General features: G+C 42.9%; 2 protein-coding genes across 3 annotated transcripts; both read left to right on the top strand.

Moving 5' to 3' along the window:
- The first annotated feature begins 11,986 nt into the window (after positions 1-11,986).
- Positions 11,987-27,543, top strand: API5 (apoptosis inhibitor 5). Its single transcript, XM_065636951.1, has 14 exons — positions 11,987-12,154; positions 15,691-15,852; positions 16,813-16,906; positions 17,936-18,001; positions 18,366-18,517; positions 19,399-19,605; positions 20,126-20,230; positions 20,837-20,926; positions 21,489-21,670; positions 21,884-21,977; positions 22,494-22,550; positions 23,709-23,785; positions 24,138-24,274; positions 25,371-27,543. The coding sequence occupies exons 1-14, from the start codon at positions 12,086-12,088 to the stop codon at positions 25,448-25,450; spliced, it is 1,572 nt and encodes a 523-aa protein (XP_065493023.1). The 5' UTR covers positions 11,987-12,085; the 3' UTR covers positions 25,451-27,543.
- Positions 27,544-28,774: 1,231 nt separating this feature from the next.
- TTC17 (tetratricopeptide repeat domain 17) lies at positions 28,775-89,418 on the top strand. Of its 2 annotated transcripts, none has more exons than XM_065636950.1 (25): positions 28,775-29,017; positions 42,242-42,331; positions 44,169-44,338; positions 45,348-45,459; positions 46,584-46,715; positions 47,389-47,498; positions 48,135-48,279; positions 48,652-48,791; positions 49,021-49,181; positions 49,493-49,605; positions 52,212-52,352; positions 52,797-52,912; positions 54,052-54,226; positions 54,806-54,883; positions 57,098-57,322; positions 59,415-59,601; positions 76,026-76,193; positions 77,244-77,494; positions 78,131-78,296; positions 80,734-80,854; positions 81,186-81,345; positions 81,839-81,922; positions 83,608-83,727; positions 85,931-86,074; positions 88,394-89,418. In XM_065636950.1, exons 1-25 carry the CDS (start codon positions 28,802-28,804, stop codon positions 88,523-88,525), a joined length of 3,657 nt encoding a protein of 1,218 aa, XP_065493022.1. In that variant the 5' UTR covers positions 28,775-28,801; the 3' UTR covers positions 88,526-89,418. The 2 variants fall into 2 exon arrangements, with proteins under 2 accessions (XP_065493022.1, XP_065493021.1); XM_065636949.1 differs by having other exon boundaries at positions 28,855-29,017; positions 48,703-48,791.
- Positions 89,419-144,179: the final 54,761 nt, after the last annotated feature.

The following is a 144,179-nucleotide window of genomic DNA, read 5'->3' as shown; positions in this document are numbered from 1 at the left end:
AAATAATCAAGACATTTGAACCCATACCAGAAGAAGACGACTGTTTCCTAAGCTAACAAGGGCTGCTCTATGCTTGTTCCATACAAGATGTGATTCTCAGTGCCACATCGAACAACCAGGGAAGAGATCCACAGCTGCAGAGGATATTCTCATTAAGCTTGTTTAGTCTGGACTAAGAAATGGCTGTTTTGGTCAGCAGGAGGTAAAAGCTCATAAGATGTTTCAGTGGCTCCCTTTTGTCACAAACTCAGAGTGGAAAGAGGAGTGAGCTGTTCAGGGGAAAAGTTTAGCCAGTCCACAAACATTGCCACAAACTTTGCTCACCCTCATATATCTTCACTAGTCACTGGTTCACACCTTTTAAAAGAGACAAAGTGGGAATTGAGGCCAAGCCACTGTGCCTCTCCCAAACTGTTGTGAGATAACACAATGTGTGTACCATTGCTCTGAAGTGAATATTGCACTTTTACTGTGTATTATACTCAGTTTTCCATAGTATGTGTAAGATTGTATCATAACTGCAGATTTCCTTTATGAAAGGACATGATTATACTAGAAAATCGGTTACTTGGGATTTTCTAAAGGATGCTGAGACAAAAGAGGCAGTACATTAAGGAGCTGGTGCTTATTTGGAATACGTTACAGATGAAATGTTGGGGGAGAGAGGAAAATGGCCAGTTTATGGAGCTGAGGTACCATTCTGTCAGAGATGTTAAAGATAACAAGAAGGTCTACATAATGAGCTCCTCTGGCCTCTGAGCTTTGGAAAAGAGATGAGAGAAATGAAGAAGGCATGTGAGAAGTAAATTAAGAGATAAAGCATTTGGGGGAAATGGTAAGTGAACAACTTCTAGCCTGGTTTCAGCAGCTTCAACAAGGCAGATATGCCAGGAAAATGATGGAACTGAAAATCTAGAGGAATAAAAGAAATAAGAACAGTGAAGTTTAATGATAAATTTATCTGGAATGGTCCAGTAACAGCCTGACTTACCAGGAAATTCCTCTTATACTTACTTCGCTCAAAATACAATGCTGATATTTCTGTATGTGTACGGCAACAATTTCTCAGTATTTATGCTCAAGTAGACTAACCTTTCTGCAACATTCCTGTCTACTTATGAAAGTTACATTTTAGTGTATTTTCTCATAGGAAGGAATTGGACAGATGGGTAACAGTTCCCCTTGCATGTTTCCATGGCCCACACAAACTTGACCCAAACCAGTCATGCAGAGAGAGCATATGCTTTTAAGGGAGGTCAAGAAATTTAGAGGTGAAAAGCACACAGGGAAGTATTTCTAAAGCAAAATAGCCTGTTTTTTGTCAAACTGGCTGCAGAAAGAATACCTGAGTGCAAATGCACACGGCAAACTTAGGAAAGGCTTTGTCAGCAGGCAAGCCTATTAAATACTCACATTTCTTTAAGAAATCCTTAAAACGTATCTTTCTGTCCTTCTTAAAAAGTTTTTAAAAGTTTTAGAAAGTACTTTCTTAAAAACTTTTCATTGTAATCTCACTTCCACTATTAAAAATTAAGGCATCCGCTTTTCTTCACCAAACTGTATTCATCACATATCCCACAAAAGTCCTTTCACTTCTTGATAAACATTATATGTATATGCCCTGCATTTCCCTGTCATTTGCTTAGGTCCATATTTTAATTAGTTTTTTCCCTTTGGAAAAGCAGGGAAACTCAACTATGTACAGTGTTTATAACAGTGTCACAAAATCTTCACACTTTCACCATAGTGGGTGTAACTAGTGAGTGGCCTATAACTTCCATGTCTTGACAGAAAAACCTTGGAAATACCAGATGCTAGCTGGCCTTCACTTGAATAAAGGAATTTTTAGATTGCTTATTCCAATAAGTGCTGTGATGATTCTCCTAATCATTACAGATGCCATCAATGTCTCACTCTCTGATGCCAGAACAGAAGATTAAGGTGAAGAAATAAGTGCTATGGACCTGAGGTAGCTGCCTCATCCCAGGGGCAGGCTGTGGTAAGGTAAGCAGGGACTGAGCGGCTGGCCAGGGGAGTTCCTGTGGTCCCAGGGATACACAGGCAGATGTGAAAGGGCATCTCAAGCATAGTGCCTTGAAATGCAACAGAGAGGGCAGACAATTTACACAGCATGTACAAATGGACACAGGGATGGGCTGCTCCATATCATGGCACAGCCCTGCCAAAAGGTGGCAAGGCTGGTATTTCCTGAAATTAAAGGCAGGGAAGGGATAATTTCTAACAAGAGCGACAACAACTAGCAAAACAAAAAAGGCGAGAAGGGAAAGAGAAAATGAAATAAGGCAAGGAGGTCTTCTAAAGGAGGTCCAAGCTAAAGTAACATAAGTAAGAAAACCAAAGGAGGGAGAGAAAGACCCTTAATCATAAAACCAGGAAAAACACTCAATGCTGCCATATCTCGGAGAGCAGAAAGAATAAGGGGTAAAAGAAACAGTAGCTAATTATATATACTTCATGTCACTCCTAGTACTTATAGCTGCAGCAGCGACTAACTTGCTCCTCTTCCTCTGTTAGGAGAAAGGAATACTGACCAAATGCACTCAGGTAGTGAAGGATCCCCAGTGCATTTCCTGCAGACTAGCACTGTCTGCGCATGGGAAAAACCACGTCCCACATCAGTTATACCAAAGATACACTCTGCTGTTCTGGAGAAAACGTCACTTGGGTCTCTGACCATTCAGTCATCAGCTTCCCTGTTCAGTGCTCTCATAAAGGCACTAGTTGATATTAACGGGGAAGGGCTGAGAAGAGAAATTACTTCTTTCTTTCCCAGCCTTCAGCCTGTGCAGCAATGCTCACCTGTGTACATGACACATAAATGTAGTCTGCTGATGGTTGTCTCAAGTCTACTTCCTGCTAGGCAGTTCATTTCTGCCTGAAGTACAAGGGCAAAGCATATTGCAACTGTGGAAATGTCACCAAATTACAGCAAGGTGAGCATTTGCAAGGGAAAAAAGGCATGCTAGCCAGCAAGCATTTTCAAAGCATGTTAACAAATCCAGCTTATCTCACATGCCAGCTCTCCCCCTCCCCATTCCCATTTCCACTGAATAGACACTAATTGAAAATTATGTTTTCAATGTGAAGCCTTTTTCTAATTTGGTCTTGTTTAGAAGCACTTACGGATCCTATGGTTTGTTGTATTTCAAAGTGATTTGCGTGAACTCCCTGGGGAAGCCAACAAAGGGCACTGTCAACATTTTGCTGGCAGACAGCAAGGGTTTCTACTCAGCACAGAATATTCATGTGCTCCAAGGCACACAGATTCTTGGGGTAGATGAGACAGCTGCAGAGCTCCAGTGCAAAACAACTAGGAAAATGCTGTAATATCTGTTCCTCTCCAGGGCTTTTTGCAGTCTTTTACCAATCCTAACTTTCCTGGTAGGCGCAGAAGAAGCCTGTTGTGTATTTAAATAATTAAAAAATATTTTTAATGAGAAAGGTAGAATTGCTAGTGCAATATAGTTAGATGTGCTCACAAAGATGCTTTCTTGGCTCTAAGTTGCGTGTAAGCATCACATCAAATACTCTAAAATATTTTCGTGGATTTCTATACACTTCTGCACATTTGTGACAAATGAGTATACAAAGTACAAAACATTTTGTATTTACCTGACAAAATACGTAATCGTGCACTCAGGCATGCACTAAACACATGCCTATATATTCGGCACACACAAGATGCCAGACATTTTGTATATGCACGTATGGCTGCATTACGTTATACCTGAGTGTCTTTACAAATCATACAAGGCACAAGAACAACCTGCACCTTACAACACGCACCTGCAGGATTTGCAAACAGTCAGCTCTGCCAATAAAGTTCAGATTGCTTATACCTGCATGCATTAACCAAACCCATGTGGTTTACTACATCTTCCAATCTGTACGTATGGGATACAAGCCTCTACATTAATTTACCTAATACAGTATGGTACGGAAGAGAAAAGCATTAAGGAGTACAATGGGGTCTTCAGAAGGCAAATGATTAAACAGAAAGCCCAGTTCCTATTTTTATGAGTTTTCAGATTAGTAAGATCTGGTCTACATGGAAAAGTTTAGCTGACACCGCTAGGTTAAGAACGTAACAAACTGCTCCATTAATTGACATCCCCATGGCAACAAAAGTCTTAGAGCTATGCTAGAAAAAAAATGCTTTGGCAGTCTAATTTCTCTAGTTCAAGAAATTGGAGAAAGGAAAATAGTATTTTGCTTCTTTTTTAGGATAATTGGAGATAGAAATTACCATCAAACTTTTTCCAACTTAATAAAGACCTGAATCTACTTTGGATTATTTTTCTCCTTAGAGTGGCTCAGAGGGGTACTATTCAATTTAAATCTAGTCAAGTTCCAAGCAGAAAGGGATCAGCTACTCAGACATCCCATTTCGAACTATGATTTGGAGTACAGTGAGTGCTGCAGACCATGGTTTCCATAGCCATGTTTACGCAGGCTGCTACAGCCCCAGTCCCAGCTGGCAGGGACCTTTTATTGTTAAGTGCTACTTTGAACATATATTCCAAGCATTCCAGGTATTCCACCCCCATTGCTAGGATTTTTCTGACATACCTCTGGAGAACAGTGCCAATAACAGCCGAAATAAACCTCAGAACTCCATGATTCCTCTCTCTTTTGTCACTGTCTAGCTCCTTCTGCCTAGCCAGTGTCATTTTCGCACTCATCAGCCAGCATAGATGAAAACAGTGCTCCATGCCATTGCAAATGCCACTGCAAATACACAAAAGCTGTGGAGTTTTCACAGCTTGCTGCCATGTGGCTTTAGCACTGCCAATCTGCCACTGTGCTGCAGAGCAGCTCTCACATGGTTTTGGAAGCGGTGGCAACAGCTGTCTCACCAGCAGCAGCCTCAGGATCCCTGGAAGGCACAGGATGTCAGGCTGCTCAGCATGGGAGCTGGGTCAGCAGCTGTAGCTGAAATGATGGTTCTGAATTTATCAACCAAGAGGCAAGTGGTGGGGACAGTCCTGGGACAACCATCAGCATCTACTGAGTTTTCGGGTAAGACAGACAAAAGCTTTGGATGTCTGTGCAGAGTTCAGCTCAGAGTCACTGCCGCCTGCCCAAGCACCAGAGCTCCTGCGGGTACGTGTGTCATCCTTGTTTGCTCCAGCTCCGTGTGGTGCAGACAGATGGGACTTCTGTGCTGGAGGTGGGCAGTGGCATTAAAAGGGTAGTATCAGCAGACATTACGAGGTTGGCCAATATTCAGAGCTTGTTGAGGGCTTTGTACACATATGGTTGGGAGTCTGGAAAAAGAAATGTTGGATGTCTATTCCCTCTTTCTCCTGCACAAGGTGTCACAGGATGTTAGTGGAAACGGGTGCCATTGCCCAGGGCTGCGATACCTGGATGAGCACAATGGCAGACTTGCTAATATGAGTGCAGATGGTCTAGGAGCAGTCCTGACTCTGATAATGCCAGGGACTCTCAAACTCATATTCAACAAAACTACTGATTTGTTCCTATCAACATAACAGACATTAATGTTCTTGGTACTCTCCCTGTAATTCTGGAAAGACTGCTTATCCTTTATGTGTGATTAAATCTTGTACTTGATAACATGCATGCTAGAAAGAAGTTGTTTCATTATTTGTAGCTAAAGAATAATATTAGAAAGCATACGAGTGTCGAAAGGGGATATGTTGCTGCCTTGTAGTAAGTGGAAATGCTGTGGCACTACCTACTGTTGTTCGAAGCACCAAGTTTTGTCCAATGCTTCTGAGAACAAGGTGGAGGTTCTCTGTAAGTGCCGGGAGGTAGCAGTGCACAATTCCTTCTCCAAAGTGACAGTTGCTTGGGACGTGTACTGAAGGATGCCTTATGTTCCTGCTTTTGGTGATTTTATACTTACATTTGATTAAACATGTGGCTGTGATGCTTTCTTTGTGAAACATTCTATGAATATTGCTAAAAATTTCAAGACTTTAACAAGGCGTTCAGAGTGCATACTTCATGGATAGTAGCACAAATATTTTATGTAGTTATCTGAAATATTTCACAAAATATTAGACAATTATTTTATATGGTCTGGTTTGTGTGATTCCAGAGTTATTTCTTATTCAAGTTGTGGAAATACTTCATCAGTATGGCAGGGAATATTTCATGAAATATGCCACAAATATTCATATGAAATCACATTAGAAGTTTCATGTCTAGCCACATTCCAATGTTTGGAAAGTATGTTTCATGGAACTTTGCTTTTGAAAGTTTCCTAAAAACACTACTACCACTTTTCAATTATATTCATGTTTAATTCAAAACATTTTTGAAAACAGTAACTTTATATTTTAATGATTGTGTAGAAGTGAAAGGGGTTTTCAACAACTATGAAAAGCAAACCCAGCCATACCTTTAGTGACATACAAGCTAGAATGGCATGACATAAAAACCCATAGTGAATCACAGTAGTTAAAGGCACTGATTTATAATCACATGAATGGCAACATTTAAAAGAAAGACACGTACAGAATGGGGTTTCCTCCCTGGCACTCATAAGGGAGCACTTCAGCATTGCAAGCAAACTCCCACTTACATCTCTAGCTCTTGTGCCTGGATGACCAAGACCTCTTCCTTGTCAGCGTGACTGTAGGTCCTAGAGCTGCTGGTGTTTCACTGGCCTTCCAGGGGGTTTCCTATAAACTGTTTCAGTTTCCATATCCTTACTCTTCAACCTCGCCTTGCCCATTTCATTGCACCTTTCCAAACATCCTTCTCCCTCTGTCTTCCCAAGGGCTTCTGAAGCTCCTCCTTGCCACAAGTCTAGAAACTGGCCAAAAGTAAACAGCAGGCACAGCTGGGCTCCTGCTGTCCTGCTCCAGTACACTGACCCTGAACTGGCAGCATGGAAATGCAAATGCTTGGAGTCAGAATTCAGAGGTGAAACCTGCCCTGAGTGAGCCCCGAGAAGCAGCTGGCTGGTGTTTCAGTGTCCCAGGAGGTAGAAGGGATCATGGCATTGCAAGTCGATGATGACCATGCTAGCAGCATCTGAACTTCAGCCTGAAGAAAATTAACATCTCAATCATTTTGTATCTTTTCAAGAGGAGGATGGAGTACTCATTAGCTGTCCCATTAATTTGCATTGTAAACTTGTGGAACTTTTCCGCAAAAGCAGAATAAACTCAGTAAAAACCAATCATCTGTCCCCCTTCCCTAGATGCTCTTTTAGCTGAACAATTTGTAGACGCTACTCCCATTTTAAGTCTTCTTGCCAAACATTATATTTCACAGTCAAATTTTTCTACCCTTCGAGATGTTTCTTCTCTATAATTGCTGTGTGAAAGTTCCACACATACAAGAGAATCAAATTGACTCTGGCAAGGGCTGAGTTTTCAGTCTTTACACAACTTTGCCTGTGTGGAAAGGCACATAGCATTCTGGGCTCCAAATAATAGTGCAAATTAACTATCGTTAACATGCAAGGCGCAAATGCTTTGTCAGGGCTGTGCTAGCCTTCTGAGCTGTAGAACAGAGCGAGAATTACTCACAGGTTCAAAAATCATTTAAAAGGATACTCTAAAATTCCTACGCATCGCAGCAGGGTAAACAGTAAGATGGGTACAATCAGACTGCTATTACATGTTCCAAGGCAGCAACCTAACAAAATTTTTAAAAATACATAAAAATAAAAACCAGCTTTATTTCTCTAATCTAATTTCTAATTTTCCGGCTGAATTTGGAGCTGTCATGTGGAACAGCCCAGGTGTAACGTTCTTCCCGACAGCGGCGCAGCGCGGTTCTCGGGACTGCACGGGAACCGTTTGGTAACGGCCGGGCACCGTTCCGTTTACCGGAACAGAGGCCGCTGCGCCAGACACCGGCTCCTTCTGCGGGCGCAGAGCGCCGCCTGCTGGCGCGGCGGGGCCGGGGCTGCGGCGCCGGGGGTGCGGGGCTCGGGGAAAAAGCAGCAGCCAGCCTTGCCGGGGAGACATTGTGCGAGTCAGACCACACCAGAAGGAGTCTGGGGGAAACCTGTGCGTGGCTGAAGGCTTATAACCGTGCAAGATACCTCTAATGTCTGCCAATAAAAGGCTTTACATCTCTCAAGGTTTTCATGCTTTCGCTGGATTCCTCCGTGGTATCTGGACGTCTGTCTTTGAAAAACACCAAGAAATTTTCAAGATGGTGGGGGGGTAATTGCTATATCCCTTCAGTTGTAAAACTGAGCTCTATTAGTGACTCAAGCCCAGTTCTAGAGAGTAAGAAACAGAAAATTAGAATAATTCAGGTTCAATTGCTCATCTGGCATAAACCAACAAATGGACTTAATTTCAGATGCTTTATTATCCACTGGGTATCTGGCCTACAGAAACCTCCCAGGTTTGGTACCTGAGGATTCATGTGATTAAATCACTGTTGCACTGTGAAATTTTCATTAAGCATGTCTTCTTCTGTCATGGTCGCAATAGAAGCCCATTATCGCCCTTGTCTGTGGCTTTGTCTGAAGTCTGTCCTCCACAAAAGAACAGAGCAGTTGTGGGACAAGAATAATGACATTTTTCCTTCGAGAAAAAAAAAAAAAAAGGCAAATTTCATTGATCTCACGAGTATTTTTCCTCTGGAGAACCTGCTGAAAACTGCAGAGATCTGCATTGATTCCAGTGTACAAGGATTAGTGGGCAGAGTGCAGGAATGGAAATCTAATGAGTCTGTAACTTACCACAGGGTTATGAGTAATTTACCATAGGGTTATCTCCACATGCATTGGTGTGAGGAGCTTGAGAAGAAAGAAGAGATGAAAATCCTGACTAGATTAATCATATTTCATGAAACCAGGAGGCTTGCACTTCAGAGTCTGAAAAAGCTATGTGTCATTCTCAAATGTGTATTTCAAGCTTTTGAGTTTCTAAAGATACATTTCCAAAAATATCTCAACTTAAACCAAGAGATCCCTAACTTTGAAAAATAATTTCAAATGATGTTTCCTAAACTCCTAACTCCATCAGCTCTTCATTCATGTTCTTTCTGTATTAATGCTAAAGACTAATGGGGATTAATTTTAAACAGGTTCATTATAAAAAATATTTCATATCCTTTCATATATATTTCATATATAAGTGAAAACTAGAGACTGGAAAATGGAAATTGCAGTAACGAGAGAAAACATGAAGCGAAGAATGATTTAAAGCAACAAGGAAGTAGGTGAAAGGAAAAAAAAAGTCGACACATGGAAGATCAAAGGATGGAAATAGAAGAACTTCAGAGAAAACATTTCCTCAATGTGGCTCTGGATACCCCTTTTCCTTTTGCATGTTCTCTGTTAGAAAGGTGATGAGCACAGCTGAATGTATCGTTGCCAGAGAAGGTAAAAAAGTATGACTCCAGGGCACATAATGTATGTTATGATACAACGTATATAAATGTGATTAATACACATATACTTAGGTATAACAAAAGATATAATCTTATAGTATTTAGGAATTGCTTACCATCCCGCCCCACCCATTGATCTCCCTACAGTGCAGCCAAAGTCCAACAGCTGAGTTCCCCTCCCCTTCCCAGCACTCTCCAGTATCTCAAGCGCCTGTCCTGCTCCAGCACGGAGCAACCCCTCTCACACCCTTTTTCCTTCGTGCCTATTTCTTCTCTCTTTTTCTCCACAGCTCTCATACATAGAGTAATGTCTAAATGACACGTATTTATCGGATTATCAATGTTTGCTATAGAATGTAATCACACTTTAATAGTGTGCTGTTGAGGAAACATGCAAGAAAAGGAGATAATGGGGTCCTCCATCTATGTAAACATTTCAAGGGGGCCAAAAAGTAATTAAATGGGAGGTACATCTTTCCTCCTTTCTGACAAGTTGTAGAAGCTTGCCATGGCAGTGCTGATAAAGATGATTACAGAGAGTTTTAAAATCTGCATTCAGATGCAATGCTGCCTGGAAGATGCTGGAGGGTAAGAGATTGACATCTCTTAATATCCGCCAGGCTGCCAGAGGAAGCTTACCCTTCCTGGAAAATGAAAGGTTCAGGTAAGCTAGTCATGCATATAGATCTTTTGATGCCTTAAAAATATTTTTTCTCTTGTGTTACGTTTTATTTCCTAGTACTGACATTAACCAATATATTCTTTTAAGAAGATTACTTTAGGTAAATGCAATGGTCACTGATACAAGGAATTAACTAGTTAACACTTGACTTATCAATACTTAAAGAACTAACACTTAAGGAGCTAACGCTTAGAGAGCAAACCCTTAACCCACAATGCTTAGAACCCTTAACCCACATTACAATTGCCTAGCTTTGCTTAGCCTTGTGTAAGAGAAACAAAAGTTTATTGACGACTTTACAGGCCTTGCAGGGAGACAAAATCTTGGATGCATCCTTGGTGCATCCTTGGGTGGATTAGATAACCAAAATTTGGATACAGGGCAGGAGGTATGCCAACTCAGCAGTCTGAGTCCCAGCCAACTCATCACACCAGGCCGGAGGTGAACGTGTACAGAGAAGATGACCCCGGTCCACGAGCACTGCGCAGGCACAACCAGGAGGGGCCAAAGCTGGAGACTATGGAAATGATTTCCCGGAACCCATTGTAATAAGAACCGCCTTCTCGGGGACAGGTTATGAATATGTATAGGCGTTCCTAGAACTTTCATGAATATGTAACACTTTACAGTATTTAACTAAGCTCACAGCTACTGGAAATTTGCGCACGTCTTTGGTGAAAATTATTTCCCCGTGTGTCCAGCGCTGAAATAAACATACCTGCTTTACAATCTTACAGGTTGTAAGGTCACTTTCCGCGCGTCGGTCACAAGCACACCAAGGGTCAGGCCATGGTTAGTGCTCTCATGGATCTGAGAGCAGCCACAAGCTCTTGCACCGTCAGACCCTGTCAAGTGTGCAGGATCCACATAATTCCATCTGCAGACAGGTAAAGGCATTGGGCCTCGGTTCAAACAGGGGGCAAAAGGTGACTGATGTGGTCACTGTGGCCACTTGCTGAAACACTGACAGCAGAGGAACAATGAAAGGAAGGTAAATGACTGATGCCCCTGTACGTCCCTGCTGTGTGCGTTCTGTCTGTGCCGACTCTGGAGAGACCAAGGCTTCGAATGCCTCCGAAATCACCCTTCGTCCTGCTGGAAAGGATATGGAGAAAAGGTCAAGTGTTTTGCTTAGCTTGTCCTCAGGCTGACGTGAGGGGAATCCTCTTTCACTTTAAGTGCCTGTGAAATCAGCAGGATGCTAAAGCATCTTGAGATTAGGGGAAGACACTGCTGCAGCCTTTTAGCTTTTGCCATAATTTAGGTCATTTGAGCCTACTGCATTAGTTGCAGATATTTCAGTTTCTATATGCTGGAATTAAAGGGTATTTTCCTCTGCAGGAAAAGATGAGAGTCATCAAATCACATGAAACCAGTCACTTTCTTGCACCAGGAGCTCAGTGTACGACAGGCATTTCTGGTGCATTTTTCACAGTATTTGTACATGAGAGACAAAATGGCATACAGAGACGAGCAGCTGGGGTAAGAGAGCAATCAGGAAAACGAGGAGTGCGAAGGAAAGCCCAGGAGAAAGAAAAAAAAAAAAAAAAAAAAGGCTGCAAAAGATGAAGAGCATGGCGCATCCCTGAGCAATCGCGTCCCGCTGCCCCGGCAGCAGGAGGCGCCGCCGCCGAGTGCCAGGTGCACAAATCCGGGCTCATGGTGAAACCCTTGTAACAGCAGCACTTGTGAGAGTGCCTTGTGCTTTGTGCTCCGATGACGAAAACCCAGACACGAGGCGCCACGCAGAAGCCGGGGCACTCCCGTTTACACCGAATACCCGTTTAATATCACTTCAGCGCCGCTGGTGTACAACGCTTACAGCACAATGGGGGAGCTCCTCCCGGCCCCGCCCCTTCAACCCGTTCCCCCAGCTCCACCGCCAGCCGCCTGGGGGCGCTGCGCAGGGGCCAGCAAACAGCTCCTCTGGCACTTCCGCCTCGTTGGTGCTGACGGCGGCGGCCTGAGCGGCGGCGGCGGCCTGAGCGGCGGCGGCGTCAGTGGCGGCCTCGGTTCCAGCGGCGGTTTCTGCCCCTTCCCCGCCGCACCATGCCCACCGTGGAGGAGCTCTACCGGAACTACGGGATCCTGGCGGACGCCACCGAGACGGCGGGCCAGGTGCGGCGTGGCTGCGGCCTGCAAGGCCTCGCGAGGCCTCGGGCTTGAGTAGCGCAGTGGCGTCGCCGCCGCGGGGAGTTCCGGCCTGGGCCGGCTGAGACGGGGCGAGCGGGAGGGGGTGCCGCCGGAGGGGCTGCTCGCTCTGACGGACAAGCAGCTAGCCCCCGGGGCTGTTCTCGGTGTAGGTTTCTTCACGACCCGGGCAGGGGGAGGAGAGAGGCGGGTAGAGATGAGTTCGCGGCCGCGGTTCTGCAAGGACGGAAGTAGCTCTGGCCGCTTTTGCAGCATCCTCCTCTTCCCGTCCTGTCGGCGGCTCTCCTTTAAAATGTGGCGTCGTAGGTATTAACTAGTTATTAGCTAGAGTCAGACTGTTTTTTGCATTGGACGCCGGGAGTTTCACCTGGCGAATTCAGGCCTTAAAGATTACACTAGTCATCCAGATCCGATCCACCGTGCTGCAGTTGTGGAGAGCTTATGGCAGGCTTTCTTGCTAAAAGGCTTGTTGGAGGAAGGTGAAGTCTATTATGGTTCGATAACTGCCTGTAGCCCTTTTTTTTTTCTTTTTTTTACTTAGGGCAAAAATGGAAATTCGATTCTCATGGCTAAAGGAGATTTTTACCCGTAGAATCCTGGCAAGATCTGCCATTTGTTTATACCATTACTGATTATTCAAAAAAGAGGATGATGTAGTATATTACCAGTATAAAATATTATGGTTAATTAAAACTAGTTTTTGAGTTGCATTAGGCTCTCATTTTACTGAATGGCTACCTGAAAAAGCAACAGATTTTTTTTTTTTTGGTCATAACACACATGAGTAGGAAAGTAGCTTTGCATATACCTAGCAGTGGATTTTAAACTAGGTACTACTATACAAGGTCATTTGGAAAGTTCTTTAAGAGAACAAATAATATGGTGGGTGGTGTTTTTAAATTTTTCTTTTTATTTCAAGTCCATTCACTTTGCTCATGTAATTATACTCTAGTGAAACAAAGCATCCCTGCTGACAGTTCAACAAAAACATCATCTTGGAGCCAAGCAAAAAATGCAACTAAAATCTTGGGAACTATATGGAGAGATACAGAATAAACCAGACTCTGTTACTGTGTCGTTGTGCAAATAAGGGGTCCATCATAATTTTTTACTATTGTTGGTAGCTTTTGTAAAACAGGAATGATCATCTTTGGTAGAACAGAAGACTCCAGCATAGTTCAGAAATACAGCCTGGGACAGGAATCAATAGCAGATGTCTAAGAACCTCCAAGGGTAACTACAGAATGATGATTCCTGATCCACTTTTCCAGCTTTGCCTCTCTACAGCTTGTGGACTTCCAGAGCCAGAGATAGTGTCTTCGTAATTAGTTTATCTCACTAGATTGTTCTTCAGTGTACTTTCGTGATACTTTTTTTAACTGATTTTATTTCTGGCATACAAACGTTTTGTGACAAAATGTTCCATTACTTCATTAACCTTTGTGAAGGAGTGATCTCTTCTGAACTTGGCATTTAATAATCTTATTTGATGTCTCCAATTTTTGCGTTCTGAGAAGCTATCAGTAATTGTTCCTTATTCATCAGTTTTATCCCACTTATTACTTTATTATCTCTTACCAACCTTATGAATGTGACCTCTCACAAAAAGTCACCCTGTCTCAAAAAAAGAAACTTTGAACATGAGGAGACGCGTAAGGGAACAACCAGAAGTATGACAGGAAGAGGGGTAATTTAAAAGACTGGAAGTATTGAACTTGTAAAAGAGTGTTTCAGTTGAGAAGGAGGCTCAGATGTGATGAGTCTACCTTGTGAGTGGATTGAAGGTGAGAACTTGAAAAAAGCTATTAAGAAGTAGGCTTAAAGAGGAAGACAAAATTTTCTTGATAACACATTGCAAAACTTGTCATAGGACATTATAGAGTATGAACTGGTTCAAGAACTGATCTAGATAAATCAATGAATGATTGGCCACTAAACAGTTATTAAAAATAACTGTTTGGACAGTGCCTCTGGCTTAGGACATTCCTGTGTTACAGACTGGGAGGAAATGTGCAAAACTGGAGGCTCACACTGCTTCTGCAGTTGCCTGGTTTTTTCTTGAGGTTTCGGTCATGCCAGGTACAGGGTAAAACAAACTCCTGCCTGAACTGTATTTTGCCTAAATGATAGGAGTAGTTAGTATGCAGTAATACACATTCATGGAACACGAACTACTCTCTTTCATTGCTGTATGAATGCTTTTTAATATGTATTAAGTTTAAGTAATTTGTTCCACCAAAAAAGTTGTTCTTAATGTGCAGTCTGAAAACCTGTGACTATGATAGTGTTTGTTTCATTATTAGTTTTTGCTGGCTCCCTCCTGCCTTTGCTGTTGAGTGTGCTGTGTTGGCACAGCTGCAGACCAAACCAGATGGGGATGTGGATTGGCTGAAGAACAACCATTTTTTTTCCTTGGTTATTCTTCTTCCAGACCAGTGTCCCCATCCAGTTCAGAATCTGGCAGCATGGAGTTATCAACAAGGTGTAGGGAGTGTTTAAGGAGCATTGGTAGTGAATGTTAAAATACAGCTTACATTAGAGGAAATTAATGCAGTGTACTGCTTTGTGAATTAGTATCTCTGTTTGCTATAGGTGAACTTCTGTGTGGAGTTGGGGTGATGATAACATGTGACTCTGGGAAATTTAATGTAAATAAAGCGAAGTGTCCTGTGCTGTTGGTGTTGCTGTTCAAAGTAGGATAAGTTTTCTAAAGCATTCTTTTCACAACCATGAGAAAAATTAATTATGTACGGTTCTGATTTCTGCTAGCATCCTAACAATGCTGACTTTTACTTTGCAAACATGTAGGTAACCACAACAAAGACTTCCATTTATTCTAAAGTTTCACTCCTGCAGGCACACAGTCAGAAACACCTGTGTGATTCTAGTTGGAGCAGCTAGAGAATATTCAGCAACTCTGTTCCTGAACTGTTTATTTCTATATTTCACCTGGAGATGTCTTTTTTTAGATCTAGTTTCTGTTAACAGATCTTTGAAGAACTATGTTTTATCTCAGATTAACTGCTTGAATAGATGCCAAAGGTGCTTTACCACAATATACATTAAAAATAATTTATGATCCATTCCAGTGGCACAGTTGTTGGGACAGGTAACCTCTACTTGAGAGACAATAAACAAGCAGACAGATGGCAGAAACATCTTGAAAAACTGCCCAAGTTCGGTAAAGGAGATCATATAATTCCTTGAGTCTGCACTAATCTAATCTCAAGTGGTATGCAAGAGCTCTTAGCCTTCAGGCTGGCAGTTTGAACTGTAAGCGCTTGAACAGACAGAGGAACCAGAGTAACAGTAAAAACCAGTCAATAGGGGCAAATTTTACTGAACTGGGGTGGTTATATTGGTCTACAAGCTAAATTTATTTTTTTGTATGAAGCTTGTATATAGTTAAGTAGCTGAAGTGAGTGGGACAGAAAAAAATCCTTTCTTGTCTTGAGAATACCCCAAGATTTTTCTATTTATGTATTCTGGTTTTCCTCTTTCAGCATAAGGATGCATACCAGGCAATCTTGGATGGTGTGAAAGGAGGTGCGAAGGAGAAGAGACTTGCAGCCCAGTTTATTCCTAAGTTCTTCAAGCATTTTCCTGAGCTAGCTGACTCGGCTATCAATGCCCAGTTGGACCTCTGTGAGGATGAAGACGTTTCTGTAAGAATGAGAATAAGAATGTTGTACGAAGTTGATATGTTAACTTTAAAAAAAATTTTTTTTTTCTTTTTTAATGGGCTGTGTCTTTTGGGAGGGGAGGGTTGGTCTTTGGAAAACTTAAGAATACTTAGATGTATTCCTGCAATAGAAGAATCTGTTGTGTGACAGTATGGGAAGATATATCAGTTCACATTTGTCTTCTTTACTCCCATCATTGATGAAAGGAATACCTCTGTGTAAAGAAACATACATATGGTTTATTTTAATATCTATTACATTTTCTTTTCCTTTCAAAAAGTACAATGTGGTATTTGATTCTAATGAAGCCTTCTGGGAGGCAAGAAAATTTTGTTTGCACCTGAGAACCATGAGAATGTGATTCAGAATGTAGTATTCTTGCAGAAGTCTTGAAATGCTTCGTGCTGCTTCTGTGGTATTGATAGAAGCTGTGCCTTTGAAGCATCTTTGATTATCAGATCTTAAAGGATTTCGACAGATCGTTCAAGGACTTTTGTGAGTGCTGGGAACAAAACCTAGAGTTTATCTCTGCAATATGTCCAACTGTAAAATTATCCTTCCTGTTAGGAAACAGGACTCCATAATAACACATATTCCAGCCCTTTATTTTGTTGATCAAATTAATGGTTTTGTGAACAGAGGTGCTGTTTGAATTTGGGTTTTCTTCAGTGCTGCTTAGATCTAAGAAAAATATATTATTTTCTTCATAGGTAATTCATAATAGTTTCATAGTAAATATGAAGTTTGGACTGCCATTAAAGTTTGAAACTTGAACATCGCTTTCTGAATACAATACTCACGTTAAAAGGATATGTGGTCACTTTCTCAAATTTGGCTGATATTTCTACCAAACTTTCATAGTTTAATTGCCTGATTTTTTTTTTTTTAATTTCTTTAATTCTTGAAATTTTTTTGTTTCCGAAATACCGACAATTTTGGCAGATCCGGCGACAAGCAATCAAGGAATTGCCTCAGTTTGCCACTGGAGATAATCTTCCTCGGGTAGCAGACATCCTAACTCAGCTTCTGCAGTCAGGTAGGAGACATTGGTAATTTCCTGGCTGTTTTCCTGTGGCACACTTAAAAATGTAGTATAGTTTTGTTCTGTAAAATGTTTTCTGCTGATCCATAATTAGTTACAAAGCAATCTGTCCCAATGCCATTCGTGTCCTGTTTCTGCTCTTCCCCCCCATCCCCTTTATATTTGCTGTACAGTTATGTTGCTACTTCTCAGGAAAGGTTGCTAATTGCCCTAATCTAAACTGAAAATCTGTCTTTTGAATATAACATTTATTTCAAGTTCTCTGAAAACATCCGTAGAAAAAAGGGCGGGGGAGGTGGAACAAAAAAAACCCCACCCTCCAGTTATGTACTGCAGCAAATTGCCTTCTGAAAAGGAGTTATTGGATTTCTAATACAAGTACTTAGGAACTCTAAAAATCCTGAAGGCATTTTCTTCCATACAGTGCATTTTTGGTACAAAATATTTGATTCATAATTTAATATACAGTATGTATTTTTTAATTTCAGTAAGTTATATAGTGCTAAATATTAGATGTTCAAATTTGTATTAAAAGTGCATGATTAAGTCTCTAGACTTCTCAGAAGATGCTTTTTTTTTGAGACTTACACATTTCTCCATTTCATTCAAGAGGAAAATTGTTTCTCTTTCCTAGAAATACCATAGATTACTTAAGAGCTTAAGAAGAAATAACTTTATTTTATCTTAATTTAGTAAATGTCAGCTTGTTTATTCAACTGTTCCTTAAAATTACTAAATATATTGATTGATAAATTCCCTTGAAGTTTTCAGTCTTATCGAGTTTATAATGTTATATTTTGGCAGGGAGGCTGAAGTGGCAAATAGCTTTTTTGTTTCCAGCTTTCATTATCATGGCTTTCTACTTCCTCAGTCTAGTAGTCATCAAAAATATAAATTATGTTGTTTATAATTAAATGCTGAGGATGGTATACTTCTAGTGTGGTGTGAGAAATCTTTCTTTGTTTTTCTGCTTTTATGTTTGCATTTCAAGGATATGCATATCAGGTTTTTTTCTCTCTTCAGATGATTCTGCAGAATTCAATTTGGTGAACAATGCTTTGCTCAGTATATTTAAGATGGATGCTAAAGGTAAAGGACACATTTTTCTATAAATGTCTTTTATTAATATTTTCCAGTCTCTAGTAAGATGAGAACAGGACTCAATTTTGTATCTTCCTGTTACAATGCAAAAGTTAGAGGCACACTCTTTTTGGTTTTACAAACAATACTGAACTTTTCGATAATTGTGTGTCTGAATTATACAGACCAATAAAAGAAAGTGGATTCTTATGTCAAGCTATGTGAAAAAAGTGTGTTTTCTTAAAAGTTAGCATAGCAGTTATTTTAGAATGTGTCACGGATTCCTACAGGAGGAAACGTCTTTCTTCTGCATAGACGGTTCAGCTCTTAACTTCTAAAATAATCTGCATTACGTGATTTATTGTCCTTTCAGGGACTTTGGGAGGCTTATTCAGTCAAATTCTTCAGGGAGAGGATATTGTGAGAGAGAGAGCCATCAAGTTCCTCTCTACAAAACTGAAAACCCTGCCTGAGGAGGTGATGACAAAGGACGTAGAAGAGTTCATATTGACTGAATCAAAGAAGGTGAGCGTCTTATTTCAGTACAAACTTATTATTAAACCATCCCTTATCACTGGCATTGCTTTGGAGGTCTGTTTAAACCACACGTGTAGTTAAACATTGTACAAATGTGATCTTCTAGTTACACTGCTCTGCTATAATCCAAACTTTGCAGCACTTTTTTTGTGGGAATGTTAAAATAATGCTAGGCTGTTCTTATCTTGTAAGAGTGAATTTTACTAGAATCATAGAATCATTCACATTGGAAAAGGACTTTGGGAGATCGATCACCTTAGTGAATCATGGTCAGCTGAATTCAGATCAGGTTTTTTGGTGCTAGGAATGCTGGGGACACTTACGTTTAGCCTCCTGTTCCGCAGAACCCTCAGAGTCTTTGCGGCAGAGCAGTTCCCCAGCTGGTCAGTCCCCGATGTGTGTTGATGCAGGGAGGTTAAGTTAGTTCATCCCAGGAGCAGGACTTTCCATTTGTCTTTGTTGAATTTTATGGGATTCCTGTGCATTCCCCAAGCTGAGAAGGGTATAAAAAGTATTAATCAATTATGAGTTGCTTTCCATTTAATATTTATTCTGCTTCTCAATGAGTAGATATTGATTTAATATTTATTCTGCCTGAAGCATACCATTTTGTTAGATAAGAAATTTGTTCTTAAGGTTATTCAATAAAAATAAAGTTTCCTATGCGCAGATTGATGGCAGCTACTTTAAATTGGAGGTGCACACAATGCATGTTTTCATGTGTTCCTTTAAACTGGTGTTTTTAAATGACTAGTGGCTAAATTTACATGCCAAATATTTGCATATTTTACCTTTTCAAATCAGGTAGGTTTGACTTGGAGGTTTGCAAATTACCGCCATAGAAATATGTTTTCTGGTGTTCTATTAAGGTGCTGGAAGATGTGACAGGCGAGGAATTTGTTCTGTTCATGAAAATATTGTCAGGATTAAAAAGCTTACAGACTGTAAGTGGGAGGCAACAACTAGTGGAACTGGTAGCCGAACAAGCCGACCTGGAACAAACGTTCAATCCATCTGATCCAGACTGTGTGGACAGACTTCTACAGTGTACTCGACAGGCAGTGCCACTCTTCTCAGTATGTATTTATTTGCTTTGCATGAGGAATATTGTGACAAGTTAGTGGCTGTAGCTTCTCTTTGGTGTTCTCAGTGGTTAAGTTAGAATGACAGCATATGAGTACTTCCTCACCTTGAGCTTCTAATGTATTAGAATGTTGGAAAACATCCTGAAAGCCTCTGAATACAAAGAGCATTTGTGTTATTCTGTGCTTTTCAACATATTGTTTCAAATTGAAGATGTCACAGTGAATTATGACAAAATTCTCACATTAGGTTCATACGTGTATGAGTTTGATTATTTCAAGTCTAGTGCCAGGCAATAGCAGTGCTTGCTTTTCAGCCTCTGTTGCAGACAACCTCTGAGTTTAAGTTACCTGAAAGAGTGTCTGTATTTACGAGTTAGAGGGAGGTTTAATAAAGCTTTAAGGTATAGCTGTATGGTACACATTTATAAGGGTGTCAGAGTGATGAGGGGAAAACATTTATCTCCTTCAAACTCAAAAGAGTAGCCTGAATTATTTGTGGTGCTTTTTGCAGAAAAATGTTCATTCGACAAAATTTGTTACCTACTTCTGTGAGCATGTGCTGCCAAACCTCAGTTCTTTGACTACCCCAGTGGAGGGTCTTGATATCCAGTTAGAGGTAAGCCCAAGCTAAAACGTTTTTCAAATTGTAAAAAGTCAGCATCTTAGATGAAGACAGCTCTTTTTAAAATAACGAACTTTCCTAAGTGGTTTTCTTGTTTTGGCTTGTAGAAAAACTAACTACACTAGGAAAAAAAAAGTTTGCTGTGTTGACGCATGACTGAGTTTGCTGTGTTGACGCATGACTGAGCATTGCTTTTTAGAGTATGTGTCATTTGTCCTGAGTTTTCAAGGCAAGGCAAGAATAAGTAGATCAGTTTAATCATTTTTATATTACTGTCAATTTTTTTTAAGCACATAGCATTTAGTGAAATGATTGCTGCATGGCTTGTGCTAATTTAGCCTCGTAAGGGAGTGGCTTAATGTCTATAATTGTGCTTATGTTAATCAGCGCTGCAGCTTCAGTTAGATCTCTGTGAATCTCACTTTGAAGGTGAGCTGTGCTGCAGACATCCTCCATATATTCTTTGCTGATGTTTGGGAGGGGTTTTATTCTAATAGCTGACCTCTAGTGTGCCAGCCATAGTGATATAATTGCTTCTAGGTTAAAAGTTAAGCCTTTGTACTTTTCAGTTAACACACAAAAACCTGGATATCCTTGTAGGTTTTGAAACTTCTTGCTGAAATGAGTTCATTTTGTGGCGATATGGAAAAACTTGAATCAAATTTGAAGAAGCTGTTTGATAAATTACTGGTAAGACTAATTCAGTTTTTACTCATGTAAAATTCTTAATTTGTTTTGATGATTTTTTTTTTAATTTTTATCTATTTATCCTTTTTGTGAAGTGGCTATTTCAAAGATAGCTTTGTCCATTATATAAGGTCAAACATCATTTTGCAGTTCAAAGGCTTCGTAGATATAGAAAGCTGTTAACCTGCACAATGTTTTTAATCCAGTAAACTCATGTGCTTTTGTTCTTTTTAAATTTTATAGTCATGGGAGGCTTATGTTGATCTCATGAAAGGCTATTTCTGCACTGATAATTTTAGGCAAATTCAGCACTGTTTCAGAAGCATTGGTGCTTGCGGTGGTAGCAGTGCTACTGTATTATTTCCTCAGAGGTGATACGTCACGTAAGTCTAGGCAAACCATCTGTACCAGGACTTCATACAGCAGTTCATCACGTTCATATGGGAATGGGGGGATATTTCTTAAATTGTCAGCATAAATAAACCTTCCAGTTCAAACACTGCAAAAGAATGGTCATTCTCTGTAAATGTGTCTCACGCATTGGTTTTACCTTTCTGTTCATTAGGAATATATGCCCCTTCCTCCAGAGGAAGCAGAGAATGGAGAAAATGCTGGCAACGAAGAGCCTAAGTTGCAGTTCAGTTATGTGGAGTGTTTATTGTATAGCTTCCATCAGCTGGGCCGTAAACTTCCAGACTTCCTGACAGCCAAGCTGAATGCAGAGAAATTGAAAGACTTTAAAATCAGGTAATCATTTAGAGGCAGGTGTTCGAGTTCTGTTAGAAAATGCGAATTATTATTCTCTGGATGCTAAAGAAGCACAAATCAGATTGACAGAAGACTTACTTCGAGTATTTTTCCTAGAGGGGAAAAAATTGAGATTACCGCTTGCCTTTGCTTATGCTTTTATTTTATGGGACTATGTAAAATTTATTAACAGATTGCTTTTAAATTTTTTAGGTTACAGTATTTTGCTCGAGGGTTGCAGGTGTATATTCGACAGCTTCGTCTAGCACTTCAAGGAAAAACAGGAGATGCCTTGAAAACAGAGGAGGTGAGTATTGTTCAGGAATTCTGATTTTTTTTCTAATTGAGCCTACCGAAATAACCATTGGCACATACTGGTAGGCTGCAGTCGGTTGTAAGTGTGCAGATAGATTAAGAGAATAATACTGCTAACATCTGTTGTAACTGCATCTTACTCGATGCTTCATTTTGCAAGCTAAGATGATCTTTTAGTTCTGCTGTTAGCTACTCCCTGCATCCATGTGTATTTGGCTTAACTGTGCTCTGCGTTTTTGTTTTGAAGGGGAAATTTTCACATATTGGGGGGAAAATTTCAGTGGGAAGTACACTGGAACATTAAAAGCAGCTAGTTAGTGTAAAACTGCAAAAAGCCTAAAAATAGTTATAACAAAAACTCCGAAGTGTACACACCTTTCACTATTACTATGGCTATAGCAATTCACTAGGAAGAGCAGTGATTTTAATGTTCATGACTTCATCAAATGCAGTTGGCATAATTTAAAGCTAGTAGAATAGGTGTTCAGTGGTGTTTCTTTTTTTACAGAACAAGATTAAAGTGGTTGCCTTGAAAATAACCAATAACATTAATGTTTTAATCAAGGTAAGTCCTGACATTATGAAGGAGTAAATTCATACAGTAGAGTAACCTATGCAGAAAAAAGAAGTAGATCTGAACTAAGTTATATTGTTATTACGTTGGTGTTAGCCAGCTCGGGTTGCTGTCCCCGTTACCGTTTCTGAAGAGACATGGATCTGCCCCTTGTGCAAGCTGCTTAGCCTTTGCTGCTGCTGCTGTTGGGGTAAAGGCCCTTTTTGGCAGGCCCTAGTTGCCTGCAGGAGCAGAAGACCTTGCTTTAGGGGTCTCTGGATTCTGTCCAAGCCTCTGTCCCTATCATCTCCCTTTCTTGCAGTAGCAGGGAAGAGTAAGGAGTTGTTTGAAGAGGTGGAAGGAGATGGAAAGGAGGGAGGAGGCAAAGCAAGCTGCTGTACATAATCTTTTTATCCAAAGAGTCTAGGAGAGATGGGCTGCAGAAAAACACTGCCATCCAGAGCCCTTGAAACCATTCTGATTCCTTCTAACCACCTTTTCCTCTCTTCTCTTGCTTCCAGTCTCTCCCCTTCAATCACCATTATAAACCAAAAACTTTGGCCACAGTATTGAGAAGCCTGTCTTACCACCGTAGCAGGGATGTCGGATGTCTCCCTGCAGGAGCCATTGTAGTCCATTATAAGATGTTTGATGTACATAGGGAGAGAAAGAAAGAAAGAAAGCACGTCATGTCAGTATAGGACACTGTTTTGTTAATACAAATCTCATTTAGAATCATAGAATAGAATTGTAGAACAGTTTGGGTTGGAGGAGACCTTCAAAGGTCACCTAATCCAACCCCCCTGCAATGAGCAGGGACACCTTCAACTAGATCAGGTTGTTCAGAGTCTCATCCAGCCTGGACTTGAATGTCTCTAGGGATGGGGCTTCTATTACCTCTCTGGGCAACCTTTTCCAGTGTTTTACCACCATCATTGTAAAAAGTTATTCGAATTCCTTATTCGAATTTCCTTGTAAAGTGTATGAGCTAAGGCAGCCAGATAAGACAGTTAGCTACTGACACCTTCTCCCTCTGCCATGTGACTTCAAAAATTATTTTAAATTGTTGGAAAGTAACTTATTCTGGAGTCTGAGTAGGTAGCTAAAATTCTGAAGTGCCATCGACATGAATTTGACTGTCGCGTAAACTGTCTAATTTTGTCTCCATAGGATCTCTTCCACATTCCTCCTTCTTATAAAAGTACAGTTACACTGTCCTGGAAACCTGTACAGAAGGCAGATGCAAGGTAAGAGTTTTTCATTAAAAAGAAAACAGTGTTAGTTTTTGCTGTTTACAAAATAAAGATCTCAAACTGTGTATGTATTATATACACAGCACGTGAGCTAAAAGCTTCATAATAAAAAATAATGCCCATCCTGGAAGAAATTAAGGCTGTGGAGTGATAATGTTAGTCTTGTTTTAGGGATACAGTAGACCAAAGCAACTGGAGACTAGCTTATTTCCTCTTCTGAAGTGTTTTTCAAGGCATCTTCATCAGTTGCTGCTGGCTTCCAGCGATTGATCTTTGAGGCTGAACTGCTGTTCCTGTACTTGTCACTACAGGGGTGTAATAATCTGGTTTTGTTTTCTTCTGTCAGTCAAAAAAGAGCAAGTGAAGACACAACCTCAAGTTCACCCCCAAAGAAAGCTTCGGCAGGACCAAAAAGGGATGCCAGGCAAATATATAATCCTCCCAGTGGAAAATACAGCAGTAACCTGGGTAGTTTTTCTTACGGTAAGTTAGGCAGCTTGGAAGAACTTTGTCTAGTGACAGTTGTGCCTTAGGGTGGGGGGAACAAACAAATCAAGCAAATTTACTATCACATTCTCTGAAGATCAAATTGTACTGTCACCAACTTTTGTTTGTAATGGTCTCTTCCTAGCTGTTGATCTGTTACAGTGTTTGAGCGTTACCAGCCTATAACTATATGTCATTTGCAAGGTAGTTTTAGTAGTGTTTTAATACATACACACACTTTAATTATTGTGTTCTCTATTATGACATACAGACTCGCACCCCAAATTTCCCATTGGACAGACCAGTTTTTGCAAGTGGCAGAGCTGGGCCACCACCTGTCACACAACTGGACCTGTGCTGAATTGCTATTACAGCCACTGCTGATGTTGCAGATCTGATCCAGAACAACTGGGAATTGCCAGGTTCACTGTGCATACACAGTTAATGTCTCCATATTCCAGTCAAAGTGATTCTGTCTCTCTGCAAGTTGCATTTCTGGGCAGAATATGAGAGCAGTTGCAGACTGGATGTATAGGCCTAACAATGGCAGCAACCCATCTAAGATCCGTCTAAGATTTTTAATTTGGTATAGTTAAGATACCAACCCAGCAAAAAAAAACCCTTAAGTTGCAGGTGATAACGCTAAGGATAGAAAAGGACAGACAGACTGACAAAGTTGTGGTTTTCCATCAATTTGTAAAATCACTAGGAGCAGTCAGACAAACACCTCAATATTGACACAGTGTTACTGGACAGAAGGATGAGCTGGGTAGCCTAATAAGGTTCTTTACAAACCAGTTTTCAATTCCGTGGTAATGGTTTGGCCCAAATATAGTTCTAAAATAATGGAACAGTTATGTATCATATTCTTAGTATGCAGGAAGACTACATTAAGTCTAGAGAGGCTAGTTCTCCTGACCTTCTTTTACAATTAGTGGGATCTGTTGTCCATCAAAGCATAACTTGGAGTTCTCAAGGTATGTAAGCAGGATTAACCTCAGAGACTTAAGTTAGCCTTCAATCTCTACAGTTACTGCTGTTTAATCTGTGTACAGCATAAAGCCCTTATGAAAAGTTTTGACTTTTATTTCAGAGCAAAGAGGTGGTTTCCGAGGTGGACGAGGAAGAGGCTGGGGAGGACGTGGCAATCGTAGCCGAGGAAGAATCTACTGAGTAGGCCATCATTTCCATGGCCCTGAAGGGCTAAAGTGAAAGTGCTACTCAGCAAGTTTGGAGTATTGTTTCCTTCAAGGACTGCCTTCCACTAAGACTGACTTAAATGTTCTTTATACCTTTGTATGTATGATCTACTTTTCTAACGGACTACAACTTGTCCATAGTGAAACTACGGCTGTATTTTTGGATGCTTACAGTCAGCAGGTTTGGGTTTTTATTTTTGAAGTGTCTTCAGGATTTATTCAAGATTGGAAAAGAGCATAAATGTTTTATCAAAAGCTACATCTTGACAGTTTGTATATTAACCTAAAAATCAGCTACTGCATAACTGAAACTATATAGTTGAGTTTATGTATTAAGTATTGGACAGGAAAGGCATGATGACAGATACATGTCAGATAAGCTTAGCAGCTGAAGTAATCCTTTCCTCATCTGTAACCGTATTTTGCAATATGTGGAGAAGAGTACCATTGTTAAATTAGCTTTGATTTACTTTTTTAGTGGAATTGAATGAGACACATGCCATTTTTTTTAAGTTTGCAACATGGAAATTTATTTTGCTTGTAGCATGAAGCAGTCTTTTTACTTAGAGATGTGGAGAATGTGATGTTTTTTGGTTTGCACATCTTACTCTTCTCCGTGCATTGTAATGCAAAAGTGCTGTTTTGCAAATGAATTTTTAGTGTTTAATATGAATATGTGCATATAGTTATGCCATGAAATTTCAGTAAATGAACAGGAAAAACAAACCAATAAATGACTAGAATTATTCCAGGAATGGGTAAAGACTGATTCAGTGATTAAGCTTCATAGGCTCGAGCTGGACCATAGTAGCGCCTGGCTCTTTTCTATGTTTTGCAGATTTCTGGATTAGTTAGCACTTGAAGGTTGGTTATTTTTTGGTTTGTGGTTTTTCGGGGGCTTGAGGGTGGGTGGTCGGTTTTGGGTTTTTTTACCAGTACAGTTGCATTTAAAAATATATAAATAAGATTGTATTTTGGGTACCATTGAGAAATTCCAGCTACATACTTCAATCCAGGTGGAAAATTAATAATTCCATGCTATTTTTTTCCGTAGCAACTTGGGATTCTTATTTACTGGTGTACACCCAGAAAAGACAGTGTGGGAGCATAATTTTTTTTTTGTTTTTTTTATTCTCACCACTCAAAATGTTTACTTCTCAGGTCATTCAACATTGTAAAGGAAATAGCAGCTAGTAGAAAGAAGTTGGGAAAGAGGAAAAGAATTTAATGCGTGTTCAAGAGCATGTTGATGTAAGATAGCTTAGCCTTTAGAAGAATGAAGACTATTTCTTATCCTCCCTTTTTTTTGTCCAGCCATTTGATATCCACAGACAAAATGCCTGACAGTGTTGTTTCCCCACCTAGTTCCATTTGTATTTGCTTGTGAATCTGACTCGGGTGTCTCCATTAACACTCTTTGATATTTATCACTACAATCAGAAGGCTGGAATACTGAATCTATGTCAAATTTAGAGACTTTGTCGATGCTAAATTAGAAGTCTGGTTTTGCTTAACTCTGGAGCAGTAGGCAGCAAACTTTGGGCATTCCAGGACATGTGAGCTGACTTTGCATTTCTGATTACATGCCAGCTGCTAAACTCAGATTTGTCACTAAAACCAACAAACATGGCAAAGAGCTTCCAAGGACAAATTTGTGAGATGAAAATGTCACTCTGAAAGTAGGCACTAGATGGGTAATAAGCTTCCACTGGGGGAAAAAAAAAATAGACATTTTGCACTTCTGGCTATAATTTGTGTTTTGAGGGGATTTAAAAATGTGATCTCAAAGCCTAAACAGAGTTTCTATTTAGACTAATAACTAGGTACTAGCAGCTTATTTTCTCACTGAATTTTGAGTGAGTTTTCTTTACAAGAGTCCTGATTTTCAGAGGTGATGTGCAAAGTTCTTGTGACCTCAGAAGTAGTTAAGATTTCCACCACCACCCCCACCCCCAGTTTCATATTTAATTTTAATGCAGGGAGTTCTTGTGGAGACAGCTGTTTGCCATCTTGTTGAATTGTAAATGTTCCCTTACACTTTTGGAATAAATTCATTTTGTAATTTTGTTTGGCTCAATGTTTCACAGTTACTCCGCAACATTTTGTGTTGACTTAGTAAAAAGGTACTGTGGTATTTTTTGTTTTAGTGACTTACTCCTTAGATTGCTATAGATGTATTGAGCTGTTTGCCAATAAGGAGTAGATTTTAGCAAGACTGCACTAGCTGTTTTGACTTGTAATTCAATTTTTAAATGCAAAATTTTGGATAGGAATTTAAATTTTCAGCAAAAGCTGCATGTCATACATCTTCTTTGGGAATTATCATATGAAAAGGAATCATTCATTGTCTTATTCCACCTCCCAGATGTTGAAAGCACAATAAAATTTTAGTATCTTATGATAGAGTGGCTTGGACTAGCAGCCTCTTTTTTTTTTATGAAGTCTGTAACATGGCTGATGTGAAAGCTCTGGCAGCAGTAAGGAACTATCATACTTGAGGGAATATGTTCTCTCTCCTGCAAGAAACTGAATCCCTGGCACAGTCACCACTGACAACATTTTAAACTTTTTGTCTTGTTGCTTACTGTCTACTTACTGGGTTTGAGTTACAGGCAAATTTTAGTGTTTAACAGGCTCTGTGAAGTCTGGTGTCCCACAAGACCTGTCTGCAGCTTGCTCACAAATTTAGGTCAAAAAGACCAAAGTTTGGCTTTGGCAGCTTTTGGATTTGAGGACTGGGGACAGAAGCTGCGGAGTTGGAATTTACCCTTAACTGGGAAAGGACAAGTTTAGGTTTTCCCGTGTAACTGCAAAGCATTAGAAGGAAAAAGGAGTTACTTGTTTTTCAGAGCTACTTTCGAGCAGCTCTTCGGTGAACTTTGCGAACGTTTCAGGCTGCACTACAGAGATTTTTTTTTTTTTTTCTTTTTTTACTGAAAGCGCTCAGCTCCGCGCCGCATGCCGCTTGTTGCATTGGAGGCCAGCCCTGAGCTCCGAACAGCGGCTCTGCGTCTTCCGTTAACCGGCCTCCGCCTCCTCAGCTGGGTCGGTGCAGCAACACGGCCGCGCCTCGCCTCCTGGGGCGGGCGCTGCCGCCGCGACCCTTCGCCTTCGGGCCGCCCTGGCTGCTGCCGCAGGGCGGGGCGAGCGCGCAGCCCCGGCCGGCAGACTCCCGGCGCTGAGGTAGCGAGCCGGGGCCACCCGGTTTGCCGGCGAGAAACGCTGGGCTGCCCCAGGGCCTGCCCCTGTTTCTGCCCCCGTCCCTCGGGCAGGCCGCACCGCCCCGCAGCGGAAGCCACCGCCCGCTCGGTCCTCCCCTCCCAAAATGGCGGCGGTGGCGATTCCGCTTCCGGGTTGCGCGGGCAGGCCGGGATTGGGGAAGATGGCGGCGGCAGGAGCGTCCGGGCGGGGCGGGCTGTGTCGGGCGTGGGTCTTGTCTGGCTGGGCCCTGGGCCTGTGCTCGCTGCTGGCCTCGGGGACGCGGCCCGCCTCTGCCACCACCCACTGGGTGGTCACCGAGGATGGGAAGATCCAGCAGCAGGTGAGGGGCCCGCCGAGCGCCGGGAGCTGCCCACCGCCGCCTGCCCCGGCGGGCGCGGCCCGCTGCGGCGGCAGGGAGAGCCCGCCTCGCCGTTCGCCCGCAGCCCCTGCCCGCCCCGAGCTGTGCGGCGCAGGGCCGGTTGGCCCGGTGCGGAGCCCTGCCCGGCCGAAAGCCGCCGCAGCCGGCCCCGGCACCAGAGTCTCCCGTGGCGAGCTGGCGTCGCTCGCGAAACGGGGCTCGAAGTCGCCGGAGCCCGGGGGTGAGGCGGGGAGGAGCGGTCTGTGGGTGTTAGCGAGCCGAACATCATTTTAACTGGAGCCGCGTTCCGAGCAGCGGCGGCTCGAGCTCACCTGCAGCCTCCCCGAAAGCTGCTGAGTCAGCGCGGGCCGGGGTCCTGCAGCGGCAGCCTGAGCAGCGGGACCGCCGCCCTGGCGCTCTGACCTGCTCGCCGGGGCCGGAGCCCGCCCAGCGCCGGCGGTGCCTGCGCGGCCTCCGCCGTGCGGCCGGGCCGGCCGGAGCGCCCCGCGGCTGGCGCAGCCGGAGGGCGCGGGAGTTTGCGCTACTGCCCGGCCCCGCTGCCCCCGCCCCGGCTGCTTTTCGTTCCTTCTGGAAGTAAGAAGGAAACGGTGGCGTGTGCTCTTGCTGCAGAAGTGTACGCGCACCCTGCTCCGCAGGAATTTTGTGGGTTTAGTCAGAGCGTCGCGTTTCGATACCAGGCTGCGCTTCATGTTCAGTGAGCGGCTGGAAGAGTCGATAACGTATTTCATGCTTGGGCTTTTTCTTACTTGCTTTGCTCCCTCTTTGTTGGAAGGAGAGCAGCACCATAAATCCACTTTCGTGTCAGATCTGCTTCGCTCTTAAGCAGAACTGCCAGATCAGTTTCCCTCTGGAGTGGAAGAGTTAATCACTGTAGCAAGCAGTAGGGCCTTATAGACGTAAAAAAAAGTGTGGAGAGACGTGTGTCTGTTATTATCGCCTTTCTTTTGCGAGAATTTTCAGTCAGGTCTCCTGTCAGAAAGCACTGGGGTCCTCAGACAGGTGGAACTGGCTTTCTCAACAGGAAGCCCGTGCTTGCTTTATGTTTCCCAGGCACTTCAGCTGTCAGCATGGATCCAGGCACTCTCTCACCCTAGTTAATCATAAATTAATGAATGACAACACTTCAGTGCTAGCTCACCTCCTTTTCCCACTTTATGTTGCGAGGAAGTGGTGCAAGTATATGATAATGGTCTGGTAGCATCTGTGTGTGTATATTAATTGTATATTATCAAATTTGATTCAAGTGTTGATTTTGATTATTGCATGAAAAGCAGCTGTGGCTTGAAAGAATGTAATTAGCTAAAATGACTTGAAAATCTGATTAGCTGAATTCAACACTGATTTTAAGAAATGGCTTTTTGTGGTGTCAGTTAACTGATGGTATAGGTGGAAGCTTCCATTGTACTGTTGCTATGCAATAAGCTATTCTATTACAGTTACCAATGCTTTCTAAGCAGGGGCATTCCCATGTTCCATTTATAAAGTTCTTAAGGTCTATAGATGGGAAGACAAAATAACATTTTACCTGCACAGTCAAAATCAATCCATCCATTTCCAGCAAGGAAACTGAAATTATAAATACAGTATTACTTGCAATATGAGGAGCTGGATTCTTCTGTAGCTGGGATGTAGTGCTGCTAATTATCAAGTGAGTTTTTTGTAATAATATGTAATTCAGCATCTGTTACTGTCATCTCCCTGGCTCTTGTGAAAATGATACTTAAATTTGTGGTTATTGCCATCCGTGCAGAGCAGCTCTGAATTTCTTTTTTTCCACTTATTTATAATTTGGGAAATGAGAAGAGTGGGCATTTTCTAGAGTGAACTTGAATGTTTTAAATGCCAAAATGTAATCGTGGTTCAATAGTTGGTGGGAAAACCAGCAGATCATCTCCCTTATTCAGCAATAAGAAGGAATTGTCATTTTCCCACTCTGCACTACACTGGTGTGTCAGGTACTGTGTGCAGTTTTGGGTGTCCCAGTATAAGAAGGACACCAAACTGTCGGAGTGTGTCCAGAGGAGGGTGACCAACATGGTGAAAGGTCTTGAGGGCAAGACTTAGGAGGAGCAGAGGTCACTTGGTTTGTTCAGCTTGGAGAAGAGAAGGCTGAGGGGTGACCTCATTGCAGTCTAACACTTTCTCAAGGGGGGCAGTGGAGAGGGAGGTGCTGATCTCTGGTGACCAGTGGCAGGACATAAGGAAATGGTATGAAGCTGTGTCAGGGGAAGTTCACATTAAACATTAGGAAAAAGTTCTTCACTGAGAGCGTGGTCAGTCACTGGAACAGGCTCCCCAGGGTAGCACCAAGTCTGTCAGAGTTCAAGGAGCATCTGGACAATGTCCTTAGTAATAGGATTTAGTTTTAGGTAGTCCTGCAAGGAGCAGGGAGTTGCACTCGTTGATCCTTATAGGTCCCTTCTAACTTGAGATATTCTGAGATTCATTTACAATGGGGTGCTTCGTAACTGATTTATCAATTCATTGGTAGAACCACAATGTTCCAAAATATTTGAGCTATACTCCTAATACCAAGACCTTACTTACAATACTTATTAACAGGACATAAGCCTAAAATTTCCCTGAAGAGCATCCCTTTGCTGTTTCTTGAATATCCTTCGTTAAGTTGATATTTATCCTGAGAACTTGTATTTTACCAGTACGTTTAGCCATTCAGTCCTTCTCTCCAGCTGTTTTTACTTTGGACATTTTCAGTGGGGCTTTTGTTCACATTCGTCTCAGACTCTTAGGTTGTGCAGCTTCTTGTGTTTCTCTGCAGTGTGGTGTTTCAGCTTCTCAGTGTATGAGTGCGCTGTGGATGAGCTGAAAGCAGAAGTTACAGATCATGGTCCATATACAAAATATAATAGCTGGAATCTGTTTGAGGGAAGAAGGGTGAGAATATTTTATATTATTGCCCTAAAATCTCTACTAGCTATTTCTCATTATAGTGCAGCAAGAGTGTAGGCTTTTAATATGAGACTGCATTCAAGTGAGATTCATTTTCCTGTGGCATAAGACAGCTAGCAGTACCCTGACTGAGTCTTGAGCTGGAGTTCTTAGTGATATAGCAACCTGGCAGGGGTGACAAAATTAAGGCATACTGAACAATTTTCTGTATATCAGCAAGATTTCATCCAGTAAATGGGAGTGCTTGCTGAGTAGGCCCTGCTGTTCCAGTTTCTAGTGAGTATTTTTGAATGATGAAACAAATTAATTCCCAGCAGTGCATGTAACATTTTGTTGTCTCAGTAAGCCATCAAGAGAAAAGCCATGAGGCTGTATCTGTTGCTCTAGTAGCCTGTTTTCAGGTCAAATACATCATTCTTTAGATCAGTTCATGTTCTTCTTTTGATGTGAGTCCACCTTCAGATGTCTGTTCCTGCAAAGCCAGGGGCTGAGTAATTGTCTCTCTTTTAATGAGATTATATCCGCTCAGTGCACATGTTTATAAGCCTTCTCATTTCACAACTCGCAGTATAAAGTTCAGGCTAACATATATAACTGATTTTAGACAGTCTTGTGTGCCACTAGGGAAGCTAGCCACTCTACAGAAATACTAGTGTACTTCAAGAGAAGATAGAAACTTGGCCTAAAGAGAGTTCAAACAAGTGACAGATTAAATGCAATGCAGGAAGCAGTTTCAGTAGTCATGTGTGGCTTTACTGGTGGGGCAACCAGTTGCTGTCATCTCAGAGACCTGACATATCAGAGCTGAGGTAGAGTCTTTCTAAAGATCCCTTGATGGAGGCAATTAAATCTGAGCAAGCTGGTAGGGGCTCAACACTGAAAAAGTTAGTTCTGAGTAACTAAACTAAAAGAAGCAACAAAAACCTCCCAGGCAGATGGTCCAGAGCAGGACTGGGAAGGTGTTTCCAGGAGCAGAGAACTTCTGGCAAGGAATCCAAGTTGGCAAAAAGTTGTTTTGTTTTTGATGTGCTGTTGTGTGTTTTGAAGTTTGTTAGAGGTGACCTGGAGAAGAGACTGCACAGGCAACGCCAGTTAGCCTGTTTGGGGCTAAGAAGACTAGCTGCTCAATAAACGTGACATCTGAATTTCATGCAGTGCAGGACTCTACTTAATCCTGGCTTAGTACAAGTAAAGAGGGGAGACTTTACCCTAACAGTGTTCATTTGGTTGCAGATTTGAATGCAAGTGTGCCTCAAGTTGCAGCAAGGCAAAATGATTCATGGATGGTGTTAGAGTTAATGTGTTACTGATGTCTGCCATCTGACTGCACGCGATGCCAGCAGGTTGAGATGAGAACAGTGGTCCATAGACTCAAGACTAGAGGAAACGCAGCCATCCAAAACCAAGGAAAGCTGACAATCTATTGCAGCCAAATAAAAAGCTACTTGCTGCCTACCAAAGCATCTTCTGTGATATATTAAGCAGTCACTCAGTCCTATCTGGGAAATGACAGCTAGATATTTGCTTTGCTCTTTCTCTAAAGGTTAGTTTGCTTGGCTGTATGACCTCTTTCTTGAGTGAATTTCTTATCCTTCCAAGTCTGTTGTATGCTTAAAAAAATAAAAAAAGAAGTTCGTGGTGTGTGTAATGTAGCGTACCTTCCCCAAAACAGTTGCCAGTAAGTGTGCCTTTTATGAGTGTGTGCAAAGAGACCTAGGTTGGAAGTTGGTGTGAGTCTACCACAGTTCATTAGACGTCCTAGATGTCCTCCAACCCCAGGGTGACAAGCTGAAGCGTGATGATTTTGAAGCATATCAGCTTATCCTCCAGAAAAGGGAAACTTGCTCTAAAACTTCCTTCCTCATCACCAAAAGACTCTGGGATTTAGGCCTTCCTCTAGTGTGAAAAATAATAATTAAAAAAAACCCTTTATCTGAAATTTTCTGCCTTTTCATAAGTATATTTGAGAAGTTTGAACCTGAACGCTTCTGTGTAGTGAACGGCTAAGATGCTTAATGTCCTTGTCACCGATGGGGTGCTGCTGACCTAGAACCACACTTTCCCAGCGCTGCTTGCTCGCAGAGGACTGCAGCGTTGTCTTTCCGCATCACTGTGAGGGTCACAGCTAGATCCAAATTTGATAAAAATAGGCCTTGTGGTAGCCTGTGTGTGGAGTGCAGTCAGAAATGCAAATTTTTTGTTCTTTAGGGCAGTGGTAGAGAAGTGGCTTTAGCTATTCTCAGCTCAGCAGTTAAAGATTTGCATCTGAAGTGGAGGAGCTGAGAGGTAGGTCCAAAGCGCTGTCGGTGCCCAAGCCCCTCGTGCCTCCTGCAGTCTAGCAGGTAACCTTTTGCCAGGTTTTGACTGCTGACAGTAAAGCTTTAATACAAAAATGCCTGTATTTAGCCCAGCATGGTAATATAGGCCAAGGTGGTTCAGTTTGTAAGTCCAGAAGGGCCCAGCGATGGCTCTGACCGTGTGTAGGTAGCATGTCCTGCTTGTTCCTCCACTCCCAGTGTTTCTGTATAGCCTTTGTCATCTGGGCACAGGGCAGCTCCCAGGTCCCAGTTCTCTCAGCATCCTCACACTTGGATTTCCTGGCCTCTCATCCTGTTTTCTGTCACTTTTAAAATAAGGGTAGGACAAACCGGCAAGATGATATGAAACAACTATTCGAAACTGACTATTCTGTGGTGAAAGCTGTACTTGTTGCCTGCCATGCCTTCCCCATATCATGAGCTTCCCATCAAAAGGATAGCCTGGAAGTGGCTCAAGCGCGTGTTTGCATGAGGGCCCCAACAAAGCCCAAACAAGCAAAGTCGTCAAGACTCTGAAGTCTACTGTAATTTCATGTAGCTGAACTCTTTTTTTTTTTTTGCATTTAAAACTGAATTCCTACCTGTTAGTAACCAGTTAGAAAAGAAGAACCGTGGTATAAAGTGCCACCCTAAAAATACATCTCCAGACAAAGTAATTTCCCTTCAAGTTTAACCAGAAAAAAACTAATGGCTTATCTGCTGTTCATTTGCTGAAGAAATTACTGCTCAGTGTTAACCTTTCTTAGGTATCTTGTGAGCCTAATTAGTATTTTTCCTTTTTTGTAGTTTCAGTATTACAACATGTAACATTTTTAGGAGTTGGCAGTGAGCAGGCAGCAGGAACCAGTCTGCTTTAATGAAAACAAATACTTGCTCATTGCAGATGTATGAGTGATCTCTTCATCTCTTGTTTTGATTCAAATGAGTGTATGGCTGGCATCTGTTTTGCTACTGTAGAAAATAAACCTTAGCTAGAATACACACATTGGAAATCTGGGGTTTTTTACCATGTATGACTAACAACGCATTGCAGACAAGTGGTATTACAGATAGTTTTGTTTTTATTTGTGTTTAGATCTGTTATCTAAAATATTCATAGCTGGTATGCTCTCTGGAAGTAATCTTAGTTGAGCAAACCTATTTAGTAATACCGAAACTTCGTTAGGTCTTATGTCTGAAGTGCTACCAATGTTTATAATTTCTGTTTTCTCTATAGCACAACTAATCTTAATAATATCCAAACACCTGATGCTGTTTGTTAACAGATTCTACAGCTGTAAGCTTTTAAGTGCCTCAATACTTGTTATAAAAACTCAATTTAGTGTCATTTTTCTGTATGAATTCTTCAGTGACGTTCCTTGGAACAACTATCTTCTGACACTCCCTGCTGATCATTTGGATAAGACAAAGCATATATTTTCCAGTTTTGTAGCTTGTCCTGCACTGAAACCTATACAGAATTTTTGTGGCTTTTTCAGAAATGCCATGGTAGCATCATGTTGGAGTATCTCAAGACAGCAAGAATATACCAAAAGATGAGCATCAGTTTTGAGATGCTTCACTCCCACTTGAGACTGCAAGGAGTTCTGACCTATTTGAGTGGGAATTGCGTTCATTTTGCAAGTACAGTGACTAAAGATCCACTATCTATAGAACAATTCTATAAGACATGTACAAGGAGCCCATTTTGCTGTATGCTGTCCTTTGATGGAGTATCATTTCCAGCTTCTTTCTGTCATAATCTGCCTTCCACATGTAGTAGAAAGCTTTCAGAACATGCAGAGGCACTAACAGCTGTTCTGATTTTGGTGTTCCTGTGCCCCAGTTAACACTGTTAGTGGGATTTCCACATTACTTTAAAAGAAGCCTTACCTAAAAATAGTTGACTGAGGCATTTGTTGACCCTCATCTTAAAAATCTATTTCCTGGTGCACTGTAAGTGGATTGTGGGGAAAAAATATACCAGAAGGTTTGGCGAAACTTACACATCTCATTATTCAGAGACTTTGATATATGCAGGAGACTCACTTTAACTTCAGGGTTTGATTTAACTCTGATGGTGCTTTTGTTGTTGTTACACAAATTCTGTGTGTTTCTTGCTCAATCAGGTTCTTGGCATACTTTCTGATAGTGAATAAATTTGAACTGTGCTTTATAAAGAAACTTTCACCTTTGGGCAAAGTTGAACAGAGAACACTTATTCTAAAAGTGGTTTACTGGCAGACTTTCTGCAGTGTAGCTAGAGTAGCCACCGGAGTTTCAAGGAAAGCTTTTCAGTACTATTTTTTTCTTATTTACTGTGTTTGAATTGAAGTCAGATTCTTGCATTTCAAGCACTTAATCTTGAGTGTCAGAGTTTCAGCATTTTGGGGGAAAAGTAAATGAATGTGGTGCTCTGCTATCAGCCTAATGCTTTGAGTTTAAAATTAGTAAGTTGCAACAAGCATCTGTTCTATGCAGGAGTCTCCACTCTCCTCACCAGGAGGCTGTAGGTGCTCTGCACATTAGTGTCTGTTCTGTTTCATCCTGACAGAGTTGCTTCCATTTTGCAAAAGATGAACTAAATCACAATATCCAGCTGTTTTTCACTCTTCTGATTCACCTAATCAGATGATGAGGCACAACAGGCTTTGCATGCAAGGGTGAAGGATCTGTAGTGTAGCATCCCACTGTCCTATGTTGCATAAAAGTGAAGCTACCATTTGTATTGCAATTCGAATTTATGGTAATATTCTCATCTCCTCTCTTAAATGTGACAAGAAGCATCACATCTGAAGTGGTTTTTAATGCTTGGTGGGGGGATATCGGCAACTTCCTGTGTGGTAGGGGAGAGAGTGTAACGCACTGAAGTGAGACCATGTCCTGCCTGGCAGTAGATTCAATCCTAAGGTGAAAAGAAGCATCTGAGAACACCTGGCTGTTTGATTGCAGCAGTTACAGTGTTGAAATAAAACATGACAGTTTCTGAAATAACACCTGCCCTCTGATAAGGTTTTAACTCTTGAAGTCAGACCTATGCTAGTTTGCAGAACAAAGTTTTGTTCTGTTTTCATTACTAGTTAATTGTTTAAAAACCTGACATTAAATACAAACACTGTACCACACACATCTTCAGTAGTGCTCAGAAAAAATACACAGTGGTCCCAGGGCTGTATCATCAGCAGGTCTGGTAAAGCTTAGTAAGATGGGGCCACTTACGCCCTCTGTTTCAGAGCAGGAGGCTTTCAATACACAATTATTTGCAAATATGTGACCTGTCATAAAAGAGGGGGCTATGGCTAGTAAATACATACCATATGCAGTTGTGTATATAATGTGCTCTTTCCTCAAAATGATCCAGTACCATTCATGTTGCCTATTCTTTTCTGTCTAAAGAAACATTTTCTCTGATGGATGCTATGAAGATGTAGTTCACCTGTGCAAAGGCAACAGACATACAGAAAAGAAAAATAAGTTGATATTTTATGCAGAACTTCTCTGTTGGAACTAGCCTCTTCTTGTTTAGTTTTAGATACTTTCTTGAAACTGGATGCATTTCCACAACCAGATCAGTTTCTGGGTGACTATTAAATAGATGTGGTGAGCGTCCGTAAGAGCACAAGCATGATGTGAGACTGAATGAAGCCAATATCTTCTAATACTTGAGAATATTTTTCTTGTGGCAAGAAAGGGGTTTAATCCAGAACAGTCTCCAGGTATCCATAAAATACATTTTATTTTAACTATTGTGTTCTGACTACAGAATTATTTGACAGGTGAGTGAAGCTCTGAGGGGTTTTCCAAATCTTTGAGGTGTGTTGTTCTCTTCGAATTTTTCTAAGCAGCAGCCCACAGGAAAGTCCTGGCATGTCTTATGTTTTTATTCAGGGTATAATTTCCTGGGCTTGGGGATGTGGCTGCACTGGAAAGCTGGAAGATGCTCAGTGGCAGTCAAGCATGGGAAGCACCTGCAGCAAGGATGGGGCAAAGCGTGAGCACCCGGATGGTGAGCCGTGCAGGACTCCAAGTGTGCATTCTCGATTTCAGCACGTGCTGCTGCTACTGTTACCTCTGCTGTGTAGATTATGCGGAATTTATATCTTTCTTTGCTACCTTCTCACTGTGCTAAATTCTTCATGATGTGGCATTACTGCCCTTGATGGCAAATGCAGTATTGGTGCTCTTCACAGCTGAGGAGGCCAGCTTTGTCTTTCTCCAGCTGTAGAAGCCTCTGGTACTGTAAAAGAAAATGTGTTTGATCTGGGGAGGGATGTTGTAAAAAGGTGGATAATGAACCAGAAGTCTTGACAGTATTGCTGGCTGGATCTGAGAGGAACAGGTTGCAGTTCAAGAGACATGTGGCTGTTGCTATGGAGAGGGGGAAGATGAAGTGCTCACCTGAGGCCAATTCAGACTAGCCCACTGATATGGCTGAAAACTAATTGTTTAATCTCTTGTGTTATTTTTCAGCTGAATTGGCTGGCCTGTTTCTCGGTGGAGCTATAAGATTACAGGTAGCGAGTAAATGAAGGATTCTGCTACTCGGCAGCAGGGTGATTTTTAGGATCAATGTAAGCAGATCAGGAAATTGCACTTCAAATTCTATGAAATTCTTACGTTTGAGCACCGTCATCCTCCAAACTGGTGCCTGTTGAATGCCAGGTTGGCATTATTTTCCTCATTTGCGAACATGATATCATACGATCTCCTGTGGTTTTCAATTAAGAGTCTGTTTTCCTTTGTGACAGATTTTTGTAGATCTGAATGCTTTTTATTTCCTCAGTTATTATTTTATAATGCCTTCATGCTGTAAATGTATAAACTGGAGAGTATAAGAACTGATACGGTATATTCAGCTCACTTTTACAAGCTGCCAGAAGTGCTCTGAACACATTGGATGTGCTGTTTCAAGTTTCCTCTGCAAACCTTGCATGATTGGCCAGTGTAGCTGCTTAATTTTTTCCATCCAAATTCTTTTTCAGAAATTAATGCACCTAAATTGGATTTTTATTTTTGAGAGCTAATAGTAGTTGTTACTCTCATAATTTCTTGTAACGGAAGTCTTGAACTTTCAGAGTCAGAAATTACCAAATGTAAATAAATGTAAGGTTGGATTTACTACTAAAGTTTTGGGTTTAGAGCTTTTTTTTTTAATGCGCTGCATTGGTCTTAAAGATATAGTGACTGCTAAGGTTATTTAGTAATACTCACTTCCTACTAGGTTGAAGGGTTTTGCTATTATTGAAAGGTTTTCATTTGCTGGTGACAAACTGAGGTCAGATCTGGAAGTGAAAATCTGAAGACTAAAGAAAAATATCGTGCATGCTACTTAACTTGAGATTATTTCCTAATGGATTGACATGACTTTATGAATTAATTCAGTGACATTACTTTTGGATTGTTGTTGTCATTTTGATTTCTGCTGCTGGATAATAGTTGTTAGGAATTTGGTGCTTGTTGCATTGCTTTTCTGTCAACCCATGCACTGCATTGGTAACATACCGCTCCAAATTCCCGAACACTAAATTCAGGCCTAACTTTCATGAGTCTTTTTTATCAAAAATTAAAACCAGAAGCTGTCCCTGAACATCATTCTGTTTCTGAATGAATGATAAGTCAAGATCTTTCATCTTTCAGAATAAGGCTTTCTAAATGGTGGTGCCTGCATAACTTTCTGCAAAAAATCGCTCCCCAGGTGCAGTTTGTCATTGAAAGTGGAGCCGATAGTTGACTTTGCCCTCAGTAACAGTGTAGTATCATGCAAGCAGCCTTTAGTTGTCAGAGGAACAGTGCTATTTTGGAATGGGCTTTAAACACAGTAAAACTTTCCCTTATTTTCTTTGCAAATAATTCTCTCATTCGCACATACCACAGTAGTTTCTTTAGCAAGTGAGGCATGAAACAAGTGCTACATTCACTACATAACTCATTTTGTGTGCAACTATAATAGTTCAAAGTGAGGTGGGGCCCATAGGAGGAAATAAGAAATATGACTCTAAGTAAAATGCTGTAGACTTTTAATACTTCAACTAACATCGTTAGGTTTTTTTGATACAGTATTTCCTGTGGTTTTCTGGATCATTGTGGATACTTGGTCACCCTTTATTGGCAACAGTTACATCCATCATCTCGAAATTCATAGTGTAAAAATTAACAGGTGTAAGCACCTATTTTCTATTCATCTGGTGATGTAAGAGAATTAATTTGGGAAGGCAGAAAATGAGTTATGCGTTAAGTATTTGGACTGTGTAGGTAGCCTTCTGCCAAAGTGGCTCCATACTAAAAGAAGCAGTTCAGCTTTTGACTTTGAAAAGAATACTTAGCCAAATTTAGCCCAAAACACCATTAGTTTGTTTTGGTTTGTGTTTTGTTTTGGGGTTTTTTTGAGGGGAGTATAAGGAACAAATGTTTTCGTCTTAGAGGATAGGATTCTTACTCAGTAAGGAGGCTTGCCAGGATTCTAGACTTCACAGTCAGTAGTCCAAAGAAAGTAGATTTGAGCTTCTTATCTAATTCACAGCCAGGAGAACATGGCCCATGGCTTAAACTGTTGACAGGACGCAAAATTGCTTTTGTCCTACTGGAGTTGCAGTTCTATGCAATAAGAGAGAGTTCCAGAAACATGTCCAGGTTGTTTGGCAAGTTGACTTAAAATGACGAGCTGGAGTTCAGGAGATTCTCCTGTGCTAGTATATATTGCAGACTTTTCCAGTAAATTATAAGGTCACCCAGTTTGGACAGATTTCATGGGGGTACACGGCCCATGTAGAAGTATCAGAGCTAACACACAGGTACTGCTTACATCCGTATGCAGTAGCTAGTTCCATACCCTGAAAGTTTCAATGCAAACTGAGCAGACCCAGAAATATCTTGGTGTAGATTGTCTACCATAACGGTCGTTACATTAAAAATGGGAGATCTTGCTGTCTTGGTCACTCCTCTTCCTCTTGTCCTGTTATCACATACTCCTGTCTATTTCTTTGCTTCTTTTCTCACACTCATTGAATCCTCCGTGAGCTAATTTAATTTACTAGTTCAGATAAAGCAACTGATAGGGGTTGATGTCCTGTTCAGGTATTGAGTTTGGGCCAGCTCACAAGAGAGCCTGGTGGGCACCAGAGCTGGCGTGCAGGACCAACTGGTATTGCACTGACAGAGTGGAGGCAATAGGGCTGGAATCCTGCAGGTGAGCCTTGGGGTCAGCTCAGCTGCTCGTATGCCACCTTCTCGACAGTAGTGACTTTTCCCCACCCAGTCAGGCAGCAGAATTGATTTGGCATGAGGACAAGGCTGGGGTATTTCAGCTGTGGAGTGAAGTGCCATAGTTTACTGGGCCCAGTTAGCAACCAGTAAAGGCCTGGTGTCTAACCACTCTTGTCTGTGACTTAGCCATAATGTCACTCTTCACTGAACTGCTAGCTCCTGTGCATAAGCTATGGAAGTTGTAGCACAGTCGTCTGTAACAGTTTTCAGTCTTTATCTGCTTACCTCTTGATTTCGTTCATTTACCTAATACAGAAAGCAATAGATCTTAACGCTAGGCTGTTGTGTTAAATTGATTGCATGGGCAAGTTGAGTTGAAGCTGAGGTACTTTATGCCTATTGAGGGACATGATGGGGGAATTTTAAAGCTATAAAAGAAAATAGGTTTTTGCAATTGCAATTTAAGGTATCTTGTATTTCAGCAGTAGGTACTCTTAGTAAATTTTTTGTGAGAAATTTACTTGCCTCTTGTGCTTAGAATTTGTGTGCCTGAATAAACTAAAATAGGTTTAAAATTAAAGCAAGGTTTGAATTGGATTCTCAAATCACAATGTTGTTTGAAGTAGGTTTAAAATATGGACATATTATGAATGCTAAGTGGACAGAAAACCTCTGAGCAGACAAACTGTAGTTGAATAAACGTAACTTCTTACCTGTTAAAATTGCTCTAAGTAGGAGAATGTCTTACTTTATGGACTGTTGAAATGTCTTGCAGGTGGATTCACCAATGAACTTGAGGAACCCACATGATTTGGTAATACTAATGAGACAAGAAACAACAGTTAACTACCTCAAAGAACTGGAGGTAAAGCATAGCATTATGTACTAACTAATTTCTGAAAACAAAGACTTTTTTTTTTCATAAGCTTTTTAGTGATAGATTTAGCTGGGGAAGAGAAGTCATTATTGTCATATTTATGCTTCAGTGAAAGGATGAAGGACCTCAAGAATTTTGTCCCCAGCTGCATTATTCCATTTTTATCTGTAAATCCTAACATTTTTGAGGAAAGTCATTTAGGCACTGGATTCTGTAGCTGACTACTACAGTGTGTTTCAAAAAGATGGACCCAACATCTTACAATTAGGCAAAAATTTACAAACTGTTTAATGAGTTATCAAGTTTTAGTAACCTCTGTATAAATGCTCTATGTTCCTTCCACCTGCTTTATGGATTGTAAGAGTTTTATTCATGGGCAATTCATGGTTGCAGAGATATAGTGATTTCAGATTGGGTCCATCTTTTTGAAACATCTTGTATATTCCAGAACACTTTGTAGAAGTGCTGTCTTAGATTTGTTATAGCTGCTATTTAGAGCACAGCCTGTAGGCAATGACTTTGCCCATGCTCCTCTCTGGGTTTGTCAGACCGTTTTTTCCATTGCTCTTTCTAGGACACATCAGGGAGCAGGTCACCTCTGTTTTTCTTCAGTCCCATTTATTATTGAATAAGGGTCTGAAAACACCCATATGAAAAGGGCTTTAGTGAATTTTGAATGGATAACTTAAGCTAAAATTTAAATATGGTATGGGCTGGTCAAGCTAACAGCTCACAGCCTTTCTTCTGGCCAGGCACTTCTTTCTCTTGTGCCAGCTTTGGTTTTGTCAGATCTGCATTAACTACTTAACTGGGAAGTTAGGTGAGCACCAGAGGTAGCTTTAAGTGAATGGGAGAATTGGAAGGGAGGAAAAAAAAGGAGGACAGCCACGTATGTGACTGTTTTCAGCCAGCCTTTCTAATCGAGATATACTCATTTTTGTGGTCATGGACATTTTAGCTATGGATGGAACAACAGTTGTAAGCTTTTCAGAACACAGGTTCTGGCTTTGAAAATGACTAATGTACAATTTGTGGCCTACAAATGGCTTGAAGCTGAAGTTACCTATTGTAAGATCTTGTACAAGTCGCTACTGCTGTATATATCTCTAGTATTGCTTAGTAGTGTGTTATCAAATGTGTATGGCTTTAATTAAAAATGCACATTTTCTTCTCAATTCACATATATAAATCTTTATGACATTTAATGGGTTTTCAATTGCAGATCTAGATGAAAATTAACTACAGTTTTCTTTGCTGGGACAGATCGTTAGTCCATTGACTGCTCACAGTAATCGATACCTATGAGCTTTATAGGGTGAAAGGTAGCCCCTAAAGCACATCGTAAGCTGATCTATAGAAATTAGTCTCGATTCTTGCATTAGCCTGCCACCTCAGTTGTACTTAGCACACTGTATGGATCAGAAGATCGTTTTGTTTGCAATCTCTGATATTATTTCTATGAGGTCTTAAAGTGGAGGAAAAGGGTCCAAATATAGAGAAGCTGACATACTGATCACAACTATTTTCTGAATGGGCTACCATGAATTTGAAATGCTATTAGCACTCTTCTTAGGTACAGCAGGAGAAACAAGGGCCTATTCAAGTCATGTTATCTCTAATGAAAGTATTTGTATTCCATGTAAGTCCAAAAATGTCCTACAAATGTTATATAGGGAAGTGTTCCCAAAATTTGAAGAAAGTGGTTTAGATTTTCTTGAAGTTGACTTTGTTTTAAAGAGAAAGTTGGACTGTTCAACTCTTAGCAACCATAGAGTTTGCTTTCATCAGTATACCTTCTTCTGTTTCCTTTTTTTTATTCCTACAGAAACAGTTAGTTGCTCAAAAGATTCATATAGAGGAAAATGAGGACAGAGACACAGGGCTGGAACAAAGGCATAATAAAGAGGATCCGGACTGCATTAAAGCAAAGGTGCCCTTGGGGGACCTAGATCTATACGATGGCACATACATCACCTTAGAGAGCAAAGATATCCGGTAATAAGATGCTTTATATTTTAAGATTTTTACAGAATGGAAAAAATCAATGAAACCTCTAAATGCAATTGAAAAGAAAAATACTATCGCTAACTGTTCTTTATATGACAGTTGTTTTATTTTGTGTTAGTGTGAAAGAAAATTGAAACAACCTCTTCCACTAATTACAAAAGGGTACAGCACAGAAATACCGCCTTCCCCAAACTGTCCATGTTAGCCCCACCCTGAAACTTCTCCATTCTGTTCCCAGCCTCCCAGTCAGTTCTACCATTGTCAGTCAGTTCTCATATGACCAGACATGAATTAAACTGAAGTGCATCATGTAGAGGGGGTTTGAATTTACTTGAGTGTGCTTTGGGTGTTTTGAGCTAGATACTCTTCTTGTAGTAGGAACTGTCTTAAATTTGAATGAAATTCTGTTGATTACCAAGCTGTTGAACCTTCTGGACATATGCATATTGCTGTGTTTAGCAAATAAAGGATGTAGGGACAGTCTGCTTGACATTCAGCTTCATTGGTAATTCATCTTCAGGGCTGACTGTTTTGTTTTTCCAGTTTTGTTTTTTTAACATAATCAGATGAGTGCTTGAAGTGGGAAAAAATTAATTTTATCCTCAGATACCTTCATTTGGTCTTCTCACTAATATTTGGGATTTGTTTGTTTCAGTTGAAGAAACTTCTAATCTGCATGGGTTACCATTTGCCTGGCAGATAGATCATTAATCATAGTAGAGATAAACTGGGTTGACAATGATACATTTTGGAGGCTATCCAAATATTAATGTTTTCTCTAAAGCAGACAGAAATTTGTTTACTTTACCCTACAGTGATGACATCCTTATACAACTGAAATCTGGGAAGGTGTCAGAAATGGTCTAATGTGCTCGAACACAGGATTTTTCTAACAGTCAAATTGGAATATTGTGTCTATTAACTACAATACTGTCTCTTATGAACTTTAGCAGTATTTTAATCTGGTATCTGCTGTATTATGTTGTTATATCCTCAGCCCTGAAGACTATATAGACACAAAGTCGCCAGTGCCTCCAGACCTGCAGCAGCCAGACTGTACAAAAGTTCTAGATCTTCCGTACAGCATTCATGCTTTTCAGCACTTACGGGTGAGTGAGCAAATGCATGTATGTTTTTTTCCCATCAGGAGGAGGAATAGAAAACTTTTACTGGCAGTTCTCAGTCAAGGATGAAAGGTATTTTAATCTTTCAAGACTGTTTCAGACTTATTTTTTTAAACCACAGTTGTGCCCTGATTAAAGTACCTGTTTATTGGAGGACAGTTCCATCAGTTACACAAATCCTGTTTCTCATTTATTATTGTTTGCCTTGTTTTAGGAAAATAGAGTGTGTTGTTTTCATAACATGCTTTTCATTAGTAAAATGGTAGCTTTCATTGGAAACGCTTATAATTTGTGAATTGTTTCCGTTGAAAATTGGAGAGTGCTGAACAGGTTCGTTAAACTGTGTGAAGATTCAGGTTCAGAAAATTGTTTGCAGGCTTGTCGGTAGCTCCTAACTGTCTCTTTGGTATCTGAATGCCAAGCCCTAACCCAGAGGATGAGATAACCATTCTTTACTAGTACAAAGTTCATCTGCTTCAGAAAGGTTACAGTGGAAGTGTGGTGTAAAAATTGGTTTTGCCAGCAGTATTATATGAGCAAATTTTCTAATGCTGATGCAACTTTAGTGCTTATATCTTGACATTTATTTTCTTACAAGTCTTTAAAATAACTTTTCATCTACAAATAAGGATTTTCTTGCAAACAAAACAAGAACTGAAGTTTTCTATCTTTGTTCCTGGGTCTGGATGTACTTTTGAAACTAGTAAGTTTGTTGTTGGGGAAGGAAGGCAGAAAAGAAGAGATGTAGGGATACTTTCATAGTGTGCATGTGGCCTGACAAACATGAGGTAAGTGCTTCAGTGGTCATTAGTGAAATCAATATCTGCCAGATATACAGCGCTACCAGAAACGAACATTTCTCCTGTAGCTTTCACAAGCAGAGGCAGCTTTGACTGCTTCTAGTGTTTGCCTGCCTGTAATGATATCTATATTACTCATGTGCCAAAGATGAAATTATCCTGTCAAGTCCCTAACATCTTGATACGAAAGGATGGTAGGAATGTAAAGTAACCAAGCTCTAAATTTTCCCGGGAGTCATGCTCTTGTGTATATTTCTCTGCTTTTAGTTAAAAGTGTCAGTAAATACCTATATTCACTTTTTATTTTAGGGTGTTCAAGAAAGAGTTAATCTTTCCGCACCCTTGTTACCTAAAGAAGATCCAATCTTCACATACTTATCACGGAGGCTGGGAAGAAGTATAGAGGAAATAGGTCATCGTATTTATGAAGGGCTAATGAAGGTATGAAACTGTAATCTTACTGTACGCAGAAAAAGAGTGCTAGAAAGGTCTCACAAAACTGGATATGCCTGCTACATGCAATCAGATCCAGTACTAGTTTTGCACATATAATTTGGTTTACATTTCATTTACAAAAGACAGACTAAAAACATTTTCTGATAGGCAAGCAGAGGTAGCAGAAAGCATCAGCAAAGCCAGTAAATAGATACTGTCATCTTTAATGACTCATATTTGTGTGGTCTGGCAAGCCACATTCATTGCTCTGTCAAGGTAATAAGAACTTTTAAACAAAAATGCAGGTACTTAGAGAACAAAGAAGAAACACTAATACTGAAATGTATACACTTTTGTTAAATGCCTTCCTGCAAAATATAGGAACTCTCATTGAACTCCAGCTATGCTGCTGATGCTTAAACTGCTATCATTTTTCATTTTGTCTCATTTTGAATTTTTACCTGTCTGAAAGGCAGAAGTTCTGTCTCTTTAATACATGTATATGCGAGTTCATTCTTCCTGAACATTCACAACTATTGCCAAATGGCAGCTTTCCAGAGAAAGAGGATAACTTAGAGCAGCTTTGGTGCTCAGCTTTCCATCCTATAGTAATTAAAATGTAATTAACCTTTTAGTACATGTCTTAGTAGTTAGTACCATTCATTTGTTTCTACTGCAGAACTCTTCTTCCTGGGTACTCTATAATATGGCTTCTTTTTACTGGCGAATAAAGAATGAGCCATACCAAGTAGTAGAATGTGCCATGCGTGCCCTTCATTTTTCTTCAAGGTAAGAATTGCTAATAAAGATTTCTTTACAGATTGCTTTTCTAGTTATCCTAATTAGTAAACAGGTTTTAGTTTTTAAGACTGTATCCTAAGGAATAATCCATGTTACTTGTTCTTAGTCTTTGTGCTCTACTAGGCATATATATCATTTAGACATTTTCCTATTAAATTGCATATTTAATATGTGACTGAAGAATGGATGTATGCTTATGTATGATTCTTATACAGTCTGACCTCCTTTTCACTCTCTACAACTACCTGAAAGGAGGTTGTAGCATGGAGGGTGTTGGCCTCTTCTCCCAAGTAGCAAGTGATAGGACAAGAGGAAACACCCTCAAGTTGTGTCTGGGAAGGTTCAGATTGGATATTAGGAAAAATTTCTTTACAGAAAGGGTTGTGAAACAGTGGAACAGGCTACCCAGGGAGGTGGTTGAGTCACCATCCCTGGAGGTGTTTAAAAGACTTATAGATGAGGTTCTTAGGAACGTGATCTTGTGCCAGAGTTAGGTTAATGGTTGGACTCGACGATCTTAAGGGTCTTTTCCAAAACGATTCTATGGTTCTAATGTCTGTTTTTTCTTTTTTTTCTTTTTTTCTTTTTTTTTTTTTTTGTTTTATTTTAATTTTTGTCTTTCAGACAAAATAAAGATATTGCACTGGTAAATTTGGCAAATATTCTGCACCGGGCGCACTTCTCTGCAGATGCAGCTATTGTAGTCCATGCAGCTCTGGATTACAGTGACTTCTTTACCAGCTATTACACTTTGGGAAATATATACGCAGTAAATACTGTCTTTATTTTTGAAGGCTTGTAAAAAAAAAATATTTAATCTTTCTAGCTTGACTTGTAATGCTTTTTTACAATGTATCTTGTGTTGCACGTGCATTTCACACTTAATGTTTAAGATTGTCAAGATACTTTCATCCAAAAGTCTGTCTTTCAGCAAGCATTTTTATCTGCGCTTGGAAATAAATCCTAGGGAAGTTCTCCTGCAGCCTCTCTTTAGCAGATATAGCATCTTTAGTTTCAGAAGCAACAGGCTGCTTGTTACCACTAATTAAAATCTGAGTTAATGACTTCTTTAAAAATAGTATAATTTTAATATTAAATATTACCAAATAGTGGCTAATTCTCTATCTCGGTCATTCTTCAGATGCTTGGAGAGTACAACCACTCAGTTCTGTGTTATGATCATGCTCTACAGGCCAAACCAGGGTTTGAGCAAGCTGTAAAAAGGAAGCATGCTGTCCTGTGTCAGCAAAAACTTGAGCAAAAATTGGAAGCCCAGCACAGGTAACTAAAGCAGCATCCTAGTGGCAATTCATACAATCTGACTTTTATTGTTCTGTTTCAGCAATTATTTACATTTCAAATAGAATAATGATGTTCAACTTTCTATACTTATTTGACTATGCAATAAAATTATTCATAAGAATGCTTTGAGAAACTCAAAGTTGAAAATGTGCAGCACTGTAGGAAAAGTTGATTTGAAGTCAATCTTTTCTACTGTTGGATTTTCAAGATCACTTCAGCGAACATTAAATGAATTGAAGGAATATCAGAAGCAGCATGACCATTACCTTAGGCAACAAGATGTTTTAGACAAGTACAAGCTCATCCAGGAGGAACAAATCTTGAGGAACATCATTCATGAGACACAGATGGCAAAAGAAGCTCAACTAGGTACAGCTTTTTAGAGTTCATATTCATTATAGCCATGAAGAATTGCACATATTCAGATTAAAGTCAGGACTTAACTTCTTTATATATTAAAATGGCCCTGAGTGGCTATTGTGTTTTGCTTATTAAAACAAGGGATTGCGATATGTTCTTGAACAGGGGTGGGTTTTTTGAGTCTTTCAAAGACAGAATTTCTCTGATCTGGTTAAATAAAGGATTGACCAAATTGGGGGTGGAGGGATTGAGTGTATGCTGTCATTGTTTCCCCAGAAACCTCACTTATATAGTAGAAAAAAATGGTTTGTGCTCTGCAGGGAACCATCAGATTTGTAGACTGGGCAACCAGCAGCATAGCTTGCACTGCCAGTGGGACCAGCCTGTTCGTTATCACCGTGGAGACATTTTTGAAAATGTGGAATATGTTCAGGTTTGTCTGTGAATTCGTATTACTGCTTTAAGTTGCATCCTATTTGCCTTATTAGCAAAACAGTTCAACTTTTTGAGTCTTGACAAAGGGGATATATTTAGGTATGATAGTTATAATGAGAAATCATTTGGTCTGTTTTCTAGAGTGTGAAGTAGAATCATAAAATCATAGAATATTTTGGGTTGGAAGGGACCCTTAAAGGTCATCTAGTCCAACCCCCAGCAATGAGCAGGGACATCTTCAGTCAGATCAGGTTGCTCAGAGCCCCGTCCAGCCTGGCCTTGAACATCCCCAGGGATGGGGCATCTACCACCTCTCTGGGCAACCTGTTCCAGTATTTTACCACCCTCATTGTAAAAAAATTTTTCCTCGCGTCTAGCCTGAATCTCCCTTCCTTTATTTTCAAACCATTGCCCCTTGTCCTGTTGTATGACACCCTTCTAAAAAGTCCGTCCCTATCCTTCTTATAGGCTCATTTTAAGTACTGAAAGGCTGCAATAAGGTCTCCCATGAGCTTTCTCTTCTCTAGGCTGAACAACCTCAACTTTCACAGCCTGTCATCATAGGAGAGGTGTTGCACCCCTCTGATCATTTCTGTGGCCTCCTCTGGCCCCTCTCCAACAGGTCCATGTCTTTTCTGTACTGAGGGTGCCAGAGCTGGACACAGAACTCCAGGTGGGCTCTCACCAGAGCGGAGCAGAGGGGCAGAATCACCTCCCTCGACCTGCTGGCCACACTCCTTTTGATGCAGCCCAAGATACAATTGGCCTTGTGGGCTGGAAGTGCACATTCCTGGCTCATGTCCAATCTTTCATCCACCAGTACCCCCAAGTCCTTCTCCACAGGGCTGCTCTCAATGCCTTCATCCCCCAGCCTGTATTGATTTCAGGGGTTGCCCTGACCCAGGTGCAGGGCCTTGCACTTGGCCTTGTTGAACCTCATGAGGTTCATATGGGTCCACTTCTCAAGCTTGTCGAGGTCTCTCTGGATGGCATCCCATCCCTCAGGTGTGTCAACTGCACCAGTCAGCTTGGTGTTATTCGCAAACTTGCTGAGAGTGCACTTGATCCCACTGTCTATGTAATTGATTAAGATATTAAAACAGTACTGGTCCCAGTAAAGACCCCTGAGGGATACCACTTGTTACTGGTGTCCATCCAGATGTTGTGCCATTGACTACTACTCTCTGTGTATTTAATGCTAGTTTCTTTTTATAGTAGTACAAGCTGTGATCAACTGTGGATTATAGGACTTTAGAGGGTTTGTTGGATAAGACTTCATTTAACTTGGCAAAGAGAACTATTAGAATTATTTGAATTGAAAAAAATTATATTATACTAAAGTCTTAGTTTCCTATGAGATACCAGCCACTTCTATATTGACTCCTTTGCTTTTTCAACCTGCATAGAACAGCCAAGCATTTATAGGAAGTAAAAGAATCCTCACTTGAGGAATTACAGTTTTCTCTTGCATAAATGTACTACATTTCAGGTGTGCTAACAGGAGCATAATATGTCTAATTTTCCAATTTAGTTTCCTTCAGAGAAGACAAGAAAAAGCATTAGGCAGCTAATGTTAATGAAGAGACAAAGGTTTTTCAAGGAGTTAGTTTTCTAATGTACATGTGGTATATGGAATAAGAATTATTCTTTAGTGGAAAGAATATTCTAATATAACAGCTTAAAAGTGCGTTTAAAATAATATTGTATCAATCATTTATCTCTACAGCCTTAAAGTCAATCGTAATTTCTCTTGTTTGTTACACTGTCATGTGATACAAGCTATGCAATTTTCGCGTGCTCCTTCCAATTTAATCTTTTTTTTTTCTTACCAGAAGAAGCACAAAACTCCTATAAGCAATTAAAAAATGGAAGCGCAGAGCTCGGTGGCGTTGAACCTAGAGAGTGCTTTTGCAGCCCAAAATAAGGTGTTAGCCTGGTTTTGTGGGTATTTGTGGATCGTATATCATGAGTTAGTGCACCAAGGAAATCTGATGCAGCAGTATTGAGAAGTTGTGGAAGCAGGGTGTATGCTAACACTGAAAATCCAGAACGAAAGCGCCCCAAGCAACACCACTGCTGTGTTAGAACTACGGATAAAGATTACAGTTTCATTTATTTTGCAATGTGGAATGTGTTCTGGACTATTCCTTTAACTAGCTCAAGAAACAGAAATAATTATTTTTAATTATACTGTGGTTTTTTTCTTGGATGTTCTTACTATTATAGTAATTATAAATTCAGGTTATCAAGATAATTTTGCAAGCCATGAGTCTTAGTGACTCTGACTTGAACTAGATTACAGAGTCTAGATGTGTAGGCTTTGTTTGTGGTCTATTAGAAATGTTTGCTTGGTATCTTTTAGCATTTTTTGGTGATTTGCACTTGCATTTTCACTGTTGACTTATTTACAACATGAATATTACTTTTCCATGGTGTGGGTGGATCAAGAGGCTTAAATTTCTTTTTTTTTTCTGCTACCCAAATTTCAGCTCATCAGTGAGGCTTAACTACATAAATGGTTGGGAAAAAAATAATGCACAGAAATTCAGCCAATAATATACCATCTCTTTTCCTTATTAAATATTGGTTTTCTTTTGGTCTTAGTTTGGTGAAGACTCTTCAACCTCTAGTATGACATCTGTGAATTTGAATCTTCATGCAAACCAAAGCGACTACAGCCAGTCTTTGCAGTCTTCCCCTGTTGCTCGTTCCATTGTTTCAGTGTGGAGTGTAGAATCCAACAGAGTGAGTGAAGAGGATAAGCTTTGTCCTTTCAAAGAGAAGTTGTGAAAGAGTGAATCTTGTTCTTGTTTATGGGAAACTTCTTAGCATTTGGGCTACAGTTTTGATGTGTGGCAGCACTGGAGAATGTAGCATTCTGAATTTCTTCCAACATATAAGCATCTCTGTCGTTTCTCTGATGTTTCCCATCATTTGAAACTCTACTACAGTGCAGAGGGGGGTTGTTCTTAGCTACTTTTGCAAACATCTGCTGCAAATAAAGCAGTACAGCTGAGTAAAAATAGAAAACTGAATTGCTGTTATTCCAAAAAATATGGGAAAATAATGGTTCTAAAGATCTCTGCTCTTTTTTCCTCCAGACTACTCCTTATGTTCTTATCAGCTTCTTAATTAGAATATTAAAAATGTTGAGAAAATAATAAAAAAAATATTTACTTTCCATCTTAGGACAAACAGCATATTCTTTGGCCTCAGCGATCAGAGTGCATGAAATCTTTCCCCAAAATTCCTGATCCAGAAGAACTGCCAACTTATTTCCTGCCTCCAGAAAATAGGGGATTCAGGCAAGTGATGATTTATAAAAATTATATTTGTAAATTTTCACACTAATGTATTAATGAGCATTTTCTTTCTGGAGAGGATGGATGCAATTAGTAATCAACAGCACAGATGTGTTGGGACGTCTTTTCTCTGGCAGCTCCACAGAAGGAGAGTGTTTTCCTTTAGTGTCATCTTTGCTGTAACTGTAACAGTCAGATCCAATTTAATGGTGATTCTTCCCTGACTGTTAGTACAAGGTGAACACATGAAATATCTACAGTATTACTAAGAGAATGAGAATTAAAGCACAAGTCTGAATGTCTTTAAAGTATCATTTAAAAAAAAAAAAAAGGACTGAGAACAAGCGAGAATGAGGTGAGTAGGTATTTAATAACTACAATTAACTGTTGTACATTGCATGCATCCCCTTAACTTTAGTTATGGTAACAGAAAATTGTGAAGAACAGAAAATACTAAAAAAAACCGATTAGGAGTGGAAAGCCTTGGCTCATTCCTTTGGGACAAAGGTAGAAAACCAGCTTAGTTGTGGAAGAGTCAGTAATATCTGTTCTTACGTAGCATAAAATAAATGTGTCTATGTTGCGATAGCTACCTTACATAGATCAATGCAATTCCATAATATCATACTCACTTAACATTATGATAGTGATGGTAAGAAGGCTTTCTTCTCCTAATCAGTATAATGCTAATACTGAGCATGTGTTAAAGCAAAGTTCCCATCCACCAATGTTCTGAAGCTTCCTTTGAAAAAAGGAGTTTTCAGTGTAGAATGTGCTTCTCAAATTGTTTTGCTACCTCTTGATGTTTTTGAAATGAAATTTTAGTTTAAAAAACTTCAGCATTTTCTTTTTCACTTATCCATTTAGTCCTGAACAATCCTTATTAGTATGAGAACCTTCTATGTCTTATCTCTGCTGCATTGTCTGTTATTAACAGATAGTCTATGCTTAAAAATGAAAAGTAAAGACCTTATTTATTAATGACTTTTCAAGGGAAGGGTGGTCCTTGGGTGCTCCTGGTTTGCAGCTCATGTCAGTCTACAGTATGAGACTTGTCAGTGGATATGTAGCTGATCTTATGTTTATATATGAGTGGCATGCAGCATATGCTATTAATTTGTCTTGGTTCTCCTTATTGCTAGAATACAGCCAATACTGAGTATCCCAAGAGATACTGTTGGGCATGGAGAAACCCAGGCACCAGACTGTTCTTCCATTACTGATGCTCGTAACAACGAATCTCTAAACGTACTGGTCAAGGAACTAGACAGTAATCTAGATTTGAAATTCAAGATACCAGATGATCAAGCAAGACAAGTAAGAGACATTTTCTCCTTGGTTCTCTTTTGCCTTAAAGTTTTACTCTTTATTACCTTAAAAATCTTACTCAGAACGTGAAAGGTTCTGATATTTAAAAGATTACTTAATATCACAAGCCAATCAGTATTTCTAAAGCAGGGAGCAATTGCTTTCTAATAGGGCTGGAGAAAGGTCGAACTTGTCATTCGGCATAAAACTTGTTTTCTGACTTCTTTCAAATGCTGACCAGAAGCACACAGAATAGGAAATTTAATTTACTATTTAAAATTACTGCTTTATTTTAAAGCAGTCACTTGACATGATTAATCTTCTTGGGATTTCCACTAACTACTGTATTCTACTAAGTTGGTAACTTCGGGCTGAGATTAGTTCTTCATGTTGCTTTCTGGGGATTGGCTGCTTTAATCGTTACATGTTCACATGATCCGTTTAGAACAATTTTTCTGGTTTTTTCTTTTTTTCTCTCTCTTTACTAAAGGGCAGATTTAGGGAAGTGAGGCTTGAATGATCCATATAGATATATACTGTAAATTTTTTTCAGTTGTTTAAAAAAAAAATTAAAATCTTTGTTGCCAGGTCTTGCATTCTCGTATCAACAATCAAACTATTACACAGGCGAAGATAGGAGAATTTCTAGATCATGCCATAAAAAAGGTATGTCAAAAACTGTAGCATGAGATAAATTCAGAATTCTTATTTGAGGCTTGTTTCTATAATGCTAAAGACATAAGTAAGCAATGTGCAAGAAATAAGCTTATTTACTGCCCATAAGTTGGATGAAACTAACTTAAAAATCCATGTTTACAAGTAAAGCACAAACACGTAGAGAAGTATTCATTTAATTTAGCTTAGTGGGGACCAAACAGCCCTGTAGGTCCCTGTTGTGACTGCAGGACCTGGAGCAATACATAGCTAATCCTGGCAGCCGTTTTCTTAGCTGAGAGAAGTAGCTTGGAACTGCTCCATCTTTAACCCCTGCCTATGTGCCAGCCTTTTGCTCTTCCTTCTCCTCCCCACTACCCCGCGTTCCCCTCCAAAGAAATCAACCCCCTCTCAATCTTCTCTCAGGACTATTAGCACTCTGGGGCAAAGAATGTACATTTGTATAATACCCTGTGGAATGCCACCTTCATCTTGCGTGGGGTCTTTGAGAGTCATCACGAGTCAAGTGGCAGAAAGCACTGAGGGGTTGACTCTTTTTGACATGTCAAGCTGATATTTCTGAAATTAACTCATGTACAAGTTTTGTCAAGGCAATATACGTCTGTATTGGTTTTAGTCTAAAATCACTGCATTTACTATTTGCATCTGTCTTACCCAGAAGAAAAAAGAATTAACAGCAGGAGTTGATTCCTGTTACGGTGGTGTTCAGAACAGTCCTATATATGTCTAATGTCTTACTGTTGCAGTGCATGGGTATTTTGTTTTTAACTGCAGTATTCTGTTGGGTTCATGCTAAAAGTCTGAACTTCTCGGTCGTTTAGATGCTGATGTAAGAACACTTTCATGTCATGCCTGTTCAGCTAATGATAAACTTTCTAGAGCAGGAGTGCCACAGTTGCTGTCTTTGTATTGGGAAAGACAAAGTGCTAGTAAGTTGCTGAGGATTTAGTTAGAGAAAGATGGTTGAGACCTGGGTATGGAGTTTAACTCAGTGAGGAGTTTGGCATGAATAACATGCAAGTAATGTTATGTATGTGCATTGCAAAATAGGGGTGATAAATACTCTCAACAATTACAGATTATGTAAGGTACTCCGAACCAAGAAGCAATATATCCTATTGATATCTTCCAGTTCATCTTGAACCATAGGTAGAACCCTCCTGTGTGAGGCTGTTTTTAAAATCTGGAAGAAAATCTATGTGCTGATTAACTTCTTCAACACAGTATTACTGTAATGCCAGTTGTATTGGGTTAATACAACACTACTGTAAAGATCCTTATCTGTTTTGTTTCTTTAATCCTAGCTGCATGTTTCCTACTCATGCATGCATTTGGACTTCAGACTTGTAGGTTGGATTTGGCATTAATTTCAGTTGTTGCTTTTATACTTTAAACTCTTTGTAGAATTGGGTAACATAGAATGCTGAAAATATTAAAAGCCAGAATTTAAGTGTTTCTAAACCATTTCAAACTGCTCCATCTGAAAGTGGATGTTGTACATAGCCCTGTCCACCTGTCAAAGTTTTGTTACTTCTTCTCTACGATGAGTGTTTGTTTTTTCTGTTATAGGTGAAAGAGAAGGAAGGAATGTTCAAAGTGTATTTGATGCTTCCTCCATTCTTCCACCTGCCCTCACTTGTTGCTTGCTGTTTTATAATCTTTAAACTGTATCTGATGCATGTCACTTGTCAACTTTTATAAGACACATAGATAACTAAATCTAAGGAAAAAATTCTGAAACCTCCAATTGGCAGGAAATCTTGATGTTGGATATAGGACCTGGAAGCACATCTAATTACAATTTAGAAGCTTCCTGACTTTCAAATTGTAACATTTCTACATAGATCTGTATTAATGTAATTTTAAGCCTCTGAAGTGGCTTGGAAGTGTTGCTTCCTGAAGCAAACTATCCCTTATCACTTATATATTTTAAGGGATTTCGTGGTCATGATATAACAGAGTTATATGAGTGTGAGCATCAGCTGCTACTAAATTACAGTTCAGACTGTTAAGTCACATCAGTTTGAGTGAGGTAGAGCAGACTGAATGATCTCCTAGTAGTCACAGCAAAGTGTAATTTGTATCTAGTTAACAAAGTGTAGTATGCAAGGGTGGGTTTTTTGTCTTACGAAAGAGCAGGTAATTCTGTCTTCCTGAGGGACCTCCTTGTGGGTGTTTTCATCCTTTTCCCTGACTCTCCCATAGCCAGAAGATCCTCTATGGCTCGTGCTTAATGAAGCTGGGTTGTACTGGCGTGCAGTTGGAAATAGCACCTTTGCTATCACCTGTTTACAAAAAGCATTTAATTTGGCTCCACATGAATATCAGGACATCCCTCTGGTCAATCTTGCTAACCTCCTGATTCATTATGGTCTTCATTTGGATGCCAGCAGGCTCCTGATGAAGGCTTTGGCCATCAATGACTCTGAGGTAAGATGTTTTTTCATTCTGTGGTGAATGTCGTTAATTATTCTCTAAATACGTATGACTGACTTGTCATTACTTACCTGTGCATGCAGTTTAACTTCCAGCTTGTGATTTGCAACAGATGTTAATTTCCATTTAAATTCTTGATGGCACTGGGGGTTGATGCTGGTTTTTGAGAATATAAACATTTAAAGCAGAAATTCTTCTAAAATAGGTGATAGACATTTTGCCTCCTGAAACCTGTTTTATCAGCAGTGGCTCCAAGGAATCTAATACTGGTGTTTTGGCAGTATTTTAACCTAAAATAGAGATCCATAATGCTGTCAGCATTGTATCTTGATTTTTAAAACCCTTAAAGTAGCACGTGTGTCACTAAGATCTTTGGCTGTATAGACATCTTTCTGTGCCACTTGACTTTTTATAGTGTTTTATTTGTCCCTAGATTTCATCTATATACCTAGAGGGAAAGCTGTGTTCAAGTTGTTTTGATGATTTCCATCATAGATTGAAAACAGTATCTTGTATTTCTGAATAGTAACAGCATAAATATTTTGTAGGTAGACACCTATGTAACGTAAAAAATTACTGTATAAGCTGTTTAAACTACTGGACTGGCCAGAACAATTTGAAAAGGAAGCAGGGAATGGGGGGATCAGTGCAGCAAGTAATTTTAAATTCTAGATGCTTCAATGAGAAGTTCAAGCGACTTTTTCCTGTGCTTCTACTTCTGTAGTTAGATAAACAGAGCGCTTAAGCCTGCTAGGCCACCAGTCATCTAGCACGTAAAAAAGCTAAAAACAGAATAAACTTTTTCAATATAGCATCTGGGAGCAATTTTGCAATTGTTGGAAAGGAATCTAGCCCATTTGGTTGGCAGGTGAAAGTGCAAAAAGGAACTATAGACAGAACTGTGATTGAATGATGTGCCTTAAGAAGAACAAATGAAGGCACAGCCTTGGAGTGGTGAGGAGCATAGGGGTCCTTAGGGCCATGCTGTGTGAGTACAGCTTTTCTTCAGAAACATTGGTGAGACCTGTCTTGTTACAATAATGCCTATTCCTATTTTTTCAGGCATTCTCAGTCCTGTAATACCTATTGTATGAAAAAATCTGGCAGGAGAATTTGTACTTGAATAGTATTTCCTGGAATTAAAATTAACCATAGCTACAGGGAGTGAAGGGTGTGCTATATTAGCAAAAGCTTTTAAAAAAATTCCTAATGCTCAGCTTGCACCTTTTTCTGAGTGGTGTTTAATAACACAAGCTAAGATGAGCTTGAAAACTCTTAAGCTACTGATCAGTCTCCACATTTTCAGATAATGAATGTAAAATTATTTCAGTGGAGAAATGACTGCTACGTTACAATATTATAGTCATTATCCTAGGGTTATACTGTTAATTGCAGCAAATTACTTGGCATAAGTGAAAGACTTTTCAGTCAACAAACAAAATGTAATGCTTTACAATGTGCCTGTGTTAAAGTGCTAATTAAATTTTGCCCAGTGAAAAAGGTGTTTATAATTTGTACTTTAAAAAAACCCCCACATATTTCAAGAATATTAGCTGAAAGCAGTGGACAAAAATATTAAATTTTATAAATAGTTGAAAGTAAACATAAATGTATACCCTTAAGCTAGTGTGACATTGGTGTTTTCAGTAACCTAGTTCTGCTCGAGTATTGACAAATGAAATGCATCTGTCCTGCTTTTTACGTTTTTGCTGACTTCTAATCATTCTATAATGCCTTCAAGCATTTCAATTTAGTTCTTTGCTACTCTGCAGTAAGCATTATGTTTATGATGTGTTATAAGTATTTAATGCTTCATTTCAGCTTGTGTGTATTTGACAGCTGTTTTTCATCATAGGAAGATGGAATCCTGAACACAACCTTACATCAAAATAGCTTTTGTTTAGCGCCAATGCATGAAGCTGTTAGTTCTCCATTCTAAGAATAGGCAGTCCCTATTAAAGAAGTTTTCTAAATTCTTTACAGCCAAATTTGGGAGGGTGTGGATTGACAGGGGTTTTTTACAGTTGGCTTCAGTTTTAAATACTGAACATACTTATGCTGGGGTATGTGGTTTTTCTCTTTGCAGCCCCTGACATTTTTGAGCCTCGGAAATGCATATCTGGCTCTGAACAATATCAGTGGAGCCCTGCAGGCCTTCAGACATGCACTGGATTTGACGACCAAGTGCTTGGAGTGTGAAAGCAGCCTGAAGATGATCCGCTGTTTGCAGTTTTATCCTTTTCTGTACAACATCACCTCTTCTGTGTGCAGTGGTAAGCAGCTGCTGAAAGATGGACCACAAGTGAAATAGTGTCTGTTTGCCTTGGGTGTTGCACCTGAAATTCGTGATTCCTTTTTTTCTGAGGATCCTCCCTTTTGCTTTGTAGTGCTTTCTCCCTATAAGGACCAAGGTTGAGGCACTGCTTTTAATGGAAAAGTTACAGTCCCTTAAGAAACACTTGAGGGTGACTTCTTAAATACCAAGAGGTCTGCCACTGAGTGCAAAATACTTCTTGAGTGTGTCAGTAATACCTTAACAACCTCACCAATATCTCTTACTGGTAAATGAGGAATGCTGGATTTAGTATTTATGGACATGCAAGCTACTACTGCTAGACAACAGTCAGTTTTTACATCCCTTCAAATTTTACAGTCAGATGGATATGTTTTCTTAAAGCTGAATAATTTGGTGAAGAGCAGTTTAGCTTTAATACGTATCTTTTCAGTGTGCTCAGTACTTTGGATGTCTTTTTCTCGTGTTCAGTCTTTACAGAACAGACTATATTGTGTTAACATCATTTTGTTTATGTGGATCTATGGTCACTGCTCTTAACCCTTCAAAAGTCTGTGAGGAGAATCACTTTTAACCCAATCTCTCCGCCAAAAAATAATTTAAACATTTGAGACAGGATGATTTGTTGGCCTTAGTGGCTACTTGTCTAAAAAACAGTAATAGCTTTTAGGGATGGATTATTTCATTTCAGTGGATCCCACTGGAATATTTCAGGTATTTGGTCTGTACTTGCATATGGCTAATACATTGCTCATGGAATATACTTTGTGATCCCTTCTCTTTCAAATTGTTACTAAGATATCTTTCCATCTAATATTTCCTTTGTTTTAAATGAAAACCTCATATGAGAGAAATGCTTTTGATGTTTAGTATTGCTAGGACTTCCTCTGAATTGTTTGGGGTTTTTTTAATTGCCTCTCCAGTGGAAAAACATGGAGAAACCTCCTCTGATTTAGCATCTAGAATTACCCTGTGTAGACATAGACTAGAGGCCACTATATCTTGTGTCACAATGTGAATGATGCAGTTGTAGGTGAAATTCCAGGACTGTGCCATTAGAATAATGCTGTCTTTTATGGCCATATGTGGTTTTGCTCTGAGTGACACAGCACATCAGTTGTGCAGAGAAATGAATGCTGTTTGGCTAAATGTGATGTGGTAAGTGGTATTTTGGCCCAACTCGTGGATCTCTTACTGACTTCCATGCCATCAAGTCTGGTACCTTTCATTGGATCTCTTAACCTCAGTTTGCCTTTCTCTTAAAAACCCCTACAGATACTGGAAGCAGTAGTGGGACTTGCACATTTCATCAAAACAGACACTTTCACTGTTCTGGAAAAAAAATTCAATGTTTGTTTTTTCATTTTTTAAGATCTTTAAAAATGGCTGTAACTAACAAGGTTAAAGTTGTTCCAGTCATACCTTAATGATAACCACTCAATTTTGAAGTTAAGCAGAAGGTAATTTAAAAGTATATTCACAGAACTGAGATGGTAAGGAGCAATGGCTGTATTTGAACCCCACAGTGACCTTTTACATATTTCTTTTTGTTTTCTTTTTCTTAAACTTGTCATAATACATAAAAATATACTCCTCTAGTTTGTCTAATTCTTTGCTGCTGTTTGCATTGATTCCTGATCTAGGCCGTTCATTTTGAGGTCAACTATTACTGCATATGCTGTTCAGGAAGTTCGTGTTTTTTCAATGTGAGGAGAAACCCATGCCGAAAGTGCTTATGAGAAGTGTGTTATTTTTTCCTTTTTTGCTAGCTTGGCCACAGGTTAACAAAGTGAGCATCAATATGTTCATCTGGTACATTTGGGTTGGTTTTGTTTGTTAAGGAGCCTGTGAAGCTGCTAAATTAAGAGAGAGCTGAATATGCCGTAGCACGTTAATTTGATCTTTAAATTTCAGTATTCCAGTATTTAACTCTATATTTACATTTTTGCCTTTTTCTGGGACTCTTCCTGTCTTAATATTTCTCTTTTTCATTTCTATTTATAATATCCTTTAGGTCGTCTTTTGTCTGAGTGCAAGAAACATGAAAGTATGAACCTGACAAATAGTGTAAATGTTCCTTGTACATTCTTGTGCAGAGTGTAAAATAAACATACTGGTTAATTCAACCTTGATAATGATTTGTGGTTTGAGTCAAAACTTAGAGTTCAAAAATGGGAAGATAGATTTGCCTAATTTATTTTCGTAAGGTTTGGGGAAGTATTTTTTTCCCACTGTAAACTTCAGCTGACTCAAGAGGAACCTTGACAGGCTGTATGAAAGTGACGTTAAGTTTCCAAAACCAGAATTATTTCAAGAATGCATGCCCAGAAATCACACTTCGAACTTACAAGTATCCTGAATTTTTGGGGGTCTTCTCTTCATCCTTCAGTCCAAAGAAAACAATTGAGATCGTAAGTTTGAATTTTGACCTTACATATGTAATGCAATAGGATATACAAATATTCAACCACTACGTAGAACCTAAAAAATCTAAACTGTATTTAGATGCTAATATTTAACATTACTTGTTGCACTTACAGCATTTGTTAAAACATTATTATCATGTAGACTTACAAGACTCATAGAGCAACATAATCTGCCCTTGTTTGGCTCCATGACAGCCTGGAAGGGACATTTTGATGACAAGATGCAAAGGGAACAATGCTTTCACACACCTTTCTGAATGAGACTTTAGGTACAGAGGTAATGCAGCACATTTGTAAATACATGGATCAAATGTATGCTTGACAATCTCAGTATCACTGTATTGTTACTTCAGGAGATTTTCACAGCCTTTCAAATCATGTGTTGCTGCTTAGGGACATCTGATACTATAATTTAGCTTGTCCTCTTGTTATTATTATGCACTTGTTGGCATGTCATAACTATTTATATCCATCTCCTTTGAGATGGATATGTTATGCTGAATAACTTTGCAAGAAATTGGGATGTCACATGTTGTCTCTGGTTTAATGTTTTGATAAGCATTCATTCAGTATTACTGAAATTAACAGCAGTAGGGCTGTCTGTGCTTTGGGTAGGATGCCCATGTGATAGCTGTGGTTTTGCTTCGCCTGTCAAAAGCTTCTATTCACGAAATCTGAACTACTGAGACACAGAGTTCCTTGCTCTGCTACTGTAAGCCATCGGCAGAATCCAACAAATGGCCAGTGAGAGTTATATGCTAACATGGGATGGAATATGGGATCAAAAATCTGAATTTGTAGTCTGATTTTTGATGACGGTGTGTTTCTGGTGTATATTTCAAGTAGGTAAAATGGGAATTTTCTCAAGCATGTTGGGACATTTGATGATAGCACAGGACTTCACAAGTGTGATACAATGATGCTGACTTGAATGCTTGTTTAAATGCTCCTGTCTGTACTGCTGCATGGTACTTTTTCTTTTCCTAACTTACCTCTGTTCTAGATAGAAATTTCTATTTCAAGCCCAAGTAGCTTCATGCATGTGAGAAGAGGAATTAAAAACCTCAGACCAACACTTTTCTATTTAACCTCTGCCTCCTATATTGTCGTTTGCATAAGCGTTTGTTTTTTTTATAAAAGGATTTCTGAATCTGCAAAGGTTTTGGTGGGGTTTTTGTTATGGAGTGGGGTGTATGAAGCGTCCAAAATATGGTACAACTATATCGTGTATGACATGTATTTTATGGAACTGCAGGTGTTCAGTCAGTTGCAACTAATACGGATACTATACAGCAACAGTGCTGCAGAGCGATATATGCCTTAATTACTTGGACCAACAGCTCACATACTGCCCTGTTCCCAAATAACTGAGAAAATTGCTGGAAGATTTCATTGTTGTGGGAGAATTTTGTAATTCTGTCATGGTCCTTCCAGGGGAGACTTGACAGTGTTAAGGGTGTTGCTACTGAATGACCAACTGTTCTGTTAGTGGCAGATTTGGTTCCTGAAGTGTATTAAGTAGCAGAAACTTTATGTTGCTTGACAGATACCTAAGCAGCCATATCCAGCACACAAATAATAACAGAACCAAGAGACTTGCATAACAAGTGTAAAAAAATCTTAATGCGGAAAACATGGTCAACTCTCAGAGCTGCAGAAATAAGATATTTAGGCTTTGTGCTCTCATTAAGCCAGTAGAGAAAGCCAGCATTATTTTTGTCTTGACATTGAAGTGGTGCATTGCCAAGATTTGTTTCACACACCTTTATGACTTAAAAAATTGCAAGTGGCTTTTATCATGTGATAAGGTCTGTAGGGGAATATCCAACTAACACCTAAGGGCTTGTTCGTGTGGCACTTTATTGGCTGATGTGAACATTCAGATGTTGTCAAGCCTTATTAAAAAGGTTACAATATACTAGAAGCATATTTGTAGTGTGATGATCAGGTGGCCATTGAAACATGCTAATTTGTTAATTGCTGTTGCATAGGACTTTTCCTCATGTGTATAAAACAGAGTTGCTGCTTGGACAAGCAGAAGTCATTTATACCCAAAATATTTTTATCTGACTGTAAGCGTTTTCTTCTGACTGACAGTTCCAATTCATTATGAGCTCATGCCCTTCACATTCTTTTCGACAACATCAAAATTCAAAATTTTTTAATGAACTGATGGTATTCAAAACATGAAGCTCAACTTGTTTCAAGCTTCGAGTTTCTTTAGTCTCACTGTCTTTTATTACTTGGTGGGATAGCACTTTTACAAAAAGCTTTGTGCTGCTCTGTTGGCAGTAGAGGCAGTATGAGTACATTACAAATGCTATCGACAGAATGCATTTATGTAGTGAGTATGCTTGTGAAAGCAACGCATACTTCCCTACTTTTTGACTTAGTTCTGCAAGGTATATAGCAATAGCTTAATGATCTGCTTTAAGTATGGCTTTAGTGCCCTCTAGTGGTACAAATACCGTGTAGCACGTGAAATAGAAAGTTTGTTTTATTTTATCTACTTCTTCTTAAAGTAAAACATGGGGAAAAGGTATTTGATCTTTTAAGTGTACAGATTTTTCCTTTGTCTCCCAACAGATAAGTTCTTACAAAGTTAATAAGCTTAGACCTTTAAGCAGATTGACCTGAAGAGGGGCGGTTGGCCTGAAAGGAGAAACTCTGCTTGAAACTCTGATAGTAAGCTTATGGACAGATTAAATAACTTGCTTAAAGGAACATCACCGTTCAAGCGTCTGACTCTAACTTCACAGCTGCAATCAGTTCAAGTTCCCTGTAGCAATTTCAGGTAGGGTTTTCAAACAAGCAGAATTCTATGAAGCACGTGAACAGCTTATCAGAGCAATCAAAACACATCATTGCAAACGTTTGCATTGTCATTTAATAGTAGCATAGAGAAAGTGGGTTCTGTCTTTAACAGCAGCTCTACAATCAATGTTATCACTTGAAGTGAAATACTCAGTTGCTTATTTCTAGCCCCTACATGCACATGCGTGCATCCGTGTGCCTACTGTTCACCCTGCAAGTTCCACCTGGGATCTGAAAATCAACCTCGATTCTTTTTCCCTCGAGCATCTCTGGCAACGGAGATCATACAGTGTCAGTCCAGCTGAAAGATCTGTTGGTGCTGCACAAGTGGAATCTAGGTCACCGTATTTGGGCTCTGCAGTGCTAAAGGAGTAAGAGAAGGTTAAATTGTACTTGTGTAGAATGAAAACATCTTCCTAAATGCAGGCAAGTGGGAGATAGGGAGAATGAGGACTGCTTTTTGTGCTGTTAGAGGCAGACATCCCGAAGGGGTGAGTGTGTCAGGAAATGTCAGACAGGCCTCTGACTGGGAGATACTGGAGAATCTTATGTGAGAATGTGATCTGTGGGAGTAATATGACCCAATTATTCTTTCAGTTTTGTGCTATTGTTTCTGCACCAATATTCCAGCAAGGGAAGAGGCAGTTCCTACCATGCACCTTTGCTGCAATAGTCATGGCATTCCTAGAATTTTAGTGCTATGATCTGGAAGATATTTGACCAGAATTGTAGGAAAGTTCAGTGAGAATTTACTGATGCAAAACTTAATATGAAGGAAAAGCAGTACAGTATTAAACTAAATATAATATGGCATTTTCCATTTTTGTCTGTGTTTATAGTGAAAATGATTCTTCCTGATACGTTATCTAGATCCTTCAGTTACTTCAGCTTAACTACATGCTTATGTAGGAGGAGGATTTTCAGGGGTTAGAGTGACAGGGAAAAGGTTCTCTCTCCAACTAAATTTTTCGAAATCTGATAGATACCTTCAGTTATCAGACATATTAACATTTATCTGCAATGTTTTTGGTCCTTTTTTGTGATAGGAATGTGGAGAAAATAAGACATACTGCTACTGTCTTCATCTCTTTTTAGGAGGCTGCTTTTGCCAGTGCTGGTTTCTTAAACATAGCTGCTAAAAGTTCTTACTGAACCTGAATAGTATGCACTGCTTAGAGCTGGACCTTTTTAAAAAGGTCCAGCAACTTCATATGTTCAACAGCCTTTTTAGGAGGAATCATGATTCCCCAGCTGCATCTCCAGAAAGATGTAGTTGCACAAACAACTTCGCAGTAAAGCTGTACAGACTGAATTAGTGACTTGGTTAAAGCATGTTTTGAAAAAGAAAGAACACGTGGTCCCCACGTATGGGGAGAACTGACAATGTGTAGTTTGGTGTCATTAACAACCTGCCAGGACCTTGAAGGCTGTATTCACTTGCCTTAGGTCTGGGAACTTGTGAGGTGGTGATATGTAGCCTCAGCCTGTAATGTGTCTTGTTGAGATTGTCTCAAAGCATCACACAATGCCATGTTCTCAGATTAAAATGAGCACTGCGTGCTGAGCCATGGAGCATCAGACACCTAACTACCCCTATCTGTCTACTTTATTGATTTGGTTTTTTCTTTCAAGGTTGGTTGCCTGGTTCATGTGACTTTGTGTTGTGTTCTGACTGTCCTCAAAGCTTTAAATCTGTCATCTGTTCTGGCTGCTAGTGACTGAAACTAGGACAATTCGAAGTTTCCCTAGAGGAAAAGTTAGATGCTTCTTGAATGCAGCAGTTCTGGGGAGAAGGGACATTCTTCCAAAAATTCCTAGTCTTTCTGCAGGCAGTGTTCTGTAGCTCTGTACTATGCTGGCAGCCTGAGGAGAGTATTTTCCTGTTGAATCCTAAACTAGGGTAGTTGGCCATATTCTTCTCAAGCTTAAGTTTCTGCAGGTATTCCTTACCTGGACTCAAGAAAAGGCTAATCAGATTCTTCTTCACTGTTCCCTCAAAACCAGGATTGATTTTTTTTTAATATATTTTTTTTTTTTTTTTTATTTTATTTAGAGCAGCAACTGTGCTGCTTCATGGAATTGTGTAAAATGTGGCCTGTCAGACAGACTGCTAGGCACTTAAAAACTCTTAGATTAATAAGGGGCATACTCCTACCTAACCAGTGAACACATTGTTTTGCTATTTGAGTGGGTCAGTGTCTCTGCTTTGATCTCCAGTTAGGAGGAAGATTGCGTGGATATCTGTCCCAAACAAAAACCTGTAAATTGTCATTAATCAAGTCTGACTATTAATCTGTTCTTGTTGAGTAGTATAACCCAGTGAAGAGATACACAGGTAAACATAAATACAGCCTATCAAAAATATTTTCTTGAAATAAAAAATGTGAAATCAAGTCCCTGTGGAATACTGTATGATTCCAACATATGGTGCAAACCTTACAGACAGAGTGATAGTCAAAAGATACACACATAAGGCCATTACTTGGCTTTATAGTGTCCACCCCATATGTTGAGAGAAGTGGAAAACTAATAGTAACTCATCATGGGGTTAGTTAGCTGTTACAGACTTTGACTACATTATGCTACTTCTCTTATACTTGAAGTCCCTTTTAAACTTGAGTTCATAAGCGCCATAGGATGTAACAAAATATCTAGTGTTTAGCACCAGAAGAGATATGTGGCTTATGATGAAGGAAAGATTGGAAAGAGAGCAAAACAAATGCAGGCCACTGTTACCTTTGCTTATGCTAGTGATCCTTAAACTAAGAATTTCCGTGGCTTAATTAGAAACAGATTTCAGAAGTGTGTTGTATGCAGTGAACTAAACATTAGTCACTCAATAGTCATAGCATGCATTATACTGTGATCTAATGTGGGTGAGTGTATATTGTTAAGGAATTAATAAGGACCTATTTTTGTATCTGAAAGTAAAAAAAAAAACAGTACACAGGAGAAGTCACTGAGGACAAGCCTTTGTCTTCTAAACTTATATGTGCTTGTTTTCCTTGCTTTCTTTAAAAAAAAAAAAAAAAAAAAAAGCTGTTCTTGAGGCACAGGCTGAAATTCAGACTGGAGTGCTGCTTGCCTTTCTACTCTGTATGTAGGACCAGGGTCCCCTGAAAGATACATTTTTCTAGCCTCTTATCACAGAATGTCCTGAGTTAGAAGGGACCCACAAGATCATTGAGTCCAACTCCTGTCCCTGCATATGACAACCCCACAGTTCACACCATGTATCTGAGGATGTTGCCCAGTCTCTTCTTGAACACTGTCAGGCTTGGGGCCGTGACACCTCCCTGGGGAGCCTGTTCCAGGGCTCCACCACCCTCTGGGTGAAGAACCTTTTCCTAATGTACAACCTAAACCTCCCCTGGCACATCTTCCTGCCATTCCCTCGGGTTCTGTCGTTGGTCACTGAAGAGAAGAGTTCGATGCCTGCCCCTGCTCCTGCCCTTGTGAGGAAGCTGCAGACCGCGATGGGGTCTCCCTTCAGTCTCCTCCAGGTTGAACAAACCAAGTGACTTTAGCCGCTCCCCATACGGCTTCTCCTCCAAACCCTTCACGAGCTCCGCAGCCCTCTTCTGGACACTCTCCAGTAGCTTTATATCTTTTTTATCCTGTGTCTCCCAGACCTGCACCCAGTGCTCCGGGTGAGGCCGCACCAGTGCAGAGCAGAGCGGGACCATCACCTCCCTCGCTCGGCTGGCGATGCTGTGCTGGATGTGCCCAGGACATACTTGGTCCTCTCGGCTGCATGGGGACACTGTTGGCCCATGTTCAGCTTGCCGTCAACCAGAACCCCCAGATCCCTCTCCGCAGATCTGCTCTTTTATCCACTGACAGGACTGAAGAGTTTAAATGTAGATGTTCAGGTGTTTCAATGTTTTGGGCCCTGTTCTCGGGTGTCATAAAGCAAGTTGTTGCTTCTAGATGTGTGTCATAAAAAAAAAACGAGTTCCTGTTGTAGCAGGTGGTGAGGAAGGAGGAGAGTGAAGGCTTTATGTAGTCAACCTTTTCGATTTTCCCCTCCCTGTTTTTAACTATGTAAGAAGTGTTTGGGAGTTGGGACAGAGGATTGGTGTTTTCTACTCTGATATAAAGTAGCCTACTGAGTTCTTCAAGATGTTTTGCATGCATGTACCTGTACCTTATTAAACTGCATCGTGTTCTAATTTAAACAGGTTTGTCTTCCTCTTTTTTTCCATGCTTTATCACTTCTTTATATTTCAAAAGGAGAATTTGTGTGTCTGTTCACCAGGGACTGGTCTGTTATGCAATGGTGAGGTATTTCCCTCGTTTGATATGAGCAAGAAATCTGATTGTGTTGTTGGCATTTATATGTTTTGGAAGGTTTAATCAGACCTGCTGTAATGAGACAAATAGATAATCTTTGAATCTATAGCTAAGCCAATTTAGAGGCATCTTTTGGCTACAAATCAGATTTTAAAACTATTTCCCTGTGACTGAGAACAGTTGTTTAACTATATAATCCTCTTAATCAAAACCCTGTTGTTGGAATAAATAATAAAAAAGAACTTTTGTATGCTTCATTTTTTGCACTTGAGTCTAAATTTTGACCACGTAAATCATCATCCTATTGTTTGCTATGCATCAAACCAAAGCTTGCTACATAGCACACTCTTCCTGGCTACTCGATTTTGAACACGCGTCTCATCATCTTTGAAGGGCCACTTGTCTAAAAGAGAAACTTATAAATTCCTATCTCATCTCTAAAAATTAACCTTTAACATACTTCATTTTGCTTTTCGTTATTTGTTCTCTCTACTTAGCTTTTATTTTTCAGTTAACAGTATGTCCTGTCCTTTGAAAATGTTTATTTTAGTCGTGTAACTTCAGTTTTGCAAAGGAGGGTTTCTATTCAAGGAAAAAGCTAAAAAGAAACAGTGTTTCTGTGTTGGGAGAGAACACATGGAAAGCTTTGTCTAGATTTTGGACACTACCATTCCTCATTCTCTGCCAGTACTCATATTGATACTTAACTTGAAATACTTGAGCAGAGAGAGAATTTATACAATCTGTTCTTGGTTAGTCCAAAATAATAGCTATGAGGATGTGTGGGGAGTAGATGCATTGTTTTTAGTGATTTCTGCAGTGTGTTACAGCTGTGACAGGTGCTGGAGGGAGGCTGGTGTTACTGTTATGCTGTCTGCCACTTTCCAGTTTGCAACAAGGATTCCCACAGTTTCATGCTCCTGGAGATGTAGGTTGCCTGTGTCTCTTTCTTGGGTCCCACAGTGTGCAGTGAATACATAGTAGGACTTGTGTATTTCTCTTCAGTTACATAAAGACCTATCAAATATTCACAGGTCAGTATGGCATAGCCAGGTAATTGTAATTAAGAACTTTCACTTTTCTTCTTCCTTTACTTCCCTGCTCCATTTGTCACTTTGATCATTTTTCATTAAAAATAAACTGAGAACCCTGTGGGTTTTGGTTTTGTTTTTTAATGCTTACGTGTGTAGAAAGCACCGAATTTTCCTTGGTATTTCTTGTGGAGCACAGTACTCTCTTGCAGTTATGTTTTGTGACCTTTTATGATGTTTTTAATGACAATCCTGTTTAGTCATAAGTGGTTTGCAGTTTTTGCTTTCAAAGCTCAATCATGGGATTTATTTTGAAGTGTAAATTTGTATTTTTTTCAGGAAAACAGTAAGAAAAGGAATGCATGAATTTTAGAGCAAAAACTTAATAGAACCATGTTAATTTAGAAGGTGAGCAATAGCTGCTAAAGATAGATAACGTCTCTAGTTCATGCTCATCCTATTGCTTTTAAAACTCAAAATAACTGGCATGGATTTTTTTTCCATTAACAAATGTTTTGCAGTCAAATATCTGTTCATATGCATTTGCAATAACATGGGTGCTGTTAATAGCTCACCGGATCTTTAGGGAATTATCATGTTCACCTTGAAACATAAAGGTAATTTGGGTATGCAGTGTGTTAATCATTGGTGAAAGTCAAAGCTCATGTTATGTGTTGTCTGAAGGACTGTCTCTCAAACAGAGCTTCCCCATAACACTGCCCTGGCTTGTTAATGTCATATTGCAGTGAAGTCATGGATTGTGATACAAAAAGACAGTTCTTCAGGTGCTAGTTTGTCCCAAATCTTGATGACTGAGATCCCAGTAGTTTTAGATGTGCTAAAGGGTTCTGGTAGGTGAGTTCATTCATCGCAGATTATTTTTGTAAACTCTGGTAAGTTATCTTGCCTGTGACATGAAGCACTGAACATGACTTGTTCTATTAAAGCAATGGGTGACAATAGTCTGGTTTTCAGTTTAACTTCTGTAATGGATATATTTCAGTCTAACATGCAGTGTCCTCCAAGCAGTGACCATCCCTAAAGTTTTCATATGACCTAAGAGCAGCATTAATTGTTACACACTGTCACATGTAAAGTGGTAATGTACCACCCCCTTTGACTCATGTCTCTCTGCATCTGTGTAAGCAGTGACTAGCAAAAGTAAAAAGGCTGTTTATTGATGCACTGCCCCTGAAATGTCTGTAGGTGAGACTATTCATCTGTGTACAGGGCTTAAAACCTTTTGCCACTAAGCTCAGTGAGGTCTCATTCCTGTTATAAAAAAAGAGAACTATGTTTATTAAATTTCAGTGTGAGGAATACTAGTTTTGAGCATGCATCAAAAAGCAAATATGGAGTTGTTGATTCCTGTTAGCAGCTTGGTTTCAGTTTGTTCTGTACTCAACAGCTCAGGTATTAGGCTGACTTATATTGTTATTAGGTTCAGTTCTCTCTTTGCACTGTTTAACCATGAAGGGGCACATCATTTAAGTGACACTTATCTCCAGATAACTTGCATTATGTGTAACCTAATGTAAGTCACTGACTACAGCAATAGTCACTTGACTCTTGTAATAGTTCAACAGCTAATCCAGCTCTGCTCGTTGCAAGGAAGCAGGGAAAAAATCAATACCTAAAATTTTAAATGACTTGACTTTTAGATTTGAAACATCATTCTGCCATCATATCTTCTAAATATGGACCAAAAATTTAAGGAAAAGAATTTATCATGTGAAGTTAGGACCCAATAATTTTTTAAACCTAGTCTGGAACATAGATGGTGGAGTTTAGGAACACCATATTTAGCAAACTCTGCACTGACAAACAAAAAATAAACAGTCAGTAAAAACTCTGTGTTGACCAAAGATGCCTGGAAATAATTTTACTTTTTATTTCCAGTGCTGTTGATGGCACCAAATAATCTGTCTTGAGTTGGTGTATAGAAATCAGATGGTGTAATTATTTAGTGAGACCCTCTTCTCTCTGCTGGATGTACCACAAGACACAAACAGCTACAGTGGCAATTAATGTAGATTTTTACAAGAATCAGTGTGCTCTTTAATGGCGAAGTTTGATTACTTTCAAGACCTTTCTCAAGGTACAACACTTCCTTGTGGTACACTGAGGGCATTGTTTGTTTTTCTTTCCTCTTTTCCCTACTTTCCACATTTCTTTCCTTGCTCTTTAGGCTCAGTGGCTTGCAGTCTGAGGGTCTGAAGCCACCTAAATTGACAGAAGTTTGCTTTTAAACAAAAAACCCCACGTAGTACCAGAAAGACTTATATGTAATAAGGGAAGTTCATAATTGTTTCCAAGTGTGACTTTTCTGAGAGATGTGGCGATATGAAGTATGGTTCAGAATAAGTATTTGCTATCCCTTTATAGGTGGGGCAAGTTTTCAATGTCAGTTACTGTGTCCCTTCTCCATCCTACTATTTCTCCTTCCTTGCTACAGATGTCAACACTCTGGGTGTTGGGTTTTTTTCCTTCTACTAATTGGTTTTCAACTAAAGAGTTTGGAATCATCCATTTCCTAACCAAGAACTTAAGTCTGACTTTTGGATTGGGTTTTTTTTAGCCCTGCTGACTGCAGTAGATACCACAGCTTCGGTGGGCATTCAAAAGGGATCCTGAAAATCAAAAAGGTGGTTAATATTCAATGAGATGGATGATCTAGCAAATCTTATCTGTATTTAAAATGTGTGGTGTTCTAGCTCTGTACAAGTGCATTCACATTAGCCCCAAAAATTTACTAACTAGAACTATATGGGAAAGAGACCTCTAAAATATAATACTGCATGCTGCTTTTAATCTCCAAGGTCTCCATGCTTCAGTTTAGAGGTTTTTTGCTTTTTCTAGCAAATTAAGTTGTTTTATCATTTAGGAACTATTCTCTTTTTATTTCCTCCCAATTTCTACATTAACCTGGCACAATCAGATTCTTTATTTGTATTATTTCCATCGATTAAATAAAGGCCCACTTATTTTGTGTCATCTCTATAGCATTTTTGTTTCACTGCTAGAACATAGTAGCCAGGTCTCATAATACGTAAGGTATGACGGACTCTGATCCAATTTCCTCTGTGCTTTCTGAGCTCTGAAGAATCAATAGGAAAAGTGGCAACAGCTGCTTTCAAAATAAACGAGCAAGAAAGTGATACTTTTCTAGTAAGTTCTCAGGATGGAGTAAGCTGAATTGATAAAGTACTACAAAGTAGTCTTAGACTTCCAAGTTTTGTAGCTGTGTCAGGACTTTACACCTAAAATTTACATGTGCATATTTAGACAACCAAGAATATATGTGAAATGTTAATAAATAATACATAGCTGAGCATTTGTAGGGTGGCAGTCACTCTTGTCCATCACACAGCAACGGCGTTGTATGTATTGCAGTGGTACAACTCACGTTCTCCATGTTCTGCTGTTCACTTGATGGGCTCACACTCTTCCCCGCTGGTCTTCAGGCATCCCACTGATATGAGCTCTAAGTTCTGACTTGCAGAGTTTCAGTACCATCAGCTTCATGTTACACTCATCCGAGATCTTGAACTTCAATTGGTTTTTCAACCAGCACTTTTTTTCTTCTGTGATGTCAGACAACTGAAAGCAGCAATTTGAAAAAATTTAGGCCATTCAGGTTTCTATATATAGCAGGTCTCAGATTGCAAGAAAACCAGTACTCTTAGCCAGTCTATTTTTAGTTGTCAGTGTTTGTAAATTAATATTAACAGAGTTGGTCTTAAGTAGAATTTTAAGAATTTCATGTTTTTCTTTCTGGTTGCTATTTCCAACTTTTTGTCTCTTTTTGGCATTTTTATTTCAATTTAAAACAGTCATCTGTTTTACAGCCACTTTGCATTTTCTCTTTATACTAATGATAAGTTGAACTTTAGGAAAGGGAATTGTGGTCATCACATTACTGAGAAGCACCTGACTTGCATCAAAATCAGGCTGGTTTGATGTTAAGCAGAGGGGACTAGTTTCAGCTTTAGGGTTCTGTGCACACCATTTCTCATCAATTAAACATGAGGATCCCTATATATTGAAGTGATTGTATTATTTCTGTTTTAATGAAGCCAATTATTTTTTTTATTGACAGCATGGGAGAGGTAAGGAGGGGGTTAGAGAAAGAGTCAATGACTGATAGAAGTAAGAAAGGCATAGTATAACTGTATGACATGTTAGAAGAGTTTATGAAGCTAACTGCTTTTGTTGTATATATTTACTCATAAAATAGCATTGTTTGACTTCTTTTATACACAGCAGAAAAGGTGGGGCAAGAAATAGTTTTCACAGGGAGTTTATGAATATAGTTTTATTTGATTTTGGTGATACCCCCCCACCCCCCAGAAAATACTGGTCTGTTTCTCCTCCAAAGATGCCGCCTGAATGTTCACAGATGCAGAAGTTGAGAGCATGCAGCAAAAAGCTACAGTTTCACTTTGCTGAGAAGTTGTGGTTACCCTTGTATGAGAGTTACAACTATCCTCTCATCCTGCGGGCCTGATAAACGAGTGAGACCTAAAAAAATTCCTTTGTAACACAGGATCATTGTGTGGAGAAGAAAGGAGTCACTGATTCACTTCAATCACATTCTTCATATTTTATCCTGCTGGTTGGAAAAAAAAGTAATGCTTTCTGTATGCATGGAGCAATACAATTTGCATTCATGAGGGTAGAATGGGGAACATACTTGCGAATCTTGCGTTTAATTTAAGCACAGGAAGGAGACGAGTTTGAGAGCAGCAGCTTGGTGCACAGAACGTGTTTTTCTCCCTTGTGACAGGCTTCCCCTGCGACGAGCAGCCACTGCCCCACTCCGTGTCTCAGCCCGGGGTGGGGCAGCGGGGTTCGGGGCAGCGGGGTTCGGGGCAGCTCCCAGCCTCTCGCGCGCATGCAGAACCCTGTCTCTACCTGTGCAGCTCAGGGGGTTCGGCCGAGGGAGCAACTCTTGTGAACACCTCTTGCCCTGGAAGACTGGCAAGTAATTATTGTTAGAAAATCCCACATCTTTAGTTAAAATGTATTTGAGCTCAAAAATATTGCCAGAAAGTTGCATGTGGCTGCCCTTTAAGCTTTCTGAAAGCTTAACAGTGTCTCACTGGCTGATCCCAAAGGCTAGCATTGCTAATTTTCACTTTTTTTTTTTTAATCTGCATATTGCTGGCTCTACATTTGGATTTTTTCAGAGTTATTCCTAGATCTTTGCATTTAGTGGAATGTGAACCCGTGAAGCTGACCACAGAATTATAGATGTTAAGTTTTCAACTGAATAAATTTCTGATTTTTAGCATGGATTAATACTCATAGCTTTTGTCTGTCTGTTTGACCTGGTCTAACCTACATACTGTCTGTTGCTGGCATGGAAGGTCAGAGCCTGGCAATCCTATGTCAGTCTGCCTTGACCCTTTTTGTCTTGCACATAAGTATGGTGAGCATTATGGTGTCTCAGTGAAGTTCATATGGCAGGCAACCCCCACATATGGTACATTGTCACTAAAAATATGTCTTGGGAATGCTGATTGGAGTGGCTACCAGCACACAGCCATTTCCTACGTACTGTGCAACCTTCCCTCAAAAGATAACTGAATTTTCTTTCATTAGTAGTTCCCAGTTTATACCTAATAACATAGTTTACTGTAACTATTTTAGGTGATCTGCTTTGTCAAGGGGCAGACCAGTTTTTTAATCACTGAGTGAAGTCTTCAATATCTTGTGGGATTATTCTGTTAATCTGTGTGTAGAAAAGTAGAAGACTGTAGCTTCCACACCACAGCTTCTGCGCTTGTGTCTAGGAGGAGCAGTCTTACATGGTGTATCAGTAAATTCCTCTCTTTCAGGCCACTGTCATGAGAAAAATCCAGATGGCAGTCATGACAAGGAGAAATACTTTGATGACCACCACGAGTCAGTTGCAGCCATGACAGAAGGACGTTCTGAGGGAAGTACAGAAGATCCAGAAGCCCTTACTCAGAGTTCAGCAAGGGATCCATCCTTGAGACTGGACAGTAAGTCAGCCTTACAAAACCAATGCTGGCAAATGAATTCCTTTTGAGATTTTTCAGAAGAACTGTTTTGCTTCCTCCCAGAAGCCGCGTTTTCCCCTGCTCTGTCTGTAAAGTGACAAGTAACCCTTAGAACCGGTTTCATTCGGTTCACTGTTCTTTTTCTCCAAGTGTAACATCAAAATGCTTTCAAAAAGAAAAAAAAAAAAGAGATCGAAGTTTAGATATTTTCCAAGCTGAGGAATGGAGTTTCTTGCAGGAGCCTACAGACATGTGTTGGTTGCCTGTAGAGGAGGAGCCTGAGTGGAGACCTCATCATGGTCTGCAGCTTCCTCACAAGGGCAGGAGCAGGGGCAGGCACCGAACACTTCTCTTTAGTGGCCAACAACAGAACCCAAGGGATTGGCAGGAAGATGTGCCAGGGGAGGTTCAGGTTGGACATTAGGAAAAGATTCTTCACCCAGAGGGTGGCAGAGCACTGGAACAGGCTCCCCAGAGAGGCAGCCGTGGCCCCAAGCCTGACAGTGTTCAGGAAGAGACTGGACAACATCCTCAGACACGTGGTGTGACCTGTGGGGTTGTCCTGTGCAGGGACAGGAGTTGGACTCAGTGATCCTTGTGTGTCCCTTCCAACTCAGGACATTCGATGATTCTATGATTCAGTAAATTCTGTATCAGCTGTCCCAGACAGAAGGGAAGAAAAACTGTCTATGGTTAAGGTACAGAGAGCTTTATTCCTGTTTATTGCACATATGTAGAAAAAAAGACACCACCTGTTTACTCTCTCAAGCAGGCAGAATTCTGTTTTGGAAAGGAAACTGATTAAAGTGATCTAGGATTGTTGATTTTTGAAGCAACAGTTGATGCTTATTTGCAGTGGGGAAGTCTACATTCTCTAGTCCCCCTCTCCATTTGCAGCACGCAGTGATTAGTCAGTGATACTTGGCTTATGCAAGCAGAAAAGTCAGGTCACAGAAAAAAAGATCCTTTTTATATGATTTGCGGAAGCACCAGGAAAAGCATTTTTGAAGTTTTTATGGTGTTCCATTTTAGATGCAGTCACTGCAGAAAGCAACGGTTCAGAGGGAATGGAGAGTTTAGAAGATGATCAGATGTCTGAAGAGATGCTGGCTTTGGTGGATGAGTTTGAAAACTCTTGGCCTCAGGAAGCTTTTGAAGGGGCACTGGAGGTAAAAGGTCGTCGGATGGACTTGCAGGGAATCCGGGTCCTGAAGAAGGGATCTCAGGATGGACTGGCTAGCTCCTGTTTTGGGGACTGTGGTGATGATGATGAAGCTGAGTGGGTAAGTTTGGATGAGTTTACTTAAGTCTTGTACCAACTTACTATGGTGGAGGAGGGAAGATGAGGACAGTTCAGAGGGTTTAACACTGGAATATAGCTAGGAACTTCCCTTATGGGCCTTAAAAGAGCTGGTTCGTGGCTTACATGAAATGAACAAGTAGTTCCAATCCATCTTCTAAAGGAAAGCCCTACATGTCACTAAAACTGATATCCTAAGTGTTGACTATCAGCAGCAAGAGCTTAGGTGTTGAATGATGCTGGGTGACTTCGAACTTCTTACTCACAGTTACAAAGGAGAAAAGTTTCTAACCAAAAGTTCTGGTTAGCATGAAAACAATGAAATATCTGTTGTCATCATGTTACAAACAAAATACATAATGAACAATGTCTTTCAGTTCTCCAGCAGTTGAATTAGTTTTCTCCTATGTTGGAGGTTGAAGTTGTGTACTTTGCATGGTGTGATACAGTGAAAGTGAGCGGGCCTAGAGAATGGGTTGAGATGGGCAGGGAGGGAGGGAGAGAAAGATCTCATCTGTAACATCTTTGAATCTTTGGGCTAAAACAAGTAGTGTATTGGAGCTGATGACATTCATGGTGTTTCTTACTGTTAACCTTGCTAATGCTGTTCTTTTGGTAGATCACTTTTCAGGTCAAGCGTTTAAAGAAACCGAAAGCTGAAAGCTTGGATCTCCAGGAGCCAGTTGGGAGAAATGGAGAAGAAGGGACTACAGGAGAACATGAAAACTTTTACCAAACAGCCCTAGAGATCAGTGGACCAAAGATACCTTCTCCTGGACCAACAGGTAACCTGCTGCTTCTAGAGAAAGCAAGTTGTTTGCAGCTTTTGTGTTACTACAGTTTATTTCCTTTGCAGCTTTTATATGACACTGGTTTATTACCATAAATACGTGTTACAGACTGCATAGTGAAATATGACTTCTAGATGAGTATGTGGAAAAATTAGAAATCTCTTCCATCTGCATCTCCTTCATGAAGTGCAGCATAACTTTATCTGCTGAATGAAAACTTTCTATTCAATTCCCAGAACTTCTGGGGATGAAGTGGTAAGAGTGGAGAATGGAAGAGGTGTAGATATCGTGAGTAGAAGTAGTAAAAGACAGAGGGGATTTTAGTGGTCTTTTTCTTAAAAACTGGATGGGCAGAGTAGTTTATCAGATGGGAGACACCGCTTCTGACACAAATGCAGGATGAGAGCTTGAACTGATTACTGACTAAACGTAAGACACACGACTTAAAAAGCAGACAGATTAGTCTACTAAAAATAAAATCAATAAAAATATTTAAGTGTTCTGCTTTAATTGGTTTGGTGATATTATAAGAGAAAACTTAGAGGCTATCTTGCAGAAGGCTGTAGCTATGGAAGAATAGAGTTTTGTACCAACATACATGAGGAGGCTTGGAGAGACAGGTGGAGTTTTTGCTAGTTGTGTAACAGGAACTGGAGAGTGGTCTCTTAATTTGGTGCAAGCTGGTTCCACTGGTGTGTCCAGGTGGACAGAAATCATCAGCACATGATTGCTTAGGATGTAAATTTAGAGCTGCTGGAACCTAATGATGCCAAAGAAGAGAACCAAAGTAGCTGGCCCCCATACTTTCTATCTTGCCTTGATTTCATTGGAGCTAAAAATATTAATGTCATAGGGCTGATGTGTAAGCAAAGATGTGTTCTCCAACACATTTTAGTCCTTGACAATAGGGTGACCTAGAAAGTGATTTCACATTTTGAAGGCTTTTACATTAAATCTTGAACAAGCTTCTTTTTTAGCATCTGACAAATGTAAGTTATTGAATGAAACATTTAAGTAGGGGGGAGGGATTACATGAAAACAGACTGTCTTTTGTGAGCGCACACCCCTCCTTTCCTTGATGTATCTTCTCTCCTCCTGAGCTACTTTTGTGGCTTTATTACATAGCGTCCCTCAATTGTGAAGTAGTTATCTTCCTAAGGCTCCTGTGAGGCAGGGTCCGCTGACATGTATTTTGCAAGAACTAAATCACCAAAAGTTTAAGTAACATATTGGAAGTCACTGGCGAGTTCCTGGTAGAACTGGGAAATGACACGAGCTGTCCTGTGTTTGACTAGATCTCTGCCTACTGAACAGTCTCCGTGTCGTGTTTCCATACCTCTCACTATTTTTGCCGTTTGTGGAAATAAGAACTCACAATTAGATCGCTCACGGTGATGATAAGAACTGTTCATTCCCCTTTGAAATTTCCCAGGTTTTCTCAAAGTTAATACTTTACAAAAGGCCTGATGTTGCAAACTTCATTGTTATTTTGCCAAATTATGGTGAAGCGTTTTACTAGAACTTGGATGGCAAATAGGATTTGCATCCAAATGGGCAAAATTTCAGGTAACTAGAAATAAATACTGAGATACTGCCTACATAGCTGGTGTGACAGACTGGCACGTTGTTAAACTTGGCTACGCATTGTGCAAATTTTCTTCCGCAATGAACTTTTCTTATGTTCCAAACAGTTCAGATGTTTCTGGTAGAAGAGGAAAATGTTTTCTGACAGTTAACGCAGGCTGGATTCCCACGGCTTAGTGCAGTATCCACCAAATGTAACGGAAAGATTTCAGTAGGCTTTGGTTCAAATGTGAAGATCAGGTTCTTGTTTCTCCCAGTGATCTATTTGTTAACATAAAGCAAGTTCCCTGCCTTGGTTAACCCCTCTGCAAAATGGGAGGACTAAAGTGTAAGTGCTTAATAGTTTCAGAAATGTTGCTGTCTTGAGTCTAAGAGTGCAGTAAAAGCTACTGTCTGTCTTAAACAATATTAATTGAATAGAAATGTCAGTATTTTGTACCTGGGATTGTCAGAAGATGGAGCAATCAACTTTTGTTAGTTTTCACTGTAGCTGTAGAACATAAATGATGACTCACTTATGAACTTTCTTTAAGGACATTTAAGCAGAGATGTTAACTGTAAACAAGAGTGGTGACTGTTCTGAATCTGTAGCTATTGAAAAGGTGTAATGAAACAGGTTTTAACACTCCACTTCCTAATCTGCCTTGCATAGGATCCAGTTGTGTCCCACAAGTTCCCTTCAGTCCATTTAGGCTCAGGAATGTTCTTAAAGAAATCTGCAGGACTGTGACTTTTATAATGTAGGGAATGTATCCACTGGTATAAAGTATGCTGTGAATCATTGTACCGAAGTAGAATGTCTTTCTGCTTCCAGACGGTTTCTTCTATTTTTTTTTCTTTTCTCAAGGAAAGAGGCGTGACTATCGTAGCCTTGGCTGGCCAAGTCCTGATGAATGTCTGAAACTCCGTAGGGTAGAGCTTACAACTGTAGCCAGCACATGGCTTGCTGTTTCTGCTAAAAACATTGAGTAAGTATCTTGTGTGTAAACCTGAAGTTACTCACACACACAAAGCAAGACAGTTACATGGCCTTCACTGTGCATAAACTGAAGATTTTAGCGTTCTTTGAAGTATGAAAGAACTGCCCAGGATTTCAAAGAAGTTTGAAAACGTGGTATTTCATCAATAGACTTACAAAGAAAAGTGCAAGTGTAGATGGAAGATCAGGTTTCTCTTGCTTCTTGAGCTACTGAAATGCAATTCCACCAGTTTCTGGGCAGCTTATACTCACTAGAGAACTTTGTAATGTCTTCCGTTTTCTTCTCCTGACTGATTCAACTTGTTTTATGACCTTTATAGCATTACAGAACACATTGATTTTGCCACACAGCTGCAAGAACCAGCCATGGAGCCTCTTTGTAACCCAAATTTACCAGCCAGCATGCACACTTTGGACCACCTGCAAGGTGTCTCTAGTCGGGCCAGCTTGCATTACAGCGGAGAAAGTCAACTGAAAGAGGTATGCCAGAGCTGAAGGCTGTCACAGGAAAACAGCTATACCATGGCAGATTCAAGGCACATCTAGCTCAGTGCCCTGCCTCCAGCAGTGACCTTCAGTGAGCAAATGCCTAGATGGAACTGTAAGAACAATGCAAGCTGAAAGCGATACTTTGTATCAGAGTGTTTTTCCAGCCATCTATGATCTGGTCTGAGGGAAATCCTAAAACACCATTAGTGTCTTTGTAATAAATACAAAGCTCTTGATGGATGAATTGGTGAAAGAAAAGTCCAACTAAGCATACATAAAATTCTAGCATTCTTACTATTCAGTGCCATGGAGTTACAAAACTGTATGATGATACAGATAGTATTACACTCAAGATAGACAGTGATGTTTAGGTTGGAACAGGTTACAGCGTTTGTAAAAGGCTGGGAAAAAAATTCAGCCAACAAGAGAGGGACATCTCTTACCAAGGTCCAGCATCTAAGCACTTGTTCTTCCTCTTCCACAGGTGCTACAGAATCTTGGCAAAGACCAGTACTCACCACAGTCATTAGAACAAGTTGGTACTCGAATAGCCAAAGCTTTGGAAAAGGTATGTGTAAATGAGAAAAATGAGAAGTCTGGGCTTGCCGTTCATGACTAACGTAGTGGTCAATCCAGTCTCGAAACATTTGTCTGAAATCCCAGTCAGGGAACAGATCACTACTTGGACTAGGGATTCGTATCTATTCAGCATCTGTAATGCCCTCACAGGTATTTTTTTGAGCTATATCCTGTGTTTACACTATCAAGTGTCTTGCATATCTCTCTACTGAAACAAGCTTGTCAAATTTCCCAATATTTCTAGCCCTGTAGTGAGCAGTATTGCTGGTTGTTGATATATATATTGAACTATTTCAGCAGTTCTCAGCCCTCTTCTTTGTTTTTGTGCTGCATTGACTTGGAGCTAACAGAAGGTTGAGTTAAGCCATGGCTCAACTCCCCAGTCACACTTTTGGCATGCGGCAGTCAGCTGACAGGCAGGGCCTTTCTTTCTTCCCTGCCTGCTTCCTTTTGCCTTTTGCAGTGTTGGGCTGGAGTGTCGGACGCGTTCAGGCAGAGGTGTGGCACCGTGTGCAAGGCTGCACTTCTGTTCTCCCCCAAGAAAACCAAGCTTCCTAGCTAGAGTAAGGCTGTGAAGGACCTCAGCTGAGGGCCTTAGGAAGAAATTATTAGGGACATAGTTTTCCCAGGATCTACAAAGTAGGTAAAGATGCAGGGATTGTTGTTATATGTTTACAGTTAGTGTGAAGGATATCCTAAACTACTACAGAAAAGAGGGCTCAGCCAAAACAATTTGGTGCCCGTAGTCCCTTCTACAGAAAGCCATCTGAGGAACTTACTTGCTTTGAAACTAAAACGAATATACTTTCATCATTCCCGGAAAGATGTTACCTTTTTGCTTATGTTACAAGACTTAGTTTCTTTTCACTTCAGATGTGTACATTTTTTTTCCTCTGAAACACTACAGTTCCCCCTGCAGATATAAGGCTTTATGCAAATAAGCTGAAAATTTAGTGGTGAGACCAGAAACAGAATTCTCAGTAAAGCTAGCTGTGCTGAAAATAAAATGTAGTTCTTCCGTGTACCAGTCTCATTCAGTATTCACAAGAGCTAATCAAACAAATCAAGATGGCTACTTATCTAATTGCTTATGTGAGTGTAAACATTCATTTACTTTATCTGAGTCCACAGAATTCAAGCGCATAGTATTTTCCTTTCTAACACATGACGTGGGAATCAGCCAGCTAGAGGCAACAAACTTAATCAGCTAGGCTTGTGAGGCTTCTGCTTGGAGCTGCATCCCAGACCATCCTTTTTCTTTCCAGTGACTTCAGAGAGCCTATGAGTCCAATCAGCTAACACAGCTAAATTGTTTGCTATATGTTGGGTAATGTGTATACACATGTAGATACTCAGCATCAGACAGCTGGTTATAGAAGCTGTTGTGGCTGCTGAAACTGTTGTTGCTATTTAAAGCTGTTTAGCTGGTCTTCCTTTCTTAAGAAAATTATGTTGCATTTAGAATTTGTTTCATTTGGCAATCTCATTTACCTGGCTATTATATGTATGTTGTTAGATAAGAAACTTTTTTCTGCTCGGAAATAGTTTAATGCTATTTTTTAAGTGTAACACCTTCTACCTCAATATATCAAATAAATTGCAAGAGTGAAAGACAAGAAGACTGTTCACTACAGGTGTTTAAATGACCGTTTCGTTGTGTTCTTCTTTTGCCAGAATCAGACTTCATGGGTCCTCTCTAGCATGGCAGCTCTTTACTGGAGGGTGAAAGGCCAAGGAAAGAAGGCAATTGACTGCTTACGGCAAGCATTGCACTATGCACCCCATCACATGAAGGTGTGCACACATGTGCCCACTACTCAGCTGAAATAATGTTCTGCTTGTTACAATAGAGGTTTCACAGACTATTGTTAAGACCAACACAGTGTATCAAGTATCTGTAATAGCTAGTTGTGAAACCTTTTAGTGTGGACTGTCTCTTTTTTAAAAAATAATAACTAAAAAAAAAAAAACAACTGCAAAGGAAGTTCAGTGTAATTTTCTGCATTTCAGTGAGTTTGTCACCTCTCTGGGCAATGTGAGCTTGACTTCCCCCTGTTATGTAGGACTTTGAATCTTCATCAGCCTTTGGCTGGACAAGTCTTCTAACCAAAGATGTGGGGAGTATATTTTCTGGTTATGCTTTTAAAACGGGGATTATATCTTCTGGTTGTGCTTTTAAAGAGGGGAGGAGGTGATATCTAAAGGAATAACTTAAATGGTTAAATCTTGAGTGTTTGGGCTGTGAATCTCAGCTGGACACTAGTGCCTGACTTTGTGCAACAGTTCTTTGCTTTACTCCAAAACAAGGCACTACTGTGGACATAATCTTGTCTTTAGTGTTTCAGTTGACTAAAGTGCTTTGTACCCTTCATCTTGCCACATGGTATGCTGAGCATTATAATGTTTATTCTTACACACCATGCTCCCCCTTGCAAACTGATAAATGCAATATAGGCTCCATGCTCAACATAGCAGATTTCACTTTGGGACTTGAGCAACAAATCATGTAGCGTTGCAAAATGTACACTCCATTTTAAATCTTGATCTGAAATACTTCTCTAAAAATTGAGAGACCAAGTAATTTACAGTCTCAGGATATTATTTGGAGGATTTAGCCATTAACGGTAGAAATGCTTCAACTAAGAAATGCACATCCCCACTGCACATCCTATGTATCCTATAATTCCATCTCTTTTCCTTATCCTTTTAAAACAAGCTTGGAACCAAGATCTGACACAACAGGCTCTTGCTTATTTTCCTGTCTTTCTATGTAACTGGGAATGGTTCCTCAGAAATTGAGCCTTTAGCTGTGTGACTTGTAAGGGTCAGAGTATGGATTGGAAACTACAATTTGGCAAGATTATGGTGTAGTAGTGCCGTTTTCTAGAAATGTGGTATAATGTTCCTTGGGACTGGCTAACCCCAGATTTGGGCCTTATTTTTGTCTTCCATACCAAAGCTACCTCCAGAGAAAATTGTGGGTCTTGTTTGTAAAGATACAGCTGCAACTTGAACTCAGTGAGAATTAGCACTGAATTAACAGTTATTTAGTATTTTGTTTTATTCTCCACTTTGGTTTTATGCACTCTGTCTACTTTCTTTTGCCTTTTCTCACATAAATAAAAGGTAACTAATTTTCCTGTGGGCTTCTTTTGTGATTCCAACTTCCATAGTATCTGCTTTGCAAACATGAATGACTTATCCACTAAAGGTATTCCTTGCCTTGTGGAGGTCAAGGAGGCAGGGATCAAATATATCCAGAATTTTTTGTTGGCCTGTTGGGGGCACCTAAGACTTGCTACTAAGCAGTATTTTGTCCTTTGAAGGTGTGAAGCACAGCTCCCAGAGAGTCTGTTATGACTGTCAGGGCTCAACAGTTTTCTCAGTCAGACAAGGTCACAGTCTGGAGATCCAGGAAATAAAAAACATACCATTAGTGACTAGCTGAGAAAATCTTATTTATAGCTGTTGTGCAGCATCATACAGGAATTCTGTGGCAGAGTCAGGGTGAAAAACACTGCATCAGTTGCACTAATTGTTAGATCCTTTTTTCAGTTCCCTGCTGCCCCCTTTTGTTCATATTCCTTCTCTTTTTATGCAAAAGCTCAAGAAGGGTGGTCAAACAAAACACCTTGTCATGTCTGAGAATGCATGTCTGGGGAGAAGACTAGTTTAAGAGCATTTAAAAAATAAATGTACATACTAGGACACTTAAGTGAGTTAATTTTTGACTTGTTTGTCTATGCAACAGTAGTGTTTGTGACTACTGTGAGCAGATACATGTGTGTGACGGGTGGTTTTTTGTTTATAACTCAGGTCCAAATGTCCTGTTATAATAAAACAGGCCTGGCTCATCACTTTCAAAGTACCAGATAGTGAAGTGGGTAGTAACCTAGTGAGAGTGGCCAGGTGGTGGAGTCTTCTGTTTATTTTCCTGATCCTGAGACAGTTTCAATGGAAAGAACTTCACTGTTTATTGCTTGCTCTTCTCTTCCAGGATGTACCACTAATAAGCCTAGCAAACATCTTCCACAACGCAAAACTCTGGAATGATGCCATCATTGTGGCTACCATGGCAGTGGAAATAGCACCGCACTTTGTGGTTAATCATTTCACACTGGCAAATGTCTATGTAGCAATGGTGAGTATGCTGCCACCCAGTTATGTCTGTCTTTGGTACAGTATTTATATGTATATAAAAACAGAATTCTCACGAAGAATTTTGAAGGAGCAGAATTCAAGAAATTGGGGTAGGATCAACAAGAAATAATATTTTTGAATGCTAAAGCTCTTACTATTCACTTTACTCTTATTATTCATTAAGTACTTGAAGGCAAACATTTTTATAAGCTGGCTTCAGAATGCTGTCTGCAAAGCTTTGTTAAGACAGTAGCAAATAATTGATAATTTGGGTTGGCTGCCTGTCTGAACCCAGGATATTTTTGTAATATGGGAAATTTAATTATAAATTGTGTCTCTATGCTGAAGACCCGAGCTTAGCATAATAATTAAAACCCAGTTCACAGTTGTGGTGAACAAACACAAGGGAAGTTTAACTTCAATATCTGGATTATCAACACCCAGATTGAACTCGCATTTCTTCATACTGTCTATATATTCCAATCTGCAATTTAGCTTTTGGTGCTTACTCTGAACACAAAATGTTCATCACTTTTATTAATGCTGGTTTGGTTCTTGTGGCTTCCCTCCATAACTTTAACAGGGCCATTGTATTTCAAGGGTAAAAGAGGCACCATTAAAATGAGACATAGTTGATAATATCACATGTCTGTGTCAAAAGTATCTTCGATGACATGGTACTGTGTATCCCTGCCAGTTTTCTTCACTAGTCATAGATTTGCCCTTGATGTTTTGCTCCTGTGGTTGAGGGGATCATGGAAATAACAAGGCAAGTTGAGCAGATAATCATGTATTATGGCTGTCAGGCTTGAGAAGAGTTGAAATGCACAATGCTGTCAAACACATAGTGGAAACAAACTTAAGGAGGGCATAACTTTGTTCTGTTAAGGTATTATTTTGGACTATTGTTTGAAAGAAATTAAGTAAAAGTTCGATGCTTGGGTTGCCAGTGTCTTTTAAAGTAGCACAGTGCCTCAGGATAACTTCATTCTCCCTGGATCTGAGTGATTTCTCAATGAAACCCCATATTCATTACAAGAAATGACTGTAGCAACAGGACAAAATGTATCTTCTGGATCAAATTATACTAACATAAAGACAGGTTAGTTTATTTACATCATCTTTAACCTGCTGTATTTGAGAGCTGACTTTGACCAGCAGGTTGTAGAAGCTGTAATGGTAATTAATAGTATAGTGTTATAGCAGCCGACATTCCACTATTTGCAAAACTTTTCAGTAAGTTGTCTTACAAAGGGGAAATAGTTGGCCATGTTAAGGACTGAGAACTTTGGATGGGTGCTATAGGAACGATTGGTGTAGGAACCTAAAGGAGCATCAAAATAATATCAGATCACAGAAAATATAAATGATTACATCTAAAAATGGAAAAATTTGATTCTTGTTTTCATTGCTCTTTGCCAGTGCTCCAACAAACTAATATGGCATTTTCTATGTAATTCCTGTTGAAACTGTATTAAAATACACCTTTTTTAAATCAAGACTTCACAACTTGCATTGATCTGGTTGGTGTTTATAATGTGGCTAGAAATTAACATTATCTCTGTTGTGCAAATAGTTACTGAGAAAAGGAACTTAAGGGAACAAAAAGAGTGTTGGAAGTGACTGAACAACCTAGACTGTTTGGGGTCTTTCCCCCTCTTGTTTTCCTTCTAATACACTATTGGTTGTTGGCATACTTTCCTAGTTAATAAAAAAGTGGAGTGGCATAGGTAATTGGATTTCAGCTGTATAAAAGTAGATGTTATTTCAGCATGAATGCTTCTTACTACCATTCTGGAGTCCAGTTTGTCAATTGAAATTGTCTATCTACTATATACTCTTTAAGTTTTGGGTTTGGTTTGGTTTGTGTTTGCTTTCTTTACTTTGAGTAATCTTTTAAAAATAGTTTCAAGTTGTTCCTAAAAATATTAGCTTTTCAGCAAAGTTGATGTTTTTGCATTGTCCAACATTTTAAAGCTTTGATCTATGTAAATTCTGACTTAAATATCTTTTTAAAGTTACTTCTACAGCAAGAATGCTGACATCTACTATTTAAAGGAAAAGGCATGAACATTGGTCAGTAACGCTCAGCAGTGATTTGACTCCCTTCCATGGATTGTGCAGAATTGTGTCATTAGCCCATGAAAGCATCAGAATTATTTAGGGAAGAGAAGGGAGGGAAAAAACCCTCAACTATGAGGGTTGGTTCAGTTACTTTAGTGCATACCATACTACTCAACTGCTTAGGACAGGAATGACACAGAAAATGTGTTTAGTGTTTTTAGAATCTGACTCTGCAATCTTCTTTCTTTCTTTACAGGAAGAGTTTGAAAAGGCAATGAAATGGTATGAGTCAACACTAAAACTTCAGCCGGAGTTTGCTCCAGCAAAGAATCGAATCCGCACCATTCAGTGTCATTTACTTATGAAAAAAGAGCGACGATCTCCTTAGAGATCAGCATCTTTCTTTTTTTAAAATCTCATTATTCTCTATTCTGCTTTTAAGTGTGCTAAGATAAATTGATGAATCAAAATTTTTAACAAGACTTTAAAAAAGAGATGGGATTTGGATTAAGTGTTCTTTTTTTTTTCCTCAGATATAGACGTGTCTTTGGAAAATATATGTCACAGACCATAATTTTAAAACATCTGTGTAAATATTAAACCAAGAAACTTCCATGAGTCCATGACCACCTGTACCAGGACCCAGGCACTGTTAGTTTTTCCTTAATGCTCTGATTGGCATCAGCATCCAAAATAACTTGCTTCCTGCCTTATAATCTAAGTCAACGGAAATGCAAAGCACACACTCATATCAAATAGTAAGAAGAGATAATCAGAAATTCATCCATGTAAAATTCATGCTTTGCCCAGTCTTGTTCATTCCATACCACACTACCTGCTGTTTTAGAAGGAGGAGGACAGGATTTTGAATGTTTATTAAAAATATTAGGAACATCAAGCATTTTTGGAATTGTTTATTTCTGTTGGGGGATAAGGAGAAGGGAACCGCAGGTCACTAAAGTCGAAGTGGTTTTTAATCTTACTTGTGGAAAAAGAAATGGTAAAAATCCCAATAAGATGTTTTATATTTGTAAATTCACAGCCCTCTGCCTCCCTGGGTGGTTGATTTACTAATTCTTTGTTCACTGTATTTCTAGCCATTTCAGAATAAGGTGCAAGTTTGTGCTCACTCTGAGCCATACTTTCAGCTGCTGAGGACGAGAGAAGCGGTGTCAAGATATCATCAGCAAATAAGTCAGGTGGAAAATTTCCAAATCAGTTCTCTCTTTGGTTGGTGGAGGACATGATTCTCCAGACATCATTGTTGAATCAACAAGGGCACATATTTGAAATAAATTGTTTATCAACAAACCACAACTTCTAAGGTGTGTGTGTTATGCGCCATTTGCAAGAGTGTCGGCTTGCGGAGCTACAGCTTTTCCTCGGGAGCAGACAGAGCTGGGAGGCAGGAAAGCCTTTATCACTCCTGATCAGACAGCGATTTTCTGTGTATCCATGGAAAATTCCCTTCATCTCTGTGCCCGACTCCTTTTCCGTGACAGAAGGAAATGAGGGAAAGTTAACTAAATCAGCTGTCTGTCATGTAACTTACCCTCCAGCTTTTAGTGTTAAACACACTGCGTAGTGATTCTTTTTAAAGAACTAACACTGTTTATGAACTTACTCATTTTTTCCATCTTTTTCCTCTTTCCATGATGCAAATTAAGAGCAAGTATGGCAGTGGTGGAAACTGACGTCAAAGTAATTTTTTTAGTACTGTAACTTTTTACTTCATAAAAGGATCCCTGAATATTTTTACATATAATTGATGATGAGCAGTTCTAATGCAAACTTTACCTCTGTTATATTGCAAGTTATTTTTGTTCATCTAGGAAGACTGACAGAGGTATGAGCAAGTGCTACTGTTGGGTACATTTTTATTAAAAATGGGTGAATGTGTTAAATTTTTGTCAACAGAATCAACAGCATGTCAAATTTTATTCCCTTCCCAAGGCTACTTGAAGGCTGGATGTTGTTGACTAGAGGCAGATGTAGCTGTATCTGTATCAGCTCCAAGAGGAAGATCACTTTCCAGAAGGTCTGATACACTACCACTAGGATCATGGACTGGGATAATGAATTACAGAGATTTCTTACACAGGGGTGTAGGAGGGGAACCCAGAAAGGCACGTACAAGTAAATGGAAAGGTGTTTCATTTGAGCTATTAAAAAGAGGAAAGGCTTTTCCTTGAACAAAAGCATTGCACAGAGAGGCTGCTTTTATTCAGTTTCATTAACTGATCTGCTTTACTTTTATAGTTGTTGATAAATACTTGGCAGTCAAATATATTTGGTAAATTTTCCATTTCATTTGCTAGTTTTAAAATGTAATATGCAAAAACTCTTGGTACAGAGGATCCACCTTACTAGCTTTCCTAATGTATCATGTGGTCAAATCAAATAATTGCCACATGCTGAAGTCTTTTCTACTGCATCTGTCTCTGATGGTGGGAGATGCTGGGATTTAAGTGGAGAGTAAGGCTGGTCCTTAACCATCTGAAGCAGCAATATGTGGAGCACAGATGGTCATCCTTGGCTTTGACAAAATATGGAATTAAAATAGACCTTTTCTGAATCACCAAGGATTATGCTCATTGACAGCACTGATGGGCACTTTAAAAAAAAGCCATTAATACTCATGTCAGTTTACATCTTGCTTACTGTAGTATTTTTTTTTTGTTTTAAGAATTGCAACAAGGTGCACTGTATGCAGACATCATACAAAAGGCAGGAACGCTAAGTTTTTGTCTGCGTGACCATACTATAAATTGGTATTGCCACCAAGGACATAGCAGGCTATTGCTCTTCTTGCTCTATTTGCATTTCCAGAGAACTTGCAACTTATAAATGGTTCTTGCAAACTGCAGTAGTCTGACTTAATGTAATTTTTTTCTGAATCTTGGTTAAGTACTTTAAGGGAATGTGTACTGCCTTACTCTCATAAAATTTGTATGTACAGCTGTTCATTTGCTACTTGGCTGCTGTATGCTGTACCTGCCATACAAGTAATTTTTAAATAGCCCGCGCTTCCCTCTTAACTGTATTTTTAGAAATTTTAGGGAATTCCTCTGCATAAGCAGTACATGAAGCTGAAGGAGGGAAGCAAAAAGATCTGCTTGAGAGCATAAACATGACCTAACGCTAGCAATAGTGTATCTCAAAGATTTCACCAGTTGATGAATCTACTGGGGAATGCTGGCTCCTGCCCTTGGAAGAGCTGAATGGAAGACTCTCTTATCTCTGTGCCTTCAGCCCTCCTGTATAAATGCAAAGAATGGTGGTTTTGAGTGGTTTGGTTGTGTTCAAATATTAGTGGAAGAAGTAATTATACTGATTTTAGGAACAGAAGACAAGTTGGGTAGTCCGTTGAAAGGAAAGCCTTTGATTTTTACAGAGAAAAGGTGTGACTCTGCAGGATGAGCTAGGTATTGAAGGATGACATCCATCTCTTTCCATTTAAGCTATTTTAAAATAAGCTAAGGTAGTTGACTAGGCTCTATCTTCAGTAAATGGAAAAGATTATTATCTTGAGAGGGTGATCCACCCTCCCTGTTGTATAGCGTGACAAATTGCCTGTTTAAACTGCCTGTTCCTTTCCATTGACTTTTGAGGTACTCTTGACCAACTGAACTTCAATACGATTTCTAATAATGAGACTTAATAATTAATTTCATATTGACTGACTCTGCTAAACACACCACCAAAGTAGTCTAATTTAAGGATGACACTGCCATAGGTAAATGGCAAAATCCTCTCAAAAAAAAGGGGTTTTGTCAGTTGTTTTCAGAGCATGCCCAGAAATTAAGTATAGGGGGCAGGGGCATGGGGGTGTGGGGGGAGAAGTCTCCATTTGTTTGCAGGTAGCACGATGCTCCTGACAACCAGGGGCTTTTGAGGGGAAAAGCTACAGGAAGAGAATCAGATACTTACATCTATGGAGTGGGATTTTTGATTCGCTGTTGATGGCATAGTTGTACTGATCAGGGCTGCACTGATGCCATATAAAAAAGAAAACCCAAAAATACTGTGTTGGCACCCAATGTGACCATAGCATCACATTCAAGCAACACATTTTACAATACAATATAGGCTGGGATCTTAATTTCCATCACCTGTGGACACCTTGCATCACCTATGATGGCTGTTGTTTGTTTGTTTTTCCTGAAAATATTAATCAGAAAAGTTTTTTGATGGAGCTTACAACCTTCTTTCTGCATTCTAAACCTTCCTCCTTCCCTCTTACAGGAAAAAGATTAAAAACAAACAAAAAAACCATAACCTCTCCCTAACAACTGTATGATATAGCCAAAGATGCTGTAGTAGCTCTGTTGCAATACTGTGATATGATGTTTTTTGCTTCCTGTGATTTTCAGTAGCTGCCGTGAACTTGTCTGGCTAGCAATTTAGGACCTCCTGGGTTTAGATCTGCTTCATGAGTATCCTCATCGTTCCTTCCTATCCTCATCGTTGTCCTCCTGTATGACTTCAGGCAAGGCATTTTCCCTCCTCGCCGCGCATCTCTTCCTCCCACACGTTGTCTGATGTCTTTTTAGAACATATGGGGTTTTTTGGATCTGAAATCATCGCTGTTTATGTCTTTATATGAGAAACAGTTGTAGTGCCAAAGAATACAAATAGTAGCAACACAAATTAAAAACAACTGTGTGGAGACCTATGAAGTGAGGAATAGAAAGAGTTTAATAGTCTCTGTATCAGCACTGAAAGAATGAAAGTGCTTTAGAAGAACTTCCCTTGACATTCAGAAAAATGTGAGCTCCTACTCCAGAGCTACTGGATGTTGTGTGGCAGGATCAGGGTGGTCCTCCTGTCTCAAGCATCACTTAGAGGTGTCCTTCTGGAGTGCTGCAGGTTGCCTTGATTTCTCAGAGGACCAGCTGGCCGTGTTTGGGTCAACAAGTCTCTCTTGAAAGAAATGTCCTTAAAGAGTAAGGTTTGTCACTTGTGGGGTTGCTTTTGCTGACTATTTTTCTTCTTAATTCGCTGAATGTACTCAAGTGTGCCAGTATTGATTCAAACAAAGAAAACGTGTCTATGAACACTGAGGCTTATGAAGTTTTCGTATCAATTTGTGGTCTTGCTGAAGTCTGATGGCTGGTCATCTGTGAGAGCCAACAGAACGTTGTCCTACAAATGAGTACCAGGAAAGGACAGGCACTGAGCTTAAAGGCAATTTATTTTTATAATTAATTTTAGGGAATCTGCACAAGAGTGACACAATCTATATTCTGTACATATAATGTTAAGAAAGCGTAAGTCTTGTACTTTAAGCTTTTCTTGTTTTTAAGTACTGAAAAGCTCAGGACTGGTTAGGAACAGTGTTTTGATACGGCTGACTGCTTAAAAAAAAGCAGCCCCTCGAACTTTTGCAAGTATTTGATTTTTTTAACCTTTTAAACCTAATTATCTGCTTCTGGGTTCCAGAGCAAAAATAACAGTAACTGAGTTCAGTAGTCCCAGAGGAGGTGCAATGACAATGCCATAGAAGGAACAGTTTCAAATACCAGTGAGCATCAGTTAGCTTTGTGGTATTTTCAATTCAGACGAATTGGCTTAAGACAGGTGTTTTGATTTGTTGGTTTTTTTCTCTTTAATCTAGTTTCAGGCTGCTCCTTCCATGTTCAGTCCTTCAGAATCAGATTATTACTAGTCTAACGGAGTTGTGCTATTTCTATTTATTTGTGCCCATGGCATGCCAGGTGTTGCACAGAAGAGCCAGCCTGTTATGAAGGGTGTACAGCCCCGGACATCAGCCCAGAGCAGACTTTCAGTGCTTACAGACTTTGTCTGTGGAGCTCATTCCATGGTGAAGGATCAGGTGGCTGTTCAGTCAAACCTTCCGGCTGCTTTCCTCCCACAGTAACACCACTGTTTAAAAATCCGAGCAATCCACATTCCTCTGAGGAGAGGACGGTACTCCGCCAAACCCAGTGGTCATTCTAGTACAATTTAATGCAAGACTTTCAACCTGAATTTTTGACTGTTTTGCTTTTTGATCTAAATCCAATCTGGTCTTCTCTCTGTAATTGTCTAAATCTCCTGTTGTTTTTTTAAAAAAGAAATTATTTCCTAGAGCTGCGGGAGTTACAGATTACAGTATGATAGCATGAGTTACCACTGTCTTACGAGTGCCTTTTGCTGCACCCTATCTTGTCATCCAGGTGCTGAGGAGCAAAGCAGCAGTAGTATTTAAAAAGCACTAAGAGGCACTAACTTGTGGGCAGATGCAATGCAAACAAAATAAATGGTTGGGGGAAGTCAGTTTTATCCAACTGCCATGCTAGGAGCTAAGGTAGTAAACCATGTTCTCCAGGAACCGGGAAAAGAAACAGACTTTAGTGGTGAGACCTCAGACGACGGAGGAAAAGCACCAGGTAAGGGCAAGGAAGCCAAGGGTCCTGCTTTTCTAGCATATGAGGCTGTTTCTGGCTGCAGGAGCAGACAAGATAAGAAGGACAAAGAGGTGGCTTGGGTGTATGGTTTCTTCTGGTGGTCTGCAGAAATCGGAGAAGGAGAAGGGCATCTGAGAAGCTGTGAGCTGATGCTGCAAAACCACTGCGGAACAGTGGGCACCTGCCATTGACACGTAGCCCTTTGCATGTCGGGGTGTGCCTGCCATGCGTCCTCGTTGTCTTTGGAGGATGAGAGCTGCTCAGCCTCCCCAGACAGTGCAGGTGTGGGTGCTGGGGGACAAGCAGAAGCACAGAAACATCCCCCAGTTGATGGGACGAGAGCTCCCAGAGCACCTGCCCAGCTCCCAGCGCGGAGGGAGGTCCCGCAGCCCGGGACAGGGTGCCTGAGAGCGCCCTGCCCTGCCCCACCAGCCCCTGGTGCACCAGTGTCCCTCCTTGGAACACGGTTGTGAAACACTGCGGAGTTTCCTCCCATGACTTTGGCAGTCCATTTTCTAAATTCTAGACATTTTAGCACCCATAGTCTCCCAGGGCAGAGAGTTCCAGAGTTCAATTTAGTTTCTGGTGAAGGAGTATCAGTTTGTTTTCAACGCGCCAGTTTCATGTGGTGCTTCCTACTTCTTGTATTAGAAGAGACTGTGAACAGTTGTTCTCCCTTATCTAAGACATGTCTTTTTGACTAAACCAAGGCCTGACTAGACTTGGTTTGGCTTTTAGCCTACTAACTTGTTTAGGAAGGCATAACACTTACTCAAAAGTGATTTTTTTTTTCCACAAAGAGACTGTACAGAATCTGCAATCTGCTTTTTTTCTGACTTCTCCACCTGGACTGCAAATACTGCTGGAAAAGAAAGATCAGGATGTGATTAAGGTAACTGAGGTGTTGACACCAGGGTGACCAATCTACAACCCACACACCAGATTCATCTTCTGGCCCATGCACTCTTGACCTCTTTCTCGGGGCCTTGCAGGTGCAGCACGGTCTGTGTCTTGTCGTGTGGAGCCATCTGAGTAAGAGTTTTCTACACAAGTGGGTGGCATGTCTCTCTCTAAGTGTGGAGGAACACACACGTTCACATAACAAGAAGTACACGACACACGCCCTGGCTTATCAGGTTACAGAAATAGGACACTTGTTTGCTGATCATTTGATGATCATGCATCTGGCCATAAAAAAACTCAGTGGGGTCACAAGCAAATGCTTTCTGAAAGACTTTGTACTGGGTGGCATTGCCTGCCCTACTACACCAGTGTCTTTGCATACCAGCATATGAATGCATGGATATACCTCTACGAGAAGCAACCCTGTGGTTAGTTGTGACCACAGGGTATAAAATAAATCACCGATTCATTCACCGAGCTAATTCTATTAACTATTAGACTGCCATCACAAAAACTGGAACTAAAACCTTTGTAATCTGTGCATTATCTGTTGATTACAGTAGTGTCTTGTGGTCTTTTTCAGTGAACTGAGAGAGGTGAATTGAATGATCTTCCAAACACTAATTAATTAATTCCTGACTGTCATCATAGGGTGATTTTAATTACTTAGAGCAGCTTGGTCAGCATGTCAGGTTGCAAAAGCTCTGCAAGTGTTTTTTGTCACTGTAGGTTTACATGGGCCTTCCTTTAAATTTCTATAGCAACACGCCCCTTGTGCCTGAATGCAATAGCCATCCTTAGCAGGAGCATCACTAAAAGCTCTTAAACAATTGGGTGGTTACAACCTGACTGAAGTCCTCTCCAGCTTCTGCAGCTGAGGCAGGAAGGACAGCATTTCCTCAGGAGCAGATCAGATCGGTGCAGCACTGGTGCTGGCATCCTGATGAAGAGCCCTGTGTCCTTGTTCATAAACAGGATATTTGTCCTGTTTCTGAAACAAGGAGTGTTTCTTATGAACCACTTTCCCCTAAAATGTTTCAAAGACATTTTGACCAGAGGAACAAAGAGTTGGGCATGTTTTAGTGTAAGCAAGGCTTTTTTCTGCAACTGGAGGACCTGCAAAATAGAAAAGGAAAAACAACAAAAAACACCTGGGTGGGATTTTCCTTAGAAACTCTTTAGAAGAGAAGCCAGGACAAACCACTTCTGTGCTGACTGTAGTTTTACTGTTCCTCAGCGCCAGGTGGAGTAGAGCCTGCCCATTACATGAATCCAGGGACAGGGCTTTCTTTCCATCATTTTATTTATTGTCTTAGCCCTGAGCACACTTTTTTTTGCCTCCCTTTTTTTTGGCGGGGGGAGACTGGCTGAGTGACAGTTGTAGTTCTTTCAGTCTGGATAGAATGTCCTACTGTATCAGATTACTGTGCTTTGTCTGTTCAACATACAACCCTTCAAGTTAGTGAAAAAGGACAAGACTTTCTAACATTGTCAGCGTGGCACTAGGAAGTTTGCGAGGGGAATGAGAAGTGTGGATGAATTCATAATATCAGTTAAAAAGTTGATGTTTAGCAGAATGAACAACCAGGGCACAGTAGATAAGATGGAAATGAATTCATCCCTGTGACTTTTTCACTTCAAAGTGCCACCAGCAACCCTTGATTACCATGTCATACCCTTGCTTTGCACACTATTCCCAAGGTCTCTAGCAAAATTGATCCTGACTGGCACATCTTGGTTTTGGGGGGGACTAGCAATGTGATTTACTCTTTTTTTAAATCCTCCTAGGATCCTCCCTTACAGCAGAGTGGCTTCTCAGGGCTGTGGCGACCAGCTTTAGCTCCCAGGCACCCACATTCCTCTGCGTCCCACTTGGTCCGCAGTGCGCAGCCCGGCCACCTCTGAGAGCACTGCTGCGAGCTCTGAGCAAACGGAGGAGACAGGGAAGGTCGGAGGAAGATGGGGCTCTGGAAAGAAACCAGGCGGTGGCAGCTGTCAGCCTCTAAGTGCTTCCCCTGTTCCTTACTGTCTCCTCCAGCCTCTTAGGGCTGCTGTGTGGGAGAAAAGAGCAGCACCAGCAGCTGGAGGAAGGTGGGAGGCGTGGGAGGAAGAAGAGGGAAGAGCACCTGGGGGCTGAGAGCCAGCCTCGCTGTCTGCTGCCTCTCACAGCCCCCTCCAGCTGTGCTCGTCACCCACCTAGCAGCCAAAGGGGCTGAGGAGCAGGCAGTGGTGTGAGCAGCAGGTCGCGGGGCAATCCTTCCCTCCTCCCTCACCCTGACTGTGTTTCTGCCTTTCCCTGTGCCAGGAAAAGAGCCGTTACTGACCCTGAACCACTCCAGCATTGTCAGTGCCTTATTCCCTGTATCCCTAAGTTAATGAATGGTCAGCTGAGGCAAAGATGAGAAGTGGCCAAGGACAAAATTCTTATTGACTCCTCTCCAGACCTATTTGGACTCGGATTAATGGTCCATCCAACTAGGAACAGGTAAGAATTGTCCCATCCCAGTACACCTGTCCTATCCCACAGACTGTGCCAGTGTCTTCCCTGGGGAATCCATGTGATGCGAGGTCCTCACAGCTCTGTGTCAGTCTGCGAGCATCAGGTTTCCTGAGCTGCAGTCGTGCTGCCTGCCCCCGCCTCCTCTGCCGCTGCAGTCTTGGTCTCCACTGACTTCTGTTTCTCAGGGCCCAGTTTTTGCCCGGCCTGTCTCTGCATGCCAGCTTTGACCCTGTGCCTCCCTAGTAGTGCTGTTTTGTGCCCACACACCTGCAGCACTGGAGCCCACACAATCCCCTCCTTGCCCATCCAGGGGGACCCTGAGTTGAGCCCCCTCACTGCTGATTCGTGGCGGCTCTCTGTCTTTCCCCTGTGCTTCTTTCCTGGCCGGGCTTTGCCACTGGGACAACGCAGTGACGGTCACCCCCAGGGTACCGTCAAACCCTTTCATGCTCGAGAGAAGGACAAGGGGTTGCCCCGTCTTCCCCCCCGCCCGGGCGGGAGATCCGGGGGCGCTGGCGGGAGCGGAGAGTCGCCGGTACCTCTCACCGGCAGACGAAAGCTGCTCCTGCACAGCCCGGCGGCCCCGGCGGCGGGGGGAGCCCGGGGCAGGCTCGGGGGCGGCGGGAGGCGCCTTCCCCCCGGCGGCCTGCAGGTGGCAGCCGCAGCCCAGCGTGCGGGGCCGGGCCGGGCGGGGCAGGGACCTCACCGGGCAGGGACCGGCGCGCCCGCCCCGTCGTGCTCTCGCTGCCGGGCCCGGCCGGGGGCTCCGGGACCCCCGTCCCTCCGGGCTGCCGGGGGAGAGGTGTCCGCCTCCGCGCTGCCGCCGCTGCTGCAGCCCGGCTCCCGTCGGTTCGCCCTTCTGCCGTGCTCAGCCGCCCCGCACCGAGCGCTTCCCCGAAATTTGGCTAGTGAGTCCTTAAAGGGTGCGAAATCTCAGCAGCCTCCAGGGCCGGTGACAGGCTAGGTCACCACGGCCGCCATCTGTGCCATGCGTGGGGCACGAAAGTATGGGCCCCACCGTCACATCGCCCCCACCGGCCCGGCACCGCTCACCACTGCGGCCGGCCGGCCCAAAACAGAGCCGAGACAAGGCTGCCCTCGGCGCGGGGCGGGGAGGGCCGCCCCTGCTCCCATCCGTGACCGAGGTGCGGCCACCCGTGGGGTGCCCACCTCAGCCCAGGTTCGCCCCTTTGCACGTCGGGGTCCGTTGCGCAGAGGGGGTATGTCTGGTGCGCTGTAGGCTCTTTTGGCGATGGAAGACTTCGTGGCACCGCTGTGGGAAAAACAGGTTTTGCTACGGTGTTCCTGAGACCCACCCTGCGCGGGGCTGCAGGCTGCCTGCATTTCGTCCCCCTCCAGGTGTAGCTGTGTGTCAGGTTGAGCAGCATTAGCTGCTCCCTCAGACCCGAGGGTCCCTGCGTGAGCCACTCAGGGTGCAAAACCCAGCGGCCGCGCTGCCCGGGGCGCGTCGCTCCCCTCGGGCAGGGCAGCGGGGCTGCCGGGCGCTCCCCGCCGCCGGGCCGGGCAGGGGTGGACGAGCAGCGCGGCGGGGGGAGCCGTGGCCCCGCAACCAGGCTGGAAAAACCCGGCTCCGGTGCCAGCTCTGGCTGCGGGGAAACCTCCCTCCTCGCCCCCGCCTCCCCGCCCGACGAACGGCCCCGGCGGCGGCCGTGGCTCCTCGGGGGGCTGAGGGGAACCTTCCCCGCCGCCCACACCATCTGGAAACCAGGGCTCTTTCAGGCGGGCGATGCGGAACCCGGGGTACGGGGGGAGGAAACACGGAGGCGGTGAGTGTTACCAGAGATCCCCTCCCGGGCAGGCGGTGGCCAGCACTGTATTTCTGAGGGTTTTACCCACTTAAGCTCTAGGTACTGCAAAGGAAAGGTCTGTCCACCGGGAGATCCGCCTGGCGATCCGCACAGCCCACCAAAGGGCTCCCCTGTGTAGTCTCAGGCTGATCCGTCCCTCGGGCTGCGTTCTGCAATTCCCTCGCCCTTCGCCGTGGGTTGTTATTTTGGCCCAAACCTTAGTCACAGCTGGGCTAATCTATACATGTTTCACAAATTTCACGATCTTTTCTTTCAAGTTGACCCTCTTCGGCTCCTTTACCAGATCAGTCCCCCATGTCTGCGTGCCCTCCAGCTTCTCCCACCAGCTCAGGGGACAGCCCATGTGCAGGGAGTTCCCCGCTCACCTTCCTGCCTCTGGAAGAGGCAGAGGCATTACCCAGCACTGCATCTGTCCTGAAATGTCTGTAATTCAGACCAGAAGCCACCTCAGGCTCTGTCAGCTTCAACCCTTTCGGGCTGGATTCATACTCAGAGAACAAGGACACCACTTTCTTTCAGACTGATTTAAATCCAGTCAAAAAATCAAAAAGAGGAGTCATACTCAGGGCTAGGCTTGGCTCAGGACCTGGGAGTGCAACACCGGGGCTTCTCATCTTTTGGTCACCAGTCCCCCTGAGACAGGTAGCAGCTGCCTATTTGGAGAAATAGAGGGTAAAAGATGGAGAGGTGGTGCAATCATCACCACCTCAAGTCCCACCACCATTTATTAGTCCTTGTTCAGACCTCTGGAAGGTGATAAGAGAAGAACTGGGATTTTGCCCCTGCAGGGTGTGGCACGGGCACTAAAGGCTGAAGTACGCAAACCATGGCCATGGTGGGGACTTGTCCTGCCTGTGTCTATGATGTTCTTTAATATCTTAGGATACATAGGGGACTTCAGTCTATAGGGATCTCAGTTTGCCTCGCATTTGCCAGCTTGAAATGCTCTTTAAAATGCATTTTTTAAAAAATCCAAACACTATTAAACGCAAAGAAATAATGAAAAACAACAAGGAACAAAAGCTCTCAATCCTAGCAGAGCACTGCACAGACAGGAACCTGCTCTGACGTACATGAGCACCCCATAGGGATTAACTCTCTCCTGCCCAGCAAAGCCAGCCTTCTAGTTTCTACTTTGCAGCACATTCTGTGTGCTATAAATGTATTTAATCTAGCCAGATAGGGAGATTAAAAGGCACAGGCTTAGTACATATCTGTAGTTGCCTCCACCCAGAGGAAAAAAAAAAAACAAAACACACACACAAAAAAACCCCCAAAACAAACCCCTAATCCAGAATTTTTCTGCCTATATGAGAGATACAAAGAAATTTCCCTCATGAAGCAGACACACGAAATAGGCAGCAGAAGTCTAAAGCAGAATGAAAAGGAGAAGCTCTAGGAGTCATTTTCCCCCTTGCTTTCCTGTAGTAAATATGCAGAAGGGAGGCTCTTGCATGTCTACTACCAAGCAGTTAATATTTTGCCACCCTCACTCCTTAACTGAGGTTCCTGAAGCCCTTTGCAGCCACTGCTGCATTCAGTCTCAGGCACCACCATCTAGGAGACAGCTGGTGTTATACCTCCCCCTTTTACATAGAGGGGCAGTGAGCCACAGGGGGCACTTGTGTAAAGCCACTTTACAGGCAATTCCTGGGATTGAAATTAGGAGGTGGGATTCTTAGTTTTGACTTTAACCTTCAAGTCAGGTTTCCTCCTTTTCCCAAACCTGCAGTGCCAGACCACTGCAGTATCAAACATGCAACAGCATCCTCCATCTTCTCACCATCTTTGGTGGAGAGACATGTAGCCTGCAAGACTCCAGACTCTTGCCTGTCTTTTTCTAGGAGATTGCTGTTTAGAAAGCTGGACTAGGAGAATCACAGTTTTGGCTATCTGCATTATCCTTCATTTCTATAATGAAGCATCATCACCCAGGAGAGAATTCCACAGAAATGTCTTGCTTCAGGTATTGTGTCACTGCATCTGTCCCAGGTTTAAGCACAGTGAGAAGGTCTGACATCTTCTACAATGTACCATGTAGTCCTATTCCGTTATTTTTCCTGCATCTGTGGGCAATTCAAAGTCTCATCATGGGACCACCTGCACAGGGATACAGCCTATAGCAGGTCTCAGCTGTGTCTGCAGCAAGAAAAATTTGGAACAGCGTAGAAGAATTTTTCCATTGCCATGACAATTAAGGCATAGCATTGCTTAAATGAGCTTGTCCTTCTCACCATAATCCACAAATTTTGAGTTCTTTTTTGTTGCATTCAGGTCTGACTGGACACAACTAACATCTTTGGGTGCCTGACTGGTATTTGTGTGGGAGAGGTGTAGACATCAGCTCTCACTTTTGCTGGTAACCAGTTACATGGTGTAGCACAGGACCTGAGCAAGAGGCTCCATAGCACCTGAGACGGCGGTGGAACTCCTGTGACAGAGGGTAGATCCTTGGGAACAGGTAGGTCACAATAGGTATGATGTTTTCCTTGAGAAAGCTAAGTGTAAAATATTTACTAGTTTTCACTCCACTGCACTTAAACTACAAAAAAATTAATTAAAATTTCTCTCTCAAAAGAAAGGGTAATATGGCTTTTTGGCAAGAAGGGATTTATGGTAGGAAATTCCCCATGTCTGCACATCTATTCTAGAAATGGAAAATGTTCACGAGCTGTATCAAATCAATTGTAATCTTCTCCCAAAACACCACCTCTACTTTTCTTAATTCTGGGATGGTACCATTCTGAATCTATGCTTTGAGTTCATCCTAAAATGAGAGAACACTAAGTTGAAGATGCCTACTTAGTATTGCAAGAATGTGGTATTGAACATTCAGGTGTTACATGGTATGAAAACTAAGGTGGACCACTATTAAATTCAAAAGCATGCCAGCAAGTTTCTGGCTGATCTTTCTAATCCATTTGCCTTGTGCTTAGTGCATTTGTGCTCTCCACACATCTGTGCAGCGTAGAAGTGTTGGGGGATGCACCAAAGATGACATCCTGGACTTCTCCAAGCCTCTTGTCTTCCTCTTGACTGTGCCCAAGGCCCTTGCCCTCCACAAGGATCTATCTAGGAGTAAGCACAACGTTTGAGAGAGATGTCTCTGAGGGTATAGTGGCATGAGATGAAGGATAAAGCAGCAGCTGACAATCATAATGTGAAAAAACCCACTAATTTCAGGCTTGTGTTGCTCAAAAGCCACTGTTCAGTGGCATTTGACCAGAAATGAGAACTTCTCAGCTAAGATTAAGCAGACATGAGTGCAGTTCAATGTTTCTTGAACATTAAAGAGGAAGGCTTAAAATCCCTTTAGAGCTCCTAATTGATTAACATTTATCTACCTCTAGAAAGCCCAACAAAGACTGGTTTTCATATCGGTTTAAGTGTTCCAAAACATGGGCTTGAAACCTAAAACCTTCCTCATCTGTGGCCCTCCCATTGGCAATGAGACCACAGCATCAAAGATCCTCTTCACGATCTTAAGGTTAAACCACTTTCTTCCAGTGCTGCTCTTTTTCATTTGCTAACTGTGAACATGGAAACTTGATAGCCAGAGACCTCATGCTAGAGCTTTACAGATCTCCAGATTACACAACCATAATTAAATGGAGAAGAGGAAAAGGTATTAATATTTTAAAAAAAAAAAAAAAAAAAAAAGAGAGATGACAACCTAACCCCCAGAAATCAAATCCATGACGAGTTTAAATGTATGGTGTGTGGCCAGTGACATATGAGTCACTTGAGCCTATCTTTATAAGAGTAGCAAAGTATGAATAAAACGCCCAGCTGGCATGGTGCCACTGTCCCTGTAGATATATCAGAGCAAAACAGCAGCCTGAGTTGTCAGCTAGAGGCATATTGTCATGGAGGCCAATAGAAATCTTAGTCCTGGAGCTTGGGTAAGAGTCATCCTACACCCCGGCCTCCTATTACAAGTCTTCCTCAGAACCATCTTCCATAGCTGTATTCCTCTTCATTGCCTTTACACCCCTGTTTGACTTTCATGATACCAAGAGAGTTTTCAAAAGAAGCTGTAGAAGGTACCCAGGTCTCTTCTTCTCGCAGTTATGTTGCCCACAACTCTGACAGCTCTGCAGTGCAGGTTCAACCTACACTTGCCTTAATGTTTCTGGGCTTATGGGGAAACTGGTTGCTGCCTGCCAGGATTAATAATCCAATGCATGGCCATGAAGTCCCTTTTATGTGGTGTGACCACAGATTTTGGCCAGGTCCATCCAGGTTCTCCATTTGGGGACGTGAGTGACGCCGATGCTGAAGTATTGCACTTGCTCTCTGCAGTGCGGTGAGGTCCTCTGTGAAATGGAGATTGTGGTGTGATGGATACTGGTGGAGCCTTTAAAAAGGTTGAACTGACATCTATCAGGAATGACGTTGGTTACAGTTGACTCTGCTCCAGCTAGCAGGATAGATTAGATAAGCAATACAGGTGCCCTCCAGCTCTGCTGCTCTGTGACAACACCCTTAGAGCAGTTTCCACCACCATTAGCTTGATAAGCCATCACAACCAAAATGTGAAGAGAAGGCAAGGGCCTTTTTGAGTTTGGGAACAGAGTTTGTAGTAAATTAGTGTACACCCAAACCTCTGATGGTATAGATACAGATATATCACAAATGGGAAAGTTGGTAGCCTGCCATAATTGAGACCAGGGTCCATCTCATCCCACCCTCTGTTGCCAAGGAGCAGACCAGAAGGGAGTTGTGAGGGCAAGATTAGTTTTCCAGAAATAACTGGTCTTCTACTCTACGCCTTTCCTTGCCATCATGCTGACATTGCAGCTGTGTTGCGCTAAAAGGTCAAATCCATTCAGTTCCCATGTTGTGGCTCCAGACCCCAGGGTGCTCACCCAGCACACACGCTAACTCAACCCCACCTCCAGCCCCAGGTGAAGCAGCCATTTCCCTCGGGGAGGAAAGCCTGGAAGAGGGAGGAGTTTGCACAAGGTGCCAGATGGACACTGGAAGCACAAGCCAAATTTCATCATTCAAGCCATAGTCCTCAGCCCCTAACTCCCAAGAGATGGAGGCTCTTCTTAGTGGCTCTAAATGGGAGTAACACATGAATTCCCAAACGAGTGAGAGAATTATGCAACTGTGAGGCAACTGATCTCATGTTTGTAGCGCCAGGAAGGAGAAGAGTCCTCCTCTGCGTCTTACCCAAGCAGACAGTGAGTGGGGTTTCCTTAATGGGAATCCCTCTGCTGCTTCTCCCCCAAATCCCTAGCTCATGTGTGGGGGGTGTGCTGTCTGTGCATCAGATGGGCAGAATGAGGCTGTCGACTTATTTTTCATTCAAAGGTTTAGCTGAAGATAGATTTGAACACCACACGTATATTTAAAGGGAAGTTTTTGCAGCAAGTGTAGTAGGCTCAGCCTGAAATACCCACTTCTATCCACCCCTCTCCCTCTGGGGAAAGGAGGCAGCTTGGTTCTGTTGCCTCTCACCATATCTGTTTGTAAGAAAGTTGTGAGGGAAAAGCTCAAATATGTGGGCTGAGCACATTAAGATAAAAAATAACAAAACCAAAAAGACGCCAAGATCCTTAGAAGTGAGCTGACAACCTGATGTTGGTGAAGACCAGTTGAGGAAAGGGAAGGGCTTCGTCCTTTCCCAGCAGTGTGGGACATGTGTGGTGCAGGGCAGGTTAAGAAAGCATTTAGTTGGGAGCTCCCTCATGTTCCCAAGCTTTTCAGCACCTTCTGGCACCTAACTTTAATTTCCCCAGAGTTCAGCAGCATTTACAAGTCACTGATTAATCTCACCTCATGGCTTCCTCCGCTACTCCTGGTCTGTCTTGCTGGGTAAGGTAGCACAACTTACCTAAGTGAGACCATGGCAGAAGAAAGAGAAAGCCTGAGGAGCATCTGCTTCCTGCACCTTCCTACCTGTCAGGCCATGCCTGTTCTCTCTACACACAAGTGTGAGGAAAACTTCTTGCCTGAGCGGGTTTTGCCAGGAGGTATATTTGCATGTGCAGATTTGATAATGAAGTAACTGCTATAGCTGGTGAAGGCTAGCTCCCTCCTAGGAGGCCACAGAGGAAGAAGACCATTCCCACCTGGTGTGGCTGGGCAGTGGGCCTGAGCCCTGACCAGGAGGTGGGGACAGGGGACAGATGGTAGCCCTTCAGGAGTGGATTTCCCCAGTGTCACCAGGACAACCCTCTGGGGGAAGAGCTAAAGCGCCTCACGCCAGGTGTCTGAGCAGCACGGCTGGAGCCTCCTCTGTCCTCACCTCCCCAGGGCTGAGAGACCTTTGGGCTAGAGCTGACTCAGCTCGGCAGGGTCAGGATGGGGGACACCCCACCAGGCAGCCGCACCAGCATCAGGCCCCAGTGGTACTGACATGACCACAGGCATCCACTGCCCTGAGCCCTGGGAGCCCCTGCCCGCTCGCTGGGATGGAGGCAGGGGCTGCCTGCCCGAGCGGCACGGCCAGGCTGAGCACAGGGGTGACTGCAGCTTGGAGAGGCCTTGAAGGCTGCTTAGGGTGTCCCCGTCATGCTCAGCCTCGGCTGGGGAGGGTGGCTCCGACTGGTACGTGTTCCTCCACAGGACAGTTAATAGGAAACCTACTGGAATTTCTGCTTCTGTAAACCATCCTTCCTGTGATACAGCTAAGCAGAAACATCTAGGAGAAAAAAGCTGAAGCATCATCTTCATCACATGAAGGGTGTTGTGCTAAGATGAAGAGCCTGGCTTTTCATCCTGGCAATGCCAAAGATTCCCTCTATAGCCTTGGGTGAGTCACCTAACTTCCGTTTACTCAGCTACAAAGTAAATGTAAAGGGTCTTTTCCTTTTGCCTTTATTATTTTATTTTTCTTTTTCTCCTCTTTTCACATACTAAGCTTCTTGGGCAGTCTCTTAAATACTGGGCATGTATAGCTCCTAGTATGTTATGGTGCAGATCTTATTTGGTGGTTAACCTCCTGCCATAACATAAACGAAAATTCACTGTTAAAATCCCTGTAGGAATATTGAGATTGGGAGAGGCTATTTTGGGAAGGACAGGATGGAGGGGGGAAAAAAGGGGTTTTGTTAAAATGCAGACACTGCCCCTCCTAAACCAGGCTGAATTAGCATCCCAGTATTGGGTAGCAGATGCTACTTTTTCATGTGCCCAGCCCTGCTTTCAGCCATTCTGAGCTGAACCTTTCTGCTGCAGTGTGTGTTCTGTCCTCAATTAAAAAAAGGAAAAACACAAAATAAAATAAAATAAAGCCCCGATAACATAATTCTTCTCCCGCTGCCTGAGTCTCTGCACCAGGGAACTGTGAATAATCTCCCAGTGCAAACAGCCCCCTGTGTAAAAATAGCAACACAACTGCAAACTTCAGGGTAATCACTGCTTGATTTCAAAATATTTGTTCTGCTCCTGCCCTGTCCTTTATCTCTCAGGCCTCTATATGTCACTAAAGCAACATTCGACAGCTCCTTGCCAGGTCTGCCTCCTCCAGTGTGCTCCACCATTATTAATGGAAACAATCTCCATCTAGAAGTATTTAAAAATATACCCTTTTCTAAATATAGGCAATCTGCATGTGCTTGACTACTACAGGGCAGAATGAGAGGGACCAAAATATTGACATGCACTGGGTGTGTATAATTTGTTTTGATGCCTGCGCTCGCTCTCTCTCTCTCCCCCCATGCCAATTTGTAGATTACCCACACACCTTGGTGGAAAATCTGTTATTATTTAGCATGAGGAATGTGGCTGCCGCTTGGAGCCCAGCTTGAACGGAGTTTCCTTTGTTTATTTTTCCATCCTCTGTCCAAACGGTGTCAATGAGAGCCGAGCTGACGGAGCTATTTATAGCCTCTCGCCACACTAGGCTGCACCTTGCCAGCAGCAGCAGCCACCCCCGGGGGGGGCGGGATGGGGCAGGCTGTGGGGCAAGGCAGGGCACAGGGCCCCCGGTCAAGGAGAGGAGGGCAGGGGGAAGCCTGGGAGGCAAGGAGGGGCGGGAAGCCGAGCAGAGGAGGGAGGCAAAGCAGGGGGGAATGGTATAGCATGCAAGGTGGAGAGGAGCAGAGGGCAGGCGGACAAGGGGAGCCATTTCAGGTGCTTGGCAAGGGATGGAAGCTGAAAGCATCAAAAATTAGTTTGGGAGACATTTGAGAAGGGAGGCAGCTATTCCCTGGTTAGGAAGAGGGCTTTGAGTGAGAGTGTCTTGGGGCAGCCCTCGCCTGGAATCTGTGATTGTCTGGGAGCTGGTCAGAATGAGATCTGCCTCTTGGGAAGTGGATTCGGGGGATGCAGAAACATCCCAGATCTCCCAGTACACAGAGTTTCAAAAAGCAGTACTGGAATTTGTCCCATGAGGAGGGGGCAACTGGTCCAGTGAGAGTCAAAATTGGGACTGGGGAATTCTGGGCTTTTGCCACAGGGAACCGGGTGCAAGGCATGCTCCCCACCCTTTCACTGGCATCATCCCTGATTTGGGATGTCAGGCTCTGACCTTGGCTGGCAAAACTGTGCAGCGAGGGGTAGAGCTGCAGCACGTGTGGTGAGACCCCCAAAGAGGGTCTCAGCACCACATCCCCAGCCCCCTCAGCTGAGTTTTGCTCCCCTCGCCATGCCTGGCCCTCTCCCTGGGATCCTGCCTGCTTCCCGTGCCCCAACGAGGACGTTTCCCCTCCCTGCCCGTGGGTGGGTTTGATTCATAGCTGGTTTTACGTGCAGGTGTGTGCTGGTGGAAGTTCCCAAAAGCGGGTTGAGGGTGACCTGCTCGATAACAGGGGCAGGTTCTGGGGCTCAGTTGGTGGCTGTTTTTGTTGTTTGCGTTAATAAGCTTGCCCTCGGTGCAGTCTGCAGGGCTTGAGGTGCTGACTAAGGAGCAAAAATCCAGGGAAGGGAGGGAGCAGGACAGAGAGCCCGCATTTGGGAGTGTGTGTGCATGCTCTCCCCTGACTACGTGTCTGGAGTCTAGGGCCACCCTATTTTCCTAATGGGGTGCAGTGAAAAAGCTGCAGTTTCTGCCTGAGGTATTGCTTGAGCTGGCAGGGAGAGCTGGGCTGGCCACATGGAGGGATGAGAGGGAGGCAGGGAGAGAGAGGCAGGCAGGGATGGGAGGGGGGAGAAGAGAGCTAGACACCTACGCAAACACAGTGAGAGGAGATCCTTGGATGCAAACACAGACACAGGCGTCCTCCTCCTCCTCCTCACATGCCCCTGATTCATTTCCACATGCCTTACACGTGACATGCTAATTCAGGGCTACTACAGAACTCCAGGGCGAGAAAGGAACGGGAGAGAGAAATAAAACCCAGTAAGACACCGAACTGCAGATTTTTAAAGGGGATTCAGCACAGCTTCGCCATACCCCCGCTCCGTGCTCCCTGCGGCTGGCCGGTGGCCAGGGAGAGACCTGGCCGGCAGCCCCCCCGCCTCCTGCCGCCCCCGCACGCCCCCGCACGCCCCCGCAGCACCGCCTGCGGGAGCGGCTCCGCGGGCCCCGCACACAAAAGCAGTGCGGTGCCAGCGCACACCCCGTCCTCCCCGGGACGCGGGGTGACACCAGCGACGCGGTCCCCTCCGCATCCCTGCGGCACGGCGCAGGCTGGCTCGCAGAGAGCTGCGCTCTGCCCCCCTCCCTAAAACCGGGGACTTGGCGAGCTTGAAGCTATATTTAAACACAGGCACATAAGCCTTGCGTGCCGCGGGGCGAATAAGCTTCCGAACAACCCCATTACAAACCCCGGATGTCCCCAAGGTCAATGTTATCCGGCAGCGGGCTAGGAAATGCTCCCACCACAGCCCCCTCGCTGCAGCCCACCACCCCACTGCCGACCCCAGCTCCTGGTGGCCCTGCCTGCCTCCGTTCCCAAGCCACAACAGGCCACCTGCCCCAGCTCACACCGACAGTCACACCCCACCTGTGACAAGGAGCTGAAAAGGAGGGGAGGAAAAATCCAAAATACAGATCTGCCTGTTGGTGGGCTGGTGTAGCTGTGGCAATACAGCTGCTCTGACCCCACTGGGGTTCATACCGGGGTAACAGACAGCACGGTTTGATCCTCCATACTTGTATCTTTGCCCAGTTTATGCAGCGCTTTCTTACCATCCACTCTTCTAACACTGGGTCCAAAATGGATAATTCACCTGGATTCTTCATTTCTATCATGCAGAAGTAATGCCACTACAAAGAGCTCTGCAGCCCATCACCAGTCATCTTTCTCCCACCTCCTGTTTAAGGCTACATCAATGCAAAGACCTGGAGAGCATCCCCTCAAGTGCTATCAGGTGTGCCAGGGACACAGGCAGAAGAAAGCGAGTTTCCTCTTGATGACCACCCCCGCCCCAGCATGGGCGGGCAAGGACTCTTGTCTTGGCTGTCCCAGGTGAACAGCACAAAGAGGGGACCAGGTGCCTGGTGTACAATGTCCACACCAGCACAAACGTGGTGAGCAAGAAAGAGCAACCACTTAAGCTGTGCTTGGGAGTGGTGGTGGCCAGCAGTGGAAGGGCTAGAACTCTCCCCAGCAAGCAACCAGCACTGACAGGGGCCTCCAGTGCCCTTCGGAGTTAGCCTTGAGCACCTCCAGCTCCTGTTACAGCAGGTCAGCTCGATGACGGCTCAGGCCTGGACAGTAGGAAATGCAGGTGAAAAATATTATTTTATTCAAAGGGGCAGGTTATTGTACTCTGGGCAGCAGAGGGGGAAATCCCTCAACCTCTCTCCTACATGCCCATTTCTGTTGGCAAATGAGGCAGGGAGAGGTACCAGCAACATCAGAGAAGAATTTTATCTCAGTGGAGACATCTTTGTATTAATTCCTCATTAATCTAGTATGTATGAGACAAGGGACTTAGAGTTGGTCTCCCTGTAGCATGGAGCACCAAAGATATTTTGGACTATATTGGATCTAACTAGAGTAACCCTCCAGACATCTCTAACAAGAGCTCCAAATCCAGCAGTACAAAAGCATCTTGGCTTCCTCCTGGATAGCATCTTGTGTTTGTACCTTCAGAAAGCATCAAGGAGAAATTTGGATTGCAGTCCTGGTAATTTTTTCCTATGAACAGGTGGTGGCTACAATTTTTCCTCCAAGTGCTTACTCCCCTTCTCTTTTTGGGAGCCAGGGGAGCTGGCCCCAAGAAAGACATCTTAGTAAGCTGCTTTCTTCTTCTGCATTCCTGAGGAGGAGAGAGAGATGATCTAGTTTACTGGCTGCTCTACATCTCCCCATGTGTGAAGGGACTTTCTCTGTAAGACTGAATATTTTGAATCTGTGACGGATAATACACAGCAATCCCAGATTTGGCTGCCATAGTTTTTATTAGAGACGCCCTGCTGACTCAAGAGAAGAAACCTGTGCTGGTTCATGCAATGAAGAAGAGGAGAAGGTGGAAAGCATTCAAATTAAATATTCCACCCGAGTATTTTAAACTGACAGCCACATGACGTTAAAAAAAACACAAGCTGTATAAGGCTTACTGAAAAACAAGGCTTTCTGTCTAAGGCAGAAGAAACAAAGGTCATCCACTATGGTATGTATTTTTAAACTCCTACGATATCCATTCTTAGAGGCCCTAATCATGATCGAGGTCGTTGTGTGCACAGACATAAATGTAAGGTGCCCACCCTAAAATTTTTGTAATGAGGTAAACAGGTAGTTAGGCAGGAAGGGGTCACAAATATACACGCACACAAGTGTGCATATGTATTTTATGTCTAGCATCCTATGTCCTCATTACATTGCTCGTGGGCCCTAGAGTGCTAGATGCTCCCCCAAAAGTAACAAGGAAATTCCTGATTAAAGAACATGCAACTGCAAGTAAAGACCAAAACCATCTGTGTGTTTAGTCCGAGCTTAACAAGCTGACACACACACAGGTGTTGCAACCCAGGGAGTCCTGCCTCTCCCTGTCTCCAGTAACCAAGAGGCTGCATTCGTTCCCACATTTGCAGGAACAAAGATTTTATTTTTCGTAATTATATTAATACCTGTTCTTCCCTCATGCTAGCAATTTGGCTGATTTCTTGTTTGTTGCTTTTCACCTTCTACCATCAATAATTCAGCCACATAGCCCCCAGGAGGTGGAGAACTAACTACTCATTTTACAGAGGCTTGCTTAGGAAAGGAGTGATGTGAGAGCTGGGATCGGAGCCCTGGCATTCCCAGTTCCGAACCCCAGCCACAATCCCAGAGACAGCAATCCCACACCTGTGGTACCAGGGCTCTCACTGGCTTTGGGAGGTTTATTCTGGCTTCTGTCTCCTTCACTTTTGCTGCAAATAATGACCCCAGGATGTGACTCTAATTGTAAATGATGTCCATGGGCAGGTTCTGCGCTGTCTTGTCTCCTCCTCTGGTGGGTGTGCTTTGGTCTTGTATTCCCCAAATCCAAGTGTTCTGCCCAGGTCCTCTCAGGAGTTCCTCTGTAGATTTCATCATGGGGTTCGTGTTGGTTCTCAGTAAAAATTGGTTCTTGTAATTTAACTGCTACCATGGCAGACTCCAGAAAATCCTGTGTAAGGGACTGGAAGGGGTGAGAAGAGAAAAGGCTGTGAAGAATCAGCTCCACTCGTGCGCTCTAGCGAGTGTCTGAGCCATATAGGTCAGGCAGAAGCCATTTGCTGTGCTGTACCTGCTCCATGGATGAACAGGGGACTGCATTCTGCATATGTGTCAGCCACCTTGCTTTTCAGTTCAGCTCAATTAGCTAAACTCTTCTTAAAACCCCGTAGAAATAAATATCCCTTTACTCCTCGAGCGACAGCTTTTTTTTCCCCCCCCTTTTTTTTTTTTCTTTTTTTTTCTTGCATGCTGTCCGTTCAGCTCATCATTCAAATACTTCGGCCATCTCCTCGGGTGCTGTGGGCTATTTTTAACCCATGTGCAGGTTTCGGCGAAGCCTCTCCTTGCCGGAGTGCCCCCCCTGGGGTGCTGGGGGTGCTGGCAGCGCAGAGCAGGGAGCCAAGTCGAGCCACAAGGGGGCATGTGCTCTTCTGATTCATAAAATGCGCCTTCATTGACAAAAATGCTGAACAATTGGTGAATGGTGTGTGCATAAGTTAATGCTGCTGGAGAACACACGGGTAGTGACGGGGAGTTTGGCCGTGGGGGCTTGTCTACAGAGAGATGTGGAGGAGCTGTGGGGGCCTAAAATGCACCTGGGGCCTCTCTGTGGCTCTCTCCTGCAGGGAGCTCTGATGTGGGGAGAGGCGGAGAACTTAATTCTGCTCCCAGACTCCACTGAAAGTAATGACAGCAGCAACGCCAAAGCCGGAGGATGTTAGTGATAGTCACGGGCTCGAGCTTTAGCTGGCCCTGGGGATGCTTTGTTGGGGTTTTTTTTAAGGCTTTGTAGCAAGTGTGCTTGGCTGCCAAACATTTTCAATTGTTCTGGTAGGTGAGATGGGAGAGGAGACTAATGACTAAGAAGAATATTCACACACCGAATATTTATTTCTAAGCAAACTCAACCTGCATTTCGCTTCCATCTCCTGGCCTGGTGTGACTGAGCCTGTCCTCAACACGGTAAGTTCCCCAGCTTCTGCTGTCTCTTCCTGCTCTACAGTACTGGTGTCAGGGTTTGGGGGGCTATGCCATAGGGCAACTAGAGTAGAGGGAAAAGTAGGGTGCTGAGCATTGAATGGGGAGCCTAGACACCTGGGGGATGCTTTAGGCCCTGCTCTGCTATGGCTTCATCAGGTGCCTGTGAGTGCTCTGATGAAGTTAAGGACCAGGAACTGCTAATGATCATTGCAACATCCTGCTTTCAAACAGATTTCCCAATGCAATGGATAAGAAAAAATATGAGATGAGCGGAAGCTTTTCTGGCTGGGTGTCTCACACTAAATGGTTGTTTCATTGGCTTTTTAGAGTCCTATCCTCTCAATCCAAAATGGTGCCAGATGTGCTGGGAATTAGTTTGTAACTTCACAGGATGTGAGTCAAAATGTGCAGCTCACTGCCTGTAACTCCAGTGACTGCAGTGGAGTTCAGCTAAGGACGAATTTGGCAAAGAGGGATGGTCAGAATGGTCCTAAGCGATATCAGATGTGGGTAAGCAACCCCCACTTCTACCTGCCCTGCGAGCTTGTGCCTGTCTGCCACAATCCTTCTCATCCAGCTGTCAGGGAAACACAGTCAGACCTTCACCCACCATGGACTAGGACCAGCCAGCATATGCAACTGAGGGGTCCTCCTCCAGTCATTAGACTGCACTGCAATAAGGGATAGAGTTGAGGAGGGCGAATCTGACCCCACTCTCTGATTTCCTGCCTTCCTTTCCCCTCTTTGGTGGTGAGGGAGAGGAAAAAAGCCAGGCAGAAAGAAAGAGTACCAGTGCTGTCCCCACAGGGCGTGGAGACGAGATACTGGATTGCTCCACAGTGACAAGCCCGTGCGTCACAGGGAGCACCTCCTCCAGTAACCACGCAGGGGAGGACCAGGCCTACTGCCACCATTATTCAGCTTCAACGATTCAGCCTTCAAGCCCCTTCACCTCGTTCATAAAAGGCAGAAAGCCCCTGTCGTGCAGGTCAGAAGGTAACCTTGCCCTCTGTCTCCATTTCTCTCCCTGCACAGATACAAGCAGGACACAGGTGCTGCAACATTTTATACAAAGAGAGGAAGCAGGCTGGATTTACCTGTGGTATGAAACAGATTTAGCTGTTGAATGAGTTGACCAAAAATGGCCTCACTGAGACTTTGAGCTACGATGCAGTGAAGGTAGAAATAAACCTTCAAAGAGCTTTCTATCCTGAACAAAGGTCTGATACAACAGTGATGTGCCTATTTGATAAAATTGTTGGGATATCAGTGGAAACAAACCCAGCCTGAAGTATGCCGAAGCCTGGGACATCATAACCAAGGCTGTTGGAGGGGTCTCCTGTCAGAAACTATGAGACTATTTCGCTATGCTGACGGCAACACCACGCCATTCAACATTTTATGTGTGGCATGGGCAAAGCTTTGGGAAATCCAGTTCACCCTTGGGACATCTTTGGTTAGGTAGAATGCAGGACAGATGCATTTCACCATGCTACAAGTTTGCCAGGGCTCTGATAGTGCCATAGCTGATCATGATCTTGCTTTTGCTAAATTCCAATAAATCCCCCATCCCCCAGACTCCTTGCACTCAGTACAGACCACAAATTTCCCTTTGGACTTCAAGTTGCAAGTGTAGCCCTCCCTCGTATGGGAAAAAAAACACATATTCATTTAAGCTGGGCTAGACACAGCCATTTGCTCATGTGCCCTGATGCCTGTGTGGCCTCTAATATCCTTAAAAACACGTGCCACACAGCCTATCCAGACTGAAAATCTCCTGGTTCTTCTTCCAGGACAGAACCTTCTGCAGTAATTGCTAGTAGTCTTTAAACACAGGATGCCAATGTGATTAAAAAGCTGAAAATAGCAAGATATGTCTGTCGGCCTATAGTTAAATTTGTTAACTTACCTTGTCCATCTTCTCTTCCCTTTTCTAATTGTTCTTCCTTGTATGGTTCCCCATTTAGACTGTAACCTCCTTTTGTACAAGATGCTGTCCTATACTTGACTATAAAGCACTGTGTGTGCGGAACTGCCTTCTTTCACCATTATTTAGTGCTCACAACATTTGTTGCTGCACAGTTAGTGTGCTGTCTCCCTGCTCTTCTAGAAAACTCCAATATTCACAGGACTGCAATGTCTGAGAAGTCAGCAATGAAATGCTAAAAGAAATATCTCTACCCAACAGAGTCTTAACTGTGTCCTGCTGTAATTAGCTCCTAGGAATGGCATGGCAAAAAGCGAGGAGCCTAATAAATAGATCTGAGACACTCTCTTTGGGTGTGCTATTATTAGAATCACAGACGACAAATTGGAAATCCAGCATTTATCTGGATCTATTCTGAGTGTATTAACTGTGTTGACTGTATCTGTATTGATTATCCGTTGGAGCAGCTTGGAAAAGCTGATATCATGCTACAGCGCAAGGTCTATGTTGAGAGACGGAGTGTGGGTTATTTGGTTTGCTGACAGAGGTTGGGCTGGCGTGCCCATAGTAATCTCTTGCCACAGGAATCGTCCACAGCCTCGTGGTGTACATGAGTGAGATCTCCTGGTCGTTGGGAGAAGTGAGCAAGGCCACTTTGCAGAAGAAACCTGTACAGAAAGGGAAAAGTCAAGATAACTTTTAGTGTGATGTGTGTAGGCTTAGCACTTGAATGTAGGCCAAGCCTAGTTTGTGCCTGTTTGCTGTGCATGACCTTCCCCTGCATTTTGCCACAGCAAGGCGGGTGTTAGACTTTGTCCAGGAGTCCTCTGTGCTCATTTCCAACATGTCTGTACTGGCAGGTGAGGGAGGGTGCTGCTGTGTGGGTGAGGGCCCTGTTGTGGCTCCGTGCCCGGAGGGCAGAGTTGAAGTCTTTGTTGAAGCATTGCAGACTGTGTGTGCAACACAATTCTGCATCCCTAGGGTTTCCATGCTTGCTTTCAGCCACTCTTGGCTTCTCTACCTCCTGAAAGGAAATTAAGGAAATTTAATTCTCTCTAAGCAAAGTTTTTGAACATCCAATCTTCTTCAGTTCATACCCCACCACCACCAAAAAAGCACCTTTGTCCATGTCTAGAGCCTACCTCTCCACACTGCATTTGGTTCACTATGTTGCATTCTTCTTCCCTTTCCTTTATCCTCCTGTGTTTGTAGGTACCACCATGCAGCCCCGAAGAGGAGCTGGGGAGGGACTGGGGAGTATCCTGGAGCAACTGAGCACACTTTGAAAGGTGGAGAGGACAAATGTGAAGGGAGCATGTACGATGAGCAGGAAACCTGAATCAAAGCACTCCAAAGCCCTGTGAGATATGGATGTTGGTTGTGAAGTTTGTGAAGCCAAACTGCTCAGCTTCTCCCATTCTCTTCATTGCTTTCATCCACCATGTTCCTTCTGGCTCTTTTCCTCCCCTATGGTACTCCAGCTCCTCTGAAATCCTTCCCGTTACACCCACACTTTGTACCTCCATGTCTTCTGAACACCCTCCTCTTCCTCTCCATGCATGCACTGTTTGCAATTCTCCTCACTCTTTCCCTCCCACGCCTTCATCTCAGCTTTACCCTTCTTCTGCCCACCCCACACTGGGAGGTAATTCGAGAGACCTGTGAGCAAGTAGGAGCATGGCAGTGCTGTGAGGCGTGATTGTACCAGGCACAGGGTGGCAGGGCAGGGAACGAGAGCCAAGGTCCAGCCCCAGTCTGCTCCTGGTGCATTGAGAAGGGCTTGACAGCCCTGGAAATTCAGAGGTTCATTCATGGTCAAACAAAAATGCCACGTGAAGGAAAACACTGTCTGCACAGCTCCGAGTGGCTCTGGCTGGAGACGGGCTCAATGTCCAGCATAAGGGCAGCAAGACGGATGCAGATTCCCCGCTGACTAACATAGTCTGCTTACACAGCGGGAAGGGAGAGAGTTTCTAACTTGCTCACTTCACTGCCTACCTGGCCTTCATTCTCCACCAGACCTCTCATCACACTTCTCAGCTAGGACCCCAGCTCTGCTCCCTTGCCTATGTTTCCTGCCACCTTTAACCCCCTCCCTCTAACCCCTTTTGCCTCTCCGGAGCCCCAGCTTCTCCTCCAGACCCTTCTCTCTGCATCCAACCAACCCGCCCTGCTCCTGTTCAGTCAGTGCACGTGCCCCAAAGCTCTCCCTCTGTTCACCACCAACCCCAAAATCTAAAAACTTAGAAACTCCAGAGTAGTTTGTGTTAAAGGGGTTTTACATCACTGATTTATTAGGGTAGATGACCAAGTTGCTTGTTTTTCTTTGGCTGCATTCACTTTCCTTGCTCCAGGTAACCTAATCCTGTTTTTTTAACCATCTCTGTCTTCCCTCAGTTAGTTATTACTGATTTTTCTTGACTGCTTAGGTTTCTAAAACAACATTAGACTGTTTATTTTAGAGACCTGGCAAATGTTGTTTTTAAACCAGAGATAGTGGGGTTTGGACAAAAGGCACCCTTGTAAAATGCAAGAGGCAGGTACATCACTCTGTTCACGAAAGCTGTCACGAGAAGTCACCTGCGCAGTGCACAGGTGCAGCTCAGGTTCAGTCAACACCCCATGTCACCTGGAATTGCCCAGTTATTTTACCAGCAAGCTGTCTGGAAAACTTCTTGCTCCAGCACATGTCTTACCGCCCATGTGCATTTCCCTTTCTTTGACTTGATAATTTGTCACAAGCTGATGTGGGGAGTTGAGCTCAAAGGTCAGTCACTTTTGCAGTAGAATTTTATCACTGGGTACTGAGCACCAGCAGAAGTGGATACCAAAGAACGGACCAGTCTAAACAGGACTAAACCATATTTTGCAAAGTAATAATAATATTAACAGTAATAGAAAGACGAATGGATGCATACATGCATGAATGAATGAATGAATGAATCATAGAGTGGCTGTGCTTTAATTTTTCCTCCTGATTTTCCCCTCAGAACTAAGGGTGTGAGCCCCTGCACACACCAATGCTAAACCTGGAGTAACCAGCACTCTGTGGATACAGCTGCAGCCACAGTACCTGTGTTGCCATTACATGAAAAAAAGGGGCAAGTGAGATGCGCATCTGAGGCAGGCTGCGCATCCACAACTTCTTGCTCAAATGACTCCAAATTTGCCACAAGTGGTATTAGCCAGGGCCTCTGGCAGGCTCATCAGCATCACGAAAATCGGATTGAGCGTACGAATACTGAGGTGTGTTGCATACTTCCTTGTTAAGTAGAATATGTTGCTTATTCTTCACTACAGCAGAGCAACGCACACTCTCTGGAATGGGTCTGAGCGTACACAGTGCTGAAGTACTGTAAGTAGTAGATGGTGTACCCAATAGTGCCTAGCTGCAGTGGTGATTAATCATTTAGGCCCTGATCCTGCAAACATGCATGAGTTTAATGTTACTACTATGAGTAATCCCCTCGATTTCAAATTAGATTAGTCACAGTCTTAACACTTGGCACGTGAATAAATGTTTGCAGGGTAAGAGCCCTATTTATGGCCTGATCTTGCAAATTATTACTGTCTAGCACACTGCCTGTGTTCCTGAACAGTTTCACCAATGAAAAAAAATATATAAAGCCTTCAAACACTCCCCTGAATGGTGAATGTTGCAGGATTAGATCTGCTGTATGGTACATATGCACAGCTCTGCAGAGCGCAGGTCAGGGATAGATAAAGCTGTATCTTGCTATGGGTGTGTGCCTGCTTAAGGCTCTGATGCAAAGCACTCAGAAGCTGATCGCCGTCGATGTTTTTTACTGTCCTTTGCCACGGGTCCTAAGATTTAGGTCTTCCATCTACAGTGTAAACAGAATTTTTCTCCTATTTCTTTTTAAAGGAAGAAAGAGAGAGAGATTAAATCAGTTTTGCTAAGTTAGAGTGAAGACAATAAGGAACCAAATAAGCAGCTTGCGAATTTAAATCACCAATCGAATCAAATTCCTCTGGGCTGCGGTGTCCTTTCTGTGAAATCAACCTGCATTAAAGGGACTGGGTTGCTGTTTGTGAATGTACCATCTCTGCAAATTACTGCTGCTCCATTGCATTGTGTTTGTATGAATGGGGGTGACATGTGCTTGCCCACAGGTCCACGTGAGAGAGGTGGGGTGAGGAAGGAAGGATATTTTTAAAATAAATCTAGAGGGAGAAAGTGGAAGCTATGGCTTCACAGAATGTGAACAGTATCCTAAAATAACCCCTGTCATCTGCCCACCCACCCACCCTCTGCCAAAATCAAGGTGCAAGTCTTTCATTTAAAATTAATTCTTGGCCCCAGAGGGTATCGACAGATCAATATCTTGTGCTTCTGATCTCTTGCGGGCCACCCTTCAATGGCTCATGCAAAGGCTAAAAACAGAAAGATGCAACACAAAAGATACCGCAGTCAGCTCAAGCAGGGGGGATATTTTTAGATCAGAAAAGGGAAAGGAGGGGAGAGAGAAAGAGAGGGAGAGAGGCTGGTCTAGGGTTTGCAATCTAATTTGGTCTCTCTCTTCACCCCCCTTCCCCCCCCCCGAGCCTTTCTTTCTTTCTCTCTTTTTTTATTCCATCGGTGGTATTTTCCATACAATCTGATTTCTGCCTGCTTGGCCGAGGGGGGGGGAGTGCTAGGGGGGGCCAGCACAGCAAAGCCAGGCTGAAGATTCTGGAGTTTTATGGCTCATTCCAGCTAGTGGCTTCTCTCTGCCAGTTGAATTAATTTGATACTATTTTTGAAAGTCAGTGTTTCTAAGGGAGACCTAATGACGCAATGACGTCAATGCAGGTCAATAGCACACACTGGAGGAACTGACTGTGCTACCGGGAGCCAAGGGCTGGGAGCCCGCTCCAACACCGCGGCTCCCGCACACGCACCCTCGCCGCCTCCCCGCCCGCCCCCCTCCCACGCACCCCGTGGGCTGTTCACAAGCACCCTCCCACCCAAAAAAAAAAAAGAAAAAAAAAAAGCTAAAAAAAAAAAATGTCATGAGACGCAGTGCAGTGAAGAAAAAAACCCCACAAAAATCAAAAAACAACACGCACACCACCCTCGCTACCTGTCAAAGGCAGCGTTTCCGTGGCGGTGCACGCACACGGAGGCAGGCAGGGACACGCGTGTGCCCACCCGGGCCGGCAGCCGCTGGGCTATAAATAGCGGCGGGGGCGCGGGGCGCGGAGGGGGCCGGGGTGGGGGGCAGCGATTCCGCCCCGCGCAGGCACTCGGGAGGTGCCGGGCTTGGCGGTGCGGGGGTGGTGCGTGGGCGGCGGAGTGGGGGGGAGGGAGGGAGGGAGGGAGGGAGGGAGGAAAGGAGGGGGCTGCTTCTCCCTGTCTCCAAGTCAGGCTCTGAACACGAACTGGCGCTTTTTTTTTTTTTTGCCTCCTTTTTTTTTTTTTAACCTTTTTTTTTTTTTTTTTTTCTTCTCCTGGAAGAGTGCAGGCACATATTACGCGAAACCCACAGCCTTTCGCGATACACAGCTCGAAACGCTCTAGTTTATTTATACAGCCCCTCCACCCTCAGCTCTTCCCACCCGTCCCCAAATTCCCTAGAAATCCAGCTAAGGCGTGGGGAAGAGGGGAAAGCAGTTTTGGAGGGTGAATTATTTATTTTTGTTTTGTTTGGGGATTGTTTTGGTTTGGTTTTTGGTTTTTCTGTTTCGTTTGTGTTTTTTCTTTGCATACAAAAATAAGTGAAGAAGATTTTGCAAGGTAGGTTTCTCCGTGTGTGTGTGTGCGTGCGTGCACGTGTGTATGTGTGCATGTGTATGTGTGTGCAGGTGTTTTGCTTTTGCTTTTTGCAAAGTTTTCTGATTTCAGTTGTTAGATGCTTTTACAAGAAGTAGGCTTTTCTGATTTGTTCTGCTGCCTGCCTTTGGAAAGACTGGACAGCATTGCATTCCCCCTCTTTGCGAAGAGTTCTTCAGGCTGTCGTGTCGTTATGTCCTGTATATTTGATGTTCCTGCAGGAAAGCATGCTAGTTTGCGAGCTCAAACTGCAGCCAGGGTGCTGTGTATTTAAGACCCCCCCCCCAACACTTTTTGAAGAGGCTGCAACTTTCACTTTGTCACATTTTGGGGTGGGGGGAGAAGGAAGGCATCGACTCAGTCTGGTAACCAGCTCTCAAATTAAATTTTAGTTGCAAAAAGTCAAAGTCAGCAGCATTAAAGCTTAAGGAGGATGGGAGTTGGTATTTCTTGCATAGAGAATTTGCTACCACTGGGAACAGACTGAAAGCCCGTAGTGGGAGGCGGGGGGGAGTAGGCTAAATAATAAGAAAGTAAATGATGAGACAAAATACTAATTAAAGTGATGCAAGAAAGTGAGAGGCTGTTACAAGCTCTAACCACCTGTAGAGGGAAATCTTTATACACAGTAATTTCTGATAGCTGATCTATAGAGAAACTAAAGAGAATTACATCTTCCAAACTTTGCTGCTCTGCAATGTGCAAGCCAAGATGCCAAGCTGCTTGGTTAATTCTTGGGGGCTTCCAAACTGCAGAGCCTGTTAGCTCGGGAGAAACAGTTTAGCAGCTACTGAGTCTTAGTCCCCACCTTGGCTGCAGCCATCTGTGGTGCATGTCCTGGTTCTCTTTAATGCTGCTGCACTTGACGTGGTTATCAACAGATGTCTTGCCTGAGAAGAGTGGGTTTGATTTATTGCTAATTTCAAGCGGGTTTCTTAATCGGGAAAAGTTGGATGGTCTTCACTGTCTGAGGGGAAGGTTTCCAAAGCAGCCGAGGTGGGGACCGAGTGCTCTAACCAATGGAAAGCCATGTCCCCTCAGAGAACCGTGCTCAACTTCTGTGTAACCAGAAGAGTAATAGCTAACACCACGTGACAACTGACACAGGGCACAATGTGAGTAATGTGCCACACCTTGTGCAGTGCCTCTTCTGCTGAGGAACCTCAGGGCTCTCAGAGGAGCAATGAAGAAGCCCGACCTCAGCGGGGAACCACCATGCAACTGCAGGGTGATGGCCAAATGCCTCAGAAGTGTGAGGTGGCACTGGAAGTCAAAGCTGTGGCAGGTGATACAGAAAGTCAAAAATGAGGTGGTGTAGAGGCAGTATTTTCTCTTCTCACTTGCTCATGCACTATTTTCACCCATTATCATGAAGTGCAGGTCTGTCAGGAATGGGCCGGGGGTTATTATACAAAGCCCTTGTCTCTTAATTCTCCTGCCTACAGCACCATCAGTCCACTTCCCCTGCAGAAATATGGAGATCTTAAGTCAGTTTAGCCTTGAATCACCTCCACTGCCATCTATTCACCCCTCGTCTGTCATTTGCCTATGCAGTTGAGAAAAGTCAGAAATTCTGTGGTTTATTGCTGTGAATCCTGATGCATACGTCATCGGGGTCATCTGATTAGTGAGAACTGCAGGAGGTGAAACACCACGGGGAAGTGCCACCCTCTTCTTTCCTCTGCATAGCTTTACAACAGCTGGAGTCTATCATCTGGGGTGCTGGTTTAGATCCAACGGGTGCCCTCATAATAACCATTAGTGCCTCTGATTTCTGGTTCAATGACCACATACCATCTGTACAAAAGAGCAAGTTGTTCACAACCCTCCTTTTCTCAGGTTTGGGCTTCATCTGTTTTCTTTCCTCTGCTCCTCACCCCCACTCTCAAACCTTTGATTGATCTGGATATCTGGGTGTTTTGGAATGCCACCAGGTTCAAACAGCTTCAGGAGCTCTTTGCTTGCTGCTTCAGGGAAACAGTCTGTGACAGGATGACTCTGTAATGAGTTTTCATTAACTCCTTTCACTTCCTCTTCTCTGGGAACTTCTGAGGTCCTACACATGGTCTTCTCAGTGCAAACTCTCTTTAACCCAGATATTCTCACATCCACTTCACCTATGAGTCACTGCACTTTCTAGCCTACAATTACATTTGCATTTTTTGTGCAATAGGGGGAATTCTCCAGCTTGCACACAGCTCATCTACCTTCCTGCAGCATTCCAGATGCTGTGTCTTTTCATGTCAGGTTTAGAAGGATTCTCTTTGTTGGAACAGCTAACCACTACCTCTTTTTCTGCCCTGCCCTTTCTCCTTACTTCCATCTCCTCCTGGTCCAGCAATGAACGGGACAACATCAACAAAAAATCTTCCCCTGAAAGTACTTCTCTAGGTTTAGATGCTTGTGCTGAAGGATATGCCTTATTAAAGCTTATCCCGCTTTGTATGTTCTTCTGCTACTCTTGATTTTCTCATGTCAAACTATGTCCTGTGATGCCACTTACCTCAGAGAGGCTGCATAAGCTAATACTAAAACGAAGTTTTCATTCAAGATAGTGGTAACGTATGCCACCATGCAATATATTAAGAGTGGCAGGTGGACAGCCATGTAGATGAAAATCTGGCATTCCTTCTCATAGTACCTCTCCAGATTGTCTTAACAGTAATTGCATAGTACTACCTAGATACAATCTTCATAGTAAATGAGCAGTTAAACTTGCACTTTCTTAGAAAAACCTTCAGAGAGGCAACCCCACACTACCTTTTATAGTCTAGAGATAAGCAAAACTCTTCCTTCTACTCAACTATGTATATAGTAAAAGGACTGGACAAAAATCAGTGCTGGTGAGGTAGAACTGTATTTTGTTCTTTCATCAAGTATCTTATGCTATTTTATAACCACTGATCAATCAGGTTTCAGTTGTGCTAAATATTGTACTTCATGAGTGGATAAATGGAAGAACAAAACACTATCGCTTGGACTCACCTTTGGATTACAGAAAAATGAAGAAGAGGGCACAAGTCCACAAACGGTCTGGCAGAAGTGTGGCCCTCTCCCAGTTTCATTGCAGACCTCTCTGAAAGACACTTCATTGACACCCATGTGTGGTCTCACTTCCAGGTTAGTTCACCTCTACTTTCTCATTTGAAAAACTGGTATCAAGCCAAAATGAGGAGATCCACTCATCCACATACTCCACGGAGTATTTTTGTTACTCTATGATGTTTTTGCCCTTGAAACAACAGGATCACAAATCAGATTTTAACATTGTCTCACGTCTGATATTTGCTTTATTGCAATGCATTCTTGCACATTCTTGGTATATAGAAGATTCCATTTCTTCCACTTTTCACTTTTAGTTACTGGCTTCCCATTGACTTCCACAGTGAGATCAAGTGTGAGGCCATGCATCTTGCTCTTGCCACATATGACGCACCAATCCTCTTTGTTCTACCCAAGATCTCCTTCCTATTAACTTGTGTCTGTCTCTTACTATGATCTTACCAAAATGAGCTGCATAACTGGAATACCTTTCTGCAAATACCCCTTTTAATTTTCCCACGTCTCTTCCAAAATACAAAACCATGCTGGGACACAAGTAATTTTCCTCTGTTCTTCTATGGGATTCTGTCTTTTTTCTGTGCCCTTCCCTTTGGATTGTAACCTCATGGGGCAGGTACTATGTCTTGTTCATTATTTTGTACCCACCACACCGAGGGTGGTTAAGTAAAAATGACACAATCTGTCATTATTTTTATTTTCCTTACCCCTGAGTAAGAATCAGCTTTATTTTAGTGCCCCAACCTTTGTTTTCAGTTGTTGGCTCCTGGCTAGAATGTGCCATGCAGTTACTTTTTGATTCTGTGTTTGCACAGCATCCAACAGAATGGGATCTTAATCTGTGATTGCCAATATATAATAACAAGGCTTATGTTTGAAACTTGTGACATATGTTGCTAATGTAAGGAGCAATCAACTGATATGATATTGAAGTAAAAAAAAAATTAACATGTTTCTAAATGTAGCTCAGTACTCATTGTCAGTCTTGAACAACAACTCAGGATAGCTTTTATATGCAAACTTTGAACTACTCAGAAAATCCTCACATGGAATATAATTCAGACTTTGTATCTCTGTTCATGTAGTCCTACAATAATTGCAATTACAGCAAAAGCAGCACCAAAATTATGATCTATGAGGGATTTGCAAAAGTATATGTGTTTCATCAGCTGGCTCTGCAGCAGGCATTTATAGCAATCTGTTAACAGCCTGCACTTTCTGTTGCTCATCCATGCATCTCCAGATATTCTACTAATACTCAATAAGTTATGTATGATACTCACTTCCCCATCCAGTTCACACGATGAGCTGGGTAAGTATTAATGCACATCTCCTGACATTAAGAGAATGTAAATGTAGCCACACCGAAGAACAGAAACACAGCTGCTACCCATCCTTTGCTTTGGTGGGTCCACTGACAAGGGGACAAAATGGAGAAAACTGCTGTGGTTCCATTATACACCTCTGGCCATCCCTTGGCTGATGATAGTGATGGGATCAGGTATACACAATTCAGTGGTGTTTCTGAAGACTATCTTAAGGGCCTATACTCTTCTGAGTATTGAAGTGTGTCCTTCTTCCTGTAGTCATTCATTTGGCAAAGTAAAAGGACATGAACTGTTGTTAACTTTCTATAGAGAAGATTCAGCATCTGGGAAAATAAAAGCTGTTGCTGCTTGGCCAGCTGGTCCTCCTGGGACTTCCACAAGTTCTTTACACGCTGACGGTTTGCCAGTCACAGTCAGGGAACCAGTGGCTTAATTTGTAAACTCTGCATAGCAAAGACAGCTTGGATCCAAGCAGAAACAGCTTGCATCTTGGTGCCATTTATAGGGTTGAACTTGCTATTAGCCCATAGTGCATAAATGTTAACTGGTGATAAAAATAGATGTTCAGACAAAAAGTCATATGTGATCTAGATCTTGTGCTTCATTCATGTTTTAATTTTCCCTGATGTTATTGGAAACCACTTTGCCAGATGTTTCTGCCCTACTGAATGTGGATTTCTGGAAGTTTTAGCTCTAGCTAGATAGGAACGCCAGAACTACTGAATGGTGTGAATTTGAGATATTTTTACCCCAAAAGGTAAGTAGAGAAGTGACTGGTAAAACTGCTGTCCTGGTTTGAATATTGGATTTTCTGGCTGAGTAGCCATTTCATGTTGTAATTTTTGAGAGCTTGATTGAGCTGCATCATAGGGAAGAACAAATCAGAGGCAACAAACTAGGGAAGAACAGTGTTACAGGAGCATCATAGATCAGGGTAAGAGCTCATAAGGCCATGTCTTCATAAACCTAGGCATCTCACCTTGTCTTTCACCTCACCATCTATGAAATGCAGCTAAATGAATGTATTTTGTTTTTCCACTGCACTGTCTTCTTCCTTGAAAGAACTTGATTTTTTTTTTCTTTGATTGGATCCTTTGGCTTCATGTTTTGTTATCTCAATAAATAAATTTTTCCTCAATTACTTTAGTATTACCCTACTCCATATCCCATTCTCTCCCACTGTTTATGATACTGGCTAGCTTGAGATAAAGACTGATACAGATTTTTGGCACTTCCTCATCACTGCCTTCTCTTTTTTCTACCAGCACAAGATCCTGTATAATGCACCTCAAAGTGTTGTCTTATCCTTTTGTTCTTGTTTATAACCCTTTCTTTAAGGTGGTTGCCAGATTTGAGTGCACATTATGTTAAAGGTCATGGGTCTTATTCATGAAATTTCCATTGTAAAGGCTAATGAAAATCAAATCTTAGTGTAAAGGCTCATCAAATTCATAGCAGGATTCTTCAAAGGTTATGCTCCATGTATCTGAAGTATGATGCCATGCCTATTCACTGTATTTCTTCCATGGGTTTGACTTTTATTCAAAAGTGGTATGATTTTCTTTTGATATCCTCAACATCAAGACCTTAGTACTCTTTTCCACCAGCTTCATTATGCTAATGGTTTTCTTCTTTTCACCCCTGTTACACAGAAGTATGTCTCTAGGGTCTGATTTTGCAGCCATTGGAGGAAGATCCAGTTTCTATCCTTTTGCATGTTGTAGCCATGATATATCTCTATAACATAAACAGAAAAGCTAAAGATAACAAAGTGACCCAGGTATACTGGCATTTCAACCCAAAACTGTTCAAAGTATTTATTAATGCAATCTGTGTGAGATGACATTAGCACATGAGTTATCTATTTTATTGGTTTCCTGGTCTGTGCATCCAGATTCTCCAAAAATTCCATAAATTGAAGTCTTAAGTCCTTGATCTTCCGACACAGGTGAGATTTTCTTTACTAAAATACTGCACAGTCTCTCATTCTGATGTTAGAGGAAAAGCACTCTTTTCCTCCTTATGCTTCCTTGTATGCTCTGATATCTCTGATTATTTATAATATTGCTGTCTTCTTACTGATGACTTTTATTGATTATCTCAGTGCTATAGATATCTTCAAGAACATGCTGGTTAGGTAAGTAGGCGTCGTCTTATCTTCATTTCATGGGTGGATAAACCAAGCATAAAGTGATGGACACTTCACCTGAAATTTGAGGAGAACCTCAAAAATATTAAAAGAAAAAGCCTTTCCATGAGAAATTTCAGATCGACACTTGTTGCAGCAGATTTGTGATTAGAAAAGGAACATCTAGAGCCTAGTCTCCTGCTTTAACTAGCAATTACTCTTCTTCAGGTCCTTTCACTAGTTTCTACTTTGCCACCTAGAATAGGCAGTAGGTGGTTGAATATATGTTGTTCTAACTTATTTCCATTTCAATGTGATTGCTCTTTCCTCCGGGTACTATATTGTCCTGTAACAAGAGTTAACTAGTATAAGTTATTGATTGCCCTGATACAAGGTGATTTATATTCAAAAAGCTGAGGTTTTTTGTGAGCTCCTGATATATCTTGGTAGCACTTCATTCCGTTTCTGGTCTTCTTCTACTCTCCTTATGTTTAGAACATATCACGTGTCATTCAGGTGTCCAGGTGAACTTGCCCAGGCCAAGAGCAGACTCTGTGGGAGTAAGACTGAGTTAGGGGAATATGTTATAGTGATTATATTCATGAATCAATCCTTGGCTCTCAGGTCAGCAGAACTCCAAAGCTCTGAGGAGGCAATTCTCAAAACCCAACAAAACGTTGTTCGCTATTTTCCCCTTGTTTTGTAGTGCTCTCTCCAGCTGATTCTTACATCTTCCAAAATAAGAAAGAGGTGGAGCCTTCAACTTGCTGGATCAAAACCCCAAACAAGTAACGAATGCCACTAAAATAGTTTTTACTTGCAAACTAAACTACTTGGTGTCAGATCATAATTGTTTTGAGCAGGCTAATACTTTGCTACTACTTCTAATAGTAGTATCCCAATGTGTGCCATCGTCTGTCAGGGCAAAGTCTGGAAGGGAAATTTCCAAGAGTGAGGACAGTCCAATCTGCAGACTGTGTGTGTTAGAGATTGGGCTGCCTCCTTTGGCATTTCCAGCAGGTCTAAGTGAAGGGCTGCGTACCTACGGCTGGTGGGCACTCCGCTGCTTCAGCCAGTACCAGCAGTTTTACTTTTCAGTGGAGGAAAAAATACAGGATCCATGGCTTTCATTAAGACTTTACTGGTTGGGAGGCTTAATTGTTTGGAAACAAGGAGATTGCTGATAACTAAAATATCAGGATAGAAGATAAATTTTCCTTTTAGTACGTCTAATGATCAGGGGAATTGGGAACTGCTGTTTGGTACATGATTGCCTGCCAAACATTCTTTCCAGTTTGGATGGTTTCCATTTATTTTTTTTTTTAAGGGAGAGATTCCCTGGGCACTGGACTTTGCTTCCACCAAGCCTTTAGCAGCAGACAGACAAGACGGGAGATGGTTCTGCTGAGATGAAGATGACACATTTGGGTGGAGAAGCAGAGGAGGGCAAAGGAGAGGCAGGCTGCTTGTGTGAAATTGAGGCAGAAAGATGGTTCTACAGCTCCCAAAAGAACATGTCAAACCCTTTGATAGAAAGATTTAGTTCTTTCACTAAGACAGGAGAGTTGGCGGGGTGAGGGGGGCATGGAATGTGGGACTGCAAGGAGCTGCTCAGGATGGGAAGTGGGGAGGTAGTTCCAGGAGTCTGCCTGGCTGGGGAGGGCCTGAGGTCCAGGAGCTGCAGAGGTTGCCTGCATGCCTGCTCCCAACCTGCCACCGAGACCGTTCTTTGTACATGACCAGTTTGATACCTTTTCTTTGTGATAGAGAGGAGCTAAAGCTAAACAGTTTTCCTCTGTTCGCATGCACAGAAGTGAACACTGTAGGGAAATGCAAAGCTCTTAGAGAATGTAGGGGAGGGAAGAGAGTAGGTGGCCATCCGCTCTCTCCACAGTAGACCGTGGGTTATCTGAATGCTCTTGAGTCTGAGTGGCAGAAGATAGTTTAGGTGTGCACACCTGCACACTCCTGCATGGCCTAATATTTTTATTGATCCAGGATGAGCTTTGTTGCAGCTCCTCAGATATGGTATGTTTCATGGCTGGCTGGGGTCTTGAGGTGACAAGATCTGTCTTTGGTATAAGGACTTTCCCTACCATGGTATTTCTTTGCGTCCTTCTGGCTTCTGGTCCACTACTGCTGTCAAGGTCAGCTTTCCAGGCGTATATGGTGAAAACACAGTTTAAGCTGGGTCTTTCTCCCAGAACTGAAGTGCAACATGGGAAGATGGGTTCATGCTGGTGTGTGTGGAGACATGTGAATGACAATGCATCTGGTTGCTTCTCCCAGAGAGTGCATGTGGTCATTTTAAATGTCTAATCTATCTCCCCGAGCCTGGAGGTGCATATGACGTGATCTTATATAGGTACATGATGCCCCCTCGCTGGGTGCTGCTGTATCAGTAGCAGTAGTTGGCAATGGCATTGTCTGGCTAGGAGAGAGAGAGAGGGGGGCGGAATACCAGCCTTACCTCATTGATTGCAGTTTATTGACATTAGGAAATTCATTGTCTGCGAAAGAAGTTGGTAATAATTAAGTGAGTTAATAAATAAGGAATGTGTGTGTACAGATTAGACAGTAAATAACTTACTGGTTCTTGATTGCCCCAGCATTTTGTTTCACTCTTCATACAAGATGTGAAGTGGGCTGATGGTGGGCAGAGCATAGTAGGGGATGCATCATACTCACCTGGGGAGGAGACGGTCCCCACAAACCTTGGCTTTCCCTCGGGTGCTGGTGTGTGTGTCCAAGCCTGGTCCCGGGGGTGGGGAGGTTGTTTAATGCTTGTAGTGCCATTTTCCAACAAAAAAGAGATGTGTTTAAAAATAGCAACAGCCCTTTGCGCTTGCCTTTTTTTTTTTTTAGGCATTTTAAGAAAGAGCTGCATCCCTTTGTCTGGGAGACGGGGAAGACGACCTGCTCTTCAAGGTCCTAGTTAGCTCCTCTGGGACAGTGGAAGGGCTCCTGTTGGTCCCTCTTCTCTCCCGGGCTGCCTGTGTTAATTGTCCCCTCTTCACACACTTCGTGGCAAGCCAGGTCGTTTCAGAGATGTGTTTTGCTTAATGGGAGCTGGGAAAGGTGTGGTGCATAAAGGAAATACCTCTCTTGGCCAGATAAACCCGCATTTGTCAGCAAGACAATTCTCTTTTGTCTGGTTGCCATTGATGCCTGGGTTTGGGGCAGGGGGCTCGGGGGTGCCAGTATGTGCCTGTGTGTGCCACTATGAAAGCCCAGGTTTAGCCATTTGCGTACAGACTACAGCAGCATTATAATTTTTAATTGCAATTTCATTTGTTATTCTCTCCCTTTCCCCCACCCCTCTCTCTGTATAATCTGGATCATTGCTCTCTGTAGCTGATTCCGTGGGAGACCAAGCAGAGTGCGTGGGTGCAGAATATAGAAAGCCAGAGCCATAGAATCTGTTATTTGCGTCATTCTAGGAGACGGGGCTGTTTGCCTGACAAATATACAGAATTAATCCTGGTTTTATCAATATCTGTCTTTTGCTACAGTAGCCAAATACAAGTGTAAGGTGGTAGGGAGACTAGCTGCTGCTGCTGTTGTTGGTCAGATTGGGGGGGAGCAGAGGGGGTGAGAGGGGCAGAAAGAAAGAAAGGACATTAAATATATTCAGCTACCCCCATGCTGTTTGCCTTACAAATATTCAAAAACCTGAGATTTTTATCCAAATTGCTAACCACGAGAAGGGGATGGGGGGGGGGGATTTTCTTGCAAGGTCTGGCTATGCAGATTGCTCTCCCTGGCTGTATTTCTGCATGGAATATGTGTGTGTTTTTTAAGAAATATCTCCCTGTCCCCAGTGCATATTGTCCCCATCCTGTCCCCCTCCGTTCCCCCCGTCCCCCCTCCCTGCTTACAAAAACACATATGCACGCCCCTCAGGATTTTTGTGCAACTGTACAGAGCACTGCACAACACAAAATATAGGGCTTGCTAATTAACTCCTTTCCTCGAATTGAGGTGCCTTACTGCAAGCACAAAGCTCCAAGCACAGACATCTTTTATGATGAACTAGAGCCTCTGAAGAGGAGAATCTGAACGTGACGTCAATAGCTGATAACTGACGCAGCCTTGCAAAGGAGTCTCAGGCTGGCTCCTTGCAGCCTGCAAGCCCTAATGATTCTATTTTTTACCCAGTCCCCCCTCGTAGTGAATTACTAGAACGCAAACACACACACACCTTTTTTTTCATATATATATATTTATAGATACTTTATTCTCTGAACAAATGATTTTTAAGGGGGGAAAGGCACTGGGCAGGGAGGAGAGAATTGAAAAAATGTATATATAAAAAGAAACAACCCTTTTTTTTTTTTTTTTTGTGTGCTGCGTGCAATTCACTATATGAAACCATCTCTGTCTCTCGGCAAGCATCCCTGCTTGAAATCCCCATTTGTGCGTGATGGCAAACTGATGCATGGTGGTTGTTGTGTTTTTTCCAAAGCCTACTTTATAAAGACACTACAAGAAGACAGACACAATAATGCTTGCAAGGCAACAGGCACAGAGACACAGAGACAGACTCAATACAACTGTGGATTAGGGGTTCATGCAATAGGACAGCATGGAAGGCGGTCAGTTTGGGTTGGTTTTTCTGTGGATTTTTTTTTTTTTTTTTTTAATTCTCTGCAATGATGCACCTAAAGCAACTGTGGATGGTGGTGCAGAAAGAAGCTGGGTTAGGGGATGTGTGTGGTTGGGGGTGGTTGTGTTGTAGGGGGGCAGACTTAATGCACATTTAATGTTTTGGACGTAGCGTTCCAGCAAAATGCCTTTGTGTGTGGATTTTTTTCCCCAGTACCTGCTAAAAATAGCATCAGGGTTTTGATCGCGTTCCAGAAATAGACAGAGGGTTGCACTTGTATAAAAAGCGAGCGCGGGTGGAAGAAAACCTGGACATCACCGCAGTATTTTTTTCCAACTCCTGTCTGGAAATTAATTGTTGGATTCCCCCCCCCCGCCGCCTCTTTCCTCACCCCCCCTCCCCTCTCCCTCCCCTAGCCGAGGAGTTCCCGTTCGGGTAAGTAGTGATCTTTCCTGTGCATGGTGCAGAGAGTGGCTGTGAGTTTTGTCTTTATTTTCTGCATGCCTGGATTATTTTTTCATTCTTTTCTACTTTCCTGCTAAAGCGAGAGGGGTATACACGTCTACATAATCAATGTGGTGCATGCACGGAGTCCAGAGACAGGGAATTCTTGCAGAAAGGGGAATCACCCTGTCGGTAAATCTCTGAATCAATAGCGAGCTGCAACTCTCTCTCTCTCTCTGTCGGCGCTATTGAGCCCTCTCCCTGCCCACCCCCCTCTCCATTTTCGCCTCCCGAGGCCGGGGGGGCGGCAGAGCCGCCGCCGGCGGGGCCGAGGGCCGGGCGCTCCCCACAGCGCGGCCGCCGGGAGCTGTCCGCGCCCCGGTGCTGAACCCGCCGCCGCTCCGCCGCCGCGGGCGGGGGTCGGCCCCGGCCCTGCTGCCCGCCGGGTGGGGGCCGCCTGGGAGCGCCTCTCCCGCGGAGGCTTCCCCGCCGCCGCCTGCCCTTCCCGCCCGGGCGTTTGAAAGAGCCTGTACCTGATGATGGTGCTCCGCAAAATACGAGGCTATAGGTTGCTTTATTTGGACTCACCCCTTCTCCTCCCACCTCATTTTTCCCCTCTAAGTGCTCACACCTTCTGCAGAGCGTGTGTGCGCGAGTGTCTGTTTTTATTATTGCCCGTCCTTCGCGTCCTTAGTCATATCCTCACCAGATGAGTTGGTGGAATGACTGAATTAGCGGCGAAGTAGTGGGGGATTGTTGTGGTGTGTACGGAGTAGATATCTAGGGTTACTTCGGTGCTGCAAGCACCCGTCATCCCCTCACTGCCTCTGGGAGCCAGGGAAGTTCTCGCTAGGCTGTAAGCATGCAAGTTCACAGGCATTCCAGCTAGCAAATACATATAATCAGATTGTGTTAAAAGAGACACGGAAACACCGTCCGGCGCTCACATGCATCACCCCGTTACCCCACACAATGGTATCCCTCCGAAACTGCCGTGGAGGGGGGCTTAGCCGCAGCCTCAGACCTGCAAGGGGTGGAAAATGCACAAGGCAGACAATAGCCGAGGAAGCAGCTTTCCCCTAAGCACGTTTAGCCACAGCCTTACATTAAAAGCAAGCTTAGAAAATGGTGCACCTACCACACAAAGCCCAGCAACAATTGCAGATCCTGCAGACAATGGCATGATGCAGTCATGAACATCAGTATAGCACAGCACAGTGGGTTGGGGGGTGAGAGCACCTCCTGGCCAAGACCGCATGCAATGGCTCTAATCTAGGCATACAAAAGACATCATTTCTTGCAATTAATCAACCACCAGCGCCTGAATTCACAGCACGGTACTCCACCCACGGCTGCCCTTAATGTCTAAACCGTCCCTTCCCCGAGCGTGCGTGGTCGTATTTACAAGCGGACCCGATATCTAGCTTGTTTGTTTGGTTTTTGAAAGAAAAAAATCCCCTTACAACACGTGTAGCCAATCATTGCAACTCTTAATATATCTCTATAAAACAGTCATTAGAAACAAGAAATGCCCTCCTTCCTCGCCCCCTCCCTCGCCTTCCCAGCCCTCCCCTCCTAGATCGTTGCCTCTCTTGGCACAATGCATAAGATTACCCTTAACTGGATCCTATTAAATAATTCAATGGTGGCGGTGTAATTTTGGTTGGAAACTGCACGGATTTCCAAGTCGTGACTGTAAAAGTGAGTAATGTGCTCTGGCTGCGTCATGGCTCCAGTCACAGATGGTTCCAAACTGAGGAGAAATCGTGACTTCGACTTGAGACGTCCCCTCTCCATGAAAAGACCATCCAATCACAACGGCGTCGGGGGGCAGCCGGACTCCGCGGAGCTCGCTTTCTCCTTGCTCTCCCGTCCGTGTGTGTGTGCGTGTGTGCCCGTGTGTGTGTGTGTGGCTGCGCGCGTGTGTGTATAAAATCCTCAACAAGTTGCAGAAGGGGAAGGGAGAGGAGGGGTTAATCCCGGGGAATCTTCTGCACCTAGTGAGATCGTGACCCTCCCACACAGTACAGTAACTTATATACATACCTGAAGAAAGGGACGCTTTGCTTTGGGGCTTTAAAAAAAAAAAAAAAAGGCACCAAACCAAAACATTGTTGGTGACGGTTGCACCCCGCGCGGGACTCCCCGGAGCGGCCAGGGACGCGCCCCGCCAGGTAAGTGCTGGGGGTTTTGAAACTTCTGCTGCCTGCGCTGCCACGGCCGCGCTGCCCCGGCCGCTCTGCCCGCCCTGCCCGCGCTCCGCTCCGCCGCGCCGCTGCCGCCGGGCTCGCCGGGGGCTCGGGAGGCGCGGGGCGTCGTGCCGCCCGGCGGGCGGGAGCGTCGGTGCGAGCGAGGGGAAGGAGCCGCGGCGGTGCGGGCTGGGACGCACGCGGAGGTATCTCGCGTGGGTTTCCCGCGCCGCTCGCGCGGGACCCTTTGCCTCCACGGGGCAGCCGTGGACTTGCGAGTTCTGGAGTTTGAGCCGAGGTGCGAGTCCCCTCCGGTCCCCCGCGGGTCTCTGCCCCAACTCGTGCGGGAGCCCGGCGGGCGGGCGGGACGCGACGTGGACGTGTGTTTGCCTTGCTGCTGCTGCTGCTGCTGCTGGCGCCGGGCACTGGCGGGGCCGCTGGCTCCCCACGGGCTTTCGGTAGAAGACCTCTGGAGTTCAGTGACATGTCCTGGAAACTTTTATCAAGCGGGTGTCCCCGCCGGCGGCGGTGGCCGGGTGGCTCAGCGTCCAGAACGGTGTTACGGTGTCAAGGAGCGAAGCGGAGGGGGCGTCTCGCGTCCCCCGCCGCCCCCGGAGGGTCGCCCCTCGGGGCTGGCCGGCTCCCCGCGCTGAGGAGAGGGAGGGAGGCAGCGACGGGTCCTCCATGTCCCCGGCTGCCCGCCGGGAGGTGGCGGGCGGCCCGGGGCGCCCCCGCCGGGGGGAGTAGCGGCTCCGCGCCGGGGCCACCCCCGCCGACGGGGCTGGTCCTTAGCTTAACGGCGCCCATTTGGCAGCAGCTTCCCGGAGAGGGGCTTAGGACGGGAGGCAGGGGCCAGAAAAGGTCTGGGTGGCCCGGCCGTGCTCCCGGCCGTGCTCTTGTCGCGGATTTGGTGACATGGAGAGGGCTTTTTTTTTAATTTTATTTTTTTTCTTCCCCTCTTCCTTCCTTCCCTCCCGCTCTCCTCCCCTCTCCCCGTTTCGGGAAAAAAAAAAAAAAAAAAAGGCAAAAGCAAAAAAAAAAAAAAAAGCCGAACTAGGCAATGTGAGGCGCCGCCTGATTGGTGGGTGACGATTTTAGCCCGCACCAATGAGCTGCCCGCCTGCTCTCTATTTATTTAGCGCTCAGGGGGGAGAGTTTTCTCTTTACGCAGCGTCCGTGCCCAGCGCCTGAGCCTCCGCGCGGAGCGGGGCCGCGGACCCGCCGCGCTCCGACACGCTCCCGCGGCCCCCGGCCCCGCCGGGAGCGGAGGGGGCGGCGGCGAGATCCCACCGCCACCGCTGCCTCGCCCTGGCGGGGTCCCGGGTTTTCGGAGCGGGACTTGCTGGGGATGGGGGGTGGGGACCCGGCGTGGCGGGGGATGGCGGAGCCGATCGCCCGTGGGTCCTGTGGACGTTGTGGTGGCAGCCGGATGGATGGATGTAGGAAGCCGCGGGAGACTTTGTCCTTCGCGAATCTTTTTGCGGTCTGGGCTTGCTGTACATAACTACCTACCCGGGAAGCCCTTACCCCAAAAAGCATTCGCGAAGGGCGCATTCGCCGAAGGAGCAGCAGCTGCGATCGCCGAGCCTTGGACTTATCTAGACTCTGTGGGCTTCTATTATTAATTCCTGGCACCTTTCCCTTTCCCCCGTCCAGCACCCCCCCCCCCTCCCCCCGCTGTGAGTGTATCTATGTGTCTTTCTAGATATATATGTAGTGAGAGAAATAAACACCCTTTTCCCCCTTTCCTACTCTGCTTGGTCCCCCAGACGTTCAAATATTCACCATCGCCTCCTAAGCCTAACTTTTTAATCGACTTTTAGCCTAACGGAGAAGATCACACGTTTATTCGGATAACTGTATGGTGGTTTTTATTTCATTAATGGAAAAATAAAAATAGAATAAAACTTCCTAAAAGTTCTCCGCCCCTCACCTTTCTCCCCCTCCCCTCCTTCCAGGGCATAGCTGTGTTTAAAAAAAATATGGGTGTCCTAGTTGATCGAGGTTAATTCATAAAAAAAAAATCTTCGGAGCGATTCATTAAATGCTCTGTAATCGTGAGCCTCGGCTTATTTCGAGGTGGGGAGGGTGGGATTTACTGGGATCACCCCATAAATAATAGGGAGGGAGGAGAAGGGGGAGGCGCACGGATCCGCCGCGGTTTGGGGGAGACCCCAGTTAGCAGGAGATGCACCATGGAAGCGCTTGCCAAAGGCGCCTCCCTCCCCCCTGCCCACTTCCAACCTGATTTTAAGCAACTTGCAGTCCGACGATCTCTCCGATCACTCTTTCCCCAAAAGCTAGTGCCCCCGAAAAGGGTAAAAACCGCAGAATCCGGGGGAAAACCCAGCCGAGGCGATGCTTTTGGACGAGGTGATTGCAAACGAGCAAAGCAGCATCAGCACCAGCTCCCTGGTTCTGAAACTGCCTTGTGCATGCACACAGCACTGAGAGCATCTCAGGCAGGAGTTGGGGAAGCTGCATTTTCCCTCTCTTTGCAGTAATTATCAGCCCGGATTCCGTGGGCAAGAAATAAACAGCAAAGAGAAATCTTCCCTGCTTGCCGCCCCCCAAAAGAAAGAGCGATTAAGAGCAGATCTGTCCGTGCAGATCAGCCTCGTGAAAGAGACGAGATCTCAGCAGCAAGTTGGTAGCAGAGTGGCCGCTTGACGCAACACAGGGGCCTATGGTTCGCCCAGCTGTAAAATAAAAAGGAGGGGGGGGGGCGATCTAATGTCTCAACTGTTAGAAACTAGAAGGGTTCTCCCCTCTGATCCCCCGACAGCGGCACGGAGGGAGATCCGGCTGAGAAAGGGCTGATCTTGCATTTCAGGGAAGCCTGCATTGGAGAGATCGGGCGAGGACCACAGTCGAGGCTAAGAGTTAATATTTCTCGGGAGATAAAAGAGATTTTGAAGACCTGCTTGCACTTTGGAATAGAGTAAAAGGCCGACTAAGGGATAAGCGAGGCAGGAAGCCGAAGGAAAAGCACCTCGTTGCTCCCCTCCCTCCTTTCCTTCTTGCTCAGGACACGTAGCTTGAGCACTAGCTGTCTTGATGAAAACAAAGGTGGAAGGGTCACAGTATCTTTCAAGCAGACTCGCATTTTCATAATTATTTATCCTCTTCTATTTAGAGGAAAAAAAAAAAGTGTTTGTCCTTTCCAGTCACCAGCAAACCTCTTTACGGGGGTTTTATTCATGTGAGCATTTTTTAAAGGGAGAGACAAGGTACTAGACGGAACTTGGAAAAAAAGAAAAGAGAAGTGATAAGAGGGATCAGCCAAGCTAAGGCTATAAAAACATCCTCTCTCCTCCCCGCGTACCGTCGTTCTTCACGAGGATCGAAATCAGGAGTGATTTGGGGGGGGTGCAGCTCAGGCGCAAGTGGAAATCCGAGCCACGGTGGTGCAGATCCACGTCTCTTTACCTTGCCAGCCAACTGTTGCTGCCATGCTAAGGGCTGCTGCTGCTGCGGGCGGGAGCGGGCACCGCTCCTCTCGGCTCGGGGGGCACCCCCAGCCGGGCTCCGCAGCCGCTGCAGCTCCCCGGGGCAGCTCGCCCTGCCCCGCCCTGCCCCACCCCGCCCTGCCCCTCTCCCTTCTCTCGGCCCTCAAAGGTTTCTATCCGCAGCAGGAAAGTTAGACACGTCGGGCGATATGGGCCGCTGCCGCGCCTGCCCCTGCCGACCAGGCACCCGGCCCCGGCAGCCCCTCCCGGGCCGGCCCGAGGGAGGCCTCGGCCTTCTCCTCCTCCCGCCGGGCTGTCCCCCGGCCCTGCCGGGGCGCGCTCCGGGCTGGCCTCGCCTCCCCCGAGGTGCTGCGTCCGGCCCGGGCCGCTCGTCCGTCAGCTGTGGGCCTGGGGTAGCTGGGGGTCTCCGTGCTGGGGCTCTGTGTTTGCGTGTGTGTCCCCACGGGTGAGCGGGACCCCCGGGTGGGGCCGTAGCCAGGTCTCCGCTCCCCTCCAGGCGTCAGGGTGAGTCAGGGGGGTGCGGACACCTCGGCTGGGAGCAGCAGCGGCTCCGCCACCCCCGACCCGGTTAACCCTCCTCTTCCTCTGCCTTTCCCACCAGGTGCGGCCGCGCCGTCAAGGCCGGAGGCGACGCGGGAGCAGCGGAGGCCGCAGGCAGGTGAGAGCGGCGATACAGCCGGCTTCCCCACACCCCCGGGGCTCCATCAAGCCGACGCGAAGGGCTCGGGGCCTTCGAACAGGCTGCCCTCCCCTTTGACCCCGGCGGTGGTTACGGACAGGCCCGGCCTAACGCAGCAGTTAGGCCGCGGCTGCCCGGAGCCCCCAGCCCTGGCAGGGCCCGGGGCAGCACCAGCCGCCCCCGGCTACGGGCGGCCACCGCTTGTCCACACAGGGGAAAGCCTGGGCTGGTGGGAGGTCAGAGCGTTGAAAGAGGTGGGAAAATCCACTAGAAGTTATATAAATTATAGGTAACAGGGCTGTCGTATTTATTTTGGGTGAAACCTGTCGTTTTAGGAAGGTGAGGAAGGAAAAAAGTCAGTGGGCTTTGCCTAAAATCTCCTTCTTTACCTCATTTTTCGTAGTTAACGCTCTTTTCTGCTTCATAGTTAAGTGCATCATCTAACATTTCCAGTTCTCCTAGTTTTTGTCTCGTAGGTTTCTTCTTTTTTTAATTTTCTTTTTTTTTCCTAATCCATGGTCCTTGAGACAGTACAATTTTCTGCCTACCACTGTAACAGTGAGGTAGAAAATTGAGAGGCAAATTAATTAATAGTATGTGTTTGAAAAGTAAAAGTACTCCTCCCAGAAAAAGAATGAAACATACCGTCGTTTTTAGTTATGTTTAGTGATCATCCCCGCTCCGTTTCCAGACCTGGCAACTTTATAGAAAAAGGAAATACATTCCAGTTATAAAATTAAAAGTTTATAGATAAGTAGCTACAGTGAAGTCTCTTTACATTGACCGTGTTTTGAATTTTAAATTCATTAATATTATGAGTAAATATGTAGGAAGGCTTTTTGCTAGAAGTCCAGTTTTGTTCTTTCATTTTGGCATCTAGTTTCTCGATGGCTGTTATCTGCTCACGAATTGCTACGTATGATTTGCTGTAAAACAACAAAAATGTCTTCCTTCAGAAAGCTGCCATTATGGGCAGATGTCTTCAGAGGTCAGGCGCTCCGCTGACACCTGACTGAGGTCAAACCCTTTGTTAGGACCCATAAAGCTTAGCAGCACTTTACTGGTACCAGCTAGTTTCCTACCAAAATAGACAAACTCTGCTTATTTAAAGATAGGAAAGAAAAGCAGATCCTCGAAGCCAAAGATGGAAAAGGCCTCTTAGAGCCTCCAGTACATACACCTCCCAGACCAGCATTTAATCTCCCCCAAAAGAGGACGTATCAAATATTAAACTAGTACTACTCTTGAGGTTTTTTAAAAGGTCAAGGCATACATTGCTAGGAGCATAGGGTCAGTGCATGTTAATTTACGTCTGTTACTGCACTTAATACAATTATATAAAGGCTAAGGGCCTATGAATAGAATTGCTGCTTAAGGCCTCTGAGCCTCCTGTATTCCTGTCAGTTAAGGGCTGAGAAATACCTCCAACCATCTGTAAAAAATTGCTTTGTGAATACGGGCTTCATGAAATAATGATTAACACTCTCACCCTCCCCTCCTTCTACCCTCCCTCCCCCCCAATTTTTATTAGTATTCAAATCTTTTACAGATCACCTACATATCAGTTCTTATTCTTTCTTTTTTGAATGTTACCACAAATGCATTTGACTATAATATTTGCTTAGCTGTGGTATGCTGCCGTCTCATTTCTGGCTATAGAGATCACTCTAATAAAGGACACAAATAAATTAAGTTTTAGTTTTATTATTGTATTTTCAGGCAAGTTTTGTGGTGGTGGTTGTTTGTGTAGCATTCAATAACTATCAACTCTCGCTGAAATGCTAGTAGTTTTAAAATATACTTATGGAGGGGATTTTTCTAGAAATTAAAAGAAATACCTTCTGTATTTTATACTACTACTACATACACCCCAAGTTCAGTGGGGGCAGGTTAATTTGATCGATGTTGTGTCACTACCACCTCCGCACCCCTACCCCCCCAGAAAAAAAAAAAAACAAAAACCAAAAACCACCTTATTATTTCTCTTTTTTTCTCTGAAATATTTTATGGGGACTACTTAGGAAGTGGTAAGTAGGGTTTGTTGACTTGCTGGCAGTGTCCATGCAAGTCTGTTTTGAAAGTATTCCTACTGTTCTTATCACCTGTTTGGCGTGACCACTGGAACTGCTCTGATAACCAGTAATGCAGTTAGCAGCTCTCACAGCATGCTTAGCTGCCACTGCGTTTGCCTAACATAGGGAGCGTAAGAGTGAAAACCCTGATGGAGCCTAATTAGCAGTAGAAGTGGTAGGCAAGTGTAGCAGATTTATGGTACTGCAGACATGATAAGCAGCCTGGGGCAAAATACAGGGTGTGGATTTACCAAACTTCAGAGAGGAGCACTACAGCAGCCCAACTTAGCCTGAAGTGAGACTATGCTGTTTCACTTTAATTTGTGTTTGTAGGTATAATCCATTTCCATATGTAAAAATAGCCAGGAAATGTGCATTTGGACCTGCAGCAGTGTCCATGGATGTTGTCGGAGCAGGGAGAAGCTACACCTTGTTTAAATACAGGCAATTTTCTGTAAAAGTGACCTAGTATTGTTCAGAGCAATACACAGAGGCACAGGGTTGCCTGCACATGTGCATGCACACATGCACGCAAAATACATGTGTGTGAATATAACTTTTTTCTAGCATTTTGTTTTAATTCTGGATAGTCAAGATTCCTAATTTGTAGAAGAGAGTTACAGAACTTTTCCCTGTGAAACTCTAAGTTTCCATTTAAAACATAAGTGTAATTTCTTCTTTTTCTAGAATATTTGATGCTGTTGTTCAGATGGGTTTGGAAGGGCGATAGAAGATGCTTTATTAGTTGTTGTATTTGCATATGGAGAAATGCATCACAGTAGCAGCATGACATGAGTCTTATTTCTAATATAGCTTTAGTCTGTGTAGAACCTCCCCAGGGCTGGTACACGCCGTCGGCTCCGCATGGCCACAGTACAGCCTCCAGCACAGCTCAGGTGCTTCCTGTGACCAGCGTTCCCATCCCTGTGCCTGGTAGCCACAGGCCGAGCTATAAGCGTGGTCACAAGGACGTGCATTCCAGTACCTCTGGTACCTGTGCTGATCACCAGGATGCAGCTTTAACCTGCTCGGGAGAAAAGGGACGATTCCCTCAAGTCCAGCCAGAGGCGAAACATGACCCCTGTGCTTGTGTAACGTTGCAGAGTTGTGGCATTGTTAGTCCTAATATCTAGGCACCATGTTGTCCCCTCCCAAGCAGGCACAGATGGGAGACATGCTAAGGAGAAGGGAGCCGAATTTAATTTTTGATTTATTTTATTAGAGGAATTCCCCCATCCCCAAAGCTCATCCTCTGAATTTGACCAATCCCTGTTTTCCTCCTGTTCTCCCTGCTCTCTCGTTGCAGGAGGTGGCCAGGCTATCTTTTGAGGGTGTCCCCTTTGCTAGCCACTGGAGGTATTGAAAGGGTTATTGTCAACTCCCACAGCTGAGAGTGTCTGCTCCAGCTGGGCATGTAGTTTTTTAAAAAGGGCTCGGAGTAACGTGATTTTCGAGGCTGAGAATATAGTAAACAATTTACTAAGAATAAAGTCAGGGTGCGCCCAGGAAAATGTGTTCCATCATCCCTTATTTTCAGCAAGCTGTAAGCAAACAGTATGGGATAATGCCGTACTAAATAACGTAAGCTACCATGGGCTTCTGCCCGCGTGGATAAGGTTCAGCCGCCTGGGAAACCTGAACATTTTCAGTTTGTGTGCAAACCTTTCTGAAAGAGGGAATAGCAAAAAAAAATTCTTCTGAGAATTTGATTGTTTTAGACGATGCATTTTCAAAATGAGTGCCTGGTTGAAGGAAAAAAATGGAAAGCAGTGGGAAACTGCCATGGAGAAATTACGTCTAGTTTTTAAAGGACGTGATTCTTCCATTTTTCTTCCTTGAATTATCTGCCCTCACGTGAACAGTTCTACCACATCAGTGTGGGAGGCACAAAGCACTGCTGAATCAGGGCCCACCGCACCCTTGAGCTTATAGCTTTACTGAAGCAAATAAGGTTATTTTCTAACAGAGGAATCAGGACAAGCACTGAAAAAATGTGCTGTTGTGCAGCTCATTGCATCACAGCCCCAACTGTATGGATGTAAGTCAGTGCCCCTGTTGGTGTCCATCCTCAGAAAAGGAAAAGGAGGGAAAGGAGGAAGTGGCCTAGAAGAGAGCATGTTTGATCTTGCACTGAGTGAATGGCACATGGTGTCCACTCTGGAAAAAATGTCAGCATTTCCTGGGAGAGGAGTAAAGACGATTAAGGCCAGTCAATTAGGAGAAGGATTGGGGATAAGTGGCCAGCAGCCATGATGCTATCAGTTATTTAGCCTCAATATACAGAATATATAGTCAGCAGTATTAATTTAACGTACGTACCATGAGCTGTGAGCATCCAAAGAAAGACACAAAAGCCAACACAGAAATGTCTCAATGCCCTTTCCTTTCTCTGTCTGGGAAGCCTGGCTGGGTGACTTGCTAAAATTCTGCATGTCTGATATAGCTTCCCATGTCCTTACTGGCAAGCTGATGCCAGGTCGCTATCACTTTCTGGTTTCCTTTCTAAATCTCTTTAATTATGTTGTTATATTTTAGTTATTTTTCAGCATGGGTTCCTATGCTCTGTTTTGTCACATTAGAAACGACCAGAGATTTAAGTGAAGGGAAAACCAGTAGCAGTAGTGGTGGAGGGAAATGTGCATGAGCAATTTAATTGCTACGTGAATGTGAAAAGTCCTGGTATACCTGTTAGAAGTTCCTGGCCATGCCAGTACGTTGGCCAATTTTGGTGCAAACAGGTACTCATTGGTAGTTGGCCATTCATTGGTACATCTCCAGTGCAGGGATGGTGCAGTGAGGGGTTTCCTGACCAGGCACAGCACTCAGCCCTTGCCATGGATCTGCTCGTGTGACCTCCTGCTCCTCAGAGAAGCTCCAACCCGTGTGTCCCAATTGTAGGGCCAGGCAGGATTCCTGGTTGGAAGAGGAATTTAATTTCCTCTTCAGGAGGCGCAATGAGAGTGACATCCTAAAGTGTGGGGAGAGATGACGTGGCTTTGGGGAGTGTCATTTTTTGGCAATATATTTGGTAACTTTCTTTTCCTTCCAAATCAGGATACAAGAAACCAAAAAAAGAGAAATGAATTAGCAGAGTGACATGTAGGCTTTCAAAAAAATCTGTCAACTGTGGGTTCCCAGACTCACCTTCATGAAAGCAACGCTTCATAGTTACCCTCCTTACCCTCCCGGGAACGTCTG

This window comes from Caloenas nicobarica, chromosome 5 (genome assembly GCF_036013445.1).
Source record: "Caloenas nicobarica isolate bCalNic1 chromosome 5, bCalNic1.hap1, whole genome shotgun sequence".
Lineage (NCBI taxonomy): Eukaryota > Metazoa > Chordata > Aves > Columbiformes > Columbidae > Caloenas > Caloenas nicobarica.
Note: the sequence above shows the minus strand (reverse complement) of the source record. Positions and strands in the feature narration are given on the sequence as shown.

Excerpts from the sequence above, each read along its gene's own strand:
- TTC17 (XM_065636950.1), top strand. The coding sequence starts at position 28,802 with ATGGCGGCGGTGGCGATTCCGCTTCCGGGTTGCGCGGGCAGGCCGGGA. Across the intron at positions 46,716-47,388 it reads TTTATGAAGGGCTAATGAAG|AACTCTTCTTCCTGGGTACT; the intron begins GTATGAAACTGT and ends TTTCTACTGCAG. Across the intron at positions 57,323-59,414 it reads TGGCCATCAATGACTCTGAG|CCCCTGACATTTTTGAGCCT; the intron begins GTAAGATGTTTT and ends TTCTCTTTGCAG.
- API5 (XM_065636951.1), top strand. The coding sequence starts at position 12,086 with ATGCCCACCGTGGAGGAGCTCTACCGGAACTACGGGATCCTGGCGGAC. Across the intron at positions 16,907-17,935 it reads AACTCAGCTTCTGCAGTCAG|ATGATTCTGCAGAATTCAAT; the intron begins GTAGGAGACATT and ends TTCTCTCTTCAG. Across the intron at positions 23,786-24,137 it reads GTACAGAAGGCAGATGCAAG|TCAAAAAAGAGCAAGTGAAG; the intron begins GTAAGAGTTTTT and ends TTCTTCTGTCAG.